Source organism: Pinus tabuliformis, chromosome X (assembly GCF_031772625.1).
Source record: "Pinus tabuliformis cultivar Carrire ecotype Pingquan chromosome X, CPIR1, whole genome shotgun sequence".
Taxonomy (NCBI): Eukaryota; Viridiplantae; Streptophyta; class Pinopsida; order Pinales; family Pinaceae; genus Pinus; species Pinus tabuliformis.
Genome location: NC_142308.1, coordinates 1473498289 through 1473642467, shown reverse-complemented (window position 1 = coordinate 1473642467; position 144179 = coordinate 1473498289).

Here is a 144179-nt window from a genome sequence, read left to right as displayed (position 1 = left end):
CAATGAAAAGGGATTTCTATAGAGTTCTATGAATAAAATTGTACAAGAAAATTTTTGTTTTTCCAGAAAACACACTCCACACACACAAAAGCTAACAAAAAGAATAAAACGGCTGCTATGCAAACTATAATGATGGTGCATGGAAACTCATACAAGAAGAAAATTTCTTTCCTTACAAGATCAATTAGCCAACTTGAATGTAAAGAGGGCAAAAATTCAATAAAAAATCTCCCTCAAAACCAAGCAAAACAAATTCAACAAGATCACGATTGCTCAACAAACAAACAAAAAAGAAACCAAAATCCAAAAGCTTGGAAAATGAAAAGAAAAAGCAATTTTTTTATGTTTTTCCTTTAAGGAAACTAAAGAAGCTTTTGAGGTCACAAAAATAACTACTAAATTCGAAAGATCAAGAAGAAGCAGAAGGAGTCCTTATACCTTTCAAATTATAAAACTTATTACTAAATGAAACTTGAAACAAGAAGGACTACAAACTTGCAAAAACTGACCCAGACAGTAGTAAAAGACTTCAGCTAACCGAAAAAAATGTCAAGAAAAAAAACTTTCAAAATTTCCAAAGTGACACTCAAAAATCACGAAAAGCAAGAAGGCCAAATAAGAAGGAAAGCAAAGAAACACAATTTGAAGTCTAGGTTATAAATGAAATCAAAACTAATTCCTTGTTCCAGAAAACCAAAACATCTAAGAACTTCAGACAGAAGCCTTGAACCCAAGACACAAACCACAAACTTGCTTAAGAAGCAATCTTAGGCCAAATAGGCTTTTCAGTGAGAAGGAGATTTGAAAAAGAAATATTGTAGGAGAATTGAGTTCTTCAGACAGTAGATGACCATAAAACAACAGAAATGACTAGGCAATAGAACTAACTGGGAAAAAAGATTTGAAAAATCAATTCAAAAAATTGTATACATGACTATGTAAAGACACAGAAGCATGTAAACCCATTTCTAACACAATAAACTCGCGTATACGCAAGTATGCTTGAGGAAACTTGTGTGTATACACAACTATAACCAAAGAAAACACCATATACAAAGATCAATTAAAAAAAACAAAAATCGAGGCTTGATCCAAAAGATGAGACTTGATGACTGGGAAGCTAATGAGTCAAATAATATTGTAAAATAAAGCAATCAAGAAAACAAACCCTAATTGAGAACATACAACCCAAACTAGGAATAACAGGAATGTTATCCCCAACGGAGTCGCTAATTCTGTTGCAAGTGAGATCACCCTAGGGTCTTGGGTTGAAAACCCCAACAGAGAGGAGGGAAAACAACAACAAGAAATGCTTAAGAAAAAAACATAAATGCTTATTCTACTAAACTATACAGGAGTGTCCTTACCCAAAGGTCCTACGTTTGGGTAGATCCCACAGGGTGCAAACTCTCAGCTTCTCCTGATGTCTATGAAACCTGTAAATTATTCAAATGAAACATATACATCAATAGAAACATAAAGCATGTTCATGATATTAACTTTAGATCACATAAATGAATGAAGAATTACGCATCAATATAAGATTCATAAACAAATTAAAATATAAATCAATGCATAAACACGTTTAATATTGGGAATAGAACAACATTTCTTTATTGAAGTAAGCTACAAGAAAAGTGGAGAAATATGACCTGAGTCTTCCGATGGCTCCAATTGGAACCGTCCTTCAGATCTATCCTTTCTCAGCCTTAGCAATCTTCCTCCATCACCATGCACAAGGATATCTCAAGAAATATGAAGGATATCTCCAACAAGGAAACAAGGGTTTCCTAAAGCTTTGGGGAGTGCATGAGGCACAGGGATTTTGTCAAACTTGATAAGGGATAATATCACTATAGTATCAATATCTCATATCTTCTACCTTAAGGCCTTCCCATGGAGGTTTATTTATACCTCTCCAAATTCGTTTTTTCAGTTGGGAAACAGTTAGGCCACGGGCTGCAGGAGGTGAGTAAGAGGTAAAACCCGTGAACTCCGCCTAAAATTAAGGAAATTTATTATTTTAAAGTGTTTTAACACATGTACGCGGGTTGGGTATATGCTGACCCATGTGTACACGCTTTTATCACATGGCAAAGTAGTGTATAGGGAATAAAACACTATTTTTTAGATTTTGGACCAAGTCTGGAAGGAAGGGTTGCCCTAGGCCATAATCAGAGCATCAGATCTACCAAGAGTGGTAAATGGTGCTATAACAATATGGTATATTTATCTATGTTTTTATGATGTTAACTATTTTTTTAAAAACCATAATTTTAAGTTATTTTTCAAAGTGATCCATTGCCTAAGAGAATTAAAATTTTACATGTAAATTTTCCCATCACCTTCAAGTTTTCATTACATATCAATTTGGTATCAGAGCTCTAGATTATTTTCAAGGTTTGATTTTGTTTGCAAGTGTTTTCTGATGCTTACAAGGTTGAAGGTCAAAAGAGGAGAAGGAAAACTTGTGGAGCCAAGGTCTGAAATTGTTTCAAGGAGAACACACATATCTCAATATTCATAAGTCATAGCACATGAAGAAGGTCATGAAGATGAGATAACTTTCATAAAATATTTCCTTGAAATGTCTGAAATGGTAAAAGTTATTTATGAGGAGACGAACTCAATGTTGCAAGGAAAGAGCTAAAAACCTCCAAATGGAGATGGAGGGAATGGATACAAACCTCCAAAAGGGAATAGAGGGAATGGTGACAAGCCACCACCTTCACCTCCATCCTCATCCTCATCCTCATCCTAATCTTCTTATACTTCTTCCCTTTCACAAACACCTCTAAATTATCCAAAATTACATGGGAAAACGCCTTTGTTAAAGCTTGACATAAAGTTTTAATGACCTATGTATGATGGAGAGGTAAATTATGAGAAATTAGATAATTGGATTTGTTAGATTGAAGTGTATTTTAGGATACAAAGAATCAATGTTGATGAAACCAAAATTCAACTTGCTTCTCTTAGGTTGGAATGTCCAACACTTATTTGGTGGGAGGCCAAAACTCAAGAGGACACAAAGAAACATGGTAAGGTTTTATCCTCTTAGAATGATTTTGTTGTTGTAATAAGAATAAAATTTTATCCATTAGCATAGATGCGAAAAGCTATAATGGATTGGAAAAACTTTAGGCAAGCTAAGGGTCAAAATGTGCAAAGCTATACTAAAGAATTTAGAAAAAGAGCTTCGATTTTGGGTATAGATTTCTCCTCCAATGATACTCTAATTAAATACATTGGAGGTTTACATAGTTATTTAAGACACACAATTCTCATGTTTAATCCTACAAAACTAGATGAAGTTTGTGTATCGGAAACTCATTTAGAATCAAGAGGGATGAATGTTTCTGAAGAAACTAGTGAGAAGACATTTAAGTCTCGAGATAAAGTAAAATGGAAGTTTAAAGGAAATGATAAAAATAATGCTTCAATCAAGAAAGAGGGAGAAAAACTCACATGTAAACATTGTTCAAAAGAAGGCCATGATAAAGAACAATGTTGGAAACATCATCTTAAGATGAGACCCAAAATGTTTAATACCAAGGAGAAAGAAAATACCGTTGCAACTACACAACAAGATCTAGGATTAGTTTCCGGAGATGAAACAAAAATCATAGCCTTTGGATTGAAAGGTAAGGATTCTATTGCAAGTACTAGTTATTCTAGCAAGCCCATTGAAACTTGAAATAGAAGGGAAAGAATAGATATTTTCCACATTAGAGTCATCACAAAACATAACAAAGTAGATACTTTGTTTGATAGTGGATCACAAGAAAACCTTATTTCAAAAAGACATTGTGAAGAAATTAAATTTGGAAACCATTCCTTATCCTAAACCTTATCCTTTGGGTTGGGTATGTGACAATGCCAAATTGCAAGTGACATGAATATTCATACTTAAATTTTCCATCATACAAATTTTATTGATGAGGTAGAACTTGATGTAGTACCACTTGACATATGCAGGATTGTTTTGGGAAGCCCATACTTATATGATAGGAAAGCCATCTTTCATTTCCATGAGAACAAGTATCATTTTTTTAAAAATGGGATTGAGTATAATGTTAGAGCACATCACAAGAAGATGAATTTGTCTCTTATGAATGCTGGACAAATGAAGAGGTTTGTAAATGCTAGTAAAATTTTTGCATTATTAATGATTAAACATAAAGATGATGTGGAATCTGAAGCCTTCAAAAAATGTGATGCAAGACCAAAATTTGATTTAGTTGAAGTTGTTAACACGTGTGATAAGATGTTTTAGGAATCTAATGTGTTGCATCCTAAATGGGGAAAACAACATGAGGTTTAATTGTGGCAGGATTGTCCTCATCCAAACATTGGTATGAAAAATTTGCCAGTGTTAAAGAATGCAAGGATCGAGAAGCAGATACAAAAGCTAATTGAAAAAGAGGACATTAGTTATAATACATCTTCTTCTGGGTCTCGAAATATTTTGGCATTGAAGAAGGATGGTGCATGGCGATGGCGATCACATTTGGTAAAGAGCCAAGCCAAGTACAAGGCTAGACATGATAATCAGCGTGTTGACCACAATTTTCGAGTTTGAGATGAAGTAAGGCTTTGCATCAGCAAAGAAAAGCTTCAAGGTGAAAAGAACTTGAAATTGGGTAAGCCTCCTTTGATTGAAGACCTAGGAGAGAATGTTCATATTCTTTCGATAGAATATTTCCCTGATGAATACCTTGAAGAATTGAAACAAGATCCTATCCTTGTTATAAAAAAAAAAGAACTTCAAGAAGAAGGAACATCACACCTTCGTATAAGGTTCAAAGGTACAACTCTGAGAAAATCCAAATGGATTGAGATTGGAAGGGTGAGGGAGCTGTACCCTCATTTGTTTGTTGACTGAAAATAGTATTTTGGAGGTCCAAAAGCTCCCAGTTGGGAGGGGTGATCCAAGGGATCAATAAAGTGCTCAAAATTAAAAGTGTTCAAAAGTGCTCAAAACCTATGCCAAAGCACAGAGATAGACGACCTGAATCCAACATAACTTGAATTGCTCAAAATTGATATCGTATGCTCCCATTATCGCATTCTGATCCTTCTCCAAAAATGACAAAAAAATTGCAGATTGGATGTAGGACTGTTGACTGGGTAGTTTGTATGATGACTAAGCAAGGTGACTGGGTAGGATGACTATACCTCATGGGCTAGTTATAGGCTTCCAAGTGGCCTCATGTGATTGGTTTGTTTTGGGTGCATTTTATTGGTAGATGGAATTTTGGAATGGAGCAATGGTGGGATGCCATGTGGCCCACTCATGGGCTGCCACGTGGCACCCCAGAGTTCAACAAAATTTGGTTAAAGCTGAACTTCCACTAACCATATTCGAACACAATACCACTGAACCAACAATGCAACACTCTACTACAGCACCATGGGTGTGACTTAACAATCATAGTCATAAAAACATATATAAAATTTCCACGTTGAAGCGTTGGGAGAAGGGTTCGAGGCTAAGCCCTGGCCCTCAGTCACCTCACTCCTCACAGGACCGAAGGCAGTAGGGAGCCAAGGGCTAGGGCTTAGCCCCTGCCGAAGGTACCAGAACCCAACATATGATTGGTGTGAGGGCTAAGTTGTTGGTGCGACACTTGTAAGGGCTAAGGATTAATCCCAACCCAAGGTCAAACCATAGACTATATGACCTAAGGCAGATCAATTTGGAGTGATACAGGTTAGTAGCTAAATATAGGACCTAAACCTTGGTTTCATACATGCCCATAGGATCGCAGTTCAAGTTCGAAGGCACTAGGTGATGGGTCACTATGGAGGGTGGTCAACACCATGTCATATGGTGACTCATGTGACTCAATGCGTAGGATAGACAGGTGGGTGAATAATTCAAGGACCAACCCCAGGCCGCATGGTGTAAATAAGATCGTGGGAGTAGAGTTTGAGGGGCCTATGCTAACGGGGGAAGATAGTTATCCCCAGACCATGTGGTGTGATAAGATTGTGGGAGTAGAGGTTTAGGGGCCTACGTTGACGGGCACAGGTGGTTAGCCCCAGCCCCTAGGAGTCATTGTGCATTTAAAGGAAGTGACAAATTGCACACGAATCGGTGGGAATCTCATCGGTGCCAGGTGAAAATGGCACTTGGTGGTTATGGAAAAGGCACAATTCTTAGGATGGTTAGTAGGAGAGTGTAGTTTGTAGAGCAGTTAGTAGGAAAACTTCTAGAGAGCATAACTTCTTCAATTTTTGGGAAAATTAAGCCCAACAAGAAGCCAATTGGGGGTTTTTTTACTGTTCTGAGTAAATTGGAGACATAATTTTTACATTCTAAGCACTATAAATCCATGTAAACACAAATTGGAGCACTTATGAAAGAGGCCCAACATTTGAAGCTGGACTGGGAGATGTAACCCGGGAGTGAGGTGAAATCCTTTATCATTTTATACTTGTGTGTTTCTGATATGTTGTATGTGTCTCTATTTTTATGTTGTTAACTATGTTTTTAAAAAACATAATTTTAAGTGCTATTGCAAAGTAATCCATTGCCTAAAAGACTTAAAAATTTACTTGAAAATTTTCCCATCACCTTCAAATTTGCATTACAGATCAATCTCATTTCTTTCTCCTCATCAAAATTTACATCCCTTCGCACAACTGTCATCCCAAGGGAAGCTAAGTACACCCGGTAATTGTGTATAGTTTCGGTGTAACCCATAGAAACTCCAATATATACTGTCAACTTAAGTTTTTTCCTCGAAACTTTGGAGACTGGCAGTAAGCAAAGGCTCCAAAAATTCTGAAATGAGACAAATATGACTTTCTCCCCAAGAAGGGCTCCTCGGGTGTAATCATACCAAGAATCTGATAAGGACTTTGGTTCTGTAAGTAGACTTTTGTGTTACATGTGTCTACCCACAAATGCAGTGGTAGTCCTTGGTCATGTAGCATAGGTCTCATAACTCCCACAATGCTCTGGTTATTCTTCTCAGCTACCCCATTATGTTGTGGGTTTTGGGGAGATGTCAGTTCTCTTTGAATTCCTTCTTTGGAACAAAATTCCTTGAATTCATTCAAAACATACTCACCTCCATTGTTTCTCTTGAGAGAATTCACCTTCTTACAAGTCTCTTTCTCAACTAATGCTTTGAATTCTACAAATTTTGATAATTTCTCATCCTTCTTCCTCATGAAGAGGATCCAACACTTTCTTGAGAAATCATCAATAAAAATAATTTAGTACTTATGTATGGTAGTGGAGGTTGTTGAAAAGGGTCCACAAACATCAGAGTGGAATCCCTCAAAGACTCCATGTGCTTTATTGTCTCGATCATGGAATGTGGATTTTACATACTTCCCCAAGGTACAACCCTTGTATACATCATGTTGCTCAAATGATCCTTTAGGGAGTCTAGTGGTAATTTGCTACATAAATTTTAAGGTGCCATGATGAAAATGGCCCAATCTCTTGTGTTAGATTTCATTAACATTGTGACTCTGCATGTTCTCTATCTTACTTCTTAATGTAGTGAAATATTCTACATAATTCTTATATAGGTTCTTCACACGAATATTTATCTTCTTCACTTTCCTAGTAGCTATGTGTCTTAGAAACACTTTCCCTTTAATGAAGATCACATCATAGCAATGGTATTCCAAAATTTCTACATAGATTAGGTTCTTCTTTAGTCCTGGTACACACATAAAATTTTGGAGGCAAAGAGGTGATCTCGACTCCCTCTTAAAGTTTACTGTACCAATCGCAGTAACACTGTACCTTCCTTCATCGCCAAGCTCAATATGCATCTCGAGATATTTTTCTCTAAATCACTAAAGAAAACTCTACTCCTTGTCATGTGGAACGAAGCATCCGAGTCAACGTACCACACACTCCCCATCACAATGTTGGTCACGCATGCGATCAATGTGAATTCTAGCTCGAACTGTGAAGCCAATATTACACTTGTTGCTCCTCCTGAGTTCTTCTTTCTAGAATTTTTGTGTCGACACTTTGTAGGATAGTGCCTGAATTCATGACAATTGAAGAATTTTATTTTGGGCAAGTCTTTCTTCTTGTCCCCTTGGCTAGATTCTGGTTTGGTTTAAGATTTCTGCCCTTTTCCTTTTTTTCCCTTTACAACCAATGAAATCTTTTCTTCATCCTCTCCCTTGGATGAAATTCTATCTCTGGTATTTCGCCTGGTTTCTTCTTGTACAAAATCAAATCATAAGCATTCCCAATTTGATAATTTCTCCCTCCCATTCACTAGTCTTGGTAGATATGTCGACTTTTGGGAAGGCCTAGAAGAGCTAGGCTCACCAGGTCATCTTCTGCAACATTCACACCAACCCCTCCAAGTTCATCTCGAACTTGTGTAAATATGGTGAGATACTATGAAATAGTATCATTCTTCTGTATCTTAATGTTTCGAAGTTACATGTTGCGAAAGGAGTTTCTTTCCCATGGATATTTGAGAGAATGAGGTCTCTCACTCCCTCCCGGATTATTCTCCTTTCCTTGGATGCATCTTTCTTCCATTGGGCTAGGTTTTGGGAATTCATTAATCTTGGTATTGGAATGTCTATCTTGACATATTCCAAAAATCCATTGTCACCAAGCACTCTCTCCATGTGATCCTTCCATGAAATGAGATGCCTCCCAAGGAATACTCTAATCTTAGTCCATTTAAGGCCATTCTCCCAACTTTGAGGAAATCCTGCTACATTAAATCTACAAATTTGAACCTCTTGAGAAGAAAAATTGAAATTCTTGTTCTAATGTGAATCTTGCTCTGATACCATGTAGAAATATGGTGATAGAATTGCACCTGCTCAAGAAATTTAATCTAAATCAATAGACACAATTATACTCTATTATTCTACATAAATTAATTCACAATTTAGAACAACATTCACAAACATGGATCAATCACACAAGAACACACATGTATCTAGGGGAAACCAAGTGATAAAAACTCCCTAAGATTTATTGTATTAATCATATGAATAGAGAATGTTTTCCAACTTCTTTCTTGCTCTAAGCTCAACCTACAAGTGAATAACTGTTCTATTTGTTCAATGAAAAACTCTGATCTAGACTTAACAAATTTCTACCTCCACCCAAGATCCTATTTACTTGCACAAATCTTGCGGAAATTTTCCCCTATTCTTTAGGAATTTCCTCCAAAATGATTGCGTAATTCCCAAGGATTGATAATTGATTGCATGCAACACTTGTACACATGAGACTACTCTACAATTGATGTTACATTGCCTTGGAATCACCACAATATCTGAGAAATTTGAATTCCTTGCATGCATGAGCTATTTTTAGTTGATTGATCAGTTAACTGGATGATCTTTGAGTTAGATTGTTGTCCCACTGCACAACTGACCTCCAACTAGTTCTATTAACTGTTAAAACTAGCATAATTGAGTACAAATAGAAATAACGAAACTAAATTACTATAAATTAGCAATCAACACATGTAAATTGAACTCCAAACCCACTAACTCGAATTTACAGAGTTAACAGAGTGAAAAGAACCATGTCACCTCAGTTAACTGCCTCCAAGTTGTCTGCTGATGTGGAAATTTTGAATTTACTCAATGTGACTAATGCTAAGTCAAATTGAGCCTTTCTTGCTACACTTCTCAACATTATGGACATGCTCATTGACATTTTATTCTGACATAGTTTTTAATATAAATTTCTAAAAATATGCTTTCATATTTCTTGTTACATTTAGTCTTGTGTTGTTGCTTTAAACAAAATTGAACATTTGACAATGATTTGGCATTCTAGACATATATCTCTTAATAATAGAATACTACAACAAAAAGTTTCGCTGAGCACAACAACTTGCTTCCACATAGTCAAAGCTTTACACAAGGAATATCGTACTTAAAAAACTATAAATCCAAAAATCATATATATAAATTAAATTAAAGTAGTTCTAATCTCGTTGAGAAAATTTATTTTTAATGCTTATGTCTTGAATCTAAACATGCTATGAACTAGTTGTTATTTACAAATTGAACTACAGGAACTATTTTGCATTCAAAACCACTTGACTATATCAATTTTATGATAAAGTTTTTTATTTGTATTCAACCATATGCTTTGAAACTTTGTTTTATATCTCATATTGCATTATTGATTAAAATAAAAATTAACATTATTGCTAACTGCAATTCATTTGAGTTAAGATTTGATTAAATCATTTAAGTGCAAACTGCGAATGTGTCCAATGATGCGAAAATTGAATTTTCCAATCTAAAATATTACCAATAATATTAGCAATAAAATCTTTTAGTGCAAAGTGTGGATTTCCGAACAAAAAAAAAATCTACGTACATTTAACTTCATACAAACAAAGCTTTGGTGAATGAAATGTGGTTTTGTACATAACTTTATGTGCATTCCACATAACTTTTACTCAATTGACTACTGATATGCATTATCTATAACTAAAGTATTAGCAATAATACTAGCAATAAAAGTGTTTCGTACAAAGTTTGTGCGGTCAAAGCTATACGAAGGTGTCTTTTTTGTTTTGAAATTACCAGATGACCTATGTTTTACTAAATTGAGTGTTGATATGCATTATTTTTAACTAAAATATTAGCTATAATATTAGCAGTTAGTGCAAAATGTGGAAATCTGTGCAAACACAAGTTCCACAAGAGCCTAAACAAACAAATATTTGAAATATTTGAAAATAAGCATTATTTACACTTAAAAGTATTACCAATACATTTGCAAATGTATCCATATATAGTGTGTTTGGAGGAAATTGTGCACACATTGTTGGGCGGAGCAACTAGTGCAGAACAAGCATGGGCTAAGAAAATTCCAAACCTCCACACAATGTAAACCTGCTCATAATGGAACTTGAATGACATGAAGAACTTACCTGTTAATTGATGGAAACACGTTAATTGACAAAGTAAATATTAAAATCTCCTTTCTGAGGTGTGGCATTTATATGAATTTTATTTTTCGAATTCAAAACTAAATTTAACTTCCTAAAAAAACCATTTGGATGCTTAAATAAAATTATGCATTATACTATGATTTGTTCCTAGACAATAAAATCTAGCAATACAACAACAAATTGCGACATGCCAACTGGGTGCTTCTCGTTTTTGGTGTTATTTTCTAGGTTTATTTTACATGCAAGATTCCAAATATAGCTTATTTTGTGTGAAGGAAGCTATGCAAAGGTGGCTATGCAGTGGAAGTGTATGCAGAGAACAAATGTTCTCTTTGCAAAAGGCTTTGTGTAGGGAGAATCAATTAATAAGCGGTAGAGGCAGGGACTATGCTACATCGTATCTCCTCAGTATATTTATTATCTTACTAAAATCATTATCAATGTTATGTGTAAACTCGAATGCCAATGACTAATCAAAGGGTATTATCGAGTGTGGTTGTCATTGTTGTTCTAATAGTGTGAAGTGTGAGGACATGCGAACCCCACTTAATTAGTTGTAGAGATAGGGGGATATGCACTATTTATTGCTAAAATGTTAGCAACAATATCGTATAAGTCCAATAGTTTCTGCCCAATCTTATTGCAAACAATAAATATGAATTGTTTAATACTAAAATATTAGCAATAAAAACCTTTAGTGCAAAGTGTGGCATTCCGCACATTGAAAGCTTCCTCCGCACAATATACTTCTTATGCACTTCCACACAAATGCCTTATTTGAAACATATTTAGAGATACAAACATAAGCATAAAGATATAGCGTGTGTAGAAAAAGCTTTGAAGGCATCATTATGTGGAGCAAGAAGAGTAGAACATGCATAGTCTCATACTTAAATGTGGGAAAAATATGCACTCACAACCACACCCACATTCAATATTAATGTAGTTTTTGTACATAATCACTTAAATAGCAATAGTTATAACTAAAATATGAGCAATAAGATATATATATATATATATATCTATATCTATATATATATATATATATATATATATATATATATATATTCCTGAAGTTGTCTACTCCTATATTGATACAAAATAAATTTACAGAGAGGCCACGACCTCAAGAAGTCTAGCCCAAAGATGCGGCATGCTCACATTGCAAAGCTGAACACTGTCCAAAAAGACTTGTTGAAGACCGACCAGAAGGGCTTCTAGGAACATGACCATGACTAGTACATAGAAACAGAAAAACACCATTATCGTAACTGAAACTGAAGACTGACCAGAGGTAATTCAGCAACCAAAACAAGATGACTGGGCTCAGGCAAGAAAACAGAGAAGCGCTGCCCAAATCAAAACTGAAGTCAGACCTCAAAAACAGTTGTGACTGAAATCGAGACCAAAACACATAGCCAGAAAAATGCCGCCCACGCAGGGGAAACCGGCTATTTGACTTTGGAACAAAGGACTAAGCATGAGAATTGTTTAGCATATCATGGCGATAAAACAGGAGGGAATTGAGCACCTTCGAGCCATGGAGAAACAAAAACCATTGAACGCAGACCTGATTAAGCTTCATGAGAGGTGGAGGGATGCTCTTCAATGATGCGGCACCCATAATTGTAGAGGTCTTCATCCTCAGAGGGATGGCCCTCTTTTCTTGAAGAACTGCCACCAGTAGGGATGCTCGGACCAGCCTGATTATCCATGACCTGGGTTGCAATGCACTTACTCAGACCCGGAGCCTTACTCTGCTTGTTATCAATCTGAGTAGTGCCATGCCTATCTTCCACCCTCGTCTCCAGAGTCACCCCAGAGGTCACGACAACCTGACTAGAAGTAACCTCTCGAAGCTCAATGGTGACAGAGGCTAAGAAGGAGACATTACTGAGAGTACAGGGGAACTGAAGACGAGCTGTATTAGGTGGAGAATTGAGAGAGCGCGCTGCCGAATTAAGCTGCCCACGACCCCATCCATGACCACTCCTGGTAACAGGATATCGGTCAGAGCAGAAGTCCAAGGAGAATGACGAGGAATCCATCGTGGAGGAGGAGGCTTGGCGGATAACTTGCCCCCGGGAACTTCCCCTCCTGCAACTCATTCTCTGGCGCAATCTGGGCATAGTGGGAAGAGCAGGAGGTTCAAAACTGGCTGCAATACTGTGGAGGCAGAAGGGGACTAAAAGTAGCTTAGCTTCAGCACCCAGAGGGGTAGTGGGAGGGACAGAGGACGAGCTGCTATTGAAATTGCAGAAAGGGCTGTGAGAAACCTGAAGGCCTGGCAATAAATCCACCCAGCGATCCAGAGCCCAACGTTTCCCTGGGCTGGTCCGAGAGCGCGGCTCTGCGACAGCAAGGGAGTGATGCGAGCGCAGAGGAGGAGCGCAAATGAATCTAGATAGGGGCATCATGATAGAAGAATGAACAGGCTGGTAAGGAGGGACAGGCTGCATTAATGCAGCATTGAAGTTGAGAGCAGAGGGATTAAAGACCATAATTGCGCAAGGCCGAGTGGCGGTGGTAATAAGCCACGCGCCAACCCATTGAGCCGCCCACGTACCGATCAGACCATTAAACACCCAGATCCAGGAGAGATAGATCTTGTTGCACCAGGAGAGTGCAATATCGTTTGAGTTGTATATCATTGGAACTGTTCAAAGGGCCAGAGAAGAATGGGAGCTGCTGATCGACTCCTTGATTTTCCAGTCTAACTGATACCTTATTAGCTATTCACTGAATGTGCTTGAAGGTGATGTTGCGAGGAGCCTTGAGCCATTCTTCAATTTGTTCCAATTTGCTTAGGAGCCACCAGTTCGAAGCGACCTTTGCTGCTGAAGAGCTTGAATGAACCCAAATAGCAGCCTCTATTAATATTTGAGAATCCCCTTCCACCTCTAGAGGGAATTTTTTTTATTTATTTATGCTATATAAATGCCCTTCCATAGGCCTTCAAGTTCGACAGTGTTATTGGTGTCTCTTCCAAGCGAACTATGATATATGTGCAGAATAGAGCCTACAGCATCTCTAAAGATACCACCATATCCAGCCGGCCCACGATTGCCCTTAGCAGCTCCGTCAAAGTTCAATTTGTAAGGGTGGATGGCAAGAGGAGACCAAAATTGGGCAGACTCAGAGCAGATGGAGGAGCTGGGCTTGATATGAGCTAAGAAAGTGAGATCCAGGTTCCAATTGGCCAGAATGAGGCATTCCTAGGGTGAAACTGGAAAATCTAAGTCTTGCCAGTGTCTTAGAGCTAGAGTTTCTTGAATATTTTGCTTGAGAAGAAGCCAAAGAGTGTCAAGGGGCGTATTGTGATTTTTAAATATTATGTTATTTCTTTCCTTCTAGATGATCCAGTAGACAAAGCCCGGTAAAAGGTTCCAAAGGGAATTGAGTAGAAGGCTTTGGAAAGGATGCCGACGCCAGTTCCTGATGGTATTTAAAATATCTCCCACACGTCTGCCCATTCTACTATTACACTGTGTTTTTTTCTCCCAAAATTGATCTCCTAATGGGCAGGTGTCAAAGAGATGCAAGATGGTCTCTATGTGAAGATTGCAATTGGGACATCTGGAAGGCCCAATAAATCCTCTCTTTTGTAGATTATCCCAAGTGAGGATCCGTTTTTTGCTTAGTAGCCAAAGGAAAGTGGAGACCTTAGGCCAGATACTTGGTTGCCAGACCTGATCCCATAGCTGATCCTTTATGATCTGCGTGGGTTGATAGAGAATATGGTATGATTCCTTGGTAGTGAACATACCTTTGGGTGTATATCCCCATCTCACTTTATCCTTCTGATCAGATAATTTAATTTTCCTGAGTTTGAGCTCTTGATCAATCTCTTCATAATTTTCCTCCTGCCAGGTGTTAGCTGTTCTCCAAAGTTGAAAACCTTGAGGGGATTGTTGTTGCCAAAATTGATGGACATGGATTTGATCATTTTGCTACATAGTTGCTTGCCACTTAGGTTTGTGAAAGAGAGAGGTGAGTTTAGGAAGTTGTTGCTAAGAGTCCTCCCAAAATCTTGCAGTGTTACACGAGTGGATTTCCCAGAAGCTGTGCAGTTGAATAAAGGCACTGTGTTGCTTGGCCGCATTCCAAATTAGCGAGTCAGGGGTGGTCGTACTGATGCAGATGAGGGCCTCCATTGGACTGCCTGGAGCATATTTGGCCTACCAAATACGTGCCCAAGGAGTGTGCGGTTTTGAGATCCATCTCCACCAGATGCGAGCGCACATGGTGTCGTTGCTATGGAGGGGATCCCTTAGACCAAGCCCACCAGCTGACTTCGGAAGACAAACCTCCATCCATTTGACCAGAGCCCATTTTCTGTTGTGGCCCGAGGAACCCCAAAGAAAGTTTCTTTGAAGATTGCGGATATTTTTAAGAACCCATTTAGGGGAAGCCAGGATAGAAAATAAGTACAGAGGCAAGGCTTGGAGAACGAATTTGATTAGGATAAGCCTGCTTGCAATGTTGAGAGAGCGGTAGGTCCGGGAGGAGAGCCTAGTTTCTAAATTATCAAGGAGGGTTCTCCAGGAAGCATGTTTGATGGTTGAATCAAATAGGGGAGCTCCAAGATATTTCAAAGGAAGCATGGCTATCGGAAAGCCCAAAATCATGGCTATATTTCTTTGAGTGAGAATGGGAGTATGGAAGAAGAAGAGCTGGGATTTGGAGGCATTGATAGTGGTGCCAGAAGCTTCTAAGAAGAGATTGAGCAAGGACATGAAGGCAGAGGCCTCTTGAACTAATGGATGGCCAAAAAGCATATTATCATCGACAAACTGTTGATGAGAGATGGGGGGTTGACCATGTAGAGAAATTCCCTTTAAAGAGTGTGAATTGGTAGCAGAATGAAGAAGGCGACTAAGTCCTTCTGCCATGAGAAAAAAAAGGAACAGGGAGAGAGGATCACCTTGACGGATACCCCAGGAAGGACGAAAGGGCAGGGAAGGAGAACCATTAAGAAGAATGGAGAAAGAGGGGGAGGAAATGAGATTCATAATCCATCGAGTCTAGGTAGCATTGAAGTCGAATGCAAGTAATATGTGATTAATATAGGTCCAGCTGAGCTTATCGAAGGCTTTAGAAAGATCTAACTTGAGAATCATACCTGGATTTTTAGAATCTTGAGGGAGTGGATCACTTCATGTGAGAGAATGATATTGTCCAGAATCTGGTGCCCTTCTACATAGCCTGTCTGCTCTGGCAAAATGAGGAGAGGGAGAAGAGGTTTGAGGTTGTTCGCCAAGACTTTAGATATGAGTTTGTAGATTACATTGCAGAGTGATCCCAGAAAGCATGAAATAAGTTAGCTGTGAAGCCATCAGGGCCAGGTGCTTTGCCATCCTTGAGTTGGGCCATTGCATCCTCCACTTCCTGCATAGAGATAGGCTGGAGAAGCATAATGTTGTGGTCTGCGATGATGATTTTAGGAATGTGCTGCATAATAGATCGAATAGCTTGATTTTTACAGCCCGGGGGCTCCCGAAGAATGTCCTGAAAGTACTCTTTGAATTCCTGTTCCACTTCTTCATGCACCTCCAGACGCTCCCCTTGCTGATTATTAATGAAGGCAATGTTATTATGCATTCTCCTTTGAATGGTAGACCTGTGAAAGAATTTGGTATTTTTCTCCCCATCCTTAAGCCATCTAATATTGGATTTTTGTCGCCACAGGGTCTCTTCTTATTGCCTTCATGCTTCAATCTGGGTCAAGAGGACCTGCTCCTGTCGTGCATAGTCTTCCGTTCTTCCCTCAAAGATAATACACTATTGCAATGTATTCATTTGCTGCTCCAGCACTTTTCGATGATAAAAAATGTCCAAACTGAGTGTGATTCCATGATTTGAGAACTTGTTTAAGGTATTTTAACTTTTGTTGAAACTAGAACATCTTGGCTCCTGTAGGGGGAGTGAAGGATTTCCAGGCATCGATAACTACTTCTTTGAAGTTAGGATGAGAAAACCAAAAGGATTCAAAGTGAAAAGGTCTATTGCACTTAGAGCCCGGAAGTGACCACTATAGCATTATGGGCCAATGATCGGAGCCCACTTGAGGCATGATGGAAGCATGAAAGTCCCCACCCAGGTGAATGGCATTATCCGACATAAGGAATCGATCCAGCCTAGAAGCTATATGCTGTGGTTCCCTTCTTTTATTGATCCATGTATACATACCATTAAAAGTCTGAAGGTCCATTAACTGATTTTTGTGGATGAAGTCTTTGAAGTTGATGCTGTCACCTTCTAGCCTTGATCTTCCTACTAATTTTTCCTCCAAAGTTGTGATGATGTTGAAGTCACCGGCACAAATACAAAGGGGAAAGCGCCTATCAGAGTTGAGAGTTGTGATCGTGTCCAACAGATCCAACTTTTTTGTAAATCTTGTGGGAAATACACATTAGAGATATGACCATGGATATTGGTCCCGATTAGGTGGAAGGTTGTCTGAATAAAGAAGTGTGAGGTGTGAAAATCTTGAAGGGAGAGAGCTTGAGGGTTCCACACGATTGCTAGTCCTCCTGAAGCCCCTGAAGCATCCACTGAGACTGAGTGGCTTCCTGACCAGGCTTTATTTAGAATCTTTTCCGGTGTAGTGCTATTGCATTTTGTTTCTTGTAGAAAGACTAATGAATGCTTTTCTTGCTAGATCATATTTTTTAACATTCTATATTTTGCAGGGCTATTAATCCCTCTCACATTCCATGAGATGAGCTTCATGAGGAATAATGGGGAAGACATTTGAAAAACTTGGTCAGCATGGGAAATCTACCAGATTCCACCAGCATTTCTCAAATAAAAATGGTTCTCTGCAGATCTGTTTTGCACTCGTGTTTCTTCGTGTCTTTCAATATTTTTTTTCCATCCCAAGGACTACCTGCCTGAATACCAAGACATTTGTTATGTTGTGCTCTGGCTAAAACTACTTCAAGTCTTTCGATTTCCCGGGGGGGTATAACACTGAATTCTTTCTGTCGACACGCTGTTTCCAGGTTGAGAATGTCCAGACCTCCCAGATCTACACTTTCTGGTTCCTCATCCATGTGTATCGGTATGTTCTGTTCTTCCTCGTTTGACTTTTGATGGATACTGAGAGCTAGAGCTGCATCTATCTCCATGTTGGAAGATTGTAGGGCTATATCTAGATCTTTTTTATCAGAGGAGGTAGAGGCGGGGATGCTGGTGAGATCGGAGGCTGAGAGCGGAGCTGAAGATTTTGGAGGGGGGGGGGGTGAAGAAGGAGATGGATCTGAAGGAGGGATTAAAAGGTGATCCTCCATGTTATTTTGAGAAGTCAGGATTTCGAAACTGTTCCAAGTTTTAGGTTTCTTGAGATTATCTGGGGCGACTGGAGATTTCTTGGCATGCTTTCTTCTACTGGAGACCTTTGTGAATCCCTCAGCATCTTTGCTCGTCTTAGTGACAGGGGATTTAGACTAAATATTCAGTGGGCAATCCCTGAAAAGATGGCCATGTTCATGGCATTTCCTGCAACGAAAAGGAACATGCTCATAGTCTATTGTTTGGACCCATTCAAAATCGTCATGAAATAGACTTACCGAGTTCACGAGTGCTTTGGCCAAATGCATGTGTACACAGATCTTGGCATAGGAGGTGTATCTTCAGAATTTAGTTTCCTCCGCGAATTTGATAAAAACCCCAGGATATTGCCTATGTTCTTTAAGGTCTCCTTGTTCCAGTATTCCAGGGGAAGTGAGTACATACAGATCCATACTAGAGCCCAATTGAAATATTCTTTGTCTGGATTGAACTTCTCAATCCAGTCATGAAGGTACAGGCCTGAGAGTTGAAGAAGTATGGGCCACCCTCAAAGATACGAGTTTTGTCCTCCAGACAGTTGAAAGTAGCAGTGAAGAAGCCCTTGGGACTGAGCTGCAGGGTAACTTGTCCTTTAGGCTTCCATTTGGAGGCGATCCATCCTTGCAAGGCCTTTTCAATTGGCCAGAATCCGAGGAACTTGCCTATGAGTGCACGATCCCTCATGTATTGGATTTGGCTATTGATTCGGTGACTAGGGAGATCTATTTTGATTTTTCTATAGACTTGGGATGCATGTAGTAAAGGACGCCTTTGGCTGTGACGTCGAGGCATTTTGGTCAATGCCTTTGTCTTTGGCGGCCGTGGAACCTACAGCAAAGTCACCAGCGTTGTCGATGGCAGGATCGATGTCATGAGCGGCTAGTGGGGTGGAGTAGGGACTGGCCTGAGTGTTTGCGCTTGCAGAATTGTCAGAAGAGGGACCGATGGGGGGAGGGGGGGGCGCGCCCACCCCTCCGGAGGGCGGATTCATGGAGAAAGAGTCAGCGGAGAAGCAGAATCAGGATAGCAGTGAGCACAATGGAGTAGGGCAGCAGGGTTTACGCAAGAACCCTAACAGGAGTAGCCAATTTGCAACACAACATTTTACAACATTGGACCTCAGCAATAATATTAGAAGTTAGTACAAAGTGCATATATCCACCTACACAAGAGCTTGATGTTGGAAATAATACTGAGAGGGGGGGTGAATCAGTATTATCACATCAATAAAACTTTTTCATTTCCATATTCAGATTCATATATGCTACTTCCACAACTTCTTATGATTCAGTTAGTTGATCCTTAATGAGTGCATTAGAACATTATCAACCATATTAACAGTAAACAAGTGCAGTAAAATAGAAAAAATGATCACACATAAGCCACACACATGAACACCATGATATAAGGTGGAAACCCAATGTGGGAGAAAACCACCTGCTGCAAGTCATCTCAATCTTCTTCTTAATAAGAAAAACCTTTTACAATATTTATGTACTGGTGCAGTCTTATACCAGTACGCAGGCTTCTACCTGCAGAGAGTTACAACCCTCTCTTGTTCTCCAGTCTCTCCTGGAAGGGAGCTACAACCCCCATAGTTCTTGTACTGGCCGATCCATTTACTAGTACGCAGGCTGCTACCTGCTACAATGCTCCAAAGTTTTCAACTGCTACTAGAAGGGGGCTACTACCCCCTTAGCTCTTGTACTAGCTAAGATACTAGTACGTAGGCACCGGCCTACAATCTTCTCTCCTCCAGGTACCACGTTTCATACATTTTTAGACTGGATATTCCTGAAGCACAACACATAATCTGAAAGGCCATGTTTCATCCAATTTTCATACTGGACCCAGTAATATCATTGAAGCACATAATCAATCAATCTTCTGAATCACCCAAACACTAGATCAATACGGATAATATATGTGTTAGCACCCAGATCTAGTCCATCAGATCACAAATATGAGTCATTATGATCCTGATCCAATATTAGTTCTCATCCATCAATACTGAAGCTAAACACAATCAATCAAACAGGATATGCAGAATACTGACACCTTCAAACTGTCATCAGAACCCATCAACAACCAGAACCACCTGTGACTTCAAATATCATAGCTCAAATTGTATACGCTACTACAATGAACCAAACCTGCATATATACGCGCTTACACCAAAGCCAACCCACGTACAGATCTATAAATATTCAAACATGACTTGCAGCGATTTCAAACTTAAGTTATACCCAGTTTAGATCATTTTTCAATATACAGATCTAGAATAAGCATAATCAAATATATAGAGATAGTTCATTTCAAACCATTTTATCCCGATCTATCCTTAGATCTTGTTCTCCATCAACCGGTGAGATCCCTCTTTAGCTCAGATCCAGATCTGCACCATAACCCAATCACAGTATTCCAGATCTAGCACTTTATCAGATATTCAATAATTCAGATGATACTTTGCCAAATGATCTCCTTCCTCTTTTATAGTCTTAGGCCTTTCACAATACCACGGTCCAAAACCATAATAACACAATACCACGGACCCAATACTTGGGATCAACACTTTTGGATGCAATACCACAGACCAAAACCATAGGATCAAAAACTGTCGGACTAATACCATGAACCAACCATGAAAGTGCGTGAGATAAACACTTTTGGATGCAATACCACGGACCAAAACCATAGGATCAAAAACTGTCGAACTAATACCATGAGCCAACCATGAAAGTGCGTGAACTTTTCTCTTCATGAGAGGAACTTTTCTCTGCATGAAAGTGTGTGAAATTTTTTCTATATGAAGTAAACTTTTCTCTGCATGAAAGTGCGTGAACTTTTCTCTACATGAAATAAACTTTTATCTGCATAAAATTGCGTGAACTTTTCTCTACATGAAATAAACTTTTCTCTGCATAAAAGTGCGTGAACTTTTCTCTACATGAAATAAACTTTTCTCTGCATAAAAGTGCGTGAACTTTGCTACACTATAATTTATCATCTGAGATGAGTGGGTTGCCATCAAGTACAACATATGTTTCATAATGCCAACAATCTCCCCCTTTGGACTTGATGGCAACAACAACCAATCACTCTCCCCCTTTGACATCAAGGGCAAAGGGTGAACCAAGATATTCTCTTTCCTAAATAAACATTCCGCTGTCCATACTCCCCCTGAGTACCTGCTGAAATCTCTGAATGAGCTCCCCCTTTGTATATGCCAAGGTGTACCAATCTATTCATGCTACATGTTGAAAGCTCTGCTCTTGCTGAATTGTGTTGTTCATGCTCCCCCTGTATGTAAGCAAGGTCTGCAAAAAGGTGTTCTACAAGAACATGACTCTATACATCATACGTGACCTTCTTAGCACCAAATACTCATACATACATCCATCTCCCAACCAAGTGGGGATATACCAGAAAATGACAACCAAGTACATTACATCATTCATCCCAGGCATAGTGGGGAAACCAACATAGGCCGTTACATGACCTTGATATGACTGAAATATTTCATCAAATGACTACAATAGATAGAGACACACTATTACATCATGAGTCTTGATATGACCTTTACATCAAATGATATACATGACATTTATAACAGAGACCAAACATCTAAATAAGATCATGATAAACATCAGCAACGACACTGAATGATCTGCTCCATAGCATCTGTCACCAGCAACTTTTATTAGTGCATGAATCATCAAGGTCTGTCCGTATCAACTCATCCTTTTGAACAGAATTCTGTATATACAGAATCATTCTATCATATGTGAGAAACACCATAGCCATCCAGATCTGCATGGACCAAGTATCATCAATTGGGAATATCAATCAACATATGTACGAAACAACCTATCATCATAAAGATAAGAGCTCATCATCATCAATTCTCCAACAGTGCAACTTTGAATAATCATCCATGTATCCAGCCAACAATCCTCATCCATATATGTTCCAAGAACAATAGGAATCCTGCATCATAACTGTAATATATGATCTTTATGCATATGATGACAACAGCATATGAGTGACTCATCATCAAGTAAAGAAGATGTGAATTCAAGCTAAGTACTTCTCCTTATCCTTATGAAGATCACCATGTAAGCACCATTAGAGGATCAACCACAAATCTTATCTAAATATCAACTATGTAACCCCAAGAATCATCTGAACAACTCATAACCATATCATAGCAAGATGAATCATTTATCCATATAAGCATCATCACCAAGGACTATTAACCATAATGCCAACAATGCATTAAAAGCATATGCTCCCCTTAAACCTGTGCCATCTTGTTTACTGTCAGATCTGATCATTCATATCAGCAAGAAGTATCAATACATCATCATTATCAAGTTAGAAACAAAACACTTCTAACCATCAAGTCATTTCCACACATCATCAGCAAATTGTAACCATTATCAAACAGCGCAAATAATAAACCAAACCATGACTGATCCTTTTCCTGACCCTGTCCCTACTGCCTTTCCTCAAACAATCATATACGCGACTATGCCATAACCAACTTGTGTATATACGTGACTTCTCTTTAAGAAACTTGTGTATGAGATTTAGGACACTGAAGTTTTACACTTCTAGCTCCCTCTAATTCTGTTATGTCTGTATGTTGTGCTGTGCCGCCTCTTTCTGACTGTACTTCTTTCTTCTTCCACATCTTCAAGTGTGATGATGATGTTTTCTCCTTTTGGTATGGTGCCCATACTTTGTTCCTGCATTCCTTAGCTATATGTCCAAGCTTGTTACATGCATAACATCTTACATGTTTCATATTCCTCCTGTAGCAATCAGCAGCTTTGTGACCAAACAAATTGCAAGAAAAACAATATCCATTGAAGTACCTGGAATGTGATGATCTTTCGGTGTGATAATATTGAACCATCCTTCTTCTGCATCTAGCTGCAACATGTCCAAGATTATGACATTCATAACATTCAATATTATTCATCTGCGTAAATGGCCGACCATAGTTAGGAGTACGATATTTTCTTTGAGGAGTCTCTTTCCTTGATTGTTGATGGGGTTGACCTTTCATCTCCTTATTGATCATTTTAGATTTCTCTTTAGAGCTCCTTGCCTCACCTTGTGAACTAGATTCACCTTCAACAAATTCATGAAAACCAAGACCAGTCTTGATAGCAAGAGACCTTTGACTACTAAGAATATCATCCAAGGCTTTAGTACTATCTTGAAATCGTAATAGTGTATCCTTTTCTTCTAATTTACCTTTCAAGATATTTACCTCAACTTGAAGTTGTTCCTCCTTTTCTAGACATTGCTTCTTCATGTCTTCTTCAACTTTCCTTCCTTCTTCCAACTGATGCCTTAGTTTGAGAATCTCCTTTTCTTGTTCTTCATTCAGATCCTGCTGCATATGACGAGTTCTGAAGGCACATTCCAGTTGAGATTTTAAGCTAATATCTTCGTTTACCTGTTTTTCAATAGCTTGGAGTATATCTTTATTCTGCTTCTTTGATTCTTCAAGATCTTCCTTTAGCGAGCAGATCGTGGCTTCAAGACTTTCATAGTAACTGGATCTATCTCTGTGTTTCTTGATGGTTGTGCTTCTTTCATTGACTTCATCTCTTAATGATGTCACTTCACCCTGCAACTTTTGACATTGATTTTCCTTGTCCTTGAGTAACTTTCTTACCTTGTTTCCTTCCTCTGATTGAGCTTTTAGTTTGGTAACTTCTTCTTTGAAAGCACATTCCCTTTTGTTCAATAGATCTTGTTGATCTTTAATTTTGTCTGTAAGCCTTCTAAATACTTCCTCTATTTGATACTTTTCTTGCTCACCCATAAAAGCAAATTCAGTTGCTTCACTATCACTTTCATCTTTTCCAAATGGATAGATAGATGGAACATCATAGGATAGCAAATTCATACCTGATAGTTCATCTTCATTCTGAAATGATTCTGAATCTGATTCTGAATCTGAAGAGCTTCTTATACCTAATCCCCAATCGATTCTCCCACTATCATAGTTCTTCTGAGATGTCTTCTTCTTCTTAGGTGCTTTCTTCTTAAGCTTCTTTCCCATAGTTCCACGGATCTCCTTCAAGTGATCAAGCTTCTACCAAAGGACCTGCTCTGATACCAATTGTTGGAAATAATACTGAGAGGGGGGGGGGGTGAATCAGTATTATCACATCAATAAAACTTTTTCATTTCCATATTCAGATTCATATATGCTACTTCCACAACTTCTTATGATTCAGATAGTTGATCCTTAATGAGTGCATTAGAACATTATCAACCATATTAACAGTAAACAGGTGCAGTAAAATAGAACAGATCATCATACATAAGCCACACACATGAACACCATGATATAAGGTGGAAACCCAATGTGGGAGAAAACCACCTGCTGCAAGTCATCTCAATCTTCTTCTTAATAAGAAAAAACTTTTACAATATTTATGTACTGGTGCAGTCTTATACCAGTACGCAGGCTTCTACCTGCAGAGAGCTACAACCCTCTCTCGTTCTCCAGTCTCTCCTAGAAGGGAGCTACAACCCCCATAGTTCTTGTACTAGCCGATCCATTTACTAGTACGCAGGCTGCTACCTGCTACAATGCTCCAAAGTTTTCAACTGCTACTGGAAGGGAGCTACTACCCCCTTAGCTCTTGTACTAGCTAAGATACTAGTACTTAGGCGCCAGCCTACAATCTTCTCTCCTCCAGGTACCACGTTTCATACATTTTCAGACTGGATATTCCTGAAGCACAACACATAATCTGAAAGGCCACGTTTCATCCAATTTTCACACTGGACCCATTAATATCATTGAAGCACATAATCAATCAATCTTCTGAATCACCCAAACACTAGATCAATACGGATAATATATGTGTTAGCACCCAGATCTAGTCCATCAGATCACAAATATGAGTCATTATGATCCTGATCCAATATTAGTTCTCATCCATCAATACTAAAGCTAAACACAATCAACCAAACAGGATATGCAGAATACTGACACCTTTAAACTGTCATTAGAACCCATCAACAACCAGAACCACCTGTGACTTCAAATATCATAGCTCAAATTGTATACGCTACTACAATGAACCAAACCTACATATATACGTGCTTACACCAAAGCCAACCCACGTACAGATCTATAAATATTCAAACATGACTTGCAGCGATTTCAAACTTAAGTTATACCCAGTTCAGATCATTTTTCAATATACAGATCTAGAATAAGCATAATCAAATATATAGAGATAGTTCATTTCAAACCATTTGATCTCCATCAACCGGTGAGATCCCTCTTTAGCTCAGATCCAGATCTGCACCATAACCCAATCACAGTATTCCAGATCTAGCACTTTATCAGATATTCAATAATTCAGATGATACTTTGCCAAATGATCTCCTTCCTCTTTTATAGTCTTAGGCCTTTCACAATACCACGGTCCAAAACCATAATAACACAATACCACAGACCCAATACTTGGGATCAACACTTTTGGATGCAATACCACAGACCAAAACCATAGGATCAAAAACTGTCGGACTAATACCATGAACCAACCATGAAAGTGCATGAGATCAACACCTTTGGATGCAATACCACGGACCAAAACCATAGGATCAAAAACTGTCGAACTAATACCATGAGCCAACCATGAAAGTGCGCGAACTTTTCTCTGCATGAAAGTGCGTGAACGTTTCTCTATATGAAATAAAATTTTCTCTGCATGAAAGTGAGTGAACTTTTCTCTACATGAAATAAACTTTTCTCTGCATAAAAGTGCGTGAACTTTTCTCTACATGAAATAAACTTTTCTCTGCATAAAAGTGCGTGAACTTTTCTCTACATGAAATAAACTTTTCTCTGTATAAAAGTGCGTGAACTTTGCTACACTATAGTTTATCATCTGAGATGAGTGGGTTGCCATCAAGTACAACATATGTATCATAATGCCAACACTTGAAGAAACACATATTTGAAATATTTGAAATATTTATAATTAAAATATTAGAAATAACTTTGTATGTGCCAATGGTTTACTAAAATAACTACTTGCTTTGGTATAGTCTACCCATGCACTAAGAAAAAAATGTGGGTGAAATGTGGACCCCACTTAATTATATGTAGAGAAAAATAAATATGAATTATTTATCATACATTCAAATCTTCCTCAGCACAATGAACATTCTTCGTACTTCTTCACAAATTAAAATATATTAATAAGATAGTGTGTGAGGGGAGCCGGGGGGGGGGGGGGGGGCTATAGAGTCTGAAGATTGTCCTACATGACATCCTTTTTGCCTAAATATCCTCTCTTTTTCATATATATTTACCACCTAAATAAATCCATATCTATCAGGTTTTGATGAATGTATGCATTAGTATGTTTTCTTGTTCATATTCACTGTATACCCTATTGTTTTAATAAAAGTTACAATTGGCTACTGAATCAGTCTATTTATGAAGCTAGTCTAGGATTTCATAGTTGTCTTCATTGTTCATGAGGTTCCAGAGCTCTAGGTTAGCAGCGAAAGGTGCGGATGGATAGAGGATGACTCCCTCATGGATACCTTCCTATCCACATGAAATTGTTTACCAAAAGATGCACATGAGATCACAGTTAAACTCCAAGTCATCCATCGAATTAACACAGAACAGAACCTGAGATCAGATGAAACCTTATCGTTTTTCCTTTGGAATAGCAAAACGATGTTTTAACGATATAAGTTTAGATAGGATTAAGAGATTTTAGGCTAATATCTTCATACAGTTATGCCAAGAGACCTGCTATAAAGCTAATGGCCACAATGTTATTTGGGTGCGTACCGAATGATATGTTTATGGACAGTTTGTGATTTTCGTGTGAATGAAATTGGTTTTTGTGTGCAAGCGTTGTGTTGAATTGAAGCTCTAAACTACTATGTGGAGAGCCCCTACAAATAGTGGCAGGTTTTTAATCAAATACAATATGATTTCCTTTAATTATTCAACTGCTCTATTTTGTGTGAAAATGCTGCATAATGATCTCGCCAGCAAATTGTTATCTGCATAAGAACATTAATCTTCTTTATACCTAGTTTAGACTGTTATCTAATTTTATTTATACCTGGTACTGCATAGTTCTTTCCTTTGCTTATTATCCAGCGTAATTTAAGTGTGTTCAATTCACAATATATATGTTGCTTGGGTTACTTTGTTTGAGCAGAAAGTGAACAAGTGAGAGGACCTCTCCTAAAACAATTGAGTTCAAAAATATTCCTTCATAGCTGATAAAATAGGTTTCTTTTTGCACTTAGAGAATTAGGAGCTGTAACATAGATATTTAAGGTCAAAATTCCCAAACAATCTGTTAGGCCCCTATACTACTAGTGTAACCCCTTATTGTTATTAGTAAAACCCACTTATTATATTGATGTACCCATGTAATACCCATATTGTTACTATTTTGCCCCATAGAAGCCAACTATTGTTATTATTGTGCCTTTACATTATTATTTTTATGTCGGCTATGATTATGTTATGACCCCTTAGACTCCTATATATGGAAAGGAGGTCTTTTCATTTGTATCATCCAAGAATTGTTCATTTATGTAATGTAAAGGAGGTTGCCCCCTCGAAGAGGCTGAATTCTTAGGTGTTCAACTATATTTTCTATCTTTTTCTTTTTGTGAGCTGGTTTTATAACATTTGGTATCAGAGCTTTGGATGTTAGGGTTTAGCTGCTCTAAACAGGTCATCATGGAATTTTCACTATAAATTTTTTTCTGCGACGTTTCAGAAGCTAAGAAAAAAACCCATTTGAGAGGAGATCGCACGGAAGCTTGGGTCCGAATTTTAGAGCTTTTTGCACTATGGTTATGGAGATATGATATGAGGAAGTTGGTCTTTTTGCAGACTCCTGAATTACATTCCAAACAGGTGACCTAGGAAAAATCATCATAACTTTCTCTCTTGGCATCGGATTGAAAATTCATAAGAAGGTACAGAAAGAAGATGGACTGTAGTTTCTTATATATATTTTTCAGAACCATAGGTCGAAACAGTGACTCGTGGCACGTCGTACAAGTTCGCTGTACTGAACTAATATATAATCAGGTCACCCTGGGAGATTTGGCATAACTCTTCCTTGGAGAATCCAATTTGGATCAAACTAGTGTCATTTGAAAGAGGACACAGAGGGTTACTGCATGTCGCAATTTCAGAACTTAAATATCTGAAAGAAAAGAGTTACAGTAGGTGCAAGATCGAGCTCCTAAAATCAAGAAAAAGCAAGATGAGGGCAAGGATCCGGTAAATTGGATACTTCAGATGGAGTAATATTTTGATCTACATGGTGTACCACTGTTACAAAAGGTATGTATTGCATCTTCATATTTAGAACCAGATCAATTTTTATGGTATGAAGGGCTTTGTTCTCATAAACAACTTGTTACGTGGTCAATTTTCACGGAGGAAATGATAGCACATTATGAGGATACAAAGACAAACACCTTCTTTAGAGCAACACCACAACAATTGGAAAGAATAAAAGGGCTTTGTTACATAGTGGAAAGTAAAATTATGGCAACAAGGAAGTCTACCCCTCACAACTATAAAGATGGAAGTGTTGTTTCTTCTAGCCTTCCATAACCTACAAGTGTTACACCAAAACAATTGGAAAAAAAAAAAGAGAAAAAGGGATTTGTTACAATTGTGATAGCAAATACACTAAAAGTCATAAGTGTGCTGAGAAGAAATTATTTTACATAGAGTATGAAGAGGAGGAAGAAAAGGATCAAGAAACATCAAAAGAAGAGGATATACGCCAGGACCCAACCCCAAAGAAAGAAGAAATGAATCAGACCATATCTTGTAAAGCATTGGCAAGAATTACCACTCCTCAAACTCTCAAGATAGAAGGACATATCAAGAAGAAAAGGGTGCAAGAAGTGAAATATCACATCGAGAAAGAAGAAATGAATCCAACCATATCTTGTAATTCATTGGTTGGAATTACCACTCCTCAAACTATCAAGATAGAAGGGCATATCAAGAATAAAAATGTTCAAGAAGTGAAAGATCACATCGAGCATCAATAAATGAATCCGACCATATCTTGTAAAGGATTAGAAGAAATTACCACTCCTCAAACTCTAAAGATAGAAGGACATATCAAGAAGAAAAAGGTTCAAGCAGTGAAAGATCACATCGAGCATCAACAACAAGTTCTCCAACTTTTAAAGGATAACACCACTTTGGTGCAAAATCGAATGAAACAACAGGTAGATCAACATTGTAGTGAAAAATGTTTTAATGTAGGTGATTGGGTATTTTTACTCTCACATCTCAAGCAAGCTATTTATGAGAAGGAAATGTTGGCAATACTACATGCACTTTAGAAATGGCGACCTTACCAAATGGGAAGACACTTCAAGGTAAAAATGGATCATGATAGTCTTAAATACTTTTTACAACAACTATTATCTTTAGAAGAATAGAAAACATGTGTCACAAATATGTTGGGTTATGACTTTGACATCATCTATAGAAAATGGAAGCAAAATTTTGTTGCAAATGCACTCTTAGGAAAGGATGAGGATGTGGAAGCATTGTTTTGTGCTATTTCTATTATCCAACCAGATTGGATAAATGAAGCAAGGGATGAATGGAATAAGGACGAAGAAGTATGGCCACTTATTCAAAAGTTGCAAAAGATCCCAATTCAAACAATATTTCCAGAAATTGAAGAGGAAGGAAAAATCATATTAGAACCTAGAGCAGTCACAGAAACAAGAACCCTATAGCTACGAAATCAATCAATTTCATAGTATCTCATCAAGTGGAAGAACTTACCCACTAAAGATTCCACATGGGAGGACAAGAATTTTATACAGAAGCATCAAGAACTACTCAAGCGTTGAGGACAACACTTTTTGAAGGAGAGGGGCATGTTAGGCCCCTATACTACTAGTGTAACCCCTTACTATTATTAGTACAACCCACTTATTATATTGATGTACCCATGTAGTTCCCATATTGTTACTATTGTGCCCCATAGAAGCCCACTATTGTTATTATTGTGCCCTTACATTATTATTGTTATGTCGGCTCTGATTATGTTATGACCCCTTAGACTCCTATATATGGAAAGGAGGTATTTTCATTTGTATCATCCAAGAATTGTTCATTTATGTAATGTAAAGGAGGTTTCCCCCTCAAAGAGGCTGAATTCTAAGGTGTTCAACTATTTTTTCTATCTTTTTCTTTTTGTGAGCTAGTTTCATAACACAATCTAACATAAGAAAAATCACTCTCACATCATCTAACAATGTAAACTTTGAAACGGGAACTATAAACTCAAAACGAGAACTCTGGCCCAAAAACCCCAAAAAAACCACAAAAACAGTGCTCAAAACGAAAAGTGTGTATACTGGAACGAAGGTTTTTTTTTTAGGTGTCAATTTTGCGGTTGTTTTAAAAATGGCAGCGACTACGAAATTTTCTACGAAATTTTCCTGCAAAATATAGCTTCAGAAAAAAAGTGTTGATTCTGGAATAATGTTTTTTTTTTTAGGGGTCAATTTTCATACTTTTTAAACAATGCTAATAAAACCAATTTTTTATGTCTCAAACAAAGTTAACTTTTAAGGAAAAACACATTAATGTTTCTGGTAGAATATCATTTTTCTTTCTTAAGTATAAATTTAACATGTTTTCAACCACAAAACTAAAAAAACATGACATTATGAACAAATTATTTCACTGAATGAATTCAAAAGTCTTTATTTGTACACTGAATAAAAGAGACATTATATCTCTAATTTGATATTGCATTGTAGATATTTAAACAATAAGATTTATCATACTTAAGACATAATCCAACAACATAAAAATGCTTCATAACTTCTCATTTAACAAAATATGGAAAACATCCATTTTATTTGAAGATACGATGCATACATCAGTTATATAAACTGTCTTAAACAATTATTCAAAATCACTCATATTTTCTTGCACACCATCAGAATTCACATCTTCAGATGAGTGACTGGATGCTGACGAAGATGTTCCATATTCTTCTCTGTCATCAACTAGTGCCCCATCTGAGTCCACATGCATGCCCAAGATTCCAGGTTTCAAAAGTCTTCTAGATCTACGACTGGTTTCAGCAGAGTCCCATGTCAACACTGTTCCTTCTGGTAACAACCTTTTCAGAATCTCTGTCGTCTTGAAGCGAAGAGTTCCTCTCTTTGTTAAATTGAAGTCATAAACAAGTATGTCAACATCCTTCAATTGTAATATGTCTGTGCGGCGGCGATTTATATTTGTACCCTTTCTTTTTCTTTTTCCACCATTTTTTTTGTCAACTACCATCTCTGGCTTATACACACCATTGAATGGGTGTGTATTTGTGGCATACCAATGTACTTCAACACCTGTAACATCCTCATTTTCTGTAAAGACCTTTAAAACTTTAGCAACCCAAAATGGATATCCATTAGGATCTCCATCTGCTAGCACTGCAATCATGCAACCCTCCTTAATATCCTGTACTGAACCCCTATAAAGGTCTTCCATGGCTTCACGTTGTGCACGAGATCTTCTGGAACCTATATACATCTCTCTTTCCTCTGCCTGTGAAGAATTAATAATACCCTGAGATTGTTGTTGTTCAACAATGTTTACTTCCTCATGTTCATTCGACACATTTTGTGGCCAAATAAATGGATTTTTCAAAGGTATATCTTCATTTATTGTTGTCGAAATGAGATCACTTTGATTATTGAAAAACGACTCCCACCAAACTGAATCAGCAATGTCAAAGTACTCATATGTATATCTAATACATTTTTTAATTTCTTCCAGGCAATCAGAATAATTTATAGCCCTGTTCTGTCTACGTGCATTCTGAACTTCACCAACTGATTGTAATGACAATATTTTTGATGCAAATATTGGATGATCTGGAATGAACTTCAAAAATTGCAATCCTGATGACGGTGCCCACTCTGTAGTAGTTGAATACTTCTTGCCCCATATTAGTGTTTTCCCATCAATTTTTTTGATACGAAATTGATGTTGGAAGCTAATGTCATTAAGTTGTTCAATGCATTTCCCCTCACCATATGATCCCAGAATAAACCTTCGCATGTCAACAGTTTCTTCCAACACTTTAAAAGCAGGCTCTGGCATGTATGATTTCTTAATACATTGAATTAGTGATGGCAAGCTCCCAACTTCCTTCCTCCTCAATGTGACTGAAAAACGACTGAACATCTGATCAATATGGTCATGAGTGTGCCCAACAAGAAGGAAACCAACCTTTACCTTTTGAAAAATTCTCAATTCAACAAGCATGTTCAGATACCCAAAAACAATCTGATTTTTGTTTTCACGGCAAGTGTTGTCCAATTGTAGATACAAAACTTCAGGAAGATTACCAGACCAATGAGAAATGACATCATGAATTATGGTTATGGTCAGATTTGCATCATTATGAATATTTGGAGCTGTGAAGTACACCCTTGGCAACATTTTCCCATTGAAGACCATACAACCGACCAAGTGAAACTGAATAAAATTTTCCTCTTGTAGATTTTTGGGTGTGCGAACAAAATGTGGTAAAAGTGTTTTCTTCTGGTCCATACCATCAATTATCAAACCCAAATATTTATTTGGATTATCATAACACTTCTTTCGATGCTTGTACAACTTCTTCCTTTCATTTGTTTGTTGTTCGCGATGCTCCTGAAGTTCTTTGACAATTAAATCTACACAACATAAAAGAAATTCATTAAGAAATATGTTTTCATAGTTGATGACTATACAATTTTAAAAGTAAAAGTTATGAACACTTACCTTTTTCTGAGCCTTCACATTTGTCCCTTTTTGATTTAAGAGAAGCACATGTACTGCAAATCCCCATCCTTGTCTTCTTAGGAATACGGACATTATTGAATTCTTTCTTCCATAGCTTCACAAAATATTGATATGTAATAAAATGGCCCTGTCCCTCAGCACTTTCTGCATATTCTTTGTATAAGTTGTAGATTTCTCGTCTTGAAAAATTATCTGGAATATGTATTGTCTCTCTATTTGGCATACACTCTCCATGCTTTGAAAAGAAATCTTTCATCCATGACATTGCAGTATTTGATAATGGCCCAAACTGTCTTTTATAACGTACTTCTGAATAAAATGTGGGATCCTTTTCCAAATTTTCTTGAATTCTCGAGAGACGAAAATTCCCAAGTGAATGAAACATTTTGAAAGCTTTTCTACACAATAAAAAATTCCTAATATGATAATCATAACCTGACAATGTAGATTGCATGCAGCCAACTAAATATGAGTTTTGCATGCTTTTATTCATTGACAAATATCTCTTCCTGCTTTCTAATGCAAATGTGAAATCCATACGTTTCAAGCAATTTTTTTGGCAACATTCACTTGAAATGAGAGCGCTGATAGAACTTCTTCTCGTCAGATATTCTGCTCTACCCCTTGTATAACTAGAATAGTTTGCATTGATACGAAAAGGTCTACTCCTACTCCTTGATACAATATTTCTTGGCAACATCTCCATCATTGGATCTTCACTTTTATAAGGACTTTCATCATTAAGAGGAACGTTATCCACACTATGATCTGCTCTGATTTTCAAATTTTGACTGAGAGGATACCCTTCATCTTCCCCTTCTTCAGTGCTACTATCATAGTCCTTAGAATTCAGACTAAATGGAAAATCTGACTCGATGTTTAATGGATATTCTTCCTCATGTACATTATCAGTGCTGCTCTCATAGTCCATAGAATTAGGACTATGTTGAAAATGTGGCTGTTTACTTATTGAAGATGCTACATCCTGTCCTTTGTCACTGCTACCTTTATACTGATTAGAATTAGGACAAACTGCATCATCATGTTCTTCATCACTGTTGCTCTCATAGTCCTTAGAATCAGGACTAAGAGGACATTGTGATACTCCAATGTTTTGAGAATCATCATCCTGCGCTTCATCACCGCTGCTCTCATAGTCCTTAGAATCAGGACTAAGAGGACATTGTGATACTCCAATCTTTTGAAAATCATCATCCCGTGCTTCATCACCGCTGCTTTCATAGTCCTTAGAATTAGGACTAAGAGGACATTGTGATAATCCAATCTTTTGAAAATCATCATCCCGTGCTTCATCACCGCTGCTCTCATAGTCCTTAGAATCAGGGCTAAGAGGACATTGTGATACTCCAATCTTTTGAAAATCATCATCCCGTGCTTCATCACCGCTGCTTTCATAGTCCTTAGAATTAGGACTAAGAGGACATTGTGATAATCCAATCTTTTGAAAATCATCATCCCGTGCTTCATCACCGCTGCTCTCATAGTCCTTAGAATTAGGGCTAAGAGGACATTGTGATACTCCAATCTTTTGAAAATCATCATCCCGCGCTTCATCACCGCTGCTCTCATAGTCCTTAGAATTAGGAGTAAGAGGACATTGTGATACTCCAATCTTTTGAAAATTATCATCCCGCGCTTCATCACCGCTGCTCTCATAGTCCTTAGAATCAGGACTAACTGGACACTGTGACAATCCATACTTTTGAAATTCATCATCATGCTCATCATCACTGTTGCTCTCATAGTCCTTAGAATTAGGACTAAGTGGACACTTTGACACTCCATTATTTTGAAATTTTCCATCATGCACCTCAAAACTGCTGCTCTCATAGTCTTCAGAATTAGGACTGAGTGGACATTGTGACACCCCATTCTTTTGAACTTCACCATCAAGCTCCTCATCACCGCTGCTTTCATAGTCCTTAGAATTTGGACTAAGCGGAATCTGTGACTCTTTAAATTCTCCATCCCCTCTTTCATCAGTGTTGCTCTCGTAGTCCTTAGAATCGGGACTAAGTGGAAGAATTGACTTTCTATTCATAGTGGAAGGATTCCCACTATATTCATCAATATGAATAGAGTTGTTACGCGATGAAGATGTTGATGGTGTATAAACCGAAACTTCACCATCAGAGCAATCCATCACTTTCAAATAGAAAATGTTGAATGACACAAATGGAGTCTCCTGAGCGTATTATATAGCTTAAAGAATGAAATATTCCCTCCAAAATTATTCCCTCCAAAAATTTTCGCGAAAATATTTCCCTCCAAAAGTTTGTTAGATTTATTTACCTTTATTATTTTATTCTACAATTGATTGAAAAACATAAACTAATTATCCCACATTAATCGTATGGAAAAACATCTTCGTAATTTTACTTATATAATAAATTTCGCTATCACTATTACTCGCCTCACATCTAGGTTTTCTGAAATTCCTTGAAAGACTCGTGAATTTGTGGAGCAGCGATATTGCTAGAACAATATATACAACGAAGAATTGTCGCAATTGAAAGGTAAGTACAATTATTTTTTTGAAATTTTCATATTAAATTACGCTAATGAAAAATATATTTTTTTTTAAAACCGAAAATTTTCCAAGCCAATTTTTTTTTTTTATACCACATGGTGAATCGGTAACTGTGAATCGGGCTGGGTGGGGCGGGCGGGCCGGGTGGGCTGGGTGGGCCGGGCGGGCCGAGTGGGCTGGGCTGGGCTGGGCGGGGCGGGCCGGCTGGGCTGGCTGGGCTGGGCGGGCCGGGTGGGCGGGCCGGGTGTGCCGGGTGGGCCCGGGTGGGCGGGCCGGGCAGGCCGTGTGGGCGGGCCGGGTGGGTGGGCCGGGTGAGCCGGGTAGGCGGGCCGTGCGGGTCGGGTGGGCCGGGTGGGCGGGCCGGGTGGGCCGGGCGGGCGGGCCGGGCGGGCCGGGCGGGCGGGCCGTGCGGGCCGGGTGGGCGGGTCGGGCGGGCCGGGTGGGTGGGCCGGGTGGGCCGGGCGGGCGGGCCGGGCGGGCCGGGTAGGTGGGCCGGGTGGGCGGGCCGGGTGGACGGGGTGGGCCGGGTGGGCGGGCCGGGTGGGCCGGGTGGGCGGGCCGGGTGGGCCGGGCGGGCGGGGTGGGCGAGGGGGGGTGGGCGCGGGGGGAGGGCGGGGTGGGCGGGGGGGGGGGGGGTGGGCGGGCGGGTGTGTGGGAGGACGGGCGGGCGGGGGTGGGGCGGGGGGGAGGGCGGGGTGGGCGGGGCGGGGCCGTGTGTGGAGGGCGGGCGGGCGGGGGTGGGCGGGGGGGAGGGCGGGGTGGGCGGGGCGGGTCGGGCGCCCATCCCACCCGCCCGACCCGCCCCGCCCACCCCGCCCTCCCCCCCCCCGCCCACCCCCGCCCGCCCCCCGCGCCCATCCCACCCGCCCGACCCGCCCCGCCCACCCCGCCCTCCCCCCCCCCGCCCACCCCCGCCCGCCCGCCCTCCCCACACGGCCGTGTGGGGAGGGCGGGCGGGCGGGGGTGGGCGGGGGGGGAGGGCGGGGTGGGCGGGGCGGGTCGGCGAGTGGGATGGGCGCGCCCATCCCACCCGCCCGCCCCGCCCCGCCCACCCCGCCCTCCCCCCCCGCCCACCCCCGCCCGCCCGCCCTCCCACACCCCCCCGCCCACCCGGCCCTCCCCCACCCGGCCCGCCCGCCCTCCCCACCCGGCCCGCCCGCCCTCCCCACCCGGCCCTCCCCCACCCGGCCCGCCCGCCCTCCCCACCCGGCCCTCCCCACCCGGCCCGCGCACCCCCCTCGCCCGCCCTCCCGCCCTCCCCACCCGGCCCTCCCCACCCGGCCCGCGCACCCCCCGCCCGCCCTCCCCCACCCGGCCCGCCCGCCCTCCCCACCCGGCCCCCCACCCCCTCGCCCGCCCTCCCCCACCCGCCCGCCCGCCCTCCCCACCCGGCCCTCCCACCCGGCCCGCCCGCCCTCCCCACCCGGCCCGCCCGCCCCACCCGTCCCACCCGCCCGCCCTCCCCACCCGGCCCGCCCGCCCTCCCCACCCGGCCCGCCCACCCCGCCCCCCCCTCCCCACCCGGCCGCCCTCCCCACCCGGCCCGCCCGCCCACCCCGGCCCGCCCGCCCTCCCCACCCGGCCCGCCCGCCCGCGCAGGGCCACCCCCGGGCCGCCCCGCCCCGCCCGAGGGCGGAGCGTCGATTCCGGGAATCGACGCTCCGCCCTCGGGCGGGCGGGGCGGCCCGGGGGTGGCCCTGCGCGGGCGGCGCCGCCCGTGCAGGGCCACCCCCGGGCCGCCCCGCCCGCCGCGCCGCCCGCGCAGGGCCACCCCCGGGCCGCCCCGCCCCGCCCGAGGGCGGAGCGTCGATTCCCGGAATCGACGCTCCGCCCTCGGGCGGGGCGGGGCGGCCCGGGGGTGGCCCTGCGCGGCGGGCGGGCCGGGTGGGGAGGGCGGGCGGGCCGGGTGGGGAGGGCGGCCGGGTGGGGAGGGGGCGGGGGTGGGCGGGCCGGGTGGGAGGGCGGGCGGGCCGGGTGGGGAGGGCGGGCGGGTGGGGTGGGCGGGCCGGGTGGGGCGGGTGGGGCGGGCGGGCCGGGTGGGGAGGGCGGGCGGGCCGGGTGGGAGGGCCGGGTGGGGAGGGCGGGCGGGCCGGGTGGGAGGGCCGGGTGGGGGAGGGCGGGCGAGGGGGGTGGGCGGGCCGGTGGGGAGGGCCGGGTGGGGAGGGCGGGCGGGCCGGGTGGGAGGGCCGGGTGGGGGAGGGCGGGCGAGGGGGGTGCGCGGGCCGGGTGGGGAGGGCCGGGTGGGGAGGGCGGGCGGGCCGGGTGGGGGAGGGCCGGGTGGGCGGGGGTGTGGGAGGGCGGGCGGGGGGGGAGGGCGGGGTGGGCGGGGCGGGCGGGCGGGTGGGATGGGCGCGCCCATCCCACCCGCCCGACCCGCCCCGCCCACCCCGCCCTCCCCCCCCGCCCACCCCCGCCCGCCCGCCCTCCCCACACGGCCGCCCCGCCCACCCCGCCCTCCCCCCCCGCCCACCCCCGCCCGCCCGTCCTCCCACACACCCGCCCGCCCACCCCCCCCCGCCCCGCCCACCCCGCCCTCCCCCCGCGCCCACCCCCCCTCGCCCACCCCGCCCGCCCTCCCCACCCGGCCCGCCCACCCGGCCCACCCCGTCCACCCGGCCCGCCCACCCGGCCCGCCCGCCCGGCCCGCCCGACCCGCCCACCCGGCCCGCCCGGCCCGCCCGCCCGGCCCACCCACCCGGCCCGCCCGCCCGGCCCACCCGGCCCACCCACCCGGCCCGCCCGACCCGCCCACCCGGCCCGCACGGCCCGCCCGCCCGGCCCACCCGGCCCGCCCACCCGGCCCGCACGGCCCGCCCACCCGGCCCGCACGGCCCGCCCACCCGGCCCACCCACCCGGCCCGCCCACACGGCCTGCCCGGCCCGCCCACCCGGCCGCACAGGGCCACCTCCGGGCCGCCCGCCCCGCCCAGCCCACCCCGCCCAGCCCCGCCTAGCAATTTTTTTTTTTACTGATTTAAGTGTTTTTTTTTTAGGAAAATGGCATCAAGAAAAATTTCTGTGAATCTTTCTGGAGCAAGGAGCCTTAAAGGTGTATCTTCAAAAAGCGTTGGTGAACGAACTCCACCTGAGCTCATACCTACAAAAAACGTTAGTGAACGAACTCCACCTGAGCTCATAGCTACAAATATGACAACTGTTTTAAATGATAAGAAGCTAATATCAGATTGGAAAAGTTCAAAAGAGGTGAAATTTCCATCAAGAGCCTGGTATGTGAAAGAAAGAGAGAGCACAACTGTGAATATATATCTATACATTGATACACGCAATAATACTGAAAATTTGGAGGTGATGGGAAAAGTCATGGATATGTGTTCGGTACCAAACACTGAAGTTGTTTACGTACTTACAAAAACTGCCAAGTCACATGAAAGGATTAAATACCGACTATCATATTCATTTTATGATAGGAGAGAGGTATCTACAAAGTTGTGTAAACAAATCGTAAATGATATGACACAAAACACGGTAAGTATTGTTATTTGTATTTTTATTTTGCGTTTTGAAAATGTCTCGCTATATTTTTTAACTTTGATTATATTAACATATGATATTTTGTTTGGCAGAATTTTGTTGAAAGCTGTTCAATTATGGTGGGAGGCATTCATTACATAGAGAATGATATCATGAACGTTGTCAGCCATTTTTACTCAGTGTCAGAGGAAGATATGCAAAACATGGAAAATGTAGTAATTGATGATGCTACAAAACTACATCCAAAGAATCAGAAAAAAAGGCATCTGGTGGATAAATCTAGCAAGGGTAAACAAGTTACTTTTGAAGACGATGAAGTTGACAATGAAGCATATGTTGCCATTACTGAAGATGACATTGAAATTGTGGAAGGTCGTAAAAGACCAAAAGTAACAATGGCCAAGAATAGATCTCTTCAGAATGTTAAGACGAAAAAAAGTAGAGTTGAAGATCTTGAAGTAGTCATTACCAGCAGTCAAGAACCTAGTGAAACTTCAAAAGAAAGCAGAGAAATCATTACACCAGGAGCTGATTTAGGTGATGGCATTATCAAAACAAAACAAAATGCCATTCGACAGAATATGACAAAGAGAAACCTAGTTGATGGTGGTCGTACATTTCAGTTAAATGTGACACAAACCTATAAGGCAAGTGAAGGACAATGCCAATATCAAGTCAGAAAGCCGCACCATCTGCATGTTCACAACTTGAAGACATTGATGAGGTACAATCCATATGCTCATGTGGTTAGTTATGTGCTTCTTGTTGATCCACTTCAAGTTCCCAACAAAGAAGCATTTGATAAGTCAAAATGTTTTGAATACAATTATTATGTGCTTGGGGGGAACCATTCTGTTGAAGCTCAAAGACAATTGATGGAGGAATATCCTAATAACCCACGTTTTGAAACGATGAAATGTATCATTTATGCTGGTTTAAATGAAACAGAAGCAAAGCTAGTGGCATGGGATCATAATTCAGATAATGAATATAGGATGTCTATGACTTTGGTCCAAAGGTTAGATTTATTCATAGTGAATTCCTAGAAAAATGTGGTGGGGATAAGATCAATATTACTACAGATTTCCGAAAGGAATGTTGTATGGAAATAGGCTATCAAATCGAAGATAAAGGCAATTCAAAAAATGGAAAAGACAACAGATCTAGCGATTTATTCAGAGGTGTTGATAACATTTTCCAATTGGCATTTAGAACTGGAGATATTTGGAATTTGATTGATGACATTTTTAGCATGTGGGAAGACATTGGCATTAAAAACCAGAAGGTCAGAAAGTCTAAGCCATTGATATGTACCAACAATAAATCAGCGCCTGAACTGAAGCAACTTCCAGACGATATGACCATCACGCCTTGGAGGGCGATGCAAGGAGTGAAAGATGAAAAAATTGTCAAAACAATATTATCTCGTGTGAAGTCGGGGGAATTATCATTGGAAGAAATGTCTGAAGAATTTCAAAAGTAAGTTTGCTGAATTATTTTTACTTATTTCCAGGATTATAGTTATCTTTTAACTAAAACATGGTTATTGGTAGTATTCGTTATACATATCAGTATATTAACTTTTTCTTTATCTATGCAGTCACAAAGTATACATGAAAATTCAGGAACAAATGGTTAAATTGTTGAATGAAGATAGTTGGGATGATGTTGTACGCAACTATCCAGATTCAAGTTCTACATCAACATTGAAAGCTTTTTATCTTGCATTTAAAAAGGTAACTTGATTTATACATTTAGTTTTAATCATCTGTGTACTATTTTTAATTTAAATTAAAACTTACACATACATTTGTTTGTTTGGTAAAAGATGAGGAAAGAAGATAATGGAGCACCAGACAGTTTCAAGACTTTTATTGAAAAAATAAAGATTGAAAGACTGAGAAAGCAACGTATTAAGAATGTTGAACTTGATCCAACTCTTAATCATTTCATTTGGAATGGGCTAGACACTATTCAATATCAAGTAATACAAGGCGACTGTGAAGACATTACGAAACTCATACCAAAAAGGGATTATGCCCTTGTTATTGCAGATATTCCCCATGGTTTCAATATTCCAAACATTTGCTATGATAATGACCCTTATACTTATCAAGCTTTTAATAAAGTGGTGGCGGGATTTAAGGAAGTGACGTCATCACCATTATGGAGATTTGTGACATTTCATTCAGACACACAGTTGGCAATGTTATTGTCAAGCTTCAAGGGGAAAACAAATTCAAGGATGCAGCTTACATGGTAAGATGTTTAAAGGTATATTTGATTAATGTTGAAAAATTAATTTATGTACAAGTTAATTGAAATTTTACTATTTTATGTTACAGGCAAAAGTCAAATCTTCTTGACAATGAAGATCAACAATTTATAAATGACTGTGAGTTCATTCATATTGATAGTTGGGCAAAAGATGATAGCCATATGTCTATGATTTTTAATCGGGTGGACAAAAAGAGTCATAGCCAAATACTGTCTTATGATGCTGTTGTGAGAAAACTAACATATGAAGACAAAGAAATGAAAGGAGAGATAGTTAACATTTATCAGAAACCACAATTATTGATTAACTATCTTATAGACATATGTTCAAATGAAGGAGATTGGGTTCTGGATTTATTTTCTGGCTCAGGTACGTTTTGCCACATGGAATTGAATTTCAATATGTTCTTTTTTTTAATTAATATGTCATTGTACTAATTTACTTCATTATTTTTTTGTGCTTGATAATTAGGTACAACACTAGCATGCTGCCTTCAAAAAGGAAGAAATTGCATTGCAATTGAGAAAGATCCATTACAATGCAATTTCATTCAGCAAAGAATTAATGCTCTCCAATTTCTTCCAGATGCAATGCAAGAAATTGGGTTGAAGAAAGGGGACTTTAGTGAATCACGTGTGGCAAAAAAGGCAAAGGAACCCCAACCACCATTACATGGAATGTATGGAAAGACACATATTGGGGGATTTGCAGACATGAAAGACCCATTAGAAGAGGAAAATGAGCAAAATGAGCAAAATGAAACAGAAAATATTGTGGAAGAGGACAATGATGAAACTCTAGAGGACGAAGAGTTTGGATTACGTGACATTCTTGATTAAATTTAAGTTGTGCTTGTAACTCAAGCTTTGCAATGTTTTGACTTTGACATTTTATGAGAAGAATAAACACTCAATTAGGGTTGTTATACGTTCAATATTGGTAATATGTGATTTTTGCATTGATTTTTAAGTTAATCATTTTTTTTGAAAAAAAGTAGTTATTATTATCCTTTTGACATGAAATTCATAAAAAAAACTATTATTTGACCATTTTTAGTTAATATTTTTGTATAAAATTTGTGATTTTGACATGTTAATTCTAGCAAAAAATTATCAAAACGTTTAGTTTTTTTGTTATATTTATGTTAAAAATGGTTATTTTTTATGTCCATTGTTAAAAAATGTTGTTTTTTAGAAACAATTATTTCATGTCGATTGAAAAATTAGTTAAGGGGGTTGAAAAGATGTCTAAATATGTAGATTATCTAAAATTCAAACTATCGACTTTATAATTTAAAAATGCAAAACAATAAAAAGGCCACTAAAAAAAAATAAAAATTAAGATAGAGAACAAGAAAATATGAATACAATGACGACTTCAAAAACTAACAAATTTAGAAAAAAAAAAATTACATTTCACACACTAGAAAATTTAAAGTCAAAAAATAGGTCTTTTAAAAAAAGGGTGTGATGCAGAATACACACTTTTTAAAATCAGGATGAAAATCACTACCATTCACCGAGCCTCACCCACTTAATGCACATGAAAAAAATTAAAGTTCCAAAAAACATGTTCTTAAAAAAACATGTGTATTCTGCATCAACACTTTTGCAAATCGGGTCATTTTTTTGCCACCTCTACAAAACGGGTAACAGTATCAGTTCCCGTTTCAAAGTTTACATTGTTATCTACGAACTAATTGGATAGAGATTAACTCCTTGGAAACTTAATCAACATCCATAAGAATTACAACACTAATACAATTGACAAACACTGCCCCCATCTTGAATTTAGATCTTAACAAATACATAACGACCTAATGAATAACTTCTAAGCACATATTGTGCACCCGTACTTCATTAGTCTACGCACCCTAGTTGACAATTTATGATTTCCAATTCAAGGACATTCATTTGACCAAACATTTTGGCACCGTTTTTGGGGAAGTACAATTAGAAGTAAAAAAAACAAAAACAAAACCATCATTAATTTAAAACATGACATGTGTAGGGATAGAGACTCTAGGGGTAGATTTGTAGGATGAGGAAGAAGTTTAATTCCCACAAATCCACTCACTTCACCATGATTTCGAAATTCCACATCACCTAATCAAACCCGAATTCCATTTAGAGGTTGATAAAGACTTTCTAAAGTATCAAGATCAGAAATTCAATCCAGAAATTCACCTACTTCTTCTACTGAAGCTGTAATTGAAGAAAATCCTACATCCCCAACCACAGGAATAGTCTTTTTTCCCCCACTGGTGAACAAATTATGGGAGAAAAATTATAAATTCCTAGTGAAGAAGAGGAATTGGAAACTTATTTTGAGCAACCATTGATAGAGGAACTAGAAAGATTAGAAGAACACTATCTTAGCTCCGAAGAATCTATCATGGCTAAAGAAGGGGAAGGAGAAGTACACAATGTCCATGGCGAAGAAGATAGGATTGGAGGTAGAGGAAGAGGAAGAGGTAGAGGTAGAGGTAGAGGAGGGGGTAGAGGCAGAGGAAATCAAGATTCTTCAAGATTCCCTATTCTTGATGAAGATACAACCCTCACAATGAAAAATATATCACCCTCGATTCTTCCTAATTTCCATGGTAAAATAAACGAAGATCCGGAGACATTTCTCTTCGAATTTGAAGTATTATGCAGATCATATGACTATCTGCATGATGCTCAAAAGTTGAAATTGTTCCCTACCACATTAAAAGACTCAGCATTAAAATGGTTCATGAGTCTAGGAGTGCATTCCATAAAAACATGGGCATAGATGAAAGAGGCTTTCTTAGGCAAGTATAGAGATTATTGTATGCCTAGTAACCTTAAAGATGAAGTCTTCAAAATGACACAAAAATAAGATGAGAATCTTGAAGACTTGGTAGAAAGGTTTGTTTATAATGTTAAAATAGAAAAAATGGATAATTTGGATGAAGAAACCTTAAAATCTCTTTTACTCATAGTCATTAAAGATGAATGGATCCATCTCCTCAACCTAAATAGAAAGGGAGATATTTCCCAACTACTATTTGCAGATATTTGTGATTTATGTGTACATATCTCAAGGGGAAAATCAAGAGTTGGAATGAGTCCTAGGGACCCTCTCTTATCAAGAATAAACAAGTCTGTAGCTAGGACAATTAGTAGGGAAGAAATAGGAAATCTGCTTGACACCTTTAAAAAAGATATTTTAGGGAGCCTAAGTGAACAAATAAACACCCTTAAAATACAAAACAAGAAAAATTCCCAAAATTCTGCATTATCCATCTTCTGTCCCAAATGTTGGAAAAAAATGCTCTAAGAGAGTGTCCCTTAGACTCAAAAGCCATAGAAACCTGTGTCATATGTGAAGATAATCATGACATAAAGGAATGTCCATCCTTACCAGTTCTTAAGGTTGTATTCAATGAGGAAGGAATCTCAAAACCAGTAGACCCTCTCTACTTTGTAGCCAAAAGACCATGGAAAAACCCGCAACCAAATCAATCACAAGGATTTAGACCACATCAATTTGCCTAGTCTTCACAAAGGAATTGGAATTCAGTCTGGCAGCCTTGGGCTTTGCCACAATCACAACCTTGGAATCAAGGATGGCAAAATCCTTAAGGAGCCTATGCTCAATATCAACAATACTCGACATCCTACCTTCCACCACAATTCTTAACGCCGTTTAATCAAATTCCTCAAGCTAATTAATTGCCACAAGTCCCTCTTCAGAAACAAAACCCGCAACTTTCCCTACCATTTCCACAAAAATCAAATCAATTACTAGCTCAACCACTTCCAAATCCTAATAATAAGGTACCACAACAACCAGTAGACAACATGGAGGGTCAGAATCCTCAAACTTATGTGATAACCCCGCTAGACCTAAATATTGTCGAATTAAGTTCTAGAAGAGTATTACCAAAAAACCCTCCTGTTTTCATTCAAAAAACAAAATCTAATCTTCAAAAACATAAGAATCAATCAGAAGAAGCGGAGACTTCTCTCCCTCAAAAAGAAAATAAACAAACAGAAGAAATTCCAATAGATGCTCCTATCATAAAACAACCTTCAATATCAGTTAAATCACCTTTCCTAGAAAGGTTGAAAATCAATGAAGGAGTAGAGAAACAAATTATCTTGCCTGATTACAATATGATGGATGAATTTAGAAATGTTTGTATTAAGAATCCTTTATTGCAAGCCATAAAAGAAATACCAATTTTTTCAAGAAAAATTGAGTTAAGTACACAACAATCAGGGAGAAGAAGAAAATATATAAAAAGAATTTAGTTAGTTGGAAAATTTGTAGACATTATGATGGGGAAGACAAAATTTCAAAAATATTTAGACCCAAGAAGCCCCATTGTAAAAATTGACATCAATGTTATTGAAATACCAAACACACTCATTGACCTAGGAGCAATGATAAACATAATGAGCAAACAAGTTATGGACACACTTAGGCTTCCTAACCCTCAATACACACCAACCCTATTTCAATTAGCAGATAGATCTGTTATTAAACCATATGGTGTGTTAGAAGATGTTTTTTCATCTTTAGATTCTTGGGAATATCCTATTTATTTCATGGTCTTAACACCCAAGAACAATCTAGGAGGACATCCATTAATTCTAGGAAGTCCTTGGTTGGCTACATCAGATGCTTTTATCGGTTGTAGGTCAGGAAATATGTTGATCTCAGATGGAAATTATACAAATAAATTTACATTATACCCCCTGCAATAACAACAATAGATACAGAAACTGAATAATGGGTAGAAGATGGAGAAGATATACAACCTATTTTTGTCACTGAACAAGTAAAAAAGGAAGACAAACTTTTGAATTTACTAGAAAATAATGAATCTTCCTCACATTATGAGCGTAGTTGAAATGAATATGTCACCTCTAAACAAGTATCATTGTTGTCCATGTAAAAATTTGGGAATTCCTCGATAGAAATATTTCCAAGAAAAACCTTAAATGTCAATGAAAATTTGGAATATATGCAAAAGAAACAAATGATATAAATTTTACAGAAGCATTCTTCTGCTTTTGCATGGGAATACACTAACATGAGAGGGATTGATCCTAAAACTTGCATACATCATATCTACATTGAACAAAATGCAAGACCACTTAGATAACCTCAATGAAGAATGAACCCAAATCTAAAAGAAATTGTGAAGGAAGATTTGCAGAAATTATTAAATGTAAATTTCATCTATCCAATATCTGATAGCCAATGGGTTTCACCCTAGTAGTCGTCCCTAAAAAGAAGGGAAAATTGAGAGTATGCATCGATTACAGGGATTTGAATAAAGAAACATTAAAAGACCACTTTCCATTACCTTTCATCGACCAGGTCTTAGATACTTTAGTAGGGAAAAAATATTTTTCCTTCTTAGATGGGTTTAGTGGATACAACCAGATTCAGGTGGCCCTTGAAGACCAGGATAAAACCACATTCACTTGTACATGGGGAACTTATTCTTACCGGGTACTTCCCTTTGGGTTATGTAATGCTCCAGCAACGTTCCAGAGGGCAGTCCTTGGTATTTTCTTTGACCTTATCCATGATTGTGTGGAGGTGTACATGGCTGATTTCACAGTCTATGGAGATTCTTTAAATGAAGCACTAGAAAACCTGGAGAAAGTCTTAATAAGATGTCAAGAAACAAATCTCTCATTAAGACATGAAAAATGTTTCATGATGTTTAGCGAGGGAATTTTTTTAGGTTACCATATTCTCGGAGATGGAATTAAGGTAGACTCATCTAAGGTGGAAGTCATTTCCAAGTTATCAATGCCAAGTTGTCAAAAGGATGTTAGAATTTTTCTCGATTTTAGCGAATACTATAGAAGATTTATATAAAAATTCATAAAAATTGCATCCCCACTCTTTAAATTACTCACCAAAGACCGTGAATTTGGTTGGGATTCCGAATGTCAAGTTGCCTTTGAAACATTGAAAAAGAGAATTTCTGAAGCACCCATCTTAAAAGGACCTAACTAGAAATTTCCTTTCCATATCTCAACAGATGCTTCAGATTCAGCCTTAGGAGCTGTTTTAGGACAAAAATATCTCACTCCTTATGCCATTTATTATACTAGTAAAAATTTAACCCCTGTAGAGTTAAATTATACTGTAATCGAAAAGGAGTTCTTAGTTGTAATTCACGCCATTAATAGATTCAGACATTATATAATTGGCTATGAAACCTTTGTCCACATAGACCATTCTGCCATTAGATACCTAATGAATAAACCGGTTACTAATGGAAGAATAACTAGATGGTTGCTACTTTTACAAGAATTCAACATAACCATTCTATATAGACTAGGAAAACATAACACAATTGTCGATTTTCTATCTAGAATAAAAAATAAAAACAATGATCGACCCACAGAAGATAAATTTCCTGATGAATATCTCTTTGCAGTATCTACTAAATAATCTTGGTATGTAGATATTGCTAACTATTTGGCCACAGGAAAAATTCCATTTCAATTATCTCCTGGAGAAAAAAGAATAATAGTCCACAATAACACATCCTACTCATGGATAAATGAGGAATTATATAAGACAGGACCAAACCTCATCATCAGAAGATGTGTTCCGGAGGATGAAATACCAGAGATACTAAAAGCTTATCATGATGAGCCATGTGGAGGACATTTTTCTGATAAGAGAATTGCTTACAAAATCCTGCTTTTAGGATAATATTGTCCTTCCATTTTCAGGGACACCAAGGAATATGTTAAAATATGCGACAGTTGTCAGAGAATGGGAAACCCTACTCTTTAAAATGAGATGCCACTACAACCACAGGTACTTATTGAACCATTTGAAAAATGGGCACTGGATTTCGTTGGACCAATCAGCCCACCTTCAAAGAAAAAGAAGTATATTCTAGTATGTATTGATTATATCACTAAATGGGTAGAAGCTAAAGCACTTCCTTTTGCTACTGAAAATACTATAGTTTTATTTCTTTCTGAGGATATTTTTACTCATTTTGGTGTTCTAAGAGAAATTGTAATGGATCAAGGGACACAATTCACATCCAGACTAGTGCAAAATATTGTGGACCAATACAAGATAAAACATCGGAAGTCAACTCCATACCATCCACAAGCCAATGGACAAGTTGAGTCCACAAATAAGGTGATCAAAGCTATCCTTACAAATATTGTACATCTACACAGGAAAGACTAGGTGGAAAAGCTTCCAGAAGCCTTATGGGCCTATAGGACTACATGGAGGAATACTATAGGACATACTCCCTATGAACTTGTTTATGGGAAACAAGTCTTACTTCCAATAGAATTCTAGATCTAGACCTATAAGACAGTAGTCCAGTTAGATCTTGACTTGTCAGAAGCCCAGGAACAAAGGATGACACAATTAAATGATCTCGATGAAATCAGACAAGAGGCCGTCGAGAGGACTAGCTTAGTGCAACAACAAAGGTCAAGATGGCATGATAAGTACATTAAAGAAAGGAAGTCTCATCCAGGAGATTGGGCATTGCTCTCTGATTCAAAATTCAAAAATTTTCAAGGGAAATTCCAAACACGTTAGCGTGGACCTTATGAGGTTGAGAATTTCTTTGAGAATGGTGCAGTTAGAATCAAGACTATTGACGAAGAAAGAACTCCTATATTAGTAAATGGACATCGAATCAAGCTTTACCAGAAACCATTAACAACAGAGGAATTTGTTAAAATATTTCAGGATAATTCAGAACTGAAGATGAAGAATTCCTCTTCTTTTCCACCTTAGAAATTTTCATTCCGTGCGTTCTTCAAATTATTATATATATATATATGTGTGTGTGTGTGTGTGTGTGTGTGTGTGTGTGTGCACATATATATACATCTAATAATATGAAGAAAAAAACAAAAAAGAAATAATAAATTTTTTATAAACATGAAAACCAACATGTTGGCATGTTTATACAGAAAAAATAAAGTGAAAACCAACTTCTTGGAACTTCAAATTTTCTTTTCAAAAGAGGAAAAAAAGCAATAAAGTTCATCTACTAAAGCTTTCTTTCTCTTAAGCTATAGGAACAACAACTTTCCACAGCTTGGAACACTTTCCGCAACTTGGACAACTTTCCGCAGCTAAACAAATTTTTGTAGCCTGAAAATTTTGAAGTCTACAAGAATACTTGGTGATCTGGATTAAAGGACAGTTGACAACAAGGTAACTACTGAGGATTAAAGGAAAACAAATAAGGTTAGCAACATAAAATTAAAATGCATCTTCTACTTTAATTTAACAATAGGGAAGGTTATATGACATGTATGAGTAAGAAAATATAGTACTAAAGTGAAATCGTTATAACCTAAGGGTAATGGCCACCTAATGAAATATCATATGCCACAACTCTAAAATTCATGTCACGACCTTGTGCCAAATCTGCCAAATTAATTACCAAATCATAAGTTTGAATACGCCTAATGGTCGAATTCATTCCCATAATCCTTTTGATAATCCATGTGTTCTTCCCTATTCTTACACTCCTTTGTTCTTTCATAGTCATTACATATTTCTACCAGCTAGGAAACCCTACCAGTCCCATTTTCCTATCAAGGTAGCCAATCTTCAAGGCAAAGCATCCTTTGGCATGGGGGTAATTGTTTGAACTGAGCCAGCAAGGAAGCAATTCCTAGAGGGGTACCCACAAACTAGGGAAGTGCTGCAAATAAGACAATGGTTGCAGTTCATTGAGAAATTTAATGGCTTCCACAAAGAGGTAACCAAGACATTTGCGCACTCATTCGATGGAATGGAGGCCGAAATAGGGGACATAAAAATCATAGTAACGGAGTCTATGATCGTTGAGGCCACCGAGTTGCCAAGACATGGAGAAAAATGGTTTAAAAACAGAGGGATTGACAGTGAGGACGAGAAGGTTTTCCTCAAGACTCTGAACATGGACACCATGGTCTACAAAAAAGGTATTCCAAGCTCTACTCTTAAAAACGAATGGAGAAACTTATTGCTTGTGCTTCAGAAGTTTATCACTTGTGAGGATAGGTTCAGGAAAATTTCTTTTTAACATGTTAGAATGATGATGCACTTCCTCTAGGATCATCAGATGAACCTCCCCTATTTCCTCTTGAATAGCCTCAGGAAAATGGCTACAAATGTTTGGAACAAAATTCAATGCATAGAGAAAACCATGTATCATCATGGTTTGGTAAAAAATTTGGTCAAATTTCATCTCCGAAGTATAGGAGATGACTGGGAGAGTTTCCTAATAAGAAACCATTTTGAGGAAAAATCCACAGAAAAACCAAGTAGCAGCAGGGCCCTGAGAGGGAGAAAGAGAACCATAGAAATGATAAAGGAACAAGAACCTCAAACTCAAACAGAGGTAACAGAAGAAGAGTTGCCTATACTAAAAATGTTGCAGAGAATGAAGAGTGGAAACCCTAGAAGAAAGAAAGCTAGCCCAAGTAAAGAAGAATTCTCACAAACTAAAACCTCTCCTTTAAAATAAAAATCAGAGAATAGGAGGAGGAAAGTGCAGAAAACACAAACCCCAAGGGTGAGAAGGAGCTCGAGGTTAAGCACGATTCCATAAACAAGCTCAAAGACTACAGACTACATTAACCTTGAGGAAAATGAGCCAAATGAAAAGGAGCCAACTAAAGAGGAGCCAATAGAGAACGGTCCAACAGAGATTGAGCCAACAGAGAATACTCCAACATAGATTGAGCTAATAGAGGATGAGTCAATTGAAATCCATGGGAATTCTCCAAAAGGGTCACCAAGATCATCATCATAGCCTTACAACTCACCTCTAGAAAGCCCGATAAATAGTCCAGGAATTGACCCCGAACAACATGAAATCTATGACTACATAGAGTCATTGGAAAGGAAGGTGACAACAACAAAGGAAACAACACAAAGCCCTGGAGAAGGAAGAAACCAGGTGAATGAACAATTGGCCTCAAACATCTTGAAATAGGAAATCTTTGAACTATAAACGCTAAATTGGTATCTTAAAAATGAAAATCAAGCCCTGAAGACTCAGACTGAGATACAGATTACCAAGAGTGACAATCTGATCCTACATCTAAGCTTGTGGTATAAGAAAAACAAGAAGATGAAGAAAGAGAACAAAATTATGCAAATAGAGATAATCAATTTAAAGTACAAAATTCTAATGAGGAAGCCTAGAATGCCAATCTCTGCCAAAAAGAAGAAAACAATGAAACAGGGAGATGACAAACAAGAGGCACAAGAAAAAGACAAGGAAGAAGTGTATGTGAACATACAACATCTCCAATCTGGGGGAATGTAGAGTATGAAGATTGTCCTACGATGACATCCTTTTTGCCTAAAGATCCTCTCTTTTTCATATATATTTACCACTTAAATAAAGTCATATCTACCAGGTTTTGATGAATGTATGCATTAGTATGTTTTTTTGTTCATATTTAACTGTATACCCTATTGTTTTAATAAAAGTTACAATTGGCTACCGAATCAGTTTGTTTCTGAAGCTAGTTTAGGATTCCATAGTTGTCTTCATTGTTTGTGAGGTTCCAGAGCTCTAGGTCAGCAGCGAAAGGTGCGGATGGATAGAGGATGACTCCCTCATGGATACCTTCCTATCTACTCGAAACTGTTTACCAAAATAAGCACAAGAGATCATGGTCAAACTCCAAGTCAACCGCCGGATTAAGAAAAACAGAACCCAAGATCAGCTAAAACCTTATCGTTTTGCTTTCAGAATAGAAAAATGACAGTTTAACGATATAAGTTTAGATAGGATTAAGAGATATTAGGCTTAAAAACTTCATACAGTTATGCCAAGAGACCTGCTATAAAGCTAATGGCAGCTCTGTTATTTGGGTGTGCGCCAAATGATAGGTTTATGGGTAGTTTGTGAATTTCATGTGAATGAAATTGGTTTTTGTGTGCAAGCGTTGTGTTGATTTGAAGCTCTGAATTTCTATGTGGAGGGCCCCTACAAAAAGTGGCAAGTTTTTAATCAAATACAATATGATTTCTTTTAATTCTTCAATTGCTCTGTTTTGTGTGACAATGTTGCATAATGATCTCACCGGCGAATTGTTATCTGAATAAGAACTTTAATATGCTTTATATCTAGTTTAGACTGTTATCTAATTTGCTTTATACCTAGTACTGCATAGTTCTTTCCTTTGCTTATTATCCAACGTAATTTAAGTGTGTTCAATTCACAATATAGATGTTGCTTGGGTTACTTTGTTTGAGCAGAAACGGAACAAGTGAGACGACCTCTCCTAAAACAATTGAGTTCAATGGTATTCCTTCATAGTTGATAAAATAAGTTTCTTTTTGCACTTAGAGAATTAGGAGCTGTGGCATAGAGATTTAAGGTAAAAAAAATCCCAAACAATCTAACATCATCTACGAACTAATTGGATAGAGATTAATTCCTAGGAAACTTAATCAACATCCCTGAGAATACAACACTAATAAAATTGACAAACACCGCCCCAATCTTGAGTTTAGATCCTAACAGATACATAACGACCTAATGAATAACTTCTCAACACATATTGTGCACCCGTACTTCATCAGTCTATGCACCCTGGTTGACAATTTATGATTGCCAATTCAAGCACATTGACTTGACCAAACAGGGGCACAAGCTACACAACTCATTATGTAGAGATACGTTTAAAATTTTTCAGATCGTATATTTTAGGAATGTTTACTAAGGATGGGGTATGTACGGGAGAATGGGGAATATTATCATGTTTCGTTGTGTGGAGATTTTACCGTGCGGATTAGGAAGTTTATACAGAAGAGCGATTTCATAGGGCTTTTGATTTTAGAGCTATGTATATTTGTGGAATGATCAATATTGTTAGTTTCCGTTGTTCAGGGTGCTCCATAGGGTATTGTTCCACTGTTCTGATTTCCTAAGGCCGTGGAGCCTTGATCTTTCTTATCAGATATAATCAATTAAATAATAATCTAAGCATAGACAATGTTATTGAGAAAATATGCCTTATTTAATACTAAATAAATTATTAACAATAAAAATTCTTTTGTGCTAAGTGAGGCAATCCACACATTGAAAGCTTCCTTCGCACAATACAACTCAATCACACTTTTGTACATATGCCTAATTATTTACAATTAATATTATCAATAATATAAGCATAATGTATTCATTTTTAATATTAAACCATTGGTAATAAAAAGCATTTAATGCAAATGTAGGCTAAAAATATTTATGCAAATAGAATCAATTAAATAATGGTAGAGACAAAAGAAACTGTATAATGAAAGCTTGGAAGCTTCTTCTGCACAATAGAATTTTTAATTATTATCTAGGGAAGGAACTTTGTGGGGATGGTTATTCGTGTGTGGAGGTTATGCGGAGAACAAATGCATGTGCAGAATTTGTGCAGGATGAGGAAAATGCAGAGGATCCTTTTAATTGTAATGCATTTTGATATTGGTTTTAATTCAGTTGGTTGAATGTGGAAGTGCATACAATGGAAGCTTGAGAGCTTAAACAAAAAAATGATTAGTTGTACAGACAAAGCTTTTTGGACCCGAAATAAGATGTTGCAAGGTCTTTTTCGTTATGCGTCACTTAGCAGCATGTATACTAATCAATAAAGGTAAGCTAATATAGTATATTCATATTTGATGTCATACCAAAGCATTGCCACAAGATCCATGATAGAGTGAACCTCTTGTAGTCACAGTATCGATTCACTATATTTCCATAACTAATCCAAATGTGTTGACTAATAGTAGATGATGTAACATAATATGCTATAGATTACAATATATGTTACACTACTAGATATGATTAAAATGAAATGTGAATCCTGCATTAATGATTCACCTTTGCCAATTTTTTATTCACATTTGCTAGTTTCTTAGTTGATGAACTTATTTTGTAAGGCTCATTGTGTGAACAAGTGCATATGCTCCACACTGTTTTCCTTTACTAATAAATAGTTTCATTTTAATTTATTTCAACTAAAGCAGATAATAATTATGAAAAAAATACAAAATTATTACTAATTGTGCAAAAGAAGTTGTGCAGAGGCAGCAATAATGAGAAAATGAAAGTGCGAAAAACATTATTGAATAAGGATTTAATAATGTATATACAAGAAAATAGAGGCAGAAATAATGAGAAAATGCAAGTGAGAAAAGTGCTCTCGAATAAGGATTTAGTAACGTATATACGAGAAAATGAGTAGTTGTGCGGAGAAAGATATCTAGAAACACAATCTAAGCTTCCTCTGCACAATATAGCTCATTGCACTTCCGCACATATGCCTAATTATTTACAATTGAAATGGTATCAATAGTTGTGTAGAAATAATTATATTATTTTATTATTGGAAAATGAATACTTCATTACTAAGAAAACAATATGCAAAAAAATCAATTGTTTTTATTTTATTTTATTATTTGAAAACGAATTTATCATTATTGCGAAAAAAATAATAACTTTTGTGCAAGAAACTTATCGTATTTTTCATAAGTAAGAAACTTTGCCTATTATGTGGAACATAGCTCATTGTGCAAAGCTATTTATTTTATTTTATTATTGGAAAATGAATACATCATTACCTTTATTATTGGAAAACCAATACTTTTGTGCGATAAACTTAGCCTATGTGCGGAACTTAGCTCATTGTGTGGAGCTTATAACCTATTGTGTGAAACTTAGTTCATTGTGCAGAGCTTATAGCCTATTGTGTAAAGATTGTAGCCTATTGTGCAGAGATTATAGCCTATTGTGCAGAACTTAACTCATTGTCCAGAGTTATTTATTTTATTTTATTATTGGAAAATGAATACATCATGACCTTTATTAATTGAAAACAAATACATCATTACCGAGAAAACAACTAATAAATTTTGTGCGAGAAACTTAACCTATTATGCAGAAGCGAGAAAGTAAGCCTATTGTGCAAAACTTAGCTCATTATGCGGAGCTTATATCCTATTGTGTGAAACTTAGCTCATTGTGTAGAGATTATAGCCTATTGTGCAAATATTATAGCCTATTTTATTATTGAAAAATGAATACATCATTACTGAGAAAATAATATGCAAAGAAAACCAAATAAATATCGGTTGAGGCAGGGACTATGATGCATCATAGTTATTACCCTTGTTCAATTTGAACTTGTGTTGATTTAAAAGATTCCATAATTTTTTTTATGTTTTCCTATTAGTAAATACAATGCATTTTCAAAAACATAGAAATCTTATAAAGTTACCTTATGTGTTAATCCTAATTTTATTATGTATTAATCTTAAATTTCTTATTGCTTCTCTTTTATTTTATTTTACCATAAAATCTAGAATTGGACATTTATTCTCTCTACTATTTAACAAAGAGATTTTTATCAAACATTGATATTTATTGGCCTTGTGTATTTTTATATGGATCTTTGGATATTTATTGCATTGCAACCACTCATTGAATTAGATACCACATGTTATCACTAACAATTTATTTTCAAAGTGCTTTCACAATTTGTAGTTTTCATTGTCTAATAACAATGCATCTTTAGTCTCAAAAGTAAATCCATGAGTAAAAATATTTGTTGGGGTGTTTAGACATAATAAAGATTCCATCCTCTTCCTTTATGCAAGTTCTATTCACATCAACTCCAATAAAATAATTGAATTTCATGTCTTAGCTAAAGGTAGACAATATGTTAAACTCAACAACTTCTCCAAGCTATACATTGAGGGGGTTTCTAAGATGGTAATCTTCTCCTTTCAAAAAATTACTCATGGCTTGCATCCAAGGAAAATTTATTATGGTTGGAGATTGGAATTTCTTCTTCTGAAAATTGAAAATATTATCCCTTCTACCCTAGTGCTCCTCCCATCTCACGTCTAAAGGAAAGGAAAAAAATGGCAGATTGTCTGTGATGCAGGTGCATTAGGCCAAGCACATAAAAAGTGATAGGTTATTAAAGTCAGACCAAGAGCCTAAAAATGTGATGGATTGGTCACATGCCAAGGCTAGAACATTTTAAAGTTAATCTATGAAATGTTTTTGATATTTAGTTAATATTGGCTAGGAATATCTAGTTAAAAGAAATGATTTTATAGCTAGTAGGTAGTTAGGGCTAAGAGAAATTGGTTCACATCCATGAACTCATTTATTAGATAGTTGCTTTCAGTTTTTGAGAGAGGAGGAACATTTTGGCTGGAAGTTTTTTGGTGTGGGAGAGAGGTACACTATTTTTTTTCTCTGTGTGAGATTGAAGTTAACTGAACAACATTTCTTAGGCCAGTAGTTTTTTTATTATCAGTAAATCGAATTTGTAAGTGTTTGTGAGACAATTATTTTCATGTGCTTGTGAGGTTTGTGAAACATAATATTAATATCTCGAGATTGAAATTGATTTGGTCTCTAAATTGTTGTGTTGAATGAGGAATTCATGCACTGTATTTTCTTTGTTGTTTACATTTAAATGAGAACCCGTAGAATCAAATTTCAGTTAATATTATAATCTAGTTCTTTTGCAACCAAGATTGTGTATTGGAAAGAGTCATTTACATTACATATTCGAGAATACATAGCACTCTGTATCAAGCCAACAAAAGAAAAAAAATTCGTAAGGGAAAACCGTCATCAAATTTGCGGGTCAATTTATGATCAAAGAAAGACGAAATTAGAAATTCTGGAATCTGGGTTTTGTGAAGAGAAGAGTATGTTTGGTAACCCACAAACTATTTTCTAGAAATATCCTTGGTTGAGGACTTACGAAGGGATCTTTAAACTGTGTTTTATAGACTACATGGCTGGGCAAAATGATTTGTTCTTCCCTTGTACGAACATTGTGGTTTGCTCAGATAGAAACAATTTGTTGTTCCCTTGTACTAGCACTGTGGTTTGATGAGATAACAACTATTTTTTGTTCCCTTGTACCAGCACTGTGGTTTTTTGAGATAGAAATGATTTTTTGTTCCCTTGTACCAACACTGTGGTTTGCTGAGATAGCAACAATTTGTTGTTCCCTTGTACCAACATTGTGGTTTACTGAGATAGCAATGATTTGTTGTTCCCTTGTACCAGCATTGTGGTTTGATGAGATAACAACCATCAATTTGTGGTATCAGAGCCTTAACGTTGTTGGTATCTACAGTATAGAGAGATGAATAGGTGAGGAAGAAGGCCACAAGGTCGTGGAGGCATACCCGTGGGTAATGCAGAACTCTAAGAAGAGATAAGGAGACTACAAGTTTGGTTAGAAGCCATGGAAGTAGGGAGACAATGAGACCATGAAGGTGGAGATGTTAGTGATGTGGAAGAGGAATTTGAAGAAGAAGGAGCAGCACCTATTGAAGACGTTGCTGAGATTAAGTTATTGAGAGTAGTATTGGGCTCAAGTTCAAGGCCAAAGCCCGAAATCTCTATTTACAATGGTAATTTGAAATATGAGAATCTACTAGATTGGATCAGTGAGATGGACAAGTATTTTGAGTACGAGGAAATTTAAGAGGATAAGAGAGTCAAGTTTGTTGTGACAATGTTGAAAGGCCATGTTGCATTATGGTAGGACAATGTACATGCTGAAAGAAGGAAGAAGGAAAAACCATTGATCAAGAGCTGGGATAGAATGGTGGAAAAGATCAAGAGTAAGTTCTTGCAAAATGAAGCTAACTCTTTACAAACATATGCAATATATTAAACAAAATATAATGACAATGAGGGACTACACTGAAGAGTTTTATAAGGTGAATTTACGAGCAGGCTATGTAGAAGATACCCTAGAGAAGACAACAAGGTATATCAATGGTTTGAGGTTAAATATCCAAGATGAAATCAACATACTTTCTCCAAGGACAATAGAGGAATCATACCAGTGTGCCTCGAAGGCATAAGAAAAGATGGATAGGAAGAAAAGCTTTGCTAGAGGACATGGTTTTTCCAAAGGGAAGGGGCAAACAAATGGAAGAGGAAAGTTTGCTATGCAAAAGAATGATGAAGGAAACTCAAATCAGCAAGGGCAGTCAGAGAAAGAAGGTTGCAATAGAGGAGGAAGACCTTATCAGAGAGGTAGAGGTAGAGGAAGAGGTAGAGAGACTTTCTATCGATGCTACAAATGTAAAAAATTGGGTCGCTGATCTTTTGAATGTCCTGAGAATGACAATATGGGACAACAAGGTGCATACATAGCTCAAACCAAAGAAGTAAAGGCACAAGTACTTGCGGTAGAAAATGTGCCAGAGACTAGAGAGGTGTTGATGATGCACAAAGTCCTATTAAAACCAGCAAAGGAGACTGTTGAACCAATCCAAAGGAAATCCTTATTCAAGACAGTGTGTAAGGCAAAAGGGAAATGCTGCAAATTGGTGATTGACAGCAGAAGTACGGACAATCTAGTCTCCCAAGAAATGGTGGAAAAAATGGGATTGAAAAATATTAAGCACCCCACACCTTATAAGGTATCATGGTTGCAAAAAGGACACCAATTGTTGGTGCATGAACAAAGTGAAATTGAGTTTCAGATAGTCAGGTATAAATACAAGGTGCTCTATGAAAAAATTCCAATGGATGCTTGTCACATTCTTTGGGTCGCCCATGGAAGTTTGATAGGAAGGTGACACATGATGGAGAGATCAATTGTTATAAGTTAAAAAAGGATGGCATCAAGCACACTCTTGTACCATTATAAGAGGAAGGTACAACTGAAACAAGCAACCCAAAAGCATTGTTCTTAGTGGAAAGGAATTTATACAACAAATGGAAGAAGAAGAGGTAAGTTATGCAGTGGTTTGAAAGACAAAGGTAGTAATTCTCCATACTGAAATTGTAGATTTACCTATTGAAGTTCAAGAGTTGTTGCATGAGTTTTATGATATTGTAGTTGATGAATTTCCAAGTGAGTTGCCACCCAAAAGAAGCATTAGTCATCACATAGACTTGATACCAGGAGCAAGTCTTCCGAACAAGGCTACATATCGAATGACACCCAAAGAGAAGGAGGAAGTGAGGAAGAAATTCCAAGAATTGTTGGACAAAGGACTAATAAGAGAAAGTTTGAGTCTGTGTGTCGTACCTATAGTACTAAGTCCAAAGAAGGGTGGAGAATGGAGAATGTGCACTGACTCTAGAGCAATCAACAAGATCACCATTCGTTACAGGTTTCCATTGCCATGGATGGATGATATGATGGATTTCTTGGGTGCGGCAACTTACTTCTCAAATATTGACCTGAAAAGTGGTTGTCATCTAATTCAGATCAGAGAAGGAGATGAGTGTAAGACAACTTTCAAGACTAATGAAGGCTTGTACAAGTGGATGGTCATGCAATTTGGCTTGTCAAATGCACCCAATACATTTATGCAGCTGATGAATGAAGTCTTGAACAAGTTCACTGGTAAGTTTGTCATTGTTTACTTGGATGACATTTTAATTTTCAGTCAAACAAAAGAAGAACACTTGAGACATTTGAAGTATGTTTTAGAGAGATTCAGTAAAAAAAGTTGTTGATGAACATGAAGAAGTGTTCCTTTATGAAGAGTGAGCTTGTATACTTTGGCTTTGTCCTTTCTAAGGATGGCTTGAAAATGGACCTCGAGAAGATAGAGGAAATTGTAAATTGGCCCTCACCTAAGAACATTTTTGAGGTGAGAAGTTTTCATGGCTTAGCCAGCTTCTACAAAAAAATTATCAAGAAATTTAGTGGCATTTGTGCACCTATCATTGAAACCATCAAGAAGAATAGGAAACCATTTTATTGGAAAACAGTTGCACAAAAACAAAACAAAAAAACAACTATTTAAGAAGAAGATCATTGAGAAGCCATTGTTGAAGTTTCCAGACTTCAATCAACACCTTCATGTGAGATGTGATGCTAGTGGGACATACATTGGAGTTATACTGAGCCAAGAAGATAAGCTCATTTCATATTTCAACGAGAAGTTAAATGAGTCAAAACAAAAATACTCTTCCTACGACAAAGAATTTTATGTGGTGGTTCAAGATTTGAAGCATTGGAGGCATTACTTGATGCCTAAGGAGTTTGTTATATACATAGATAACTCTAACTTACAATATATTATGAAGCAACATAAGTTAAATCATAAACATGCAAAGTGGGTGGAGTTCCTTCAAAATTTCACTTTTGTTTTGAAGCACATCAGTGGGAAGGAAAATAAGGTTGTCGATGCCTTGAGTAGGAGATGCTTAATCATGCAAGAAAGTCAAATACAAATTTTAGGCTTTGATTATTTGAAGGACTTATATGACATTCATGCTGATTTTAAAGAACCTTTTGCAGTGTGTAAAAATTTAGTCAATAGGGACAACAGTCCATGGAAAGAGTTTATGTTGTAGGATGGGATATTGTTCAAGAACAATCAAATATGTATTCCCAATTTCTCAATGAGGGAAAACTTGGTCCAAGAAAACTATAATGGCGGGTTGCATGGAAAATTTTAGGGGCTAATGTTCGCCCAGTGGGCTAATTTTCCATGATTTTTCCACAAAAAAGATTCGCCAATTTCCAATTTTATAAAAGACGATTCGCCCAAATTTTAGAATATAAAATTATTTTACCTTAAAAATCGCCAACATTATAGAGAGACTATATATAAAATAATTATAAATTTGATTAATTTTACAAATATATCAATAAACATTTATAATTTGCATATTAGGGATTAGTGAGATTCGCCAATGTTTTAAACTTCAAGAAAATTTTCCATCCTTAAAATTTTCCTTGGCGGGTTGGCTGGACACTTTGGTGTTGAGAAAACACTTGGGTAGCTGAGTCACTTCTGTTTTTTGCCTAAGATGAAGGCAGATGTACAAAGGTACGTGAATAAGTGCAGGGTATGTCAACATGCGAAAGGGAGAAGTCAGAATGTTGGATTATACATGCCATTACAAATTCACAATAGACCTTGGGATTCGGTAAGTATGAACTTTGTTATGGGTTTACCGAGAACTCAACAAGGTAATGATTCAATCCTTGTAGTTGTGGATAGATTTACTAAGATGGCTCATTTTATTCCATGTTCCAAAACTATTGATGCTACCCATGTGGCTATTTTGTTTTTTTATGAGATTATTCGGTTGCATGGTTTGCCAAAAAGTATCATCTATGACAAGGACACAAGATTCACCGGATATTTATGGAGGACCTTGTGGAAGAAACTTTGCACTAAGCTAAATTTTAGGTCAACCTATCATTCAAAGTCTGATGGGAAAACAGAGGTTGTAAATAGGAGTTTGGGTAATTTGTTGAGGAGTTTAGTAGGTGACCGACCAAAGTAGTGGGATCCTGTGCTAGCCCAGGTTGAGTTTTCATATAATGACTCACTAAATAGGAGCATAAGAAAAATTCCATTTCAGATCTTGTACGACATGCATCTAAGGGGAATTTGTGAGCTAAGAGACTTGGGGAATCTTGGGCATAGAAGTGTTGATGGAGAGGATTTTGCAATAGCCATGAGTGAGCTGCACAAGCAAGTAAAACAAATATTACAAGATACAAGCAACAGTTGCAAGCATCGAGCAAATTTACAAAGCAACGAGGTAAACTTTGAAGTGGGAGATGTGGTCCTAGCTCACCTAAGAAAAGAGAGGTTTCCAAGGGGAGAATATAACAAATTGAAAATGAAGAAGAAAGGACCTTGTAAAATCCTCCGCAAGTTTTCAACAAATGCTTATGAGCTAGAGTTACCTCCAAGAATTGGTATTTCACCCATTTTTAATGTAGCAGATTTGTATCCCTACACAGTTGGTGATGCATATCAAGCTTCTAGGAATCTTGAATAGGATGAAGGGAAGGAACAATAGTAGTTGAATCAAATGCCTATGGAAAAGAGTTTAGAGGCTGAACAGATTTTGGATACACGTGTTGCCAAGAAGACCAGAAGGAAAGAATACTTGGAATATCTTGTGAAATGGAAAGACCATTCGATGGAGGATTCTACTTGGATGGATGAAGCAACACTATAGAAAGCAGGTCATTCTATAGAAGATATTACGTGCAGGAGCTCATAATTTTTTTCTTTCTTGGGGAGTCTGATGTAAGTGAATTAGGCTAAGCACATAAAAAAATGATAAGTTATTAAATTCAAACCAAGAGCCTAACAATGTGATGGATTGGTCACATGCCAAGGCTAGAACATTTTAAAGTTTATTCATGAGAACTTTTTGATATTTATTTAATATTAGTTAGGAATATCTAGTTAAAAGAAATTGTTTTATAGCTAGTATCTAGTTAAGGGATAATTTTTTTGGCTAGTTTCTTTTAGTTTTTGAGAGAGGAGGAACGTTTTGGCTGGAAGTTTTTTGGTGTGGGAGAGAGGAATGATTTTTGTTTTCTCTATGTGAGATTGAAGTTAACTGAACATCATTTCTTAGGCCAATGATTTTTTCTATCAATAAATTGAATTTGTAAATGTGTGTGAGACAATTATTTGCATATGCGCTTGTGAGGTTTGTGAACCATAATATTAATATCAAGAGATTTAAATTGATTCGGTATTTGAATTGTTGTGTTGAATGAGGAATTCATGCACTATATTTTCTCTATTATTTACATTTAAATGAGAACCTCGAGAATCACATTTCAGTTAATATTCTAATCTAGTGCCTTTGCATCCAAGATTGTGTATTGGAAAGAGTCATTTACATTACAGATTTAAGAATACAGAGCACTCTATATCAAGCTAACAGAAGAAATAAATTTTGTTAGGTAAAGTTGTCATCAAATTTGCAGGGCAATTTCTGATCAAAGAAAGACGAAATATGAAATTCTGTCATTTGGGTTTTGTGTAGAGTAGGGTCTATTTAGTAACTCGTGAGTGATTTTCCAAAAACATCATTCGTCGGGGATTTACAAAGGGATCTTTAAACTATGTTTTTACAGATTGCGTGGCTGGGAAAAATGATTTGTTGTTCCCTTGTACCAACACTATGGTTTTCTAAGATAGCAACGATTTGTTGTTCCCTTGTACTAGCACTGTGGTTTACTAAGATAGGAATGATTTTTTGTTCCCTTTTACCAGCATTGTGGTTTGTTGAGATAGAAATGATTTGTTGTTCCCTGCTACCAACGCTATGGTTTGCTGAGATAGAAGCCATCAGTCTGCCTAACTTAGGATTCTCTACTTCTGAAATTGATATGCATCAATTCTAGAACGCCATGTAATTCTCCACTCTGAAAGATAAATTTCAATTCATTACATTCCATAACCTATCCTCTTGGATGGGGTGAAGAGTGACATGTTAATGGAATCATCACCTCACTCAATGGGTGTAGTAGATGTGACACCCTACTTGAAATGATGGTGAAACATAGGAGGAGTAATTTGTTTCATGATAAGGCTAAGGTAAAATCTATGTTGCAAAGTTGGTTTGTAGCATGAGTTCAATGCTCTCACACATCGATGGCTATATGGCAGTTACCTTGACTTCCTGCTCATCATTTAAGGAGTTTTCCTAGTCCCGAGAATTCATTCCCTTCTTCCCACAATTGACCATAGCCTTAAATTCATCTATTAGTTGGAAACTTGACTTGTTGTTTCCCTAATTGAGTATATTTCCATTCTCACTCTTACATGCCTTTCAAGAACACAAAAGGAGACAAATTCCTTTCACTTCCTTGTCATTTCTTAAGTTTGAGGGCTTGCATCCTTTTATGTTGTAGGTGTATTTGGTATGGGGCTACTTCATTCACAACTATGGATAGGAATCCATCTCATTTTCACCAAGGAAACATATGTCATGGAGGGTTTGGTGGATTTTGAGCTAGAAAGTGAGAAGATACTTTAGCTCATCTATTATGAGATCAGGTTCCAACTGCATATTAGGAAGAACTGTGTGAATTTGAATTATATGTTGTGACATAGAAAAACTATATGTGGAATTGAAAGGTGTTGAATGATATAAGGGATTGGGTTCCTGACATAAGGCACACTTACTGGTGAGCTCCAATATTGCAGCAATGATGCTGCCACTCCTGGGACTCCCTACTTTACTTTTATCAATACGGTAGTTCATAACAAACTTGGAAGCGACAGTGCTATATGCACAAGTACTAGCTCTTACTGCAGGCTGTCACTTTATCAGCTGGCACAAGTTTTCTAGGAGCTTAAGCCAACTTCTTATGAGTTCTTAGAAGAAGATTTTAACTGCGATGGATGAAATCTAACTCAAAAGAGGCTAGTCTACTTGTAGAAAGAAGATGAAAGCTAAAAGGAAATGCAAACGCTAACAAACCCTAGTTTTACCAACTAACCCTACTTGTGCAAGAAAAGAGATGTAAACTACTGAAATGGATGCCATTGATGATTGCAGAGGTAAAATAATTGTGTTTAAGCTACTTCTGAAGGAAAATATGGAAAAATCATCTTTTTGTATTTTTGAGCAATTTTATGCAGAATTATGCATGTGTTTTAACTATTTTTTATTGTGCAGAGATTTATTGGCGAAAGTAAATGAAGTGGGAATTTTCAGGAGGTTGGGAAGGTGTGGAGAGGACCTAAGGGGTCCCTAGAACCCTTCTGGAGATTTCCACCACACTCAAATCTCGAAAAATCACTCGCGTTATCTTCTACAGGAGGCTGCAGGGGATCTACAAGAAATTCTACAAGAACATTCCGAAAGTGGTTTTTAGAGGGTTGATGGTGGAAAAACGGTGGGAAAGTGGAAATGAAGGATGGATAAGGATGTCAAGGGGTCTAGGACCTGGTAATGAAGCTCAGGAGTGATTAATATGGTTGGATTTGTTCAAGGATGAAGAAAGCAATGTTGCACAAAAATGTAGAAATTAGGGCAAGTTGGGAAAGTGTGGCAAATGAGGGAAAGCAATCTTGAGCGAAGGATTGGAGTAGGTTGTATGATGGAGGAAGGGTAGGTAGGAGTGTCTTACAGGTGATCTGCACACTACTTTCCAAAACTGGTCCAAACAAAGACTAAAAAACATAGATTTATCTATTTTGACCTAATTTGCCTTAAAAACCATAAATGTGATGAAAAAAAGTTTATAGATAGGAAATCATGCAAGAAAGCTATGGAAACTGATTAATAATATATCTAAGCATGAAAACACAACTGATATCAACTTTTCCAACTCAAAATCTAGCACTAGAAATTGCATTGGAAGGCAAAAAAAGTGTTTTTGTGGCAGTAAGTGTGCCTTGGTCTCAATTCATGGTCCCAAGTAGGGAGAGATGAGATCAAGAATTTCTTGGTAGCCTTTTTGTGGATCGTTTCTGTTACCAAACTGTCAAATCAACTTGAAGCATGAACAACTATCTTAATCATCAGAAACAACCTAAGTAATAAAGCAAGATTTTAACCTAAATAACAGAAATTATTCTATGAATGCAAGAAAAACACATAAAAGTACACAAAGGAGGTACTGGGAACTTTGTTTGGGCCCAACCCCAAGAGCTACAGCCTCCTAGAAAGATCAGAGTTGGTGCAAAGCTGGATTCATCTTCATTGATCAAAAAATAATAGTTACATCACAAAAACTGTCTATAAGAAGAAGCTTGAAAATGTGTTGATACAGGGCTGCACTAAAGTGCGAAAATAGACTAACAAATGACTAAAATACTAAGTCTTGAAGCCTTCCTACTTAAGAAAATGAGGACTCCCAATAGTCCTCCTTAACTTTAGGAGCTTGGTTGCCCAAAATTGCAGTTAATCAGCCACTTCACTAGACCTGCTCGGCTGCCCCTTGAAATCATCTTTGGTGGGTTGTTGAACTCCGAGCTGATGGTGAATAACTCGAGGAAGGGATCATTTAGTTCAGGAGACACCCCTCCTACAAATCCTCAGCCTTTTTTCTTCATATTTGGTTGTCAATCTGCTCATAAATGCCTGATCTTGTTCCAAAAATGTCCAAAAATCTGCAATAAGCACGTATTAGACTTTGTGGTAAAGTGACTATTCCCATTCACACAATTAACATAAATATATTCAAAAGCATGCATAAAACTATGGAGGATGATGGATTAAATGAGAATAATAGGAAAAATGAGCCCATATAGTTACCCATTTCTGGGGCTTATCACTTACAACAAGAAAACTAATACTTTTTAACCTTGAATTTATATTAGAGAATGAAAATTATACTAGGAAGGGTGATCACAGAAAGAAATTACATGAAGGAAGAAAATCTATTGATGTTAGATAAGGTGGTGCTCAACTAGAAGAACGTGGGGGTGTGACTCAAGTGAATTGAAGTTGTAGTGGCTCCTTCTCTAGCCCCAAGTGGCTATGACTAGTGGAATTCTAGCCCCATTGAGGTGGAAGTTTCAACTTCCTCTTAGTTTTTGGATGTTTTGGGCCTTTCTCTCTGTCTGGTTTCTCCCTAGGAGCTAATTTTCATAGTTTACTTTAACATTATCTTATTGTTTTTAATAGGAAATATAGTTTATATTTTAATGGTATTCTAGAACTTTCTCTGGTTTTATCAACTTCGTTTGAAAAATTGGTTCATTTTTGGATTGATACCTTGTTATTTTGCTAGTGGTCTACTTTCACAAGTGGTAGGCCACTGATAGCTACGGTTATGGCACAAGTGTAATATTTTCTAATACCAAAATTTAGTGTACAAGAAAAAAACATTGTATCATTGTTTTTTATTTAAAGTGCACCATTTGATCTGGCCTTTTTTTTAATTACTTTAGTAGTTTTCAATATAGAATAATAATACACCAATGTGAAAGACTAGATGTCATTTGATAGTTAAATAAGACATTATTACCAAATTTATTAGTGTGTATTATGCAACAACACCACATTAGTTTGTGTTACTATACTGTATGCATAGCTTAACACAAAAAAAATCCTAAAATTAGTTACTTAGTTTGTAAAACATATTTCATAATTTCAATATTTCATTATTTAGGGATTTGATTGATAGAATTTGGCTAATAAAATATTAGAGAAAATAATTAGAGAAACAAAAGTGAGGGAAGCACATCCCACAAAAAGAAAAAGGAAATCCATATTAAATTTTAATATAAATTAATTTAAAGATTAATTATTTGTAGGTTCAAATGATGTCTATTAAATAATGCATGCCATGTAAAACAAAAACATGAATAAAATCCAAAAGATTGTTCAAAATTTAAGTAGAAAAGAGCATGAAAGATTTATGGAACTATTGCAAAGAGAAGGGTTAGGTGGATCAAAAGGCAATCATTATAAGGTTTTTCTTTTTGAATTTTTGCTATAAATGTACTTAACAATAATCACTAACATGTTTCAAACATTATGTTTCACATTTTTTGAATGTTGTGCAAGGAAGAAACAATGAATGAATGATTTCTTATCCAAAGAAGATAAAGAGTATGAAGAAGTTAAAATATCGTGGATTGGTCCTTCATTCATTTGGAGTGGTGTTGGAAGTTAATGAGATGGGGAATTTTGTTTATAAAACTATGATGGTTTAGAAGGCTCGAAAATCTTAGCCTAAAAAATTATAAGGGATACCACCTAGTCGGGAACTTAGAGAAACTCCTTTTCTGTTGAAATGGTGGTTTCGACTAGTTAAAATAGGTCCAATTACCTTCTATCTATTTCTACTAGTTTAAACTATGACTATCACCTACCAATAGAGAAGAGACATCAGATCAATCATCTTGTTGATCAGGTAAGAATGTGATCCTCAAGCTGATTTGGGGCTCAGCGAAGCCACAACTAAATTTTTCCTCTTTGATAAGAGGACCTCTAGGAATGTAGAATTAAATATAAATATAAACTAACACTAGAATATAAGCAAAAGAAAAGAAATCCTATGCATATCTTGATTAGGAAGATGTAGATCAAACCCTGTCGTGCGGAATGGGTCGATCTTGCGGACAAGATAGACCTTCCTAGAATCTAAAGAAGACCTAACAACAAGCAAGCCAACCAGACACTATCTTTCTCTAAATATGCTTCAATAAACAATAGAAAACAAAGGTTTCCAGGGCCTACCTTTGGTCCAACGCAAGCTTGTGGATGCCCTCGCTCTTTCGATCCAAATGAGCTCCTCTTCGCGAATTTGCAAACACAAACAAGGCAAACAAATTAAATAGAACCTGAAAAACCAATTGAAAAACTAATTGCATGAAACATATTTAACATGAAAGTCAAGGAGTCCATGAAACAAATAACATAAGATACTTGTTGAGGAAAATGAGTTTGATTGTATTAATTCAAAAGAAGAAGAACTTTACAACCTTTGCCTTGACACTGTACAAGCTCCTCCCAGGGTCCAAAAAGATGTCTCCTCTACTTTGACAAGCTTCACTCACTCGCCAATGGAACCAAGAGGTATGTGATCTTTCCTCTCAAGCTCAACCAAAGAGTCTCAATTTCACCAGCATTTACCCTCAAAATGTTCAGCTTCTAACCTCCCTAGTCCTCACCCCAATGCCTGTATTTGTAGTGCAATGGAGGGAAGTTACTAGGTCCTCCTTCAAAGGGATAAAGCCCTCCTTCAAAGGGATAGCTCCTTTAGTCAAGGGATTAGCTCCTTCTCTTTTGGGATGCATGAACCACCTTAGAGCGAACAATCCACGTCAAAATTCCTTCTAGAAAACTCTAGAATTAACCCAAAATGAGTTTTTTAAGATAAAAATTGCGCCTTTTGACTTTCACAGGGGTCCGCACCTACACCGTTAGGAACAGAGCGGGTAGGTACGCAACTTTTGTACACAGAAGGTGCGGGACCGTAGGTGACCATGGGAGAAAGTGCGGAACCAGAGTTACATTGATTTCTAATGTCTTTCTCCCACTTCCAAAGCTTGATTTGAAGAGCTGAGGTTCTAGACTTGCTTAGGAGGACAGTACAAGTGATGATAGACCCATACTAACTACAAATAATCATGGTGACGATATTTTTGTGTAACAGATTGCCCCCTAAAGTGCGAAGTCTGTAGTAGATGAGGATTTCATTTATCATATAGGAAGAGTGAAGTACTTTATCATTTCGAGGATTATCTTGTGGAGAGCCCGGTCAGAACCTGTAAAAACATTCAATGCAGGATATATATATATGAGATCATATCATCGTTGAGGTAGGCATTCCCATACTCAGATCAAAACTAACTAGAAATCTATCTATTGCTCTGATATAGGAATGATCTTGTAAAACATCATAAGTATAGACTCGTGTGAACACAGTATGGACGCAGCAATCTTTTATGAATAGTCCACAACATAATGAGTACAAAATTCCTCGCAGCCTGGATGGTGGAAACTAGATCCAGGGTCTTCATTTCTACTTCCCGAAATAGTACGATTCTATCCATGCGAATAAATGTGTTGATGTCGAACATGGTAGAAACCACTTGATTACCAGTCAATGATGTAAACTGTTAACAAGTGTGAGAGAAACCACCAGTGATGTCAATGGCTCTCAAAGTACCCAGTACAATCCATGAGATGTGAGTAAATGTGTTGATGTCGAACATATCATGGAATCCTTTGATCGAAAGTCAATGATGTAAATTGTCGTCAAAGGCGAGAAACCTACCATTAAGGCATGCAGATCCCAAGGTACTGACGATCTCTTGATCATCTTTCTAGATAATGAGCTGAAGTCGATAGAAAGCGATCCGTTGCAAGCAAGCCCACAACACGAAATCATAGATCAAGTTGAAGAAATTTTGTTGCAAGGACTGACTCAGGGATGGTCAAGATGGATGACAGATATTTTGCAGATGAATGGCTTATTGGCAGTGACCTCTTGAACACATAACGACCCGACAGATGGCTTGGTGACAATTGACCCAAAGTTAATACCCAGAAACCAGCTGAAGACTTTCAATGTGGTTTGATCAACTGTTAGGAAAAGGATTTCCCAACCCAGGTGAATAAAAGTGTCGTGTTCAAGAGGGGTTACAAAGTATGACAAACAGACTCATTTTCCTCTCTTTTCCACCACCATTTCTGGCAAGTACCTCTTTATTTTTGACAAACTTGAGGAGGATAACATTTGCTTGATTATAAGCTCATCCTTCGGATGAGTCCAACTTAGTTTAAATTCGAACCCTAAGAAGGAGTGGTTCGTTCCTGTTTGTAATTGAACAGGTCCTTTACTGTGAAATTTTAACGAGTCCAGTATAGGAGAAACTCGGCGTTTTTCAATTTTAGAGAGTCTGAAAAAACTTAAGAAGACTCCAGGGTTGACTTTTTTCGTAAATTTGTGTCTCCCAAGCCCGAAAAAGTATAAAATAATACTTGAGAGAACTGCTTGATCTTTTACGACCAAGGAGTACTTTTCGTTGTTAGTGTCACTGACCCGAAAAAAAAAGCGATCAATAACACGTCGTTTTATAAGCAATATCGAATTTGAAACGACAAAAATCTGGCAATCTTTTCATGTTTTTACGGTTGGAAAAGAGTTGTAAGTGGACCGTCTTTTAATTCCGTTTTAACGAGTGTAAAAGAAACACTCGGCAATCTTTTCATGTTTTAGGAGTCAGAAAAGGGCTTAACGATGACTCTACTTGTTTTTTCGTTGAAAATGGTAGATTTCGCCTGAATAATCCTGTATTATGCACAAAGACACAAACATTACTCATACCTATTTGAAATAGATAAAAGCGTTGCAAAATACCTTTTCAAAGTGAAACATAAACAAATTTGCGATTTATTTACTCAAAAAACTTATAAAAAGGGCCTTTGTCAATTCATTTTTACCGTTTGAGTTTGGGTGAGAAAATAGTGCTTTTGCTTAGAAAACTTCCCGTGAATAATCCAACCATCGGAATCGAGCGCCGTCTTCTCCAGGTAATCCACATCACCTTACTCTTCATTTTCAACCTTTTATTTTTTTGATTTAGCCCCTCGTTTTGTTTTTTGGGAGAGTTTCTAGGCGCAAAACCCACGCGCGGGGGTCCGCAGGTTTACCATTGCGGACCCGCGGACCCCGACTTTTTCTCCATTGGGAAAAATCTCGGGGTCCACACCTTCCGTGTAGACAAAGTGTGGACCCACGCACTGTGTCTAACGTGGAGGGTGCGTACCCTGCAGCAAGGGTTTTGAACCCAAAATTGCTCAAAAATGGACCAATCAAAATGTTTTCTAGCAATCTAATTAATCTTTATACTTGATGTAGAGAATATATCATGCTAGATTGGTGAGAACGGGAGCATGAGGACGTGGATACCGCCGCATGGAATCATTAGCCTTCACTTGATGCTTTGAGGGCATGCGGACTGTACAAGTTCTGGACCATTCCTGGCATGAGGGCTCAGGTAGATTTCTTACAGTGGTTGGTTGACAGGTGGAGCGTACAAGACCAGTGCTTTTTCATTGGCGGACACCGGCTTGAAATCGAGCTAGAGGACATTTATTTCTTGACTGGTTTGCCTAAGAGAGGCGAGGACTTGACTCTATTCGGGACTAGGCCAGGTGGCCAGTCTATTGATAGCCTCTGGCTAGAGTACTGCCACAGCCAGGGTAAAGACAAAGGGATAGACATAAAGACCATATCCCATCCTGAGCTCATGGTGATTGCATTTACTGTCACCAGACTTTGCGGAGCTGCCGCATTACATGTTGCCACCGGATCCCAGATGCGTATGGCAATTGATTGCTTTCAGGGCACCATCTTCAACTGGTGCAATGTTGTGCTGGCCAATGTGAAAGGCCAACTGACCAGGGCCAAGAATGGATGACTAAAGACCTTTGGTTATGGGGCTTCGGTCGTGAGTTTTGGCCTGGAGAGGGTTCCTATGCTGATCCCACAGCATCTTACTGTTGGAGCTGGGCTTCCTCGAGAGCCCAAACTGATGCAATGGGTCGCAGTCATGGCCTGTCACCCGGACGAGAGGACAGAGGTTGCTCGGTTCAAACCTGAGTATTTCCAATGGTTGGAAAACCAGGTCTTTTGCATTCAGGATTTCCCTTACGCTGGGATAGATTTCCGTGGTCACCCAGACATGGTTCTTCCACCAGGAGAGCAGTGGGACGAGTCAGGTAAAATCCTTTTCAAATTTCCCTATTTAAATTTTTTTTTTAATAATTTTCATCGTCTCAAAACTGATAGTAAAAATTTCAAATGCAGATGTGGGTCCACAATGACCAGCCACTCTCCGGCCTTTCGAGAGGAGGCAACCAGTTGCACCCGCGCCAGCTCCACAGGATGAATCAGCAGAGGTTTTGGCCGAGTTGGAGAGTCATCTTGAGTGCTTGACAAGAGATATTCCTGAGACTACTATCGATGACATTCCTCGTCGACTTCAGGGCTATGTGATTGGAGTCCTGGGACCTTTTAGGAGGTTCCTTTGCAAGGTGGCTCGGGCAGTGGTTTCTTATAGAGATCATCACCAGTGATAGGATGATCGCCTTTTGTGGGCACATGTGACATTTTTGTTTTTTGTACTTATCATTTTTGCTGATCATAAGGTGTTTTTCAACCTATGATCGAAGACGATGTATTTTTTGACACACTCCTATATATAGATATATATATATATATATATATATATATATATATATATATATATATATATATATATATATCTATATATATATATATATATATATATATATATATATATATATATATATCACTATTACCGGCTTATCTTGTAAATCATGTCATGGAATGGTTTTAAATTTGCATGTATGATTATTGCAAATGTCTATTTAACATTTGAGAAGCAATTGCATCTGCTAATGTATTTAAAGACCTTGGAATATGCCGATATTCAATGTAATCAAACTCACGTTCCAAGAGACGCACTCTCAAAAATAATCTTAATAACACTGGATTTCTAATGGCATACACTCTATTAAGCTGTAATACAACGAGTTCAGAATTCAACCTCACTATCAAACTCCGAATCCCAAATGAAATAGATTCAGATAATAACTCAATCACCGCACTATACTCTGCAATGTTGTTTGTTGTTTGACCGAGGCTTACCCCATGTATAGAAACTAACTCGTCAGAGGGCGAATAGATAACCCAAGCTGCGGAAGAAATGTTCCGTGTATTACGAGCACCATCAGCGAATCCAATGTATGTTTGGAGAGGCATCGACATCTGCAATATCAAGAGTAAAACCAAGATAAGCAAGAATAATGACGAAAAACACTCTCTAAGCTAAGCACACTTTTTCAACTAAAACACACTTTCTAGAAAGAAAAACTAACCTAACTAAAAATCTCCATACCCATTCTTTTAAGCATAATACCTCTTCAAGTAAAGACCATTTCTGGGTTTACCTAAAGAGTCCCCGTCAAAGTCTACCAACTCATAGGCCCCTTTTTCTAGCTCTCGCTTGACAATATAGGGCCCATGCCACATAGGAACGAATTTTCTAGCACCTAATTTATCATTAGCTTGATCATACAATAACACTAGGTCTCCTTCCAAAAAAATTTGAGGGGTCACATTCCGATCATACTGAGCTTTCATATGTTTTGCGTGAGTCTCGATCGCCAATGCAGCATCACGTCGATTCTCATCTAATTGAGCTAAGTATAACAAACGCTTTTCCTCTTTGGAAGTAGCTGGAAGTAACTCGATGGCCATTTGCAGTGACGGGATTTCGCACTCAATGGGTAACACAGCTTCCAAACCATAGACTAGTTGGAAAGGAGTGAACCCTGTTGATGTTTTTACTGAAGTTCGGTACGCCCAAAGCGCTGAAAATAGCATGTTGTGCCAATTCGACTGATGAATCCCAATGATTCGTCGGATCATGATAACTAAAACTTTGTTGATGGATTCAACCAGACCATTTGCTTGTGGATAATAAGGGGTTGAACTATCGTGACATAAACCAAGCTGGCCTGTAAGTTCGGTCATCATAATGTTTCGAAAATGACGCCCATGATCAGTGATTATCGCTTGTGGGATGCCAAACCTAGAAATTATATGATTGAACATGAAAATTTCAGTTGTCTTGCCGTCTGCTTCGAATGTAGGCATCGCCTCGGCCCACTTAGTAAAATAATCTACCGCAAGGATGATATACGCATGCCCCCCGGCCGAGTGAGGGTTATATGTAATAAAATCGATACCCCATTTGGAAAAAGGACCAACGGCAATTATAGGGTGGAGAGGAGCAGGTGGAGCGCGCATCTTACGATCAAAAATCTGGCAGTTGTGGCATCTTTGGACCGCCGTAATACAATCTTTAAACAAGGACGACCAGAAATAGCCAGCACGCAATATCTTTTGGGTTGTGGCATACCCAGACATATGACCGCCACATGCTCCAGAGTGACAGTCATTTAGAACCCTTTCAGCCTCTTCATGAGTTAAGCAACGTCGAAAAATAGAGTCTGCCCCACGGCAATAAAGAGTATCTCCAATAATTTTGAATTGTTGGGATTGGAATCGAATTTTCCGACGTTCCGACCTTGAAATTTTTGGTCGATAGGATTGGGTCTGGAGATAGATGATGATATCCCCATACCATGGATCTAAAGTGCTGATTAGAAACAAAGATTCGTCCACAATGGGCTCCTCTGCCACAGTTTCTGTGTCAGCACGCGGGAAGTCACACATTAACTCTGCAAAAACTAAAGATTTCTTAGACTTAGATTTCTCAAACTCCAAGTCGAACTCTTGCAGGATAACGATCCATTTAGAGTACTTGCCCCCTAACAATTGTTTGGTCAAAATGTAGATCATAGGGTTGCAATCCAAAATTACCGTAGTTTTACGTAGTAAAATGTAGTGACGAAAACGTTGGACAACTTGAACGGCTGCCAATGCCAATTTCTCCACACGTGAGTATTTTAGCTCAGTTGGATTTAACGTGCGACTAAGGTAATATATCGCATGTTCCATTCTGAATTCATCTTCCTGAACTAAGACCATTCCAATGGTGGAATGGGAGGCGGCGAGGTACAAAAAGTAATCCTGGTTGTAGTTGGGAGGATGCAACAATGGTGCATGGGTTAACGCGTGTTTGAGTGCATCAAAAGACTTATGAGCTATCTCATCCCAAGAAAATTGAGTATTTTGTTTCAACAACCGTGTAAAACCCTTTGTAACCTTGGCGTAGTTAGGAATGAATCATCGTAAAAAGTTTGCTTTCCCCTGCAAACTTTGGAGTTGGCGAGACTCGAAGGAGGAGGAAAATTGATGATAGCTTCGACCTTCGAGGGATCAACGCAAATGTTGGCTTTCAAAACTACAAATCCCAGCAATCGACCTGTTTCTATACAGAAGACACATTTTTGTGGGTTCAACTGAATACGATAATGCCTACACCTCATAAAGATTGCTCGTAAGTGGACGAGGTGATCAGATCGATGTAGTGAATGAGCGGGCAAGTCATCAAGATAGGGTTTCACAATGTGCTTGATGTCATGAAACGCATAAGACATCGCCCTCTGAAAAGTTGCACTGGCATTCTTAAGCCCAAAAGGTAATTTGCAATAAGAAAATGTCCCCCATGCCGTTTTTGTTTGATCGGCAGGTAGAATGTTGATTTGATTGTATCCGGAAAAATCGTCCATAAAGGAAAATATCTCGCTGTCGGCACAATCATCAATGATTTGATCGATATAGGGAGTTGGGTAATTGTCCTTTGGACAGGCTCGATTAATGTCCCTATAATCGATGCATATTCTTATTGTTCCCTGTTTTTTGTTAACAGAACAATATTCGATACCCAATCTGTTAACGGGATCGGATAAATGAAACCTGCTTTCAACAGTTTTTCAACTTCTGCTTTAATTACAGCCGCTTTTTGTGGGTGAATCTGATGCAAACGTTGCCGGACAGGTTTAGCGTTCGGGTAAGTTTTGATCTCATGAACAACAATTGCGGGATCAATTCCTGTCATTTCCTCATAGGACCAGGCAAACACATCGTGAAATTCTTGAAATAGGGCCTTATATAATTGAATTTCGTCATCTGTACACAAGGCACCTATATGAATGTTCTCAACAATTCCGGGCTTAACTGAAATATCAATGGGAATAGTTCGAGAGATGTTTCCCAAATTTGACTCTGAATCGGGATGTTTCATTGGATTCTGAGGTTCCTTGACATATTCGGTCGTAAAGATTGATGAGAAATTATTTTCAAAACGATCATACTCAGGTAAAAACGAAGATCTGTGATGGAGATCTTCCCATGGTAAATCATCTACACATAGGATTTCACGAATTTGCTCATCAGAGTGAACGAGCTCAGAAAACGTAGTTAAATCCGAGGTTGATGTGAAAAGTGATTCCTCACAGACCACATTCATTAAGTCTTTTTCGGTTGAACACGGGTCGGCAAAAGACTGCACAACTTCATAGGCCATTTCATATGGACTCAAAGGCATGGAATTACCAAATGATTCTATTACAGATTCAGAAGGAACGATCCAAGGATCGTCATAAAAAATAGTGTCTGATGTAATCATATGAATAGTTGCAAATGAAGATGATGTGTTGATTGGAGGAAAAGGAAAAGTTCCCAGTAAACTGGCATCTTTAACTAATCCTACTCCAACATCCTTATATGGGATAGTCGTTTTACCAACATGCTGAATACTCTCTGAAGAGGCTGGGTCAGACGAAACGTAAGCCAGCTAGTCTATTGTTACGATCTTTCCATTATGTGGAAATTTTATGACTCTAAAGACCGATGAAACGACCGCTGTCATAGCGTAAGACCAACTTCGACCCAAGAGAAGGTTGTAGTCTAGAGGGGCATCAACCACCTCCACATCTAGACTAACGGTTTTTCCTTCAACCCCTATAGGCAAATCCTGTAGAATGCCAAAAAGATGAAACCCACGGCCATCAAAGGCCTTAAGAATCGTCGGGGATTGATTTAGTGAAGGAGAACTAAGAGATCTCCAACACTGTATCGACATAATACATGTTGAGGATCCCTCATCAATTACAGTCCGATGAATAGGCCTGTTTTTTACTATCACTGGAATCTGGAAAGCCATTTGATGAGGCAAACGCATTGTACTATTTTCTAGATCAAAGATTATTAGGTTCGGGTCCTAAACATCAACAGCTCCTATAGCCGACAAAAGTAATTTGCGTTGTGCTGGGCATGATTGCAGCACTTCCAAAGCCGACATCGCTGAGGGTGAAACAGCTAAATCCTCAACAATGTTATAATTCTGAGCCGCTCTCGCATGTGGATTGAAAGCTGACCTTCGAAGTACACCCTTGGTGGGCGGTTTGATTACTAAGTCTAGATTAGGTTTCTCGATCTGTAGTGGATCGGAACCGGGAGCAGAGGTTGATGGATTAGAATGAGAAGATTCTGCTTCTTTGCCATCAACAGGACTTTTACTGCCATAATCTTGCGATCGAGTCGCAATCCTTACATGGGACATCATCAATATGGGTTCTTCATTGGCACTCGAGGAAGAACATATCATCTTGCTATCTTGATTTGCAAATGGATCCTTCAAAACAGCAGGAATTTGGGAACCTTTGACGATTTTCGCAACCTCTGCTCGATGAGGGCAGTCTCTTGTGAAATGTTCTTCGTCACAAATGAGACACGGATAACGAGGTTTGCACTTTTCATCATTGGATTCCGCCTTTTCAGGTTTCTCCTTTGAACTTTTTTCTGTTTTATTCTTCTTCTTTCCTTTCTTCTTCCCGTCGGATTTTGATTTAGCTGTAGATGATTCTACAATGTGAACATCGGCGGAAACCTCTACAGAAGAATCTCCTGTCGGGGAATCAGGCAAGGTTATGATAGGAGAAGAGTGCTTGGAAGACTTCTTCTTACTTTTAGTGTTAACCGTACCAATCATACCGTCAGTGGCATGAGATCCCGAAGGAGCTGCAGTGATTTGATTTGACTTGGGAAGATCGGGGTCTTTTCGTGTAACGTACCTGACTGAGTATAGACCAAGTCAAGGTACTGTGCTTGAGCAATGACTTGCTCCTCAGTAACAACTCCGGCTTTAGCAACATCTTCAGTGATCCTTGGCAACAAAGATTTTACAAACCACTCAGCCAAGATTTGATCCGGAATGAATACCTTCACTAAACGTCATCGACATCTCCACTCATGAATATGATATGAAATGTATGTGGATGTCGATTGTTTTAGCGAAGTTAACAATTCCATGCCATTGTCATATCAAACTGGCAACTGGAAATGAGTTAAAAACGAGGTAGCTAACTGACTAAAATTATAAAAAGTGCCTCGCGGTAACTCAATGTACCACTTGGCCGCAAGACCAATCAGAGTGCGGTGGAAAAGTCTAAGACAGATCAAATCATCTGTGATGGAGTTAGACGCACACCAGAGGTGGTAAGTCATCACATGGTTCGACGGGTCCTCTCCAGATTTACCTTCGAACTTGGGAATGTCACTGGGCAACTTATTCGGCATTGGCGGCCAAAACGGAAGATAATTAATCGGATCATTCGTTAGGCGCGACAAGTCTGGTAAGTCCAAAGTTGCGATAAATGGTAACTGCCGATTAGGATCCCTAAAACTCTGGGTCATGAGACCAGCCCCAGGAGGAGGATATCCAGGATAACTAGGAATAGGAATCACGTTCGGGATATTGTATCCTCCCGGAAAACCAGGATTAACCGTACCATACTGGGGTTGTTGAGGTTGTTGATAAGTGTACCCAGGATACGGTTGATACTAATAAACTGGCTGCTGGACAGCAGGACCGAATTGGTAATGTCCCTGGTACGGTTGATAGGTGAATTGAGGTTGACTAGTGACAACCGTACTTAAACCAGGTTGTCCTACAGGCATCTGAACCGTAGTTTGAATGCTGGATCCAGACGGTGGTAAAGATTTCTGAGGAGTAGATACGGAAACAGTAGAAATGGAGCTATCGATACTCCAGAAGTAGGTGGGGTAGATGTTGCGGTAGTTGCAGCAGTCGTTTGAGATGGAGTACGAGGCGCAGTAGGCCCAGACTGTGAAACTACTGAAGGTACAGAAGTTTGAATGTTAGACTAGACTGGTTGCTGGGGTGAACCAGAAACTAAGGGTTGTCCAGTTTGAGATGACAACTGTACACCTAGCTGCAACACCTGTTGAATTTGAGATGGATCCCACACTATGTTCGTTTTGGGGTATTGACCCATAATATGTTGAGAATATTGAGGACCATAACCGGGTTGAGGGTAGGTTGGATAATTGAAAGGTACATTTCCCATCCCTTGAACATAAGATTGACCTTGGGGTGGTTGGAAACCTTGGTTCGAGTACCGACCTTGGGATGGATATCCCTGAGGCACGTACTGATACTGGGGTTGACCTTGAGGTATAAATTGGTACTGGGGTTGACCTTGTGGTACATATTGAGTCTGGGGTTGACCTTGAGGAACATATTGTACCGTAGGCACGTACTGTCCTTGAGGTTGCCCCCCAGATGCAAATTGTGTACCTTGAGGTTGTCCCCCAAGTGTTAAATGAGGCTGCCCCCCAGGCGGTAACTGGCCACCGTGAGGTTGAGAATTGGGAATAGAACCTGACATCATAAGAATGTCTTCTACACTCAATGGCTTTGCCCCATTGCTTCCAGTGAATAACCCTTGTTCAATGGGTTGAGGAGATGCTCCCGAAAAAGTACCAGAAAGTGACTGATACCCAGCGGGAACAGAAGGACCGCCGTACAAAAAAGATTCAGGCGATTGAGTAAACATGGACGACTGACCTGACATATTTACGGGAGTATAAAAACCTCTAGGATGATAAGGAGTACGAGGTGGTGAAAAACTTAACACTGAATTTTCCAAATAATTAGTTAAAGAAAGATACCAAGTAGTACTTCTAGGTGGACTGTAAAAAATTGATTCAAGCTCCCTTAGATCAATAATAGGTTGATTTTCAGGGATAGGGATTCCTACTTCTTCTTCCGGAGCAAGTTCTTCAATAGCTATCAAACCAGAAGGAAGATTTTCGGTGATTACTCTTTCTACCCTAGGTGAATTAGGACCACTAGAAGCTGGAGAGACAAACCCCGATGTTGGAGTAACAAGCTCAGATATCTCAGGTTCTTCACCTATATCACTAGTAGATGAAAAGCTACCAGCAAGTTCGGAAACCGAAATAGATTCAGGATTATAACCTGTTTCTAGAGTTTGGTAATCAGGATGTACAGCCAATGAAGACTCTCCTTCTTCAGGTGACCCAACTTTACTGCCACTAGGAGTTACGAGGACTTTCAAGCCTTCAAGATGGCTTGGGACTTCTTCAGGAGGTTGGCCCCGAAGTCTACGGTACTTCCTCAGTAAATCAACCACGGCTACAAACTCAGGAGACTGGCCCCGAAGTCTACGGGACTGTCTTGGTAATTCAGCCACAGTTAAAAACTTTTAACTACTTCACACGCAAACAAAGTAAAATCTCAATGAAAAACGCCTAAAGCCTCTAAAGAACCAAACAAATTTGAATCACATGCCTAAAGAATCTAGAGATCAAAACACATACAAACAGTAACTTTCCGGACCGAAAACACTAGTTGGTGATGAAATCCAATGTCGCAGAATTTAGTACAGAAATGGCGGTTGGAATAGTTACCCCGGCAACCTGCTTAATGAATAGACTGGACCAAGTTCCTCCACTTAACCGTCTCGAGTGAAGTGAACCCCCCAGAAAATCCAAGTGAGTCTAGCCGACATCTGCTCCAGGTACAGTGGGATCTTCCCACCACTGTCACCTTAGGAAGAATCCTAAAGAATATGGCCACTAAGGTTACCAACTGAGACAAATACACCTGGGGGAATAGTCTACGATCCGATATGCATGCAAGGGCAGAGTAGCAAGCTCAATCCCCTTGAAGTCTCCTTGATATAATCCAAGGTTTACCAACAAGTGACCCCAGGCTCCTCGACAATGGTTAATTCGAGGTTTACCGTTTTTAATACGTGAATATCTGGCGTCGTTCCCAATGAGGAAGGATTGATTCCCACATTGGTTCAGACATGATCTCGTGCTTCTCCTTTAAGAGGAGCTTTCCCAGAGCATAAATGCAACAATTGGATTTCTTCCTACCACAAGATACAGCTACTTGTTTGTTTTTACTGTCTTGGAGAGTTAATTATTCTCCTACTCCAAGACACTAGCCTAAGCTAAGTTGGTGTATCAGAGCCCTAGAAATAAAACGTTACTAAGTGAATTTTACTTTAAGCGTTAATTTTAGTGGTTGTTGTTTAAGTCAAGAGGTGGCGGAGATGAAACTCGTGGTGTAAAGACTCGACTCGAAATCACTAAAAAGATGCACCTAGTATGATTTAAACAATCTTTTCTCTTCGATGAACTTCTAAACTAAGAAAGAGTTTGAGAAATGCAACTACTTTGTAAACACAAATCTTTCTCAATTAAACAAATTAAAAGAAGAGTTTTTCCTTTCCAAAGCACTCAAAACGAGACAACTATTTATTTCACACAAATTTCCGTTTTCTTTTCAAAGCAAACAATCACTACAAAAGACAAACTTTTCCAAAAGAGATTTTTTTTTTTATATTTTGTAAAAAAGACACTCAAAACTAATGAAAATGACTAACTTTGAGAGCTACAAACTATGAAAAGCTACTTGAAGTGAAAGCCTACTAAAAGTCTTTTTGAGGATGTTTTACTTAGCTAAATGTGAGCTAAGGACTAATGTATGCAGAATCACAATTAGTCAAAAAACAACCAATCTTTCGTTTTCTTTTTGTAAAAATGAAAATTCCAAACTTTCAACTACAAGCTTTTCGAAATTTTGAAATGAGAAAACTCAAAGCAAATTCCTCAACAAGAGGAGATTTCATAAATGGTCAGACTCACAAGAAGACCAGTAGACACCAAGGTAATCTGAGGTCTCTAGGGCTTCTAAGCTCAGATCCACTACACAACCAAAATGAAAAACAAACCCAACAAGCAAAATTCCTAGGAATTCCACCTAAAACCCTAATGCTAATGAAATTAAACCAAGGAAAGTTTTTGACAGGGAACAAGCAGGTCTGGGCAATGGCTAAAACTTATAAACAAATTCTAAACTGATAAAAAAGAGGAAAATTTGAAATTCTTCAAATTTTTGATAGGGTACGCAGGCAACCTGTTTACACAGGTGCGTCTACGCTCTGTGCACAAAGCAAAAGTGCGTACAAGTACGCACTGTGCTTAACTCAGAGGGTGCGTACCTCTCCCAAAACTATGAAAAATGAAGACTAACTCAAAATTAACTAAATACACCCAATCCCACAGTCATCAAGTCAAAAACAGAAACAGAAAATACAGTTTCTCAAGTCAAAGTATAGACAAAGAAAAAAATCAAGTCCCCAGTATGGTCTTCATTCTGTCACGTGGAATGGGTCGATCTTGCAGACAAGATAGACCTTCCTAGAATCTAAAGAATACCTAACAACAAGTAAACCAACCAGACACTATCTTTCTCTAAATATGCTTCAGTAAACAATAGCAAACAAAGGTTTATAGGGCCTACCTTTGGTCCAACGCAAGCTTGTGGATGCCCTTGCTCTTTCGATCCAAATGAGCTCCTCTTCGCGAATCTGCAAACACAAACAAGGCAAACAAATTAAATAGCACCTGAAAAACCAATTGAAAAACTAATTGCATGAAACATATTTAACATGAAAGTCAAGGAGTCCATGAAACAAATAACATAAGATACTTGTTGAGAAAAATGAGTTTGATTGTATTAATTCAAAAGAAGAACTTTACAACCTTTGCCTTGACGCTGTACAAGCTCCTCCCAGGGTCCAACAAGATGTCTCCTCTACTTTGACAAGCTTCACTCACTCTCCAATGGAACCAAGAGGTATGTGATCTTTCCTCTCAAGCTCAACCAAAGAGTCTCAATTTCACCAGCATTTACCGTCAAAATGTTCAGCTTCTAACCTCCCTAGTCCTCACCCAATGCCTGTATTTATAGTGCAATGGAGGGAAGTTACTAGGTCCTCCTTCAAAGGGATAAAGCCCTCCTTCAAAGGGACAGCTCCTTTAGTCAAGGGATTAGCTCCTTCTCTTTTGGGATGCATGAACCACCTCAGAGAGAACAATCCACGTCAAAATTCCTTCTAGAAAACTCTAGAATTAACCCAAAGTGAGTTTTTTAAGATAAAAATTGCGCCTTTTGACTTTCACAGGGGTCCGCACTGCACCGTTAGGAACAGAGCGGGTAGGTACGCAGCTTTTATACACAGAAGGTGCGGGACCGTAGGTGACCATGGGAGAAAGTGCGGAACCAGAGTTACATTGATTTCTAATGTCTTTCTCCCACTTCCAAAGCTTGATTTGAAGAGCTGAGGTTCTAGACTTGCTTAGGAGGACAGTACAAGTGATGATAGACCCATACTGACTGCAAATAATCATGGTGACGATATTTTTGTGTAACAAACCCAAATGAGAGAAAGATAACTAATTGAATTGAGATTTAAATATGTCTGACTTATAGTAAATATCAAGTTAATGAATTAGTTCAATTATTTGATATTATGGTTACTAAACATATCTTGTTCATAGATCATTTAACCAAAATTATTAATCAACAACATTTATTAAGTAGTTCACAAAAATGATGATAATTAGTAATCCAATAACTCCACTAATTAAACAATAATACAAGGAAATAGTTCACATAATATTATTGTTTGTTAAGACACAATTAAAAGCTTGATCTCTGAGTAAGTAATTACTCAGAAATCAGAGTTCAACACATAAGAGCAGAGATAAACAATAGATAATTGCAATAAATCACTCACATAGAAAATAGTGCACAAATATGACTGAAAATCACAAGTCTCTACTATTATAAAACGAAACTAGTATTAAAACAATAGTATCTTGAATACCAAATTATTAAGTCCAACACCCTTGCTCTGATCTCCAACCGTCCTCTACAACTCATAAACTCTGTTAATGAAACAAGAGCTACGGTAGTGCAATATATTCTCATCATACACATTTCAGATATGTAAAAGATAAATCTCTCTATTCCTCATATCTGAGATTAAAATATCCTCCCCTCTACATCCCTAAATCCCTATTACAGTAATATCTTTGGAATCTTGAATTGTAGAGTAGATAAGACCTTTTTCCATGATTCCCATCCAAATACTCAAAATCAATAGTAATATAATCAATCATTCAATCAAAGGGTCCCCATAATGAGAATTAAGTGAATAATGGGGGGGGGGGGGGGGGGTTGTGTTTTTTTTCCACAACAATGGTGACACATTGGGAAGAAATAGTTATCTATAGTTAAAGATAATGAACTTTAATTGAACTAAAGGTTAAAAATAATGGAGTTCACAAAATAATCTAACAATAAAAGATTTTCATGGGTCCCACATAAATATATTAAGCAATATGAGTTTGAAAATATAAGTACTCAAAAGAAGACTTAATAAAAATCATGGATCCAAATTTTGGGAAAAATATTTGTTTTAAAGTTACCTCTTATGAGAAATAGAAGAAGGTAGAGATAGGAGTTTTTTGATCAAGCATACATACATTATTATGAATGGTCTCTGGTATCACTTCACTACCAGCAAGCCTGAATAGTACCCCGACGAAGTTGTCTTTTATGCCATACAAGCCTAGCACCACTGTTAGTGAGCATCCATAGCTCCGATGAGTTTACTTGTATTTCTCATGCTTCCTCTTTTGATCACCCTTTTGATAAGTGCATTTTTGAGCTTTTAGTTTATGATGTACTTGAGTGAAAGAGGTGGGATGGTAATAAAGACTTATGTTAATGGATACAATACTTTCATAATGTTGACTCCAAATTATTTTCCCGCAACTATCAATCAAAGGCTTTTATAAAGTGGACGGGTGTGAGGGATCCATTGAGTTAAACTCAAATCAGTTCTTTACTTGAAAAGGTAAACCCTATAACTTAGAAAAGATGTGTTTTCCTCCATGAAAAATATTTAAAGCAAGAGGGCTTTATGGTTCCATAAATATATACCTTTAATGATAAATGAAATTCACTGAAATAGATAGAGTAAATATTTCCCATGTATGCCAACCATTGTTGGGTGAGGAAAAGGCCTTCCACATGAATCATGGTGGAGTCACCAAAATCAAACCATAAGCAATGGAAAAAATAAAAAGAAATCTAGACTAAAATGAAAGAAGAAAACAAAAACTCCAATCATGTCAAAAATGAGGAAAGGAGAAGCTGAAAGACAAGCCCAAATTAATTTAAAAAAACCAACCCAACAAGACTAATTATACAAAGGTTTCAACATAAGAGTAGAAGAACATAAGCACATGAATGTTCATTCTATGTTGAGATCTTAATAAATTTTATCTTGCAGAGTTCTAAGAAATGAGGCTCTCAAAATGTAAAGGTTCATAATAGTGTTGAGAGATAATAAGCTAATGAGAAGTCTCTATCTGCTACAAATTTTCTTGTTCCAGAGAAAAATCATGCATAAAAGCATCCTAACCATTTTATAACAATAGAAATGTTGTAAGAAAATATATTAAATGTTCTAAAACTCCCCAGTCTAGCTAATTCGATGAGGATCATTACTGCTTCTCCCAAAAACCTCAAGTCTCCAAAATCAAGCCAATGAAAACCTACAAAAGGAAAAAAATAAGAAATAAGAAATAAACTTTATGAAAAAATAGAAAATCACACAATAGATGAAGATGAACTTGTTAAAGCATAAATGGAAGAATTTTGACTGTAAGTTTACCTCATGAATCTTCAAGTTCTCCCATGCACTTTTCATCATTTTCATATGTTCAAAATCATCTACTTATTCAGTAAAAAATGCTAAGTAATGAACCTTCAAATTGCATCCTCTTCAAATTTACATTGGAGGACAAGAGTGGTGAAAATGAGCCTTTGAGAAATACTTGTGAATCAAATATTGCCAAGCCATAGCAATTCCTTGGAATTTCTTCATACATGATTTTATCACAAAAAACATTTTTTAACAATGTGATGAAGTTTTGCAAAAGCAATGCAATCAAGTGCATCACAAGTGTATATAATCCGACTATATAAGAACATTGATATGTTCTAAGCCACTTTGCCAAAAAATGAAAGGGGAAGCCAAAAACTCGGATTCATTACTTTCTTATTAAAAATTTGCAATAATAAAATAAATGAAAACATAAAAAGAATCTAATCTAAATTAATCTATTCTTAATTTCTAACTCAATGGAAGGAAACATGACTAGGTATATTCATACTTCTAATGTAACCATTCTCTCATTCTAACTCCTGCATGTATGTACAAGTCAAACATTAGTAACAAGGATATAGTTAAATGAATAAAAATAAATTTTAATATAGTATGTACGCTAATTGCTAATATATTTACAAGAAGAAACTTATTTACAATTACCTTCTCTTGAAATTTCCTTTCTATGAATTTCAATTGGATCATAGAAAGATGGATGGATTTCCATTAATGATTGGGAGATGTTCAAAAGAGGGGATAACAAATCAGATTGTGGATATGCATTTTTAGATATAATGGTCTGCATAAGATTGTCATTCTTATGTACATACATTAAATTATTAATAATATTTTGTGAAGGAAACCTTTCCAAATGTCTTTTAAATGGGTCACTGGAGTATGGATGTAAGTTTGATAGTTTCAATGGAATATCATTAATTGAATTAGATTGCTAGTCATATTGTAAGGATACACTCTCTTGTTGGCATTGCTTTTGAGAAGAAAGAAGCAATTGATAAGAGATGAACATCAATTGAAATTGGAAGAGTAATAGCTCTTGATGTTCATGATTATGATTTGAAACTTCATTTTCCCATTCAGGCAATGCATCAATTGAGTGTTCAATACTGGGCTGGTCAATATGCCAGCATAATATATCTAAAAATTGAAAAATGAAAACATAAAACAACTACAAAATCGAACAAAATAAGTGAAGGAACAATAATGAAATCAAACCATAATTTACACTATTGTTACAACTAATGTTACAGCACAATTGGAACCAATTTGAAGTGATTTACTCTTCACAAGAATTGACTAATAATGGAATTCGTATGATCGCCAATACCAACTTGTGAATTAGAGAGAGGGTCAAGATTATGAATAGAAGTGATAATTTGATCATCCTAAAAATGATAGATTGGAATGGGTTCTTGAATGCTAAAATCATGAGTATGATTAATTGTTTGAAAATGAGAACTAATTGAAGCAATTTCTATATTGAGTTTTTCTTCATTTTCAAGTATGATTTGACTTTGATCATGAGGATTTAATTTATAAGAAGATAAATCAACATCCTCAATGTTAGAGTAATTATCGTAAATGACTTCAGGACATTCATTAAAAGTCTCTTCACTCCCATCTGATGTATCAAAACAAGAAGGAATATGGAGGACATGTTCATTAATTCCAAAAGAATGATCAATGAATGATTCTCTATCTTGATGAAAACTAATTGGAAATTCATTTATATTAGCCTCTATGTTTTATGAAACAACATTAAAGTAAAGAGGGGATAAATTTCTATCAACAAAAATATCAGGATAGAGGTGAAAATGAGAATCAGAAGCAATGAATTTAAAAATATCTCTATTTATGAATTCTTGTGTATTTTCTTCATTGCAAATTTCAAATTCCAGATCATTTACTTTGCTAATTCTTCTTTCTTGAAGAATATTGCTTGGCTTCCTTGAATTTGTCTTTTGATCAACATGATCAAATTCAAAAATTTGTACAGTAGACCGCATATTATTGGAAACTTCAATTTTTGCTTGTACTTGTTGATTTATAATCTGTTTTTCTGAATTTAACTCATAGTGATTTTCATATTTCATGGCAGATAGTCCTTCAAGTTCATTACTAATTTTTTCTTGTACTTATTTATCAAATTCTTGAAATCTTTGTGACAATGGCTCATTAGCACGATTAGCATTAACATTGTAAGAGGTATGTACTAAATTTAGGAATTTATCATACATGGATGAGGCCACTTCATCATGATTAATATGCACCTCTATATCAGAGTTTTTTATAATATTACTAGAAGTTGAAGGAAAGTCATCAAAGCTTGCAATTGTTACATATGGATTTGAAATGGGAGGAAGAGAACAAATATACTCAAACCAATCGATCAGTTCAATTTCTGAAGGTTTATCTTCAACTTTGAATCTCAAGCAAATTAATTGAAATCTAATAGTAAAATATAAGACAAATTCATTTTCAAATCTTCGTAAATCTTTGAACTCATCACATACCTATTCATAATTATAACCATCATATTTATAAAGGAACATTGTGATAAATTGATCCCAACTATGAACAGAGGAAACTAGAAGAGATTGAAACTAGTTTCTGGCTTTTCCTGAGAATGTAAGAGTAAAAATCCTATATAGAATACCTTCATCAATATCATGAAAAGTTGAATTTGAATTTTTTTGAATGAATCGTAAATCATGATTAAATGTAGAAGTATTCCTCTTACCGTTAACTTTATCTTTGACAAGTGTCTTACTATTTCTAGTGGAGTATTAGAAGATGCACATCCACAGACTCCAAATGGGAAGTTTAAGAGGAGCCAATGTAATTAAATAAAACTTTAAAATAAAAAAACTCCAAAAGAAAACAAGACATCAGACCTTCCTTCTAGCACCAAAAATGTTGATGGCTCGCAGATCTATACCTACAACATTATAAGGGAGGCCACCCAGTCAGGAACTTAAATCAAATCCTTTTCCATTGAAATGGTGGTTCTGACTAGTTAAACTAGCTCCAATTACCTTCTCATTATCTCCATTGGATTAAAATATGACATTCACCTACCAATAGAGAAGAGACATCAGATCACTCCTCTTGCTGATCAGGCAATAAAGTGATCCTTAAGATGATTTGGGGCTCAGCCAAGCCACAACTAAAGTTTGCCTCTTTGATAAGAGGACTTCTAGGAATGTAGAATTAAATCTAAATATAAACAAAAGAAAATAAATCCTAATCCTATCTTGATTAGGAAGATGTAGATCTAACCCAACCAAGAGCAAGATAACTAATTGAATTGAGATTTAAATATGTCTGGCTTATAGTAAATATCAAGTTAATGAAGTAGTTCAATTAGTTGATATTATGATTACCAAACATATCTTGTTCAGAGATCCTTTAACTAGAATTATTAATCAACAACATTTAGGAAGTAGTTTACAAAAGTGATGATGATTAGTAATCCAACAACTCGACTGATTAAACAATAATACAAGGAAATAGTTCACATAATATTATTTTTTGTTAAGATGGAATCAAAAGGATGATCTCTGAGTAAGTAGTTATTCAGAAATCAGAGTTCAACACATAAGAGCACAGATAAACAACAAATAATTGCAATAAATCACTCACATAGACAATACTGCACAGATATGATTTAAAATCACAAGTCTTTGATATTATAAAATGAATCTAGTATTAAAACAATAGTATCTTGAATACTAATTTATTAAGTCCAACTCCCTTTCTCTGATCTCCAACAATCCTCTACAACTCATAAACTTTGTTATTGAAACAAGAGCTGCAATAGTGCAAGCTTTGCTCATCATACATAGTTTAGATATGTAAAAGATATATCTTTCTCTTCCTTAAATTTGAGATTAAACTCTCCTCTCTTGTACAAACCTAAATCCCTATTACAGTAGTGCTTTTATAAACCTGAATTGTAGAGTAGAGAAGGCCTTTTTCCATGATTCCCATCCAAATACTCAAAATCAAATAGTAATATAACCAATCATTCAATCAAAGGGTCTCCATAATGTGAATTAAGTGAATAATGGGGGGGTTGTGTTTTTCACCCCAACAGAGGGTTATAGTGGAAAGGATGTATAAATGTTCTTTCATTTATAATACACAAATCAATCCAATGACTCTAAGAATTAAGATATACATAAACTACAACCAACATATATGAAGGAGTGATTTATGAGACCTTGAGGATTGTAGTAGAAAAATATAAAATAACAAAACAAAACTATTAAAAAATGTTACTACTAGATACATTTTTTCTAATGTACATAAATTATTCAAGAAAAATTACCAAATTCTTATTTTTTCCCTATTTTTTCATATAAATATTAATTTGTTTTTAATTGGGTTTTTCATTTTCAAGAAGATTGATAAAATTCTAAAAGGCAATTCCTATGATATATGAAACATGTTTAGTAGGGATATTAGAAAAAGTGTGGAAGGAGATGGTGAAAAATGAGCATAATTTCATTAGGGGAGGAACCATCCCAAAAACAACATGCATCAAACATAACTATTCATTGATTTTTTTTCTATCTAAAGAATCACATGAAATGTCATTTCCCAATTGTCTTTTTGTTGTATAAAATAAAACAAAATGGAACCCATTTAGAAAAATATGCAAGAGGACAAGGGAAAAAAGGGTTGGTCATAAATTTTGTGAGTAATTAATGCGTTTTCCTTATTATTCTGTATTTTTTGTGATGTATATATTTTACTTAATGTGCAATCATCCATATATGTTTTCTAACATATGCTGACATATGAACACGAACCATTCAAAAATTTGATTAACATTAGATGATGTATGCGTTATGAATATATGCTTGAGTATTTAGGGCTGATTGCACAATCTGTAAGTAGTTATGTTGTCTTAATTCCAGTATTTTATAATTAATCAAAAAATAATATTTTTTTTATTATATTATGTTTTGTCATGGTGTATAAAAATCATAGGAAAGAAAGCATAGGATGGAGCTAGTAGAGAATATTTTGGGAGTGGCATGAAGCTATGATATTATTTTTAGTTTACCTAATCATGTACATAATATTGTAAATGCATTTACATAAACTCATTCTACTTCATTTCTATGTTTGTTCATGAAACATGAAGGGTTGCAATGTCAAATCAAGCCAATAAACAAAATTCCCACATATCAAGAAATTAAAATGTAATATCTCTATTTATTTTATACACCATGATTAGGGAATAGTGAGTACTCTTAATTTCTATTTCCCAAGAATTTGACTAGTTGAATATGTTGGCATGAGAGTAATAAAGAGAGAATTTTTCATACCACTTTTTGTAAGGGCCGTCCAATCCTAATAATTTAAACATTGTAGCTTCCGAAATCTAGCTAAAGTGTCCCCCATAGACCAATTTGAAGAGTATTTGAAACTTGAATGCAATACCAAGTATAATTCATCTTATTACAACCTTCAACATATCATACATTCATATTTCTAGACTACATAACACACTTTCAAAGAAAAAATCCACTTAGAAGAATACCAAAGTAGTGTAAACCAAGATCATTATATCTAAAATACATGCATCTACCTTACTTATGAGAATCCCAACACATATTTCATAGGGACCCTCCTTAGTGGAAAGATTAAAGGATGACTTAAGGGTATGATAACAACTTGTCTCATATTTAAATCTTAGAGTTAAAATTATGAGATTTCATTGTAACTTTCATAATATTTATATCAACTTTATCATATATATCAAAAGGAGAGTAATATAGGGTTTAGTAGGTTTCTACATAATTTTTTAGGTCTACAGGGGATAGATGATGCTAACACCATCAAGCATGGGTCGCATGTCTTCTCCAACTCTCCAATTCTTATTGGCCCCTTCAGGAGGGGTGAAAACCCCTCCTACTACTACATAGTGACAAGTGTGTAAAATATGACAGATGGAAATGTTGGTTCTTCTTCAGTTAGTATAACTTTGGAGGAGACCCTAGTGTTTGGGGCTTAGTGGCGAGCACACATGAAAGGGAGGTGCCTTCTAAAAGTCACAATGAGGTTTGTCATCACCAAAAATAGTATGAAGAAATTGTGGTAATTTATGAAAGATGATTCCCTAATCTATAAATTTATGGGTATATAGCTGAAAGAACAAGCTATTGTGAAGTGGATCTAGTTAAAATGGAACCCAAAGGTATTGGTGGAATTGCACCTAAGAGACAAGGGTTTTTTCACATTCATTTTTTCATATTTGGAAGATTATAATAGGTTTTTTGAAAATGGCCAGTATTTCATGAATAATGATGGTCTCTTCATGAGGTTTTGGGAGGGATGATACAATCTAGAGAAAGAGAAAGTTCTTGCAGCCCTGGTTTGGGTTTGTCTTTTCTACCCGCCATAGGATTTATGGGAACTAGATATTTTCGATGATGTAAGCAATGCTAATGTGGATTTTGTGAAGATATCAAAAATTACCAAGAGAATAAAGCATGCTTCATATGCACAAATCTATGTCTATATAGACATATAAAAACCCAATCTAGAAGCAATTGAGTTGGAATACCATGATTCAATATAGATGTAACAACTCAACTATGAGCGTGTGTCATTGAAATGCAACTGATGCCATAAGTATGAGCATCTCATAAGAGATTTCCCTCTTACCTTAGTTGAGACTGAGAGGAACAAGGATTTAGGAGATGGAGACAACTTTCAATCTGTGGGGCCTAAAAAGAATAAATCTACCCACAACGAGACAACACAATCACTACTAGGTAAACTAAAGCCAAATAAATGGACAATCTAGGGGAAAATCAGTTCACTATTATGGACCAACTAGAAAATATAGGAGATTGAGGGATTCAATAAGAGAAGCAAATGATTCAATTTATGGAGATAGAGGAGTTGAGTAACAAGTTGATGGAGAGGAAAAAACCCAAGAGCAAAACTTTGAATGATCCAGAGGATGGTCGAGAGCTTAAGGAGGTGCTAGCTCAAACCAACAATATTTTGGAAGCTAAGGATTAACAAAACAAAGTGGGAGAAGATGAAAAGACCATGTTGGAATTCCTTTTCACTTGGGCACAAGTAGATGCATAAGAAATCCCTTTGAATCAGCTCCAACACTTTCTCCACTTGTATGGACAATAACATCAAAACTACGTGGAGAGGGAGAGCAATGGTAATCAATTTTGGAGATAGATAGTGGATCTCAAAGCTCCCAATAGATTGAACCACTCGTAATCAAGAAGGGTAAAAAAGGTCGTAAATATTTCAATAATGACCTCAAAGAGGTAGGTGAATACTTGCTAAACTCTGTTCAAATGAATCAGATCACAGAATACTATCATCACATCTCATTCATTCCCCAGTGAAAGTGGTCTCCTAGAATATTAAAGGCTTAAATAACAAAGGAAATCAGACGTATCTGAAGTTTAAGATAGAGAAGGATAAGATGGATATAGTGATGTTATAGGAGACCAAAGTCTCTTGTGAGAAGTTAGGAGATATTTTAAGGAAATGTTAGAGATAAAGTGAGCTCATGGCATTAGATGCGAGAAGCACTATGAGAGGGATTGCAGTGGTTTGGGTTTCTTGAATAGTAGATTTCTAAGACTGGCTAGTGACACTTAATATTATTTCTGACCGCTTGGGTGTTTAGGAGCTAAAGAATGGGTGAGCTTGACTGTCGAATACAAACCTACCATCCCTAGTCAAAAATAGAAGTTAGAGAAGCTAGATCATAGGCAGAGACTTTAACATTATTAGAAGCCTAGAGGAAAAAAGAGGAGGAATTAAGAGGTTGGAACCTTCAATGACAACTTTCCAAGAGGCCATCCGGGAAATTAAGCTTGTGAAAGTGGAAATGCATAATGGGATTCATACCTAGAATAACTGAAAAGGAGGATGGCATCAGGTGGCTAGTCATCTAGAACAATTCGTTCTCTCCGAAGAAAACCTGATAGAAGATATTTTTATTGAAGAAATTATTCTCCCTAGTTTGGGATTGAACCATTGGCCTATTAGGTTGGAGATAGATTTGAAAATGGAAACTTGAAACAACCCTTTCTATTTCAAGTTCTTATGGCTCAAAAATTAGGACGTTATATCCAATATGGAGAAGTGGTGGCAAGAAATGTGGGTGTGTATCTATAGTTTAATGAAGGTTTTTTAGTGAAAGATAAAAGAGCTAAATGAGCTAAATGAAAGAGTAAAATATTGGAATAAGAATAAATTTGGGAATATTCACATTGAGAAGAAGAAGTTGGAGGCTTGCATAGAGGAGAAACAAGGCATAATCATTGAGGGAAGAATAGATACTTTGTAGAAGCAGGAAGGTCAACTCATTCATGATTTGGAGATGCATCATAAACAAGAAGAATGAATCTAGAAGCAGAAATCTTGGATACAATGGCTATGGGAGGGATAGCGCATCATATAATTCTTCCACTGATCTACGATTAATCATCATGAAAACAATCAAATTTTCTCCCTAACCTCTAGGGATGGAAATCACCTAGTCAAGAATAATGACATGGAAGTAGAGCTAGTGTCCTTTTATCAAGATACGTTATCAAAAGGTGACCAAATTAGATCTAAAGTTGTTAATCAAGTGATTAGCCATATTCCTTTCTTAATTACCCCAAATCAAAATGCCACCCTTATGAGATAAATATCATAAGGGGAGGTGGAGGAAGTGGTGAAGGATATGTCTAGTAAAAAAGCCCCCGACCCGAATGGGTTGACCACATTATTATTCAAAGATTGTTACCATTTCGTAAGAGTGGAACTCCATGATTTTGTCAAGGAATATTGAAGATTGTAACATGTATGGTCCAGTCTAAATGCAACCTTTCTTACATTGGTTCCTAAATCAAATTATGATAGTGATCCAAGTGGGTATCGATCCATCACATTGTGTAATGTGATATATAAAATTATTTTGTCCACCATAGTGAGGAGATTAAAACCCCTTTTGAAGCATATAATAAGCTCAGAGCCAATATATTTGTAGAGGGGAGAAAAATACTTGATGTCATAGTCACCTATCATGTGATAGTTCACATGCTAAAGAAAAGTACAAATTCAGGGATGGTGGTGAAATTGGATCTATCCAAGGCATATGACAAATTGAATTGGAACTACCTCATAAGAACACTGGAGGATTTATGATTATATGATGCATGGATCTGATGGATAAGGTCATTAGCCTCCAACCCTTTCTTCTCCATCTTGCTAAATGGCTCTCCTACATATACCTTCAGGTTATCTTGTGGTATCGGCAAAGGCGATCCAATTTCCCTTTTTTTCTTCATCATTGCGGTGGAAGAACTAGGGTGATACATCAAGGTAACAATACAATCGGTCCATATGAAAGGGATAAGGTTATTAGGGGAGGACTTTCCAATGACCAATCAATAATTTTTGGATGAAATTATTCTCTTCAATGAGCCCACTCTATAAGAGACAAGAGCACTGGATAGTATCCGCTCATACTTTCAAGATGCATACAAAATGTTGATCAATGGAGATAAACCAAGTATGTACTTTTTCAATCTGCTAAACATGGTTCAAAGAAATTTTCCTTGAAATTCAGGTTTCAAGGTGGGATCACTAGTGGCTAAATATTTTAGATTTCCCCTGGTAGCTAACCCTCTGAGGAAGAGTTGTTGGAAAGAAGACAAAGGAAATATCCTTAAATGATTGGAGAATTGGATGCTTCACTCACTAAACATTGCAGGTTGGGTCACATTGTCAAAAGAAGTGTTGCAATATGTTCCAATCTATCAACTGTCAGTGCTCCTAGCATCAAAAGGGGTGTACAAAGATATTGTCTCCATATTCTAGAAATTCCTATGGAAAGGAGCTCATATTTCTAAGAAATGATGCTAGTCTCATGGGAGAAGGTATGCCTTCCGAAATGGGGAAGGGGTATTGGGATGAGACACCCAGAGTTGTTGAATAATGTGATGGTTGCAGGGAGGCCTAAAATTATGGAAAGCAATATGAGATAGGAAGTACAACCTAGGTCGATCTCAAGTGGATAAACTACGAGCAGCTAAATTCCAACATGATATCACATTTGGAATATGGCCTGAAATAAAAAACATTTAATCCATGACCACATCTCCTGGGATGTTTGAAATGGTATCTTAGCTAGATTTTGGGAGGATTCTTGGCAACAGATGCCATGTCTGAAAATAGTGGAGGAACTTCGACAATTCAGGGACTTTAAGAGGGCCAAAATTTCTTCAAGGGTTGTAGACATCTTGAGAGACCCAAACCCTAATCCCCTTGGCACGAGTGGAAGAATGAATAGAACTGGTCTCGCAGAGGAGTTATTCAAAACTAGTTAATCCTTCAATGCTCCTTATGAGAGAGAAGGATTCCAAAAGTATAAGATAGTGATAAACTGCAGTGGGGATATAATCCATTGGGTATGTTTACAATAAAATAGGCTTGTGGGTTAGCATCTAGATACACAATGCTCCTCAAGAGCCATTGTGGAGTAAGATTTGGACTTCCAAATTTTGGTCGAAAACTTCCTACTTTGTCTAGCTCAAAGGCCGATGGTGCCTTATAACCTGTGATCACCTGTAAAGGAAATGATTTATTGGGCCATATTGGTGCCCCTTATGTCAATGATAAGAGGAGAACATGGAACACTTTCTAAAAACTTGTTCAGCTGTAGGGAACTATGGAATTGAGTGAGAGATATGTTTGGTCATTTGGATAGGTCACACAATAGTCTTTGGGAAACCATAGAATATTTGAGGGGGTATTCATTTATGAATCGAGTGGTAAATCATGCTTGAAACCTAGTCCTATAATTCCTAATTTTGAACTTATGGAAGCAGAGAAACAAAATTATCTTCTAGAATCAAAGAACCTCAACACAGGTGCTATGGAAAATCTTAATTGATAATGTGATTGAAACAATCTTCCTAGGAAAATGCGTCACAAATGATTGTAAAGAAAAAGTGGAGGAATGCTTGATCCTCAACAGGATGGATCTTTCTCTGGTTGTGCTTTGTCCCATTTTTTCCTCATTGGTGAAAACATAGGGCTCTTCTCTCACAAGATTCTCCTTTCCTTCGGAGGGGTTTCTTAAATTGAACTTTGACAAGTCCTCTAAAGATAATCCCGGGCCGAATGGTTTTTGGAGTATTCTTAGGGATGAACAATGGTTTTCTATAGGCTTGTTCTTAGGATACTATGGGTTCAAAAAAATTAATGTGGCAGATTTCAACACACTTGAGAAGGGTCTCATATTGGTTAGAAGGTTTGGGATACCTAATATTCAAACCATTGGAGACTCGCAATCTCTGATCAATTCCATTCAAAAACTTATTAACGAAGCCCTTATCTCTAGAGTGATTAAAGTTTAGCACTTGGAGCTCCAGGCCTCAAGAATTTGAGACCTACTTCTTTCATTTCCTTATGTAATAACCTCCCATATGAGAAGATTAGGGAACGATGCGACTGATTTGCTATCAAATTGGGGTAATCAAAAGTATCATTAGTGGCCTCCACCTTTAAGTGACATGAACCAACTGACTAAGATGATTGAAAATGATGAGATTTCCCTAATGGGGGTGATCTCGATGCTGAGCAAAGGACAAGGAGGGGAATTCAACCCCATCCCATGGAGAAATTGTGGTAATGAGGCATGTTAAATACGATTGGAGGGGAACACAAGAGTAGATGGTTCTCGAAGGGCTCTATGGTATAATTGATATTTGAGTTCCGTCAAAAAATCATGATTTGCATGGTAATTTGAGGAAGGAAATTGGTTGGCAACATTTCCTTAGGAGTGTAGGGTGGCTTATTGTCCTTGTCATCCCTAGTTCCCCAAATTGTGATCTTAGCTAGAGTTCATTATTAATGGTCAATTGGGGAGGTAGTGTTGTTGTTCCTGAGATTTCCCCTCCCTTTATTAGGTATAAAAATAAATTAACATCCCAGCGTGTTTAGAACTTGGTGTGGTTTTCATTCAACTCCTCTTCAGTGAGCAATTTTGTAATTCTTATTGTATTATTTGCATTAAGGGTGTTTGTGAAGGTACAATTTGGGACATTCAAGGAGATTTTTTTCAGAGTGTAGGATGTGGGGTTTGTGGCCTGTAGCTATCATCCTGAGGCCCATGTAGTTCTAACGTGGTCGCACTCACTAAGGTATGTGGCCTCATGGTCAAGGAGAATACCACCATGTGGAAATTCTCGACTTTGGGGAGGAAGTAGATGAATAATCACCACATTCTCCTAGAAGAGTTGATATACTACCCTGTTTTGATTCACTGGAAAATGAAATTCAACGGGTCACTACGCGACCGACATGAGGACTAGAATGAAATTTATTTCTTTCATGAATGATATTCAACAAAACCAACGGAACATGATTGATTTACTTGTATCCCTACGTTGAGGTCAGAAAAGGATCTAGGAGAGGCTAGACCCAAGGGAAAGATGGAAATTATGGAAGTGCATGTTCATGAAAGTTTTCACCCTCCTCTACCTCTAAGAAATGGACCATACATTCCAACATTGAGTAATCTTTTCGATCAGGGATGAAGGTTGGATGCATTTTGGTTTTTGGGATCTTTCGGCTTTTTTGGGTGATCTGCATATGGTCTTCGTGTTTACCGTAATTATTGTCAATGTGTCTTTGTCACTACGTTCTATCCAACAAGTCCAATAGAAATGAAGCCAAAATAAGGCTACTCCCAAGATTCTCATGTTGTACTTCTGATATGTATTAATAAAATGTTTGATTCACAAAAAGGAGAGTACTACATAATAAATAATCATTATAGAAGGAGAGCACATCAACTTTTCCAATTTCAACTTTACCATAATATACATCAAATATTTATAACAGGAGAGTACTAAATGATAAATAATCATTATAACAGGAGAGTATTAAATGATAAATGATTGTATTCTCCATATCATTATTCCAAATACCAACATGAGTTAGGTGATGGAGAATATGCTTTTCACCATTACAAGTTCAATTCTCCAAAATAAATAGAGAAATTACATTTTTGTTTTAAAGAAATAGCTATGGATTTTCTATTAATTCAATCTAGATTGAAGACCAAAACCTTTTACATCTCTAAAAACTCTTCATCCTCTAAGTTCATAAATGTCCAAAAAACACTAGAGCTTTTAATTTTCTGGCTACATTCAACTATTCTAATTTGGCTTAACTTATATGGCTTACAAAAAAATCCTAAGATAACTATATATTTTCATAACATAAGTTAAAACTAGAAAAGAAACTATCCTTCAATATTCACCCCAAGAACAAGATTTCCTTCAATTCCGTCATTTTCAAGCCATGGTTGAAAGAGGAAGAAGCCAATTCCACATTTACCTCCTCAGTTTTCATCTCCTACTAATATGGTGTCACATCCTGTTGCCCATTGAATTATGCAAGTACTTCCTTGTTTACCCTAATTTCTACTCATGAATCAAACAAGGATGTCATTCTATTGAGCTTGATATTCAATCTATCAAATACCACTTGCAATCTTTCATTTTGGTCTACAAAAGATTGATTCTCTGGTTCAAGAGCATAAAATGAAATAAGGATTCTTCCATCACCATTTCCCCCTTTCTCGGAAAGCAAGGTCAATATGAAATTCATGGATTCCATGAATTGAGCCAATTTATTAGTGATTTCATCTTTCGCGACATTGGAATGGTGCTTCGTTTGAACATCCACACCCGTGGCCTTGCTTGCTTCAGGATGAGTAATAATCTAGACTTATATTCCTGGAGAAGTAATGCCACAAAACCTCCTCTTATAACCATACAAGACAATCTCCCCCAACCATTTTTTGTTGTGGTGTCTTACATACGACAATCATTTCCTTGCATTCTCTAAAAATGGAGTTCCATAATGATATTAATACCTATGTAACTTGCAAAAAGCTCCATTCAGTTTAAATACCACAAGCATGTATGTTGCATCTTAGGTATGAGAATACCATCATCTTGAGACCATCCAAATTTATTGAAGGTTTGAACCAACAACCACCTATCCACTTCCATGAAAACGATCGCCAAGATAATCGAGGTGTATGTACAAACCTAACCTTCATCTAGGTAGAGAGGCCTCCTAAGCATGAAATAAATAAATAGCATGATCGAAAATCCATGATGACGTCTTACATTAGGACGTAGGATAACCCACCCTTCCTATGTTTCATTAATTCTATTTAATACCCTTGCAATTTGAATTTTTATTGGGATTGTCATGGTATATGTTTTATAACTAGATTGTTATCATTTTAAACCATCGCTCCTTGTTCTAATTAGACTCCCCAATTTTCGAATGAGTCTTCCACCGAGTTCAGATTCCTCTTGACATGAAAGAATTCAACGTTCTCTAACTTTGCAATTTACAAGTTGATTCTATGCAAGTGGAGGATTGGATCTATGTAGGATCCTCTTTGATCTTACATACCCATTGAATTACTATCATTGAATCTTCATAAACCATTAATTGCTAAATTTTACTTGATATTTCTAAGTCTAGTCCCTTCTACAAGGCTAAGAATTTGACCCAATTATTGATGAGATCCCCAAACCCCAAGCATGTTGACTCTCTTTTTCTTCACCGAGGCAGAAAATAACCCCTCCCACTCCTACCTACCCAAGAGAAATTACATTTTAATCACTTAAAAAAACTGTATTATATAAGAAAAATATTTTTGATAATGAAAAGAAATTTACTTTGATAGTCTACCTTTATAAATATTTGATATACTCCCCTTTATAAATATTTGATGTGTATGACATAATTACAATATATTGTAAATGCATTATTGATTATTACTTGCAAAAGCTCTTGTGATTGATGTACATAGTGACCTTAATAAACTCACACAACAATGATATAATATTTTTTGATTTGGTATTTGTTCCATACATGTGAATTTTTTTAACAAAAGATTATTGACTGAAATTCTAAAACTTTAATAATTTGTTAATTATAACACATTATTTGAAATTATCATAGATAATTTCAATACTATCAACCTTTTATATAAATAAGGAAGCAACTGCTTAACTACCCAAATTTACAATATGATATAGGATATTAGAACAAACACAAAAATATGTTCATGATAAGAATTCACGCACCCTATTATATATTCAATCAATGTGTATTTTAAACCAAGAGATAATAATGTCTCCATAAATTTATGTTTCACTTGCAATTTTAAAATTTATGGTTTTACTAACAATTTTAATTTAAAAGCACTAATTCTTTTTTTAATATCTCAATTGCAATTCATAATGTTAATTTTGCTTTACTACAAACATATCCTAACCCATCCTAATCAATTTCATGAAATAATCCACTACTAAAAGTATTTCAGTAGTCTAACCACTTGAATATTCATTCAAAATAGTTAGTGAATGAATAGAAATTCAATTCCAATACACTATGACTAAACACATACCACATCACCATCAAAAAAATTCTCCCCAAATGGTTACAATTATCATTTCTTGCCCATGACACTATACCTTGATGACCATCTCTCTTTTTAGCCAATTAACTTAGTGAAAATAAAACTTCTAAATGAGATGTTTTAATACAAATGAACAAAACTAATTCATCTTAGTGAAAGAAAATTCAAGTTAGAAGTTAGAGAAAAATCAAATAAGTCATTAATTATGTTGACAATTTTAGAATAAGGATTTTGGAATTTTAAATCAATTATCAATAATTATTAGGTGAATGATGTTAGGTCCCTATACTACTAGTGTACACCCATTATTGTTATTAGTACAACCCTCTTATTATATTGTTGTGCCCATGTAGTCCCCATATTGTTATTATTGTGCCCCATAGAAGCCCACTATTGTTATTATTATGCCCTTATATTATTATTGTTATGTCAACTTTGATTATATCATGACCCCTTAGACTCCTATATAGAAAGGAGGTCTTGTCATTTGTATCATCAAATAAATTGTTCATTTGTGTAATGTAAAGGAGGTTGCCCCCTCGAAGAGGCTTAATTGTAAGGTGTTCATCTATCTTTTCTATCTTTTTGTGAGATGGTTTCATAACATTTGGTATCAGAGCTTTGGATTCTAGGGTTTCGCTGCTCCAAATAGGTCATCGTGGCATTTGCGCTATAACTTTGTTTCTACGATGTTTCAGATGCTAACAAAAAAACCATTTGGGCTAAAATCATTCTAAAGCTCGAGTATGAATTTCAAATATTTTTGCGCTATATTTGCGGAGATATGATTTGAGGAAGTTGGCCTTTTTGCAGACTTCCAAATTACATTCCAAATAGGTGACCTCAGGAAAATAGTCATAACTTTTGTTTTGAGAATTAGATTGAAATTTCATAAGAAGTTACAGAAAGAGAATAGATTGTAGTTTCCTGTGTATATTGTTTAGATCCTAATGTCAAAACAATGATACTTGGCACTTCATAAAAGTTCACTCTTTTGAAAAGGTATATAATCAGATCATCTTGGGACATTGTGCATAACTCTTTCTTGGAGAATCTAAATTCAATCCGATTGGTGGCATTGGAAAGAGACACAGAGAGCCACTGTAGGTAGCAATTTTAGAACTGGAAGATCTGAACGTACAAAGTTACAGTCATTTCAATATCGAGCTCCTGAAATCAAGAAAAGGCGGTATGAGGAAGTTTGATGGAAAGGATCCAGTAAATTGGATACTACAGATGGAGCAATATTTTGATCTACATGGTTTACCACTGTTACAAAAGGTATGTATTGCATCTTCATATTCATAACCTGATCAATTTTTATGGTATAAATGGCTTTTTTCTTGTAAACAACTTGTTACGTAGTCAATTTTCACAGAGGAAATGATAGCACATTATGAGGATACAAAGAGCAACACCTTCTTTACAGGAACACCACAATAATTGGAAGAAAAAGAGAAAAAGGGCTTTGTTACAAAGTGGGAAGAAAAATTATGGCAACAAGGAAGTCTACTCCTCACAACTATAAAGATGGAAGTGTTGTTTCTCCTAGCCTTCCGCAGCCTACAAGGGTTACCACAACAATTGGAAGAAAAAAGAGAAAAAGGGCTTTGTTACAATTGTGATAAAAAATACATTAAAGGTCATAAGTGTGCTGAGAAGAAATTATTTTACATTGATTGTCGAGAGGAGGAAGAAAAGGATCAATAAATGTCAAAAGAAGCGTATATACACTAGGAACCAACCCCAAAGAAAGAAGAAATGAATCAGACCATATCTTGTAAAGCATTGGAAAGAATTGCCACTTCTAAAACTCTCAAGATAGAAGGACATATCAAGAAGAAAAAGGTTCAAGAAGTGAAAGATCACATCGAGAAAGAAGAAATGAATCTGACCATATCTTGTAATGCATTGGACGAAATTACCACTCCTCAAACTATCAATATAGAAGGACGTATCAAGAAGAAAAATGTTCAAGAATTGAAAGATCACATTGAGTCTCAAGAAATCAATCTGACCATATCTTGTAATGCATTGGAAGAAATTACCACTCCTCAAACTATCAAGATAGAAGGACATATTAAGAAGAGAAAGGTAAGAGTGTTGATTGATTTGGGAAGTACCCATAATTTTATTGATTGTAAGATAGCCAAGGAATTAAATTTCTTCCTATACCCAGCACTGGAGTGTCAAGTGATGGTTGCAAGTGGAGGAACCATAAATTGCTCCGAAAAGTGCCATAATATGAAGCTATCCATGGGAGAATATGTATTGAATATCCCAATGCTTTCCATTCCAATGGGTGGTGCTGATGCTTTACTAGGAGTCCAATGGCTACAATATTTGGGTACGATAACTTTTAATTTTCAAGAACTTTTCTTGAAATTTTTTTGGGAAGGAAAGGAAGTTGAATGGAGGGGTATCGAAGGAAAACCTAGAAAGATAATCAACTCTAATAGCATGACAAAGCTTCTAAATAAATAACAACAGGGTGTAATTGCACAATTATGTTCACTAGAGGATCCCACATCGAAATCATGTATTTCTCCAAATCTCCAAAACGTTTTGGACAATCATTCCAAGGTATTTGAGACTCCCAAAGGCCTCCCACCTATTCTTGATCATGATCATGATATTCATTTGATTCCACGAAGTGTTCCTCCAAACATCAGGCCTTACATATATCCATATGCCCAAAGGAGTGGGAAGTCATTCAAAAGTTGCAGAAGATCCCAGTTCAAACAATATTGCGAGAACTTGAAAAGGAAGGAAAAATCATATTGGAACCTAAAGCAGTCATAGAACCAAGAAATCAAAAGCTATGAAATAGATCAATTTCAGAGTATCTCATCAAGTGGAAGAACTTACCCACTGAAGATTCCACATGGGAGGACAAGAATTTATACAGAAGCATCAAGAACTACTCAAGCATTGAGGACAACACTTTTTGAAGGAGAGGGGCATGTTAGATCCCTATACTACTATTGTAACCCCTTATTGTTATTAGTACAACCCTCTTATTATATTGTTGTGCCCATGTAGTCCACATATTGTTATTCTTGTGCCCCATAGAAGCCCACTATTGTTATTATTATGCCCTTACATTATTATTGTTATTTCGGCTCTGATTATATTATGACCCCTTAGACTCCTATATATATAAAGGAGGTCTTGTCATTTGTATCATCGAAGAATTGTTCATTTGTGTAATGTGAAGGAGGTTTCCCCCTCGAAGAGGCTGAATTGTAAGGCGTTCATCTGTCTTTTCTATCTTTTTGTGAGCTAGTTTCATAACAAATGATAAGGAATTAAATCTTATGGAATACTCTAGAATATTTTTAGTAGTAGTCGGAGATGAAAAGTTGATATTTATCTTAAAAGTATTTATGTTTTTTCTTCCATTTTGATTAAATTGATTAATTAAAAAAATGTCATATAAACATTTTCCATATGAACATGAGTTATGGATTTTTGGACATATGGTATTAGTCGTATTGGCCCATGGTATTGTAACAAATCCTATTTAAAAATTAATAAACTCCATGATTCAGGATCTTGTTACATGTTATTTTAAATGTGTATATATTTAACCCATACTTTAATTTTTAATAATAATAAATTTGTTACCTCGATCGGGGTGTGTGATAGTGGATGGAAATGCCTATGGAAAGTAGTGAGGCATACATATGATTTATGTACCGCTGCCCCCTACACACTCAAAGCGATGGGTGCGGTGGCCCTTGGCATGAGTGCATGCAAGGGTGGTGGGAAAGGTGGCATAGACGATAGAGAAGGGCCATGATTTATAGAATCAAAGGGTAGACAGGTGGGTAAGGATGGTGAGTTTGCTTGCAGATGAAGGAGCTGCATCTGGGGAAAGGGAGGGTGTCGAAATCCATGACATCAAGCTTGGAGATGACCTACAATTAGTAACGGGTATGTTTCTTTATCTTCACTTCCTTTACAATGACGACCTGGTTGGGTTTCTACTAGGGGGAGAGGGGTATAAATGGGAATGGGAATTAGGGGAAATGTTGGAGGAAATGGAGGTGGCAACTAGTTGCAATGGTTTGGCGATGCATATATGTACTGCACTTTCTGGGTATCGACTTTGCATCTTGTTGTATTAACCTTGTGTTGTTTGGCATTAGGAACCTGGGTACACCACGCTGAGGGCTGAGTGGGGCTGGTCGATGGGGTTAGGTAGGTAGAGGCTATGAGTCTAATGCTGAGCGAAGTGAGGGTCAGTTAATATGTTGTATGGGAGCTTGGCCCTATTGCAGAAACCACTGCAATTGTTGGAGTACTATGAGAAATTCTTGCGTTAAGAGAATTGCTAGGGCCCTTGAGGGGTACGTCGGGTATGAAAATGACAATGGTATTTCTCTAGTTAACTGGTCAGAGAGGAAAGGGGCTGCAATTCATGGATGGCGATCTGTCAGTCTGAGGCTAGGCTCACTTGCGTGGCCTTGGCCAGGGATTGCCAACCTTACAGCATATAAGAGGCACTGGTGGTGGAGGAGTGAGATGAAAGAAGAGATTTGGAGACCGACCCTTTCTAAGCAATGGCTCTCCACCCATTACGTCTTCGGTATTGATAGTAAAAGGAAAAGGGAGAAGCATGGTGATCCAAAATGGATCTTGGCACAGAGGAAAATGAAAGTCCAAGGATTCTCTTGGAAATAGTCCCATTGTGTAGATCTTTTCATTCTGAATCTACTACAATTTGAATGGGCTAAAATGGATTTCGGATGAAGAAGTTATTGCAAAAAGAAGTTTGCCTTTGTCCTTTGAAAAGGAGGAAAATTCTTATATAAATGGGACTTAAGGGAAAATGTGTTTTTAAACATAAAAACCCTAAGAATCCATCGCATCACAATAAACTAAGGCTGAAGGATTTAAAACAGGTGCAAAGGCCTTCAGCAGACCTGACAGAATTATTGTTAGATGATCCAAAAATACAATTTTATCATAGGTTATAAAATTAGAATAAAATAATTATTAATTTAAGATATTAAATTAATAATTATTATTCTAGAATGTTTAATTATTTAATGGAGACTTTTAGAATTAGCATATTGTTGTAACTAGATATGACTCTCCAAATGTGTCGTATCTTAGGCTCTATTTTAGGAGATTAGTTAGCTAGTTGGTTTGAATAGCATTTATTGTAAATGGACACTTGTTATTTAATAAGCGATCCATAATTAGAGGTAGTTAGGACATGGAGCTTATAAATAGCTCATTGCAAGAGTGTTTGTGTGGTTCGGGTGTAAACTCTTGCAAAATCAATTATGTAATTGTTTTTTTTTTTATTAATAAAATTACGTGTCTGAGGACACTTCTGCCATTAATTATAAATCAAACAAGTGAACCTTTTCAGTTTTAGAAGAAGGGCAGTAAGCGGTATTTTGGGTGGGCCTCAAGCAGTAAGAGATATTGGACGGGCTCTACCCAAATCCATACATTGGCCAACATGTGGCACGACAAAGGAGAGAGGAAACTGCTTTTCTAAGCAGTTAATCCCCGTGTAAGTTTTGTGCTCGAAACGAACTATCAGTCGTCGGATTAAAGGTCATAGATCAACTATCAGGATTTGATCGAAGGATCAACGGATTAGCGATTAGCATGACCAAAGGGAAGACCCTCGGGGCCGTTGCGACAACGATATGTGATATGTCGATGTTCCGATGGGCCGATCATCGATATCAGCGATCGGCGATCAACGAACCCCCGATACCAGGGCCAATGCACATTACAATTGCGACTTGCAATATGCCGATAAAAAGGTGAACCCGATAAGAATTATGGATGTGATTTCATAAGTTTTGAAATCCGGATTTTCAGATTTTTTGTGTATCATCCGTGTATTGGGTTTTTTGGCCATTAGACCATGCGATAGCAATAAACGATATTTGGACAGACCCGATAGGTTTATAGGGTTGATTCCATAATATTTGGAGTCTGGGCTAAAGGCCCATGATGTGTTTTGCGTGTGTTTCCTGTGTATTCCGTTATTTGGCTATTTCAGCCAAAGGAAGGGAAAACGACTAGGTTTTCTTGCCCACCTGTTCTTTTCCATTCGTAAATGGATTCTTGTGAGGAAATAGTCAGGTTATTCAATGATGGAGGACTATAACTTATGCATGATAAAAACACAGAGAGCACAAGTGATGAAGGTAGTTGAAGGTTGTCGAGGGATCTGAAGGTTGTCGAGGGAGCTAGAGGACTGAAAAAGGTCACTGGAAGGTTGCTGAGAGTCATTTGGAGGTCAACAGGACTATAGAGGCATGTAGACGCTAAGAGAAGCTTAGAGAGAGCTAGAGATAGAGCCAGAGAGCCAGAGCTAAAGCCAAGAGCCAGAGCTAGAGCCAGAGCCAGAGAGCTCATAGCAGACTTCTAAGAGCCATGGAGCCATAGTGAAGCTACAAAACATCAAAGAGTCGAAATGATCGGTTGTTACTAGTGTCTAGAGTGTGCTGAAGATATAAGAAGGCATTCCAGAGACAGCTAAGAGGATCCTGAGGGAGTTGGTGCAAGTTAGAGTAAGATCGCTGAGAGTGCTAATTGAAGGAGTCAAGTCCAAAGAAGCCTAGATCTATCTAGAGAGTGAGGACAGCCAGAGGGGTAAGATGGAATTCTAAGCCCATAGGTTCATTGTAAACCAATGGATTTGAGCATGGAGCTTATACAATAATTTAAGCCATAATCCCAAAGAGCCTAGTTAAGTTGACTAGAGTTCAAGGAGACGTAGCCCAAGAGTTTTGGGTGAACTCCATATTATATTGTTGTTATGTGTGATTGCTTGTTGCTGCATTGTATTTGTTGTTATATGTTTTATATCAATTCAAGAAAATAAATTTAATAAACATAAACAGTTTAAAACCAAACATAAGCATATACCTATTTCAATCACTTTTTTTAATTCCGCAATTGGTTAATCATAAGGTCTTGGAAATATTTAAGCTTTGGAAGTGGGAGAGGTTCTTGTAAGTTTGACAAGAAGCCTTTAGTGCCCCATTTTCAGATCACATGGGGAGGCTGATGACACTGATAATTCAATTCAGTGAAGCAACCAGTGCCATAGTATGTCAAATTTCTTTTGGTTAACAAATTCTTGCTATGAACAGGTTTCGTGCATCATTGGCATGGGTCGGCCTGCGAGAGGTCATGGACGTGGAAGATGGGGTCAAGAGCCAAGAAAGGATAAGGACTTGAGCACGTTTGAGCCCCGCAGAGGGAGGAAATCAATAGATCATCTTATCAGTGAAGTTGTTGAGGCATAGCATGAGGGCATGGATGAAGGCATTAAGAACCTATTAGAGGAATGGGAAGAGGAAATTAAGTAGGGAAGTGAGAAAGAGGAGGATATGGAAAATTGGAGGACACTCGTCATGGATCCTAGGAACACCAGAGGTAGGATAATGCAATTTAAGCAGACATTGTACCTCTACTGGCTATTGAAAAGCCTATTGGGTAAGGCCATGGAACAAATCTTTGTGGGTATGGTGGTTTCTCTCCAAGGTATGTTGAGCTACAAACAAGATCTGCAAAAAATTCAATTCCAACTCCATAAGTAGGATATTAGGCTGGACAGAATCAAAAGACACATTCCATGCATCCTGGAACTGTCGGAGATGCCTGGAGCAATTTTTAAGGATCTTGCGCCAGTGGAATCGCCCTCAGAGGAGGAGAAGGGCTAATCAGTTTCTCATGTTTACTTTTGTGATATATGTGGTTAGCATTTACTTTTTGTCATGGAAGTATATGTATAGATAGAAATATAGAGTCTGGTCATGAACGAGAGACATATATATCTTGGCTAGAGATATTGAAACTTTATTGTTTTTGGATGGCTTACAATGAGGATAGGTGGCTAGCAGACTTGGTTCCCCACTGGGAAAGTTGAGGCCACATAGCCAATCTATGTGGTGTAAATTTTCCTATTATGAATATAAAATGAAAGGTCCTTCCAAGCTTAACAAAACAAAAATAATAATAAAGTTGTTAAAATTTAGTTTTTATATATGTTTTAATTTTGACAATATGATATGTGTCATAAGTGTTTTGATGTCTATCTACTTAATAACAATTTAATTTATATGATTATACTACTAAAATACTTAATATTATAATATTAAAACCACAATTCAATAACCCATGGGGCATAGAATAGATGGTGATGGGGTTTACTCTTAAGTCACTAGGTGATGTAAATATCATATGTTCGAAACTTCGTAAACAAAAATCCAACCATGCTAAGCGCTGGTGTGGCCCAGACCGAGTGTGATCCCTAGGTAATTTTGACAACTTAGATACCCCTAGGTCATGGTTTCTCAAGCATAGGTCAAACGTGATGTAATCTCTGGAAAAATCAAATCACTTGACAAACCAAAAAAAAACCACAATACAATAGATACAATTATACTAAAAAAATTTAAATAAATTATTGAGACAAAGATATTTATACTCTACATTACCCTATTTTACTATCGGAAATCACCAATATATACACCTATATTACTTGGAAACAACTGTGTTATCACAAAAATACAAAATTATGTCAAGCATGCAATGGAAAAGTAAGAAAAGCTAAATATATCAAAACCTATATTTTTTATTAATTGACATATAAACTAGAGAAAGATAATGAACCAACTATACACCTTTGCAAACGATAATTGGGATAGACAAACACCCAAAGTAACTACGAATGCAAATTGTACGTGCACGACCAAATTATGACCTTTGTACTCAAAAGAAATCATATATTTAATATCAAATTAGTTTGGCTGCTTAATGTTAAGTTTCTAACTTAAATCGAGTTTCTAACTTAAATCACATGTAATGAGGGAAAATTTCCCTCTTCTTAGAACACTAGTTACAAGGCTAAACAATAGTGAAGCTTTGGTTCCACAAGTAAAAGAGCTGAGCAAAATGAATTCCTATAAAAGTTTCAAGAGGAAGGCTTCAACTTTAATCTTCCAACAACCAACATCTAAAAGACTATTAAATAAAGTGTTAAAACTATGAAACTGCAGTCAAATTCCACTTTGGACAACTCATTTGATGGATATGATGATGGCATTGAGTTCCTCTTTTTGAGAGGACCAAAATAGACCTAAATATCACCTTATTTGGAAAAGCAGAAGATGGTTTTTGATTTATGCACCCACTCATGGATATTGGATCAGGTCGGCTTCACCTTCAAGCACACTTGGTCAAGTCAGCCTCAACATCAAGTGGACCTTATTAGACACTCCTAGAAGCCTATAAATGCAAGTGACCTTGAACCTCATTTTTACATCACAACATCAAGCATATTCTTCTCTTCTATCTGATTTGGTTCGGTACATGGTGAAGGAAAAGGTCGTACAGAGGTCCGAAGTCTCATATATGAAGGTCGCTCAAAGTTAGGGTTTATGTTCTGGACGCTAGCACAACACTGAGGAATTTCATCCCTGGATGTTGGCATGCTATAGGAAAGAGAGACTAGGAAGCTATGGTCGCTCTCATGTTAACTGGATGAGGGCGAATAGGGGTTTGAAAAAGTTGACTCTCCTCTAAAGTTTTCTGAAGTTGTCTGACGTTTGAATCAAGTTGTCTCTGATATATTTTTCCACTGTAACAACCCCTCCCAGGTATCCCCAAAGTAACCATTTCAACTAGGGTAAACATGAGAATAGAGGCTAATATGATCCAATTCAACCTCCTATGTCACCTTAAGGAAGTGGATTGACTGAACATCACATACAGTCATCCAACATCATCAAGGGACCCCTCATGAGACAAGTCAACCACTCAAACAATCTGTCCATGGGTCCCACTGCTATTCTACAGCTCTGAGGTCTCAATTGTTCTCATATTCTGGGAAAGGGAGTGCCCAACAACCTAAAGTTGCTCTCACAGGCCTACCTGCTAGCGACTAGGGCCCAAAATTGCTAGTTCTGTGCCAACGACCCTAGGATTTGAGCCACTTTTCTAGCCTAGAATCCCGACCTCTACCAAAAACTTGTTGTAACTTTCAGAAATCATTAAAAACATGATAACCATGCTTATCAATAAAAAATGACCCTCAAGACTAGGCTTGAGCATCCCCAACTGGGATTGACATTTTATCAAACACTTGGCATCAATGCAACCTACAGGTCTAAGATACAAGACAGATCATAAATGACTAAAAAAACTTATGGAAGATAAATAGAAGGATCACCTCCCTCTCCATTGAACTACTACATCGTCAATTAGGTTTGCATCCATTAATTTAACAATTACAAGTAAATATATGAAATAACCATGACATGAACCAGTCATTCAACCATGCTTATAACCAGCATAGAACCGTATAAATGTCAAAGATATGACAACCATTAAATCCACATATAAATCAGTGCAAAATTAAGAGAACTTAGTTTTTATTAATCATAGGCACATTCGACCAGGTTTGAGACTTCCACGTACCACCCAACCATAGACATGGTTGAACCAAATCTCTCTTCTAGCCAGTCACCCCCATGCCATATTCCAAGCATGAATGTGGGATCTCATAAAACAACCAATCCAAGAACAATCAAGGGAATCCAAAGGTTAAACCACCTCTACCTCATCCAATTGTGATCATGTTGGGTGTGGGATCCCCAAAGGTAGTTTTGGGGCTTAGAACCCAGATTTTGGTCCAAGTTTGTAATTCCAATGTAAAAACTCCGCATTTTACGTAGTTGTAAAAGAGTCATAGGGTTGTTCGCCCTTATTTTGATAATGTAATTTCGGATGTATAATATCTACCCATGGTCTGTGGACCATGGGATTGTATAAATAGAGCGAATCTCTAAGTAGTTAAGGTATCACAGAATGTCTAAGGAATGATGATGTATGTGAGATAGCTTTGAAGTGTAGAGTCTAGTTTTGGGTCATAGCGTAGGAAGAGGCTCTGCAGCTAAGTGCACAGAGGCCTAGTAGTCCGCAGCTGAGTGTGCAGGGTAAGTCAAGTCTGTAATCATCTGGAAGTATTAATAAAGAGAAGTTTCTATCAATTTTGCGTCTTTATTTCCTGTGTTATGCATCTGTTATATTGGGTATGAATTTCACTTTTAATGCTTATATGATGCACGAATGTGTATAACTATATTGGTTAAGTGAATTTAAGTTAGAATATCTATTTACGTGAAGATAATTAAGAACTGTTAATAAGATAAGTAAGATACTTGGCGTAGTTTGGGAAACATCACAGTTTGTTTCCCTAGCAGCGTGAAAGCATCTCAGCCTCTAATTAGGGTTGTGCGAAAGCCAATTATAATAGATCACGAAGGTACTGAAGATTAGAATAGAGCGCGAAGTGACCTGCGTGAAGGCAGGTCTAGTTGGTTATCATGTTTTATTGCAATCCAAACCTAGATCACTAGGCCCCAGTGACGATTTTTGTCATCAGGAAATTGCTCTGCTTGGTGCATGATGGGTGCTTGTGGCTGGAGGAGCCCATCCCCATCAAAGACCATCTGATTCACTAGATCACACGGCTACCTTGCATAGGGGAGGATCCAGCAAACATTTCAAAAGGGAAAAAGTGATGACTTGGCCATCACGGAGGCCATGAAAAACAAAATTAACCTAGAAAATAATAAGCGAGCGTATGCCATCTCCAACATCAAAAACCCTACAGTTAAGGTCGTGACACAGATATTGACAGGAAAAGTGATGTGAAAGTGTTGCACAGATGAGGTGCTCGTGCCAGTAGTTGCACTAGTGGCACAGTGTGGAGAAGGGGTACAGTTCAATTGGGCAAACTATCTATGTGGCGAGTTCCTTGCAAACAGCTGCGAGGCACAGGAGTAGGGCAAAAAATTTCATTATGCATGGCTCCTGTTTTTGATAGTACTGGTGGCATGGGAGTTTCCCGAAGATAGCCAGTTCCTATAAATCGCTAGGACCTTCTAGAGGCAGCGAAGTACGCTTCACTATGGGTGACCAGGGACGCATAGAGGATAAGGGAGAGAAAGATATTTTTGGTGCTTATGGAGATGAGCATCTGGATGGGGATGAATCGCAAGCTGTGGTTATCACCTAATGTCTACAACAGTCTATAGAGCTTCACGGAGTTCAAAGCAGACTTCTTCCATGTCTTTATAAGGGCACAGAAGGACCCCACGAAGACGTGGCATGAATTACCGTATTTGGCGACTGACGATGTGATATTCACAGTCATTGAGTCTTGGCCACCGGTGTGGCACACTCCAGTTGGCTCCGTAGTGAAAGCAGAGAAGTCTGCCACACAGCGGAAGAAGGAAGATACAAAACTATAGGATGGCATAGTTGGCGAAAAAGTGCAGGAAAGAAGAAGTAGTAGCTAAGGCCCAAGTGAAATGTGACACTACGCAGTTGGTGGAGCAGTAAAAAACAATAGAAGAAGAGCATGAAGGATAGAAGTCACCTTCACCCAAATCGGAGGCCGACACGGAACAAGGTGGCACGGACCTACAGACAATGTCCACCCAACTAAAATGTCTATGCCCAAGAGAGCAGGTGGGGCTGCGAAAGAAGAAAAAGGCCTCAAACAATTCATTCGACCCAATCACGCTAACTGAGGGGGATCTACATCATATCGGTGAAATGTTGAGGGATGTCACCACAGAGGCCCTCAAGCAGTCTGATGATCAACACCAGTTGGTATTGGGGACTCTTCGAACACAGATACAGGAGTTGTAGGTGCACACTCCACAGGCTGGCATAGTGTCAACCAGCCTCGCTGTCGGCACTTCCATGGCCGAGGACATGGTGCACACCAGGATGACCAAAACAATAGTGATGCCAGATGGAGCACTCATTACAGAGAATGAGGCTGACAGGCCTATGGTCATTTTCTTGAAAGGGGTCAGGTTAAACATGCTTGTGCTCCCTCGGGAGACACTCTATCTTTTGCAGGATGGAGTCACGACAGAACTTCTGGCTAGGGAGAGCCGTGTTATATAGGTAATGAGTGAGCAGTGCATCAACATTGAGAAATTGAGCCTGCAATTCAACAAGGTCCTGGAGTAGAACAAACTAATAGTGCAGGTTGCAGAGGAAACTTTCCAGATGGTCCTAGATTTGGCCATCCCAGTAGAGGAACTGGTGGAGGCACACATCCGAAAGTTAGCAATAGGGGTGTGCGATGCCAAAGCTGAAATGGCCATGGTTCAGCTAGAGCTAAACCTTTAGATAGTAGAATTATAGTTGAAGGTGTAGCCTTCAACTCTGTCGGAGGTTAAGGAACAGCATGCCACCGTAATCACAACAGCAATGGAGGTGGTTGACAGTGCAGTGATAGACTGCATGAAGCTATTTGAATAATCATTCGAGGTCCTCACCACCTTGTAGGAGGACCTGAACATAGAGTGCCTAGAGATAGAGGCACGCGAGCTGCAGCAGAGATATGATGAGGTAAAAGGGACTGCATAGACGGTTTCCCATACACAAATGTTTGCAAGGATGCAGCAGGGAAAGGTGCTCAAGCAGCAGGTGGATGTCGCTCAGCATAAAGAGGCGGTTTTGAAAGCGCCCCTACATCCATGGATCGTTAAGGTGTATACCATTACAACATGCATTGAAACAAATCTCGCATGGCGACAAGTAACTCAAGAAAGGATTCAGGCCAGTAGTTCAACGACTGTAGTCACTGAACCGTGCATAGAGGAAGTTCAACAGGCAGCCGCTCAGTGTGATGCCGAACTTGTAGCGATCCAATCAAAGTTGGGAGGTACTCGCGCAAAGATATCTCCACCTATAGAGTGACTCGAGGGCGAGTCGTGATGTTTGTGTTGGGGGCCTATTGGGTGCGGGATCCCCCAAAGGTAGTTTTGGGGCTTAGAGTGCAGATTTTGGTCCAAGTTTGTAATTCCAATGTAAGGATTCCTCATTTCATGGGCATGGAGTGCGTAGTTGTAAAAGAGTCATACGGTTGTATGCCCTTATTTTCATAATGTAATGTCGGTTGTAGAAGATCTACCCATGGTCCATGGACCATAGGATTGTATAAATAAATGAAGCTCTAAGTAGTTAAGGCATCATAGAATGTCTAAGGAATGATGATGCATGCGAGATAGCTCTGAAGTGTAGAGTCTAGTTTTGGGTAGTAGCGTAGGAAGAGGCTCTACAGCTGAGTGCGAAAGGCCTAGTAGTCCGTAGCTGAGTGCGCGGACCCCTGCAGCTAAGTGCACAAAGCGAGTCGAGTCTATAATCATCTGGAAGTATTAATAAAGAGAATTTTCTATCAATTTTGTGTCTTTATTTCCTGTGTTATACATTTATTATATTGGGTATGAATTTCACTTCTAATGCTTATATGATGCGCGAATGTGTATAATTGTATTGATTAAGTGAACACAAGTTAGAATATTTGTTTACATGAAGATAATTAATATTTGTTAATAAGATAAGTAAGATACTTGGCGTAGTTTGGGAAACATCACAGTTCGCTGCCCTAACAGCAAAAAAGTATCTCAACCCTTGATTAGGGTTGTGTTAAAGCCAATTGTAACTGATCATGGAGGTACTGAAGGTTAGAAAAAAGCATGAAGCGACCTGCGCGAAGGCAAGTCTAGTTGGAATAAACTGACATCACATCCATCTCAAGGGTGCGGAAACTTAGTTCCAGCATCCCCCTATATTGCTTCGGGTGAGACTTCAGTCCGCACTCTGCAGGCTGATGCCGAAAGGGCTAGTAGTGTAGGGATTTGTTTGGCTACTTAACTCTGAACCTGGGTTAGGCCCCCATAATCCAATAGATCACATCCAAACTGGTGCTTCGATCACAATCGAACATAACTTGGAATGCATGTGGAATCCATCGCTATATTTGAGGAATTTGTCTTATCCTTGTCTCTTGAGCTTTACCACATTCCAATCCCAAATCACTAGGCCCTAAACCAAGACTGCTCCCTCATGCTTTACCATGTGTCCCGCCAAAACCAGTCAAGGGATTCCTAGGCCTTTGGGAATGAACCTTGAGACCATCTCTGCCCTGTGTTATCACAAAATCAAGCACTGAAGGGCTGCTGATCAGGTAGACTCTGTGCAACTATTTCAAACCAGACTTTTGACTAAGGCTTAGCCTCCTTAGCCTGAGAGGGCTCTCTCAAAATGTTATTGATTTTGACTATTGATGAGATGGCTAACTCTTGCAAGGTAAATTTAACAAATATGTTGGCTGGACAGACATTACAAGGACTTCCATTGGGCTTATGGAGTTAATCATCCTTCAGTAAACTATAACACTACTCATACATAGAAGTCAGGGCATGTAATGTTTAAATACTCAAAACACATCTCATAGAAACCTCAGCTTATAAATACACACAGGAAATCAGAGCAGCAAAGTGAATTCTGAGTGATTGTGTATCTATACAATTGTAAAAACATAAAGGATAAAACAAAACCACATATCTTGAGCATTTGAAACACTGTATGAATCCTGAGAAGAAAAGCAGTCACTTGTATTACTGAAAATGAGTTTGTACACAAGCCAAAATAACACTCTGTTTTCTCAAATATCCATCCCTTTGTACATCAGCTCTTCTGCTATATATAGATCTCTTTACACAACTTAGATTCCTCCTCCAGCATGAGGGAAAATCGAATTCATCCTACTATGACACCTATTGATACTCAAAACTAACTATTAAATGCAAATGACACCTAACTAGCAGTCCTAGAGACCTAATACAACTAGGAGTGTAACTCCTTATCATGATTCAACAACCTAATCTAAGCATTTAAAGCTTTATTTGACAACTTGCAACCTCAAGGAGTCGAATTTGATGAAGCCTCCCACGTGGTCACCGAACTGCTGATGACAAACCCTAGAAATTAGGGAACATGTTTCCCTGTTTTTAGGTTTAGATCCTTGAAAATTGCAAAGCCTTTATCTCTTCATCCATGACACATTTTATGAAACTGAAGGAGGTTTTTGTAGCCCATGTTGTTGAAAACAAAAACCTCTCCTGGTTTTTTAAAACATTCCTCCAGCTGTTTAGAATCTGTCCTTGAAAAACACATGTCAAATAGGAAACTGTCCCTTGCTCTGTTCTGGCTGAAAAATAGGTCTTGGGACAGAGGTCATAACTTCTCGTAAAAAATGTATTGGGAAAAACGGAAGGAGGTTTTTGTGAAAAAATCCATGCTGAACAAAAACCTCTTTTGGTTTTTTGAAACACTACTCCATCTGCCCAGAATAAGTCTTTGAAAAACAGTTGTCAAACAGGAGATGGAAAACTGCACCTACAGCAATTTCGTAGCGCAACTTGGGTCACCCTTGTCTCCAAGCTCATAATCAATTTGAAGAAAGTGGAAGAGGTTTTTTCACTTTAGTATCTTAGGAATGAAAACCTCTTTCACTTTTCAGAGATAAGTTTTCAACTGCTCAGAAACTCTTCTAGACGTTGACTGGTAAAAACAAGAAGACAGTTTGACTGATAAAGTTTGGAGTTCAAAAATGTCTCTCCTTTTTTGCTTTTGGTCTCCACAAGGATCTTCTTTGATTACACAAAAATGTATTGAAGTTCCATGTTCTTCATGTGCTGTAGACCTTGTTCATGCACCCCTGTGAAAATAAAACCTCTTCAACGCTGCCTGAAGTATGATGAACAATAGTAGCTGTGATCACTTTTATAACAAATGGCTTATGGTTCATATATGCTTTTCCTTTGCCCATTTTTCCCTTGCTGGATGCTTGCATTGTGCAAATGATCATTCTTCAGAAACTCCCTTTCAAAAAAGGTTTCCCTTTTGTCCCTCAAAATTGGTTAACTACATCAAAATAGGCAGCTACAGCAAAATAGGCAGCTACAGCAGTTTCGTAGCGCAAGTTTAACCACACATTTCTCCCACCTCAGAATGGAATTGAAGAAACTGAAAGAGGTTTTTGTAATTCAACATGTTAGGAAGAAAAGCCTCTTTCAGTTTGCAAAATTGAGTTCTCAGCTGCTCTGGAAAGCTTCTGGAAGTTACCTAGTAAAACAGTTTTTTCTGCTGAAACAGGCTGCTACAGGGGTTTCGCAGCGCGCTGCGAAAACACTGATTTCGTAGCGCAAAACAGGATTTTTACACTGTCTGCGCTACGAAAACATGGATTCGTAGCTAGTTTCAAAATTTCTCCGAAATTATGTGAGATATGTCTTCTAAACACATGGTGAGGCTTCTAGGACATGGAATGAGGCTATCAAACTTTATTTGAAGATGGACATGAGACTCTAACCCTATGACTTAGACTTTAAAACATAAAAATGACTTGACCATGACTTGACCATGACTGATACAAGAATTGAGAAACCATGTAAGTTGTCCAAACTTTTTAAGGAAGTTTTACAGTGATAACAGTGGCTCCACTAGGGATAGTGTGCCCTTGTGGTATACTAAGAACTTGTAGCTCCAGTGCCGCTATCCATCCTTTAGAAGAAAACTTTGAACTTCTGCCCAATTTTCTCCTCAAGCCTTTAATTATTTCTGAATGAAGAATTCCAACTGCACCTACTGAAACAGATGCTCAGTCAACCTACCCTGAGCTTATTTGCACATTCCTACCTACCCTATCAGCTGCATTCTCCAATTGTAGCTCAAGGAACATGAAACTTCCAATGAAGCCAATCATCAATCTGATCTGAAACTTGGATCTCCTTACTGTGCTTGAAGCATAAATAAACCAGATACTGAAATAACCAAGGAAGCATGAGGTGTAACTGTTCTTCAAGATGAACATATAATTGGAAGCCTGAACAGTAAATCTTTTCCATGTAGTCAGCTATAGGGTCAAAAAACACATGGTTAGTTTGATGATTCTCATAGCATTCTATATCTTCAAACAACTGATCCTCAGCCACACCAAATTTATTTGATATGCTATCCAACTGCCTTTCTAAATGATGCCCACAAACAATGTAATTTTCTTCATTATAAAGATCATTCTTTGATGCAAGCTGCTGCAAGGAATCACAAAAATGAACAACCTTTTCCTCCGCCTGAGGGTCATAGGAAATTTCCTCCAGTATTTCTTCTTGCTGTGTGTAATCATTTTCATCTTCATTATGATTCGAAGACTGAGAAGTCCGCTGCATCTCTACATCAATCTCAGAGGATGTAATATGATTTTCATAAGTAAACCCCTGCTGATCTTCATGCTGCATTTCATGAGATGTTATACTTTCTTCTTGGTGCTGAAATGCATTGTTATGAAGAGCCTCTAAAATTTCTTCATCCATAAATTCATCATCATCATAACAATCCTCCAAGTACTGAATAAGACTTAAAGAATGTTTACAGCAATCTTTGAGCAACAATAAGGAAGGATGACCTTCTTTGTACATGTCATAGAACACATCATGGAAATCAGCAAGAGAATATAATGAACCATTTTCCAAACTTTTATACCAAGACCATGCTTTTCCTTCTAAAGTGGTCATAAACATCTTCATGAGACAATCCTCAGGAAAGTGAACCTTAAGACTGCGTACATGCATATGAAACCTAACCAAATGAAGAGCAGCATTGTCTTTCTTTTCATCTTTGAATATTGGAAGATCCTCTAACCAATCAACCTTTGGCATAAGATTTGGAAAACCAGGGATATGAGACCGATTCATAGGAGCATACCTGGCATTCATTCTTGCAGTGGAATTCATCTTGAAACTTCATCAAGCTACTGATCTTCTAGCAGTGGAGTCACCTTCCAATTTGTTATTCGATGTGTGGAGTCGCCAAGGTAGTTTTGCAGCCTCAAAAAGATGTTTGAGCTCCTGCTACCTTCAGAAGTTCAACCTCTTAATTTCGGGAAGGAATAGACTTCAGGCTCCCGGCAGACGCACCAAAATGTTATCACAAAATCAAGCACTGAAGGGCTGCTGATCAGGTAGACTCTGTGCAACTATTTCAAACCAGACTTTTGACTAAGGCTTAGCCTCCTTAGCCTGAGAGGGCTCTCTCAAAATGTTATTGATTTTGACTATTGATGAGATGGCTAACTCTTGCAAGGTAAATTTAACAAATATGTTGGTTGGACAGACATTACAAAGACTTCCATTGGGCTTATGGAGTTAATCATCCTTCAGTAAACTATAACACTACTCATACATAGAAGTCAGGGCATGTAATGTTTAAATACTCAAAACACATCTCATAGAAACCTTAGCTTATAAATACACACAGGAAATCAGAGCAGCAAAGTGAATTCTGAGTGATTGTGTATCTATACAACTGTAAAAACATAAAGGATAAAACAAAACCACATATCTTGAGCATTTGAAACACTATATGAATCTTGAGAAGAAAAGCAGTCACTTGTATTACTGAAAATGAGTTTGTACACAAGCCAAAATAACACTCTGTTTTCTCAAATATCCAACCCTTTGTACATCAGCTCTTCTGCTATATATAGAGCTCTTTACACAACTTAGATTCCTCCTCCAGCATGAGGGAAAATCGAATTCATCCTACTATGACACCTATTGATACTCAAAACTAACTATTAAATGCAAATGACACCTAACTAGCAGTCCTAGAGACCTAATACAACTAGGAGTGTAACTTCTTACCATGATTCAACAACCTAATCTAAGCATTTAAAGCTTTATTTGACAACTTGCAACCTCAAGGAGTCGAATTTGATGAAGCCTCCCATGTGGTCACCCAACTGCTGATGACAAACCCTAGAAATTAGAGAACATGTTTCCCTGTTTTTAGGTTTAGATCCTTTAAAATTGCAAAGCCTTTATCTCTTCATCCATGACACATTTTACGAAACTGAAGGAGGTTTTTTTAGCCCATGTTGTCCAGAACAAAAACATCTCCTGGTTTTTTAAAACATTCCTCCAGCTGTTCAGAATCTGTCCTTGAAAAACACGTGTCAAACAGGAAACTGTCCCTTGCTCTGTTCTGGCGGAAAAATAGGTCTTGGGACAGAGGTCATAACTTCTCGTAAAAAATGTATTGGGAAAAACTGAAGGAGGTTTTTGTGAAAACATCCATGCTGAACAAAAACCTCTTTTGGTTTTTTTAAACACTACTCCAGCTGCCCAGAATAAGTCTTTGAAAAACAGTTGTCAAACAGGAGATGAAAAACTGCACCTACAGCAGTTTCGTAGCGCAACTTGGGTCACCCTTTTCTCCCAACTCATAATCAATTTGAAGAAAGTGGAAGAGGTTTTTGCACTTTAGTATCTTAGGAATGAAAACCTCTTTCACTTTTCAGAGATAAGTTTTAAACTGCTCAGAAACTCTTCTAGACGTTGACTGGTAAAAACAAGAAGACAGTTTGACTGATAAGTTGACTGATAAAGTTTGGAGTTCAAAAATGTCTCTCCTTTTTTGCTTTTGGTCTCCACAAGGATCTTCTTTGATTACACAAAAATTTATTGAAGTTCCATGTTCTTCATGTGCTGTAGACCTTGTTCATGCACCCCTATGAAAATAAAACCTATTCAACGCTGCCTGAAGTATGATGAACAATAGTAGCTGTGATCACTTTTATAACAAATGGCTTATGGTTCATATATGCTTTTCCTTTGCCCGTTTTTCCCTTGATGGATGTTTGCATTGTGCAAATGATCATTCTTCAGAAACTCCCTTTCAAAAAAGGTTTCCCTTTTGTCCCTCAAAATTGGTTAACTACATCAAAATAGGCAGCTACAGCAGTTTCATAGCGCAAGTTTAACCACACATTTCTCCCACCTCAGAATGGAATTGAAGAAACTGAAAGAGGTTTTTGTAACTCAACATGTTAGGAAGAAAAGCCTCTTTTAGTTTGCAAAATTGAGTTCTCAGCTGCTCTGGAAAGCTTCTGGAAGTTACCTAGTAAAACAGTTTTTTTCTGTTGAAACAGGCTGCTACAGGGGTTTCGCAGCGCGCTGCGAAAACACTGATTTCGTAGCGCAAAACAGAATTTTTACACTGTCTGCGCTACGAAAATGTGGATTCGTAGCTAGTTTCAAAATTTCTCCGAAATTATGTGAGATATGTCTTCTAAACACATGGTGAGGCTTCTAAGACATGGAATGAGGCTATCAAACTTTATTTGAAGATGGACATGAAACTCTAACCCTATGACTTAGACTTTAAAACATAAAAATGACTTGACCATGACTTGACCATGACTGATACAAGAATTGAGAAACCATGTAAGTTGTCCAAACTTTTTAAGGAAGTTTTACAGTGATAACACCCTGGATTCCAAAATCCATCCGACAATTCCAAGGTTCCAAAACCGAAATAAATATCCCAACATACCATGGAATCTAGAAAAAGACTAGGCTAGGCTGAAATCCACTAACATAATGTGGCAAAACCATGCCATCGATAGCAACAGAACCATACAGAAACATGCAAATCCATGCACGTCCAAACCAGCTAGGAAATCACACATGCAAAAGGTTACCTGCAAGTATTCCTATTGAAGCTCCTTGATCATGTTTTCCTTTCCCCGTTCCTTGCTTGCTTTTCCTTTCCGATCCTTGCCTTCCCTTTCCTTAGCTCCAAACTAGAGTGCTCTGAGAAAACTCTAAATGACCAAGAGAATGAGAGAGAGAGAGAGAGAGAGAATAATGAGAGAGCTCCAAACTTGAACTTGACAAAAGGCTTAATACTGACTGAGCCTAACATTGAGCAAACTGCCATCTGATCCCCATAAGCCTTTTTATCAATGATGCCTCTAATTTCTTCATTTTCCATTATTTTCCTTCAATTTCCTCCTCACATGTAACCTATGACCTTTTACCTTCCTTTTCTCATATTTTCTTTTATTTTCATAAATAAATGTGCCAAAAATGCCTTTACCTTTGCCAATTTTCCTTAGCCAAACACACACATCCATTGATGCCCACTAGGATGTCTTTGCCCAACATTCAACTTGAAATACATGTCCCTTGACCGTGGTCTTGTTTTTCCTTTATTAGCTTTTATTACATGAACTTTTCACCAGAGTTGGTACAACCACTGTATACGGGTTTATGAAGTTGTTGGCTTGTATTATTGATCATAATGTATTGGTCGCATTATACTCTCTATTCAACTTTTTACGACAATATAATAGAAGAAGAATTTAAAAGGGTCTCCCCCTTGTGTGGCCTTTCCTTGGTCTTAGACCAAATCTAGTGTCTCTTGTTGATGTGTTGATTTCCTTCTTTGTCATTGTATAAATTTTTCTATCTTCAATTATTGTCGATGAATGGAAAGTCTAATTTTAATTGGAACTATTGCTAATATTTATAATTGAAATTTGGAATTGGGCTAAAGTAATTGATACAACATAGAAAAATATGAAAAATTAACATGGTATCAGAGCTAAGGTGAAGGACAAGCCAAAAATACGACAAACCTTGAAGCACTCATATTTGGAAAGTTGAAATAGCCAATCTAGTCAAAGTCAAGATGACTTCCTTCTTCAAGAGTGATGAGAAGTTGGGTGACTCATCTAATTTTGTTGCATGGAAAGTTAGGTTGGAGATCATTTCTGATAATAATGATGTTTTGGACTACATTCAAGGAAAGGTCTCTGAGCCTCTAGAGAATGCATCCGCTACTACCAAGAACAAACAAAAGAAAGGTGAGTTGAAATAAAAACAAATTATAGCTTATGTTTTACAAGATAATCTACTTGCATATGTTGGAAACTTGAGTAGGTCTAAAGACATGTATGATAAGGTTGTCGACATATTTGAGATCAACAATTTGAATGAAATCCTCACCTTGAAATATCAACTCAAAGACACCAAGATGAACAAAGGAGAGTCCATACAATCCTACATAATGAGGATCTCTCGTGTTAGAGATCAATTGCTAAGTGTTGGAGAAGTTGTGTCAAATAGGGAACTAGTGGTTGTGACTCTAAGAGGTCGCCCACCTATTTGGGAAACATTCATCACTACTATAAGAAACACAAATATCCTCCCCTCATTTGATGAAATTGTTGGAAAGCTCACTCAAGAAGAGTCAAGGATGATAGGAAGAGGAAGGATTCAAAATAATAAAGAAGGAGAACCTACTACATACATTGCTCATGACAAGAAGAAGAAGAAAGGGAAAGGACATCCATAAAATTCAAGAAAGCCTCCTCCTCAAAATTTTGGTGGAAGAAAGGAATATGTGAACATTGAATGCTTCAATTTTCATAAGAGAGGACACTATGCTTGAGATTACCCCAAAGGAATAATGAACCATGGTATAATACTGGAAGTAACAACAACATGTTCAATGATCAAAGAAGGAGAGATGACTGAAGGAATAAACATAATGGGAGAAATGATAGAAGAAGAATAGATGCTATAATTGTCCATGATGAATATCGTCATCCACAAAAGAAATCAAAATAATCTAGGTATGAAATTAATGTTGTGAATCAATATGAATATATTCTTATTTTCGCTCTTACTATTTCATATCCTTCGGATTCGTGGGATAGTTGGTTGGTTGATAGTGGGGCTACTCCTCACTTCTCTGGTTACAAAGAAGTTCTCTCTAACTTGGTAGAGAGGGAGTCAAATTTGAAAATCATTCATGAAGACAACTCCACTCATCCCATTAAAGGTTTTGGATCCGTAAAATTTCATTTGAATTCTTGGAAATCTATTATATTATATGATGTAATATATGTTCTAGGGTTAAAGAAGAATTTGGTATGAATCTACACCTTGGAAGATAAAGGGATGAGGTTCTTACTTGGCTCGTTGGATCACTTATGAAAGATGCATTCACTTTGGGAACAAGATATGAAGGACTGTACAGGGTCATTGGAAGGCCACTACTAGCATTGTTCATAATACAAATCATCTAAGTGAATTATGGCACCGAATTTTGGCTCATATTCATTATGACGCTCTTCCGAAATTGGATAACTTGGTCTTAGGGAATCAAAAGGTTCGAGCTCAACATGAGGGAGCATTTCTGGGATTTTCTAGTGGAAAAATGACAAGGGAACCATTCCCCTCTAGTGAAAACAAGACCACTGACATCCTCCATCCCATTCATTTTGACATATGTGGACCAATGTCCGTGAACTCTATAGTGGATATCCTTACTACATCACATTCATTGATGATTTTTCAAGGAAGACATGGATATAATTTTTGAAGCATGAGCATAAAGCCATTGAAACATTTAAGGAGTTCAAATAATTGATTGAAAATCAAACATGTAAGAAGATCAAAATATTCAAGTCCATAATGGTGGAGAGTACATGTCAAATGAATTCATTGAATTTTGTAGAAAGGAAGGTATCAAGAAGGAAAAAATTGTTCCATATACTCCTAAAAAATGGTCTAGCTGAAAGGAAGAACAAACCTATAGTAGAAGCCACTCGAGTGATGCTCCATGATCAAAATTTTCCTAAATTTCTTTTGGCCGAAGCTTCACATGTTGCCTTATATGTTCAAAATAGGGTGCCTCATCAAGCTTTGGAACAAAATACTCTCGAAGAAGTATTTACAGGTATGAAGTCTGACATTAATCATCTCTGCATATTTAGATGTCCCATACATTTCCATGTGCCGAAAGACAAAAGGAGAAAATTGGAAGCTACAGGAAGAAAAGGTACGTTTGTTGGAAATTGTGAAAATTCTAAAGCATTTAGAATATATATTGCTAGTCAAAGGAATGTTGAAATTTGTAGGGAAGATGTCGCTCTTAGAAAATCTAGAGATCTTCCTCCGCTTCCTCCTCCGGAGATGAATGATGATATGGATATCTTAGATCTCGCGCCCATGCCCAGATTCAAGACAAATATTGTTGATGATATCATGGATCCCATGGATCCCTTAGATTCTCCTCCTAGTAATCCTCCTGCTAGGAAGAGACCACCTTGGCTCCATGAAACTCTTCATGATGCTAATAATCATGTGCCCCTTCAAAGATTGTTTAGAGAAAAGGAAGAAGCCATGAAGTTACCAAGGATATACTATGATTCAAGCCGAACCTTCCACATTCGAAGAAGTCGTAAAAGAACAAGTTTGGAAATGTGTTATGGCTGAGGAATATGAATCTATTATGCAGAACGATGTATGGGATGTTGTGTCAAGACTGAAGGAAAATTTGTGGTAAATTCAAAGTGGATATTCAAGATCAAGCATGGAATTAATGGAAGTATTTAAAAATACAAGGCGAGGTTCATGGCTCTAGGATTTTCCCAGAAAGAAGGAGAATATTATAATGATAAATTTGCACCTATGGCTCGATATACAACCACTCATTCAATAGTTGTCCTTTCCGCAAGTCAAGGATGGACCCTTCATCAAATGGACATAAAGACAACATTCATCCATGGCACGCTATAGGAAGAACTATACATTAAGCAACCACAAGGATTTGAAGTAGGAGATTGTAAGACACATGTTTCTAGATTGAATAAGGCATTGTATGGTTTGAAGCAAGACCCAAGAGAATGGTATGCCCACATAGACAATCATCTGGTGAAGTTAGGATTCATAAGAAGCAATGCCAATCCCAACCTCTACTTCAAGGTAGTCCAAGATATGCCACTGATTTTGGTTTTATATGTTGATGATATATTCCTAATAGGTAGTGAGCCTATAATGATCAAGTGTAAGAGGGAGTTATCCTCTGAATTCGAGATGAAGGACCTTGGAATCATGCACTATTTTCTAGGCCTTGAGGTGTGTCAAAGGCCTAGTGAGATTTTCCTTTCATAAGGAAAATATGTTGTGAAGTTGTTGGAAAGATTTGGAATGATAGAATGAAAGTCCCTACCCACACCATTGGAAATGAACTTGTTGATGGTGATAGACCCACCAACATGTAAGGGGATCTCCTCGGTAAGAAGTCCCAATTAGACCTCAGACCATTTGGTGTAGGAGTCCCAGCAGTGGTTCGTACGATAATGCCTTGACTGTGATTTTGCACAGAGGCAAGTAAGATGTCCCTGTTGGTAGCAATGGTGTGACAACTGTAGTTGTCAAGGAAGGTGCATGAGAGGTTCTAACACACTAAGGGTGAGGTCAGTGTGCTCCTTGGAAATCTGTAATAGTACGTGGCTTGGAAGGGAACACATGAGTGAAGATGCATCACAAGTTGGCAAGAAAGTTAGTGAGAAATCCAAAGTGATGGTTAAACAAACAACACATTTCATAAAGATTCATACATACTTATACATACTAGTCCATACATGCATGCATAAGCAAACAAATACATATGTCATTTAGAGTAAATCAGATAGCATAGAATACAATACAATATATGCATGAAACATGTTGGCTCTGTTATATTAAGAAGTGTGAGTTCCAGTCATACGATACATCCATATCCAACCACTAGTTCCGATAGCGAAACATTACAGCCGCAATTGCCTCCTCCTTCAAATAGATATGCTAGCTCTACATAGTGGAGAACCCAAGGCTCGTTACAATACAATCCAAGCTCTCTCTAAGATAGTGCTATCGGAAGCTTAGCTGACCAGAAGACTTTACAATGAGTTATGAGGTTCTATTTATAGAAAAGGGTGGGGTGACCCTTGAGATTCCCCTTTGTGACAGTTCATCTATCCTCGTGACTCTTCATCTACCCTATGATTGTTACATCCAACTATCGACACTTGAACTTCCACTTGACAAGACGTTACATTGAAATGCACATGTGCCCATGTGAGACAAAATGACTTGAGAAAGCCATGCATCACTGACACTCGGTCTGTTGTGGTGAGACCAACTCTTTGACATGGTTTTGATCATGAAGGTGGTGAGCTAACACCAAGCTTGGTCATCTATGATGGTGTGCATGTGCTCCATGGTGACATCTTGTTGAAGTGAACTCCTGCCTCCATTGCATCTAGATGCATTGGTATGGCTCCTCCATCCAAATCATCTGCTAATATATGCATGGTCTTCTTGGGTGTGGTCAAATAGGAAACACATTGATGCATAGTGTCTGTGCTCGTCTTCAAGCATGTGTTGGTGTTCGTGGGCATCAACTTTTCGAGGTACATGTTCACCTCCATTTGGACTTGCTTCTTGTCTTTGCCTCGATGAGTCTTCCAAATGGGTGGGATCGCTTGCGTGCACACAATGACATGCATGTTGTTGCATTCCCTTGCATGCGATCAACAACACTGCTCACCTTTTCTTCTCTGTTCCAGCTACTAGTGTTAGCTACCTATACCAATAGGTTTCATTTTTCATGATTGGCATGGGAAGTGCCAATATGATCTACTTTGGGAATGCAAAGATCTCATATTCTGAGGGAAGAAACACATTTACATTTGGTTGATGCTGCCCTATCTCCCAATGGGTGATCCAACAGCTTAAGCTGGGTCAGGCCATGTTTCAATTTTTTGTTATAGATTAGAGAAAGAAGTCTGTCCAAACAGTTCAATCTTGGCAGACAAAGTAGTTAGGTAGAAAAAGAAGGTTCCCAACTGTTTAATCTGGGACCCTGGAAGCAATAAGGATAGTTCTAGATAGAAAATCAAAATAAAAAGCCAAAAGAAAAGAAAAAGGCACATAAGGGTCTGCAAGCCTAAGTGCACCCTCCATGAAGAAACAAAAAATGCTAGGCAAGTAGATGGGTAGGTAGATGGGGTTGCAGAAATGTCATTCATTTCAACTGAATCTTGCTGGTCTAACATGAAAGAAACATCAAGGCATAGAGAAGCTTCTCTTCTCCATCATGTTGCAGCAAAGTAAAGGAGCATGTCTAACTTCCTGTTTCCCCCCTTCACATTCATTACTAACATCCCCACACCAGTTGCCTTCATGAAAGAATTCAAGGTCTTATGTTGGTTCTTGGTTCTTTAAGAGCCACATTTCTTGTCTAAAATTCTTTTTATTTTGATCTACTCTCTAAACTAAGTTGTTTTCATATAAACTTAGTGTTTCACCCTCTCACCCCCTTCCCCCCCTTCATATTAACCCCTAACTTCTTATTATCTAAATCCCCTATGTTCCCCTTTTCCCTACTATTATAACACCATGGTGTATAAACCCCTAAACATGTATAATATTCCCCCCTTGTTAGCACTATAGCTAAATAAATTTGTTTAAGGGAGACATTAGTCCACCAGGGACTATGGTCAACCCTGTCATGGGATTACTCCAGCCTCTGGTTAGAGTAATAACCTCCCCCTAATCCATCATCTCCCCTCTTTTCCTAAAGAATTCCATCAAAGAGCCCCTTTCCCTTCACTCAAACCTAATCATAACCCTTTTCCCCCCACAGATAAACCCATACCCCGAAAAAACCCACGAAAAACCCAAAACCTATAGTCCCGCGCCACAAAAATTAAATCGAATATTTTAATAATTGGGCGGGACCCAACCCGAAACTGCACCTTTGATCAAGAATACCCGCCAACCGTTGATCTTCCGCCGCCCCAGATCTAACGGTGGGCGGTCGATATCGGATCCCGACCTGCCTCCCTTTAACGTCCGGGGAGAGGGCGGTAATGGGGGTCGTACCCAGGACGCGTGGCATGCGCTGGGGTTGTTCGGAGCCCCCCTCCCCGATACCGCCTATCACCAAAGGTGGTGCGGGGAGACCGCTTACCACCTCCCTAATACCACCCCTGCGGCACCACGTCATCATGACGTCGTGCCTCCTCCGCCCGCCCGGCGCTCCATGGCCCTCCACGTCACCCTGCCACTGTTCTCCGCCCGCCACCATGTCCGTCCACGCTGGCCTCCAGCTCAGCGTCCACGTCACCCTTCGCACCTCGGGCCCGCCATGACATCATGCTGACATCATTGGCGGAAAAAGCACCAATGACCCTTTTTTCCCAAATTTGTCGTTAAAAACAGCCAAACTAGCCGTTTGTTGTCATTTTCAAGCGAAAAGGACGCAGCCACTGTTAACCGGTTCACCGCGAAATTGCCTCCGAGCCATCAAATTCAAAGTTGCGGCTGCCATCACTTGTCAATCCAGCTGCAGTGAGCTCCCCCTGCTCGGCCCGAGGACGTTCAGTGCTATTTTTCCAGGTATTCACCGCAAATTCCTTGTTCCGCCCCTATGCATGCCGTTTCTATACGAATTCTCCACTAAGCATCGCTCAAATCCTAAATTACACACTGTCTACTACTGAATTTGCAATTAAATCAACCTGCATTGCCCCAGCTCCAAGAATTTGACATTCAAACCATAATTCACGGCTTGAAATTTACATATTTAGCCCTGAATTGCCCGGCATTGTTCCCTTTTGCCGAGTGGAGGCCCAAGTCTGCATGTCACCAAATTGAAGCCCACACACCCTCTGCAATCATCCTCACCAATTCACAATCCTTGTGAATTTACCAAAAAACAGCAGAGACAAGTCTGCCAAGCCTGCTTATTCCACTTTGAAGATAATTTCAAGCATTATTTACAGTCAGCCAGTCACTTAAGCTTTGGGGAACCTTGCAAACCATTGCACTCACCTGGTTCAAATTCAGACTACACAATGGCTGCTCCTGCACCCTCAGCCCTCAGTGTTGCTCCTATAAATGCACCAAATAAAGACCTGGAGTCCTTGCCTCTTGCTGACAGGGACTACCTCATTGAAGACTTTGTGGGTAACAGGGACTTCTTGCAGACCTTCAGGAAATTAAGAGATGACTACCTGAATGGCCAGGATACATATGGGATATGGGAGTCAAATCTGCCATACTACTGTCTCCCCTCTGTCAATGTTTTTCCTGAGATTATTCGCCTATGTGCTGAAAACTATGATGTGCAGCAGAGAGCTATCAAGTCTCCATCTGGGAGCATCCTCTTTCACATTAATCCTGAATCCATCAACAAGATGCTCCACTTTGATCAAACTGAGTTGCTGTTCCCATTTTCCATGAATTATCTGCTAGACACTGGTGCCAAGATGACCAGTGAGGATATTCAGAAGATCACCAGGACATTTATAAGACCTGAATGCCAGCCCATAGGGCCACCTCCCTACTTAGATGTCTATTTTACTGAGGTAGGCAGACTATTGCTGGACATGATTGCTTATGTATTTGGATACAGAACCAGCGAACATGTGGATGAAACAATGCTGGTATTGCTAGCTGCTTACAGCCTAGGCCAACCCCCTGCCCGCAAATATAACTTTGCCAAGTTCATAGCTAACAAGATTCATGATCAGTTTTGCAAAGTAGACAGACAGGGTGTCTTCAAGTATTCATCCTATATCTACCACCTTTTCATGTACTATCAGTCCGAGGTTTTTCCATGCTACATCAAAAAGCTGGATTATAAAGGGGAAAGAAGATCTGTTATCTTCTGGACATCTGTCTATCACAAAGTCCAAAATTCACCCTATTCCTATTGTGAATTTATTGACCAATTTGTATACCCCATCTCTTGCTTATTGATGAGGTCCCCTCCTCCCAGAATATCAACTGAAATACAGAAAGTCCTGCAGCTCTCCAAGAATTACAAAATAGGTGATTGGTACCTATATGAGGATCATACAGTCATCAGAGTCTATGGCTATGAGCTCTGTCCATACAGGCTCCCAAAATATGTGCCTATGAGGATATTTGCCTTGGAGTATTATAGGCAGTTAATTCACTCTGACCTCACTCACTTTCACAGCTCCAAAAAGAAAGCCCATCTCAAGTTCAAGCACCAGGTGGGCCCCTTCATCATGAATAAAAAAGAGGGATGGGAAGATGCTGACCTAATCCTCAAAGACAAATACAAGCTATCACACAGTTTCTGGTGGGTCCCTTACGACCCTGAAGGCTTCATTACTGCTAGAAGAGTCAAGTACAGGCTACTAGGTTATAAGCATTGCAAATATCCACACATTGAAAAATATGCCAACCAACAAGAATGGCAGCAGGCTACTTTAATTGAAAAATTAACTGAAGAAGAGATAATGCAAAAGAATGTCAAGGAATTGGAAAAGATTCTTGACCTAGATTCTGTGCAGCAGGTACCCTTCAAACGACCGCACTCAGCAGGAGAAGGGACCTCGGCCTCAAGAACTGCACCAGCCACACAGGAACCTTCTACAGTAGCACTAGGTACAAACAAAGGGAAAGGAATAATGGGTGCTGAAGAAGAAACCGTGAAAGAAAAGCCTGCCCCTTCAAGTGAGCAGCAACCAGAGCAGCAATAAGGGCAGCAACCAGAGCAGCAACAAGGGCAGCAACCAGAGCAGCAACAAGAGCAGACTTCCCCTCCACAAACTGAGCCACAAATAGCTCCAATTTTGCAAACCCCAGCACAGGAGGAGAGGGGCACAAAAAGAGACAGAGAAGAGTCCACTCCAGCTAGTGGATCCTCCCATCAACCCCAGACCAAAAGGCAAAGGGCTGACTCCCCAGAGGTAGAAGATATCACTGAAGAAGTCCTTGACAGTTCAAGGAAAGACAGGGAGGGCAGCCAGCATACAGGTACAAGCTCCTTTCAGCAGGAGCAAGGATTACAACTCGGTTTGGAGGTGTCCTCCTCCTCTCAGCAGAGCAAGAAGCCCAAAAGAACTAAGGCTTCTTTCAAGCAAATTAAGGCACAGAATGACTTGCTGAGGGTGGAAGTCTATAAACAATTTCTAAATGCAACACCAGCCCAGAAAGAAAGGCTAATGTCTGTATATGACATTCAAGAGGAGAAAATGATCCTCAGCCATTTCAAACCTACAGTGCCCCATCCAAAATCAACGACAGATTATGTGAAGACAAGGGTGGAGGTCCTAGCCAAAGACATCCATCCCATGGACCAAATTGAACTCCACAAACAGACTGGAGAAATGGTCTATGCAACCTTGGTAGACAGGGCAACCATGGCCCATGAACTAAAAGAGTCACTAAAAAATACCAACACTCAGTTGGATTTTGAAAGAATGTCCTCCCTAGCCAAAGACAACAAAATAAAATCACTTGAGGACATTATTATCGACCTAGGACATGATCCTAAGGATCCGAAGGGTGTAAGGGCCCTTATGAAGAAAAAGGAGGATGACCTCAATGCATTAAAGAAGAGGTTAAAGCTGCTGCCCACAGAGCACCCTCAAACAGCAGAGCTACAAAAGGAAAAGAAGGTTGATGAGCAACTGGACCTCATAATGCAGTTAAACCAGAAGGTCCTCGATTTGGAGAAAGAGCTTGAAGGGGCATTACAAGATAAACAGGGAGAATCTACATCCCAAGCTCCTCCAACTACTTCAACCATTGCAACAACTACAGAGGCAGCAGTGGCCCCCACAACAGAAGCAGCAACAACAACAACAGCTCCAGATTCCAGCACAAGCGTGGAAGAATTGACTAAGGCCGTTAAAGAAATGGAGCTCCAGGCAAATGAAATAAAACAGGCCAAGGAAAAATTGGCAGAATTAGATGCCAAATATGACAAATCAAAAATAATTGTGGCAGAACAAGGCAGAGAAATAAAGGCCCTAAAGGAAAGAATAAAGGCCTTGGAGAAAGAGCTGAATCTGGAAAGCACCATGGCTGAAATCAAAAGGATTCTATGGGCCAAAATTGACCAATCCATCACTAAGCAATGGAAGTCAATTAAAACCATACATGAACAGATGGATTTAATTGGCCAGGCACAGACAGAGATTCAAAGGGCCAAGACAGTGCTGGGAAACAGGCCTGACCAGGCCAATAGAATGATAGACTTTTTGAACAGGCAAGAAAAGGAGGAACTGGCATCCATTGGGATAGTCAACAAAACAGAGGTTGTCCTCACAGCTAAGAAGGTACTCACTCTCAAGAATTATGTACAAACTGTGGAGAGGAAGTGCTATGAAATACGGGCTGAGGTGGATGAGTACCAACTCAAAATGGCAGCGCTGCAAGCAAAAGGACTGCCCAGCCTACTAAGCGGTGCAGGAAGACTGATCTCCAGAGAGCAGTACACCAACAGGATGGAAACTTAAATTGAAAATCAAATCACTGCATCTGGCAGTACTTCTGTGGAAACAGGGCCTCCAACAGGACAGAGCTTATACAATAAACTTGAAGGCCTGTTTTTTATTGAAAATGAGGTAAAGCACCTTTTTGAAATTCCTCCAAATTTTTACAAATATACAGAGGCCGATGAAACTTTAGTAAAAATTCGGAGACATCAGTTGCCCAAGGAGGATTGGTGGCAGGCAATGCTTCAAATTCTGCCACGATAGCTCCAGTTGCTCGGTCTTTGCCAGCTCCAACTCACTAGAAGACAAACAGCAGAATAAAGTTAGCATTTAAGGCAGCTGAAAGGTGACTAAGCACATGGAGAACGACAGCTAGCCCAAAGGATAAGAAGATACGCAAATTTTGGATAGTGTACCCTCAACCGACTCCAACAGCCACCAAATCAACAGTTTCTTACTATTTTGGACAGCTAAAGCACTGAAGAGTTATTACAGCATTAACTTTCTCAGCTACAAGGCTTCAGGAGTTGGCATAATATTAATGAGCCATTAACTCATTTCTTTGATATTTTCCTTATGTAAATTTTGTATATATACCCCCCTTAGCAACGCATAAGGGGTTGGTGATTTTCACTCTGAGGCAAATGTATTGTACACTTTCAGATTATCTAATACAAAGGGCTGGACCAGCTCAGTGATTTCCTGAAACTTTGATGTCTTGCTGATGACATACGTGCTGTTACAGAATTCTTGTGCTGTCTGATGAAATAATAAGTTTTCCTTAATCTCTGTTTTGTCTTCTTATGTTACTAAATCATGCTCATGTTTCACTAATCTAGCAATAGAGAAAAGGGATAGTGCAGGATATGTTTGGTTACAACCTGTGCTCAATCTTTTATTGCTGTAAATGTTTTCTTCAGAATTAACTATGGACATGAATTCTTAATTGATCATGTTTTTCGCTAATTCTATAAATATGAATGATATCTAGAAATTCTTCACTGCTTCTAAATAATATTCTCACTTCTTTTGCATATCAGTCTATTGGAAGATTCTTAACTGCCTTTCATGAACTGGACACACCACACTTAATCACAATTTCAAAGCATTGTTTCTCAGACACTTATCCAGCTCTGCAGCATCACTACTGTATCAACACAGCACACCAAACTACTAAAGGACCACTAACTCCATGCCCAATGGCCTAGAACATATTAGTGAGCACATATATATCTTGATTGAAATCATCACCCAACCAAGTCCAAAAACAAACCTTGAGCATCATAGCTAGCCTAAAATTCTTCTCAAAACAGAGACAAACCTTAAAGAGAGAGCCCTCTCTGATTACAGTTTGGCTAGAAGCTGTAATCCAAAGATTGGTTAGTGGTTACCCCGGCCGTATTCCCTTGGGAGTCAAAGGGAACAACCTGGGTGTTAACATAATTGGCGACTCCACTGGGGATTTCCTCAGGATTTTCTAATTTCTGTATATTTCTTAAAGCTGCTTCAGTCAATTTTCATGCTAGCTTTAAGATATACACAGTCACTCCAAAATCTTGTCTGGCCCTTGTAGACACAAAAATATTCCAAAAACATACTCAAAAACAAGTTCAGAAGCTGGCTCCCAAGAAGAATCCGCGATATACAAGGTCAAACCCTGACCCCAATCCACCAACTGTTTTTGAAAATCCAAATACAATCCCTAAAATCCTTAGGAAGCAGCAAGGACAGGAAACTCTTGCTGATTTAAGTCCTGAGACAGCTTATCCTAACCCTGTTCCAACTCCAATCAAGGTTCTATTTCGGTCTACCCTTGATTCCCCCAGTTCACCATCCACCTCCCAAAGCCCTCCTTTCACACCTCCATCCACTGCACATATTCCCTTGACCAACACTCTAGTTTCTACCGTTCCCACTACCCCTGTTGTACCACTCATTCATGTTATCCCAGTTATCCCTGTCAATCCTATAAATCCTGCAAATATGGCTAATAGATATGCACCCCTGCAGTTGCCTGCTAATGCTGCAGCTCTACCTCAAGACTACCAATCCAAGATTTCATATTTTGACTCCACTGGCCCTTTCACAGCAATTCAGCATGCCAGAAGGATGCAAGACCATTTTGAGAACTATGAAATAGATGATGACAGTGTGAGAATGAGAATCTTTGTTCAGAGCCTCATAGGGGATGTAAGAACTTGGTTTAGATCACTGGCTGTAAATACCATCACAACCCCTGATGAGCTTTATCAAGCCTTTACTAATAGATGGGAGAAAAAGAAAGATCCCCTGCACATACTTGGTGAATATGATACAATCAAACGAGGTCCTCAAGAGACCGTTTTGGAGTATTGTGCAAGATTCAACAACGTATATAACGCAATACCACAGAATTTAAGACCTCCTCCTGATTTAGCCTTGTACAAATTTCCGGATGGTTTTGACCCTGATATGGCATATCAGTTGAAGGAAAGAGCTCCTGAAACCCTTGAAGATGCCCAAAAGGTTGCTGTCACAGTAGAGGCTAACCTGATTGCCAAAAGAAACAGGGCAAGATTGGAAAAGAGAACCACTTTCAAAGAAGAACCCTCAGCCTTTGATCAAAAACTGGATGCAATACTCACTGGTATGAAGAGATTGGGTGATAGAGTAGAATCAGTTGAAAGAAAGTCATCCTGGGAAGCACCACAAAATAACCCTATCAGAAATCCCAATTTTAGGAGAAATCAAAACCCAAACGTGGGCAAGGCCGGTTCTGATCCAGACATAAGACCTCCCTTCCAGGAAAACTATACTGAGGCATCCACTTCGAATGAGCAAACAGATGACACCCACATTAACCTGATGGGCCTGAATGATGAGCAGCAAGTTTTTCTGAGTCAAGAAGATCATAAGGATGATGACATTCAGCAGTTCCAAACCAGGTCAGGTGAGTCATTTGACTTTAAACAAGGCTATGACACAGCTGTTTATGAAGTTCATAAACAATATAAGCTAAGAAGCAGAACTATAAATGTAACACAGCCTGAAAAAACAAAGGATAGCCAGCAGCCCAAAAGAGCCATAGTCACAGAACCAAATGACACAACTGATTCAGTTACAAATGAAATAACCGTTCAAGAAGTCATTGAACCATTGCCTTCAAAACAACAGCCTATGGCTACATCACCCTTGCAGCCCATTCCAAGTAACACTCCTCAAGAGATGAGTAAGAAGGACAAGCCTCAAGATCAAGATAAGAATCAAGAAGAAAACCTAGTGAACAAGGAAAAGGCTGTCACCCACAACACCAAGATCCAATCTGAAAGACCCTTTGACTTAGAAGCTGAAATTGGCAAATTGAAGGTAGCTATCCCTCTCTCAGAACTAGCCAAGAATGACATTTATAAACAACAAATCAAGAAGTCCCTACAACTTACTCGTAATAAAGATAATGTCAATGTATTGGATGACACCCCAGAATTGCTTTTCGGTCCAGAGGTTGATGGAAAGACAGCAGTCACAGGGATCTTGCCTTTCTATGTCAGCCTACATGTTCATGATAAGATACTACACAATGCAATGTTTGACTCAGGTGCCTCTCACAACCTGATGCCTAAATCAGTCATGGAGAGATTGAATCTAGATATTACAAGACCATATAAGGACCTATTCTCATTTGACTCTAGCCAAGTTAAGTGTTTAGGCTTGATAAAAGACTTATGTGTGTCCCTTGTTCAGTACCAAAATAAAACAATTCTAATGGATGTTGTAGTTGCTGATATCCCACCCAAATATGGGATGCTCTTATCAAGATCATGGGGGGCTAAACTCCAAGGTTCCCTACAATTAGACATGTCATATGCCACCATCTCAGTCTTTGGTCAACCTAAGAGGTTATATAGAGAGTCACTTATGAAATACATGGTCAGCAGTAAAGAAAAACCTCAAAACTTTCCCATATATGCTGTCCATTCTGACATAGACTCATATATTCTCTTCAATGATAATACAGGTCCCACAAATGATGAAGAAAACCAAACACTCAAACAAGATCAGCATATAAATGAAGAAACTGTTGTTCAAGAAATAATGATTGAGAAATCAACTAACAAAGCAGTTCAAGAAGGAAAGCCAAATGTAAGCCAAGATTTCAAGTTGTTGATGCTAACTCCCATAACAGTTGACAATTCTTCCCTAAAACAAGATATCCTATGGTTCCTCGAATTTGATGGGTCAGTCAACAAATTAGGGGTAGGAGCAGGGGTTTGGATACATAATAAACAAAACAGTCATGCAGAAGGCCGAGCCTATAGGTTAAACTTCAGATGCACCAACAATATGGCAGAATATGAAGCTCTCTTGCTAGGCCTCAAGCTAGTAAAATCCTTACAAGCCATAAAAGTTTCAATCCTAGGAGACTCAGACCTAGTTATCCAACAAGTAAAGGGTAATTTTGTCACCAATGACAAAAGACTAAGATCTTATAGATCTGCTGCTGCTGAACTACTACAGTCCTTCACTGAATTTCAAATTGCCAAAATTCCTAGAACCCACAACCTGCATGCTCATAGCTTGGCTACATTTGCAAGCACTTGTAAACTTCCTTTTGAACCTCAGCATTGCTTTACAGCCGAGGTAAAACACAGACCTTCTATCCCAAACAATGTCAAAGACTGGCAAGTGTTTGAGGATGATACCCATATAAATCAATTTTTGACTTTGCAGCAAGAATTTTCAGGGCTAAACATTGATATGGAGGCTGCAAGTGATTCACAAACACTAGGTGAACAGCACCAAACAAGTATTTCGCCCAAAACAGCAAACCAAATGTTACATCCAACCATTTTCAACAAAGAAAATTTACAAGAACTTAAACAAATCAGTTGTGAGGAGATAGCTGATAATGAAGCAGAAATTATACAACTGAAGGACAATTTCCTCCCAACACACCTCACTCCCTTGGAAGACATTTTCGACTCAAATGATATTCTCAGGAAGCCGAAATTGCAGCCCCTCAATACTACCATAGAAGAGTGTAACATTGGAACTGCAGAACAACCCAAGATAATTAAATTGTCTGCATCTTTACCACCTGATCAGAAGCCTAAATACATTGATCTCTTTAAAGAATTCCAAGATGTCTTTGCATGGAGTTATGAGGATTTAAAATCCTATGACACCTTTGTTATTCAACACACTATCCCTCTCAAGCCAAATCAAAAACCCTTTAAGCAAAAATTGAGGAGAATCAATCCTATGCTTCTCCCAGCAATGGAGCAAGAGGTACAGAAAATGTTTAAGGCTGGCATCATAGAACCAATCAGATTTTCTGATTGGGTTTCAAACTTGGTTCCTACCAGAAAGAAAACCGGTGAAATAAGGCTTTGTGTTGATCTAAGGAACTTGAATCAAGTGTCCTTGAAAGATAATTACCCCTTACCCAAGATGGATCACATCTTGCAAAGAGTAGTGGGGGCCTCAAGAATTTCTTTACTTGATGGATTCTCAGGTTTCAACCAGATCCTAGTTCACCCTGATGATCAGGACAAAACAGCATTTACAACCCCATGGGGAACCTTCAAATATGTAAAAATGCCTTTTGGATTGAAGAATGCAGGGGCTACATTTCAAACAGCAATGGATATTGCTTTTGCTAAAGAGATTCATGACTTCCTTGTCATTTATTTAGATGATCTCACACCTTTCTCAAAATCTGACCAAGAACATTTGAAACATCTAAGGCAAATATTCATAACCTGTAGGAAGTATGGAATTTCTTTAAATCCCAAGAAATCCCTGTTTGGTTTAGAAGAAGGTAAGCTGTTAGGTCACATCATTTCAAAGGATGGCATTAGAATTGACCCAGACAGGATACAGGCTATCTTGCAAATGCCCCACCCTAGAAACATCAAAGAATTGCAAGCCTTCTTGGGAAAGATTAACTTTTTAAGGAGTTTTATCCCAAACTTAGCAGAATTGATCAGATTACTGAATAACATGCTAAAGAAGGATTCAAAAGTGAAATGGACGGTAGAAGCAAATCAAGCTTTTGAAGGCATAAAGTTGGCCCTTACCCAAACACCAGTCTTAACAAACCCTCAATTTGATAGAGAATTCATTATTTTCTCTTTTGCCTCCCAGCACACCATTGCTGCTGTCTTATTACAGAAAGATGACCAAGGAAATGAGAAACCCATTGCTTTCTTTAGTAGAGCTCTTAGAGATGCACCTCTGAAATATCAAATCATGGAGAAACAAGCTTATGCTTTGGTCAAAGCCATCAAAGACTTTAGGATTTACATCCTATATTCCCATGTTATAGCTTATGTCCCAAGTCCCATTGTGAAAGACATACTTACTCAAGAGAACTTAGAGGGCAGAAGAGGAAAATGGATTGCCAACATCTTGGAATTTGATATTGAAATAAAACCTACAAAACTGATAAAAGGGCAAGGTTTGGCCAAACTAATGACAGAAGCAAACTTTCAAGCCTTAGACATTAACCAACTGGACAGTGAACCGGAGCTGGCGACTCCAAAGATCAACGTAGCCTTTGAACAATCCCCTTGGTATTCTGATATATGTTATGTGTTACAAAACCTGTGTGCTCCCCCAGGATTGTCCAGAACTAAATGTAGGTTCCTAAAAATGAAAGCTTCAAAATTTTGTGTCATGAGTGGCAATTTACTTTGGAAAAACCATGAGGGTATATTGTTAAACTGCTTAATTGAGAGTGAGACTAACAAAATCATGGAAGAGTTTCATGCAGGTGATTGTGGTGGACACTTGTATTGGAAGTCCACTGTGGATAAAATACTGAGGGCTGGTTACTATTGGCCCACCTTGTTCTCTGATGTTAAAAGGTTTTCTACCTCATGTCATAAATGCCAAGTGTTTGAGGGAAAGAGAAAGTTACTGCCACTTCCTTTAAGGCCTATTGCAACAGAGAGACCTTTTCAACAATGGGGCTTGGATTTCATTGGGGAAATTCATCCCTCATCTTCAGGCAAACATAGATGGATCCTCACAGCCACAGAATACTTCACCAAATGGATTGAGGCCATCCCATGTAGACAGGCAAATGATTCAACAATCATTCAGTTTTTGGAGAATAACATATTGTCTAGATTCGGCTGCCCCAACAAGATAATAACAGACAATGCTGTTGCTTTTAGATCCAAGAAGATGGTAAACTTCTGCCACAAATTTCATATTACCTTGGGCCATTCCACTGCATACTACCCTCAAGGGAATGGCCTAGCTGAATCATCAAATAAAAGCCTTGTGAACATCATAAAGAAGGTGTTGGAAGAAAATAAGAAGAATTGGCATAAGAAACTTGTGAATGCCTTATGGGCAGATAGACTAACAACCAAGAGGTCCATTGGGGTCAGCCCATATGAGTTAGTTTATGGATTAGAAGCCAAATTTCCTTCATCACTAGGGGCACCTATCATGAAGTTACTCCAGGAAAGTCAAGCCAAGCCAAATCACATGCAGAGAAGGATAAATCAGATAATATGTCTGCAGCAAACCAGAGTTCAAGTGTATAGCAGAGTTCAAATCCTACAAGAAAAGCTGAAGAAAGCCTTTGACAGAAGAACTAAGGCTGAAGATTTCTTCATAGGGGACAAAGTGCTTAAGTGGGATTCAAGAAGAGAAGACAAGGGTAAGCATGGAAAATTTGACTCCCTTTGGAGAGGACCTTTTGTCATACAAGCACTACAGGGAAATAACACTTATTTTCTGGAAAATTTGGATGGCACTGACTTAGGTGAAGGTCCTGTAAACGGCAGGATGTTGAAGCACTATTTCGACTACTTTCCATGTATATAACAGAGTTTCCCCATCTGTATATAATCAGCTGTATATATTTTCTTTCAGCACATAAATAGTTCAGTTTGAGAAGCTACTACAAATAAGCATAAAGGGGCTTTAAATGCCAGGAATTCCACAGAGGTAATAGCCACCAGTTTTGAAGTACAAGGAGAGAATTTTCAAATTTTGGTAAGAACAGATCAAGGGCCAAGGCATTCTGACCTGCTGTTCTTGGTCTTTCAAGAAGAAAAACCATCCCCGAGTGTTAGCTACCTATACCAATAGGTTTCATTTTTCATGATTGGCATGGGAAGTGCCAATATGATCTACTTTGGGAATGCAAAGATCTCATATTCTGAGGGAAGACACACATTTACATTTGGTTGATGTTGCCCTATCTCCCAATGGGTGATCCAATAGCTTAAGCTGGGTCAGGCCATGTTTCAACTTTTTGTTATAGATTAGAGAAAGAAGTCAGTCCAAACAGTTCAATCTTGGCAGACAAAGTAGTTAGGTAGAAAAAGAAGGTTCCCAATTGTTTAATCTAGGACCCTGGAAGCAATAAGGATAGTTCTAGATAGAAAATCAAAATAAAAAGCCAAAAGAAAAGAAAAAGGCACATAAGGGTCTGCAAGCCTAAGTGCACCCTCCATGAAGAAACAAAAAATGCTAGGCAAGTAGATGGGTAGGTAGATGGGGTTGCAGAAATGTCATTCATTTCAACTGAATCTTGCTGGTCTAACATGAAAGAAACATCAAGGCATAGAGAAGCTTCTCTTCTCCATCATGTTGCAGCAAAGCAAAGGAGCATGTCTAACTTCCTGTTTCCCCCCTTCACATTCATTACTAACATCCCCACACCAGTTGCCTTCACGAAAGAATTCAAGGTCTTATATTGGTTCTTGGTTCTTTAAGAGCCACATTTCTTGTCTAAAATTCTTTTTATTTTGATCTACTCTCTAAACTAAGTTGTTTTCATATAAACTTAGTGTTTCACCCTCTCACCCCTTCCCCCCTTCATATTAACCCCTAACTTCTTATTATCTAAATCCCCTATGTTCCCCTTTTCCCTACTATTATAACACCATGGTGTATAATCCCCTAAACATGTATAATATTCCCCCCTTGTTAGCACTATAGCTAAATAAATTTGTTTAAGGGAGACATTAGTCCACCAGGGACTATGGTCAACCCTGTCATGGGATTACTCCAGCCTCTGGTTTGAGTAATAACCTCCCCCTAATCCATCATCTCCCCTCTTTTCCTAAAGAATTCCATCAAAGAGCCCATTTCCCTTCACTCAAACCTAATCATAACCCTTTTCCCCCCACAGATAAACCCATATCCTGAAAAAACCCACGAAAAACCCAAAACCTATAGTCTCGCGCCACAAAAATTAAATCGAATATTTTAATAATTGGGCGGGACCCAACCCGAAGTTGCACCTTTGATCAAGAATACCCGCCAACCGTTGATCTTCCGCCGCCCCAGATCTAACGGTGGGCGGTCGATATCAGATCCCGACCTGCCTCCCTTTAACGTCCGGGGAGAGGGCGGTAATGGGGGCCGTACCCAGGACGCGTGGCATGCACTGGGGTTGTTCGGAGCCCCCCTCCCCGATACCGCCTATCACCAAAGGTGGTGCGGGGAGACCGCTTACCACCTCCCTAATACCACCCCTGCGGCACCACGTCACCCACACGTCATCATGACGTCGTGCCTCCTCCGCCCGCCCGGCGCTCCGTGGCCCTCCACGTCACCCTGCCACTGTTCTCCGCCCGCCACCATGTCCGTCCACGCTGGCCTCCAGCTCAGCGTCCACGTCACCCTCCGTACCTCGGGCCCGCCATGACGTCATGCTGACGTCATTGGCGGAAAAAGCACCAATGACCCTTTTTGCCCAAATTTGTCGTTAAAAACAGCCAAACTAGCCGTTTGTTGTCATTTTCAAGCGAAAAGGACGCAGCCACTGTTAACCGGTTCACCGCGAAATTGCCTCCGAGCCATCAAATTCAAAGTTGC